The 144,179-nt window shown below is 37.7% G+C and overlaps 14 protein-coding genes across 14 annotated transcripts; 7 read left to right on the forward strand and 7 right to left on the reverse strand.

The window, feature by feature from the left end:
• Positions 1-48,535: 48,535 nt before the first annotated feature.
• Positions 48,536-49,351, forward strand: K441DRAFT_657059 (uncharacterized protein; the record flags this gene model as incomplete). The annotated part of the gene is made up of 3 exons (XM_067648116.1): positions 48,536-48,881; positions 48,959-49,121; positions 49,181-49,351. 3 exons carry the CDS (start codon positions 48,539-48,541, stop codon positions 49,182-49,184), a joined length of 510 nt encoding a protein of 169 aa, XP_067505924.1. The 3' UTR covers positions 49,185-49,351.
• Positions 49,352-50,147: 796 nt separating this feature from the next.
• K441DRAFT_675851 (SPX-domain-containing protein) lies at positions 50,148-52,687 on the forward strand (the record flags this gene model as incomplete). Its single annotated transcript, XM_067650893.1, has 3 exons — positions 50,148-50,152; positions 50,236-50,683; positions 50,735-52,687. 3 exons carry the CDS (start codon positions 50,148-50,150, stop codon positions 52,685-52,687), a joined length of 2,406 nt encoding a protein of 801 aa, XP_067505925.1.
• A 313-nt stretch (positions 52,688-53,000) lies between these two features.
• Positions 53,001-54,606, reverse strand: K441DRAFT_685950 (Ribophorin I; the record flags this gene model as incomplete). Its single annotated transcript, XM_067651938.1, has 3 exons — positions 53,001-53,277; positions 53,338-54,195; positions 54,254-54,606. 3 exons carry the CDS (start codon positions 54,604-54,606, stop codon positions 53,001-53,003), a joined length of 1,488 nt encoding a protein of 495 aa, XP_067505926.1.
• Positions 54,607-54,813: 207 nt separating this feature from the next.
• Positions 54,814-57,543, forward strand: K441DRAFT_607491 (uncharacterized protein; the record flags this gene model as incomplete). The annotated part of the gene is made up of 5 exons (XM_067645441.1): positions 54,814-55,069; positions 55,121-55,329; positions 55,396-55,768; positions 55,880-56,177; positions 56,238-57,543. Exons 1-5 carry the CDS (start codon positions 54,883-54,885, stop codon positions 57,541-57,543), a joined length of 2,373 nt encoding a protein of 790 aa, XP_067505927.1. The 5' UTR covers positions 54,814-54,882.
• Positions 57,544-58,756: 1,213 nt separating this feature from the next.
• On the reverse strand, positions 58,757-60,977 carry K441DRAFT_552243 (uncharacterized protein; the record flags this gene model as incomplete). The annotated part of the gene is made up of 6 exons (XM_067643136.1): positions 58,757-59,468; positions 59,519-59,583; positions 59,641-59,742; positions 59,800-60,406; positions 60,478-60,730; positions 60,779-60,977. 6 exons carry the CDS (start codon positions 60,975-60,977, stop codon positions 58,757-58,759), a joined length of 1,938 nt encoding a protein of 645 aa, XP_067505928.1.
• Positions 60,978-62,628: 1,651 nt separating this feature from the next.
• On the reverse strand, positions 62,629-64,783 carry K441DRAFT_552495 (DUF803-domain-containing protein; the record flags this gene model as incomplete). Its single annotated transcript, XM_067643153.1, has 2 exons — positions 62,629-63,948; positions 64,010-64,783. The coding sequence occupies 2 exons, from the start codon at positions 64,781-64,783 to the stop codon at positions 62,629-62,631; spliced, it is 2,094 nt and encodes a 697-aa protein (XP_067505929.1).
• Positions 64,784-65,574: 791 nt separating this feature from the next.
• K441DRAFT_675856 (golgi transport complex subunit Cog4) lies at positions 65,575-68,036 on the forward strand (the record flags this gene model as incomplete). Its single annotated transcript, XM_067650894.1, has 2 exons — positions 65,575-66,753; positions 66,801-68,036. The coding sequence occupies 2 exons, from the start codon at positions 65,575-65,577 to the stop codon at positions 68,034-68,036; spliced, it is 2,415 nt and encodes an 804-aa protein (XP_067505930.1).
• K441DRAFT_657067 (FAD/NAD(P)-binding domain-containing protein) lies at positions 67,819-69,885 on the reverse strand. Its single transcript, XM_067648117.1, has one exon. It carries the CDS (start codon positions 69,659-69,661, stop codon positions 68,210-68,212), a length of 1,452 nt encoding a protein of 483 aa, XP_067505931.1. The 5' UTR covers positions 69,662-69,885; the 3' UTR covers positions 67,819-68,209.
• K441DRAFT_657069 (uncharacterized protein) lies at positions 69,582-70,120 on the reverse strand. Its single transcript, XM_067648118.1, has one exon. The coding sequence runs from the start codon at positions 70,039-70,041 to the stop codon at positions 69,865-69,867; it is 177 nt and encodes a 58-aa protein (XP_067505932.1). The 5' UTR covers positions 70,042-70,120; the 3' UTR covers positions 69,582-69,864.
• A 597-nt stretch (positions 70,121-70,717) lies between these two features.
• K441DRAFT_430711 (uncharacterized protein) lies at positions 70,718-71,454 on the forward strand (the record flags this gene model as incomplete). The annotated part of the gene is made up of 2 exons (XM_067641638.1): positions 70,718-71,065; positions 71,116-71,454. Coding segments are annotated over 2 exons (687 nt in total), but the record flags the coding sequence as incomplete, so codon positions are not given.
• Positions 71,455-71,466: 12 nt separating this feature from the next.
• K441DRAFT_552403 (uncharacterized protein) lies at positions 71,467-73,335 on the forward strand (the record flags this gene model as incomplete). The annotated part of the gene is made up of 2 exons (XM_067643149.1): positions 71,467-72,272; positions 72,327-73,335. Coding segments are annotated over 2 exons (1,815 nt in total), but the record flags the coding sequence as incomplete, so codon positions are not given.
• A 342-nt stretch (positions 73,336-73,677) lies between these two features.
• K441DRAFT_552059 (ankyrin) lies at positions 73,678-74,256 on the forward strand (the record flags this gene model as incomplete). Its single annotated transcript, XM_067643128.1, has 1 exon — positions 73,678-74,256. A coding segment is annotated over one exon (579 nt), but the record flags the coding sequence as incomplete, so codon positions are not given.
• Positions 74,257-77,189: 2,933 nt separating this feature from the next.
• Positions 77,190-77,957, reverse strand: K441DRAFT_657075 (uncharacterized protein). The gene has a single exon (XM_067648119.1). The coding sequence runs from the start codon at positions 77,849-77,851 to the stop codon at positions 77,594-77,596; it is 258 nt and encodes an 85-aa protein (XP_067505936.1). The 5' UTR covers positions 77,852-77,957; the 3' UTR covers positions 77,190-77,593.
• Positions 77,958-96,316: 18,359 nt separating this feature from the next.
• On the reverse strand, positions 96,317-96,948 carry K441DRAFT_657076 (uncharacterized protein; the record flags this gene model as incomplete). The annotated part of the gene is made up of 1 exon (XM_067648120.1): positions 96,317-96,948. A coding segment is annotated over one exon (234 nt), but the record flags the coding sequence as incomplete, so codon positions are not given.
• Positions 96,949-144,179: the final 47,231 nt, after the last annotated feature.

Genomic DNA, 144,179 nt, shown 5'->3' on the forward strand with positions numbered 1-144,179 from the left:
ATAGCATAACTATAGACCCTAAGAAGGTATAGGCCTTATAAGAATAAAAGGACCTAATATTAATTAAAGAACTATAACAATTTCTTAGCTTCGCGAACTTCTACTAATAATTTATCTAAGACTACTCTGCTATTACTATACCTATAATAAAACTCCTAAAGAAGGATATTAAATAGCTATAGGGACCAAAACGAGCCAAATTATTTAGGGCCCTTAAGGGAGCCTTTACTTCAGCACTAGTATTAGCATACTATAACTATATAAAGAAAACAGTGGTAGAGATAGATATATTAAATTAGGCTTCCGGCGGAGTCCTTTCCTAGTATAATAATAACAGAAAATTAAAACTAGTCGCATTCTTCTCTGTAAAGCACTCTACGCTAGAATATAATAATAAAATCTATAATAAAGAACTCTTAGCTATTATTAAGGCTTTAGAGGAATAGTGTCCTAAGCTATAAGAGACTAAGGAGCCGTTTAAAATTATTACCGACTATAAGAACCTATAGACGTTTATAATTACTAAGCAGCTAAATTAGCGCTAAGTCTAGTAGGCAGAGTTCCTTTTATAGTTTAACTTTATAATTATATATAGACCTAGCAGCAAAGCCACGCTCCCTAACGCCCTAAGCTAGCTACTAGAAATAAGGCCTAAGGACGCTAATAATAAACGCCTCCGCTACCAAGCCCAAGTCGTTATACCGCCCAGAAAGTTAACCCTATAATCTTATAAGAATTACTATATAAGTCCCGTAATTATAACACGCGGAGTTTATAGCCGCTTTAAACCCTAAAATAGCTAAAAGGTTACTAAATAAGTTAATTTAGCTAAAATACTAGGAGAATAAACTTGCAAGAGATATAGTAGCAGCCCTATATAATTAGAAAGCTCGCTATTAGCTAAAGAAGATTAGGAAATTACTTTATTATAATAAGTTAGAATGTAGTATTATTAATAGATAGATCTACTTCCGCTAATGTCTTTTTATCCCTAATGCCCTAAACCTCTACCTAAAAGTTACCTATCGCTCTTATAGTAGCGGCCCCACTAGTTACCTTAGCTAGGTTAAAACTCTTAACCTCTTAAACCAAATATACTAGTAGCTAGGAATCTCCTAGTTCACAGCTACCTTCGTTAAAAACTATACCCTATACTTTTGCACTAAGACCCCCTGTTTTACCCCACTTAGTTTCCTAAAGCTATTAAAATTACCTACCCGCCCATAGACTAATATCTTAATTAACTATATTATAACGCTGCTAGTATACTAACGCCATAGTAAGGCATATAAATATATCCTTATTATTATAGACCGCCTAACTAAAATATAACACCTTATTCTAATAATAGGACTCTTAACAGAGGAGCTAGTTAATAGCTTTATTAATAATATATATAAGCTCTACGGTGCACTAAGCATAATTATCTCTAATTACGGCATATAATTTATTAGCGACTTCTAGCAATAACTAAGTAAACACCTTAAGACAACCTTGCGACTAAGCTTAGCCTAGTACCTAGAAACGGACGGCTAAACCAAAATTATTAATGCTGCTGTAAATAAATACCTCTATACTTTTATTAGCTTTATATAGGATAACTAGGTTAACTACCTACCGCTTACTAAGTTTACTATAAATAACTAAGTTAATAAGAGTATAGGTATCTCCCCGTTTTTTGCAAACTATAGCTTTAACCCTCGCCTTAGAATTAAGCCTACTAGCCCCCGCCTACTAACACTATTAGCATAAGTAAAGAAGAAGTTCTTCTATATAGACTCTATAGCCAACCGCTTTAAGTAGATATTAACATAGCTTAAGGCCCTAGCTTAGATTTTATATTAACGCTATAAAAACAATGCTAATACCTATAGGAATAAGAGCGTATTATTCTACGAAGGTGATATAGTTATAGTTAGCTTAGAAAATATAAAGATAAATAGACCTAAAAAGAAATGGGATAATAAATAGGACGGCCTGTACCCTGTACTCGCAGTATACTAAGGGGCAGTTATAATAGACCTCCTAGACCATATTTAAGTAAATAAATCCTTTTATATATCTAAGGTCCACCTCTAGGCTACTAAAGAGATCCCTAGCTAAGTAAATATTAATACCGTAGAGCGCTATAATATATAAGGACGAGTGGCAGAGAGAGATAATAACGGCAACATAGAAGATAAATAGGAGTTTAAGAAAATTCTTAATATATATAACAAAGACCCCTAGGGCCTAACTTATAAGATTAAATGGAAATATTATAAGGATATAACCTAGCAGCTAAAGGAGGACCTAAAGGGTTATAAATAAGCTATATAGTACTTCTATAAGCAATACCCTAAGAAGCTAAGACCCCTAAACTAGGTATAAGATAAGGAAAAGTCACGCCAAGGTCGTAGTCGACCACCGTATTAAAATTTATAGTAGTTAAGATATTATAGAACTTTAACTAACGGTTAAAGTTGTCTAATTGGCCAAATTCTTACTAAGAAACGCCACGCGGATTGATTTAGGTGGCGGTATAGAGTTCTACTAACCTTACTTACTAAACTAACCAATTAGGATTTTCTATGCCCGGCATAGAAAATCGCTATTAGCTTAGTTAAGGGCGGTAAGCGGAACTAATATCTTTATGGTAAAAAATAGGCAACCCCGTATACTGCCTATTTTTAAGTTATTTATTTAGTTTAGGGACCAAACTATCTAGGGGAAAGAAGTACTATTATAGCACTAACCTAACGCATACTGTTTTATACTGTTTTATACTATTTCCTACTATTAGCTAGCCTACTACTAGTAACTTAGCGGCCGGCCCTACTATTTATATACAATACCCCCTTTCTACCTTCTTCCCCTCTTTATACCATAACGTAGTTATTTAGTCTACTTTATTGCAGCACTGTGACACTACTTTAAAGAAGGTATTTTTTAAATTTTTAGTATTAACGGGGTAGTTTCTATTCTACTAGCTCCTTATCTATAAGTTTACCTTTCTCTTAGGCTAGGGCTTCTTTCTCTTTAATTATTTAATTAATTTTATATAAGCTAGTTATAAAGGTAATGGTATTAGGATAAACTAGGTTCTAGTAGAATCCTATAGCGCCAATATAGTAGATATTAACTAGTGGAAGGTCTATAGGTTTTTTTACGGATATTTAGGCCATATTTTACGGTATAGGGTTTATAGTCTTCCTTAGCTGTAACGGAACCTTATAGTAAGTACTACGATGGGCTCGTTAATAGGCTAGGTGTATAGGAAATGCAAAGATAGTAGTTAACAACGTAATAATAACTAGTGGAGTGGTTGCCTAATAGATTAACTCTAATTGTATTCTAAGAATTACTATAAGGAAGGAACTATCTAGGTAGGGATTAAGGGTCCTTAAATACACAACCGTACTCCTATAAAATCCTTCTTGTATATAATAAACGTGTACTCTATCTACTTTATTGCGGATTACGTAGATTATATAGATTATATAGATTATATTATATGACCTTGGTTACTATTCCTCGTTATATAGTTCTACCGGCTCTATCCTAGACCGTGCCTATATTAACTAACTAGTTTCTTTTAACTCTTCCCTAAGTAGTTATAATATTGTACTTAAAGCGTCCGTAATACCATCTCCCTCCTCTTTATCTTTATCCTTAAAGATTCCTAATATCTCTAAGTTGTCTACTAGAGGTATAATATCCGTCTAATTAATTTAGTTAATATCTTTACTTATTATACCTAAAGCAATTTCTTTATCTTTAACTGCTTGTCATGTTCGCACTATTGCTGCAATATTATTTCTTAGTGAGATTATACTATCTCCGTATTCTTGTTATTTAAAAAAGGGGTTAGTTTATATTACGTTAGTAAGTCTATCCTTATAATAACCGTTCTTTTACTTAAAGTGCACTAAAGCAAATATTTATTCGTTCTATAACATTCGCTCCGTCTTTAATACTAAATATATATAACCTATTACTCTTAATAGTTATCTAGTTCCCTAATTAATTTATCTTAGGGTCTTATATTTAATTTACTACTACGCGGCTAGATAATAAACTATCCGTTACTCTGGCGGAGTTATACTATTTTTATAATATAGAATAGGAGGCTGCCAATACTTAGCAACGGGCCCTTAAGTCTCGTTTTATGGCGTCCGCTTAGTTAATCTATCTTAAGAGGGTTTATAAGAAGGTCCGTTTTAAGGAGTAAAAACTTATAAAATAAGGTTTATAGGAACTTGGTAATAAAAGAACGGATTCTCTTCTAATAGAGAAGGAAATAGATCTAAGTAGTTCGGCAACTGCTCTTCTTAGGTCCCCCTTAGGTGACTTATTCTTTAGCGATTCTTTTTTATTAATACTGCCTAACTTAATTTCTTCTAATACTCTTATACCTTTCTTATAGCATTCTTTAAATTCTATAGTGGCTCCTAGGTAGTCTTAGTATAGCCTATCTACTTAACCTTATACTATATTTTATCGTTAATGTCCTTATAACTAACGATCTTTAAAACTTACCATTTGTCTTCTTTCTGTCCTCTATACGTGTCTGCTTTATAAATAGGTGGCTTAATATTCTTATATACTAGCTCTAGCATTATAATATACTATATAGGGTAGATTTTTATCTTAGCTAGTAGGTTTAACTTAAACGTAATTAGTAAAATCCTTTATACAATTTTAAAAGGTCCTAATCTAATATAGTCTAACTTCTTACTTAGTTGTTAACTCTTAAAATTTTTATATAGTAGCCATACTTTATTTCCCTCCTTAAGATCTAGTCCCTTAGATCTCTTAGCATTATAGTACTTTTTTATTTTCTTTTATACTTTCTTCGCTAATTCTATAAGGTCTATATAAAGATTTATACCGCAAAAGAAGCTCTTACTGCACCCGGCCCAAAAAGACCAAAACCAACCAAAAGAACCCTGAAAAATACCTAGAGAATCCCCCTGAGATGCATGTATCGCAGGGGAGGCACACGTCGAACGACGGTGGCTCGCACTCGCGCGCGACCGCTAGAACTACGCCTAGCAATAGCCCTCCATAATAAAGATGGGCGAATACTACACTATAAAGCGGAAATACCTCTATTAAGAAGGCATCTAATAAAATATAAAGCCTATTAAACGCGTTTAGTATCTAGAATTATAGGGGAGTAACTGTTAGCTATAACAAACTAATATAGCTAGTAGAATGGCTCCGCTAGTCCAGCGAACCTTAGGCGCCCCTTTAGTAAACCCTTAATTAAATCCTCTAATGGCTAAGCAAAATTAAAAATAAGTATAACCCCCCCTTACCGGCGAACCGCACCTAGGCCGCTATAGCTATACTTTTATAGCATAGGGAACCTACCCCCTTTAAGTTAATAACTGGGTATATAATTATAATATAACTAAATATAGAATAAGTAAAGGGGTTTAGGGGATAATTAGAAATAGAAGTCCTTATAGAGATATATAAAGAGGTTTATAACGCTGTTATAGTCTAATACCTTAAGAGCGGAGATATTAGAGTTACCCTAAAGGACTAATAGGCAAAGGAACGAGCTATAAGGGTAGGGAATAGGCTAGGAGAACGTATTAGCATAAAAGTACTCCGCGAGGATTACCTAGTTAAAGTCCCAGCGGTTTCTATAAGCCTTAGGGTAAAAAAGGGACGCTAGGCGGACAATATAGTAATTATATAGGAGATAGTAAGATAAACGGAACGCCTTATACTAGGACTTAAAATTACCTAAATCTAATGGCTTTAATAGGAAAATATAAACTAAGTATATAATAAAAATAATAAGAGGATATAAGGGTCGCCGGAGACTTGTTAGGGAGACGCCGGACAAACGCATGGCTCCCTTATTGTTAGCATATATATACTAGGAATATAAAAACTTCTTATCTAAAAAGGAATAATTATAAATGGCCTTATATATAATATAAGGCTCTATAACTACAGACTACGCCTAGAATAATACTATTGCTATATATAATAGGGATATACCTAATCTATATACGCAGCATAGGTGTGCTGCGGCTACTATATAGGCCCCTACAATACGAGACACTACTTAAATTAAGACTAAATAAAATACGTAAACTGCCACTAAAGTATATATAAGGCGTAGGAGAGAGAAGACTGCATTAAATATAGGAGACGGAAGGTAAGGGCTTAACAGCTACGGGAATAACTGTACGCTAGGTTATACAAATGGAAATAACAGGCGATAAGCTAGGGGGACATAGGCGCCTTCCTAGCGTTTCCTACCTTTAATACTAGAGGGCTAGGCCAGCCATCCTAAGCCTTAATGGGCTAGAAGCGATACCGCGTGACATTACTAGACCGATTAGGGATATAAGGGTTATAGGGGACATAAGGGAGAGGACGCCCCGTAGGAAGACCCCTATAGATAGCAATAGTAGGCTTAAGACTAGGATAATTAAGAATTAGACTTAATGCGGTAAATATAATATTTATAGCCAACCTATAAAGGGTATATAGCTAACTAGTAAGAATAGGGGAAAAACTGGTAATAATAATAAATTTAGATATAGAAGCGCTAACAGGAATATAAGACACGGGAATGGAAAGCTCTATATAAAATAAGTAGTAACTAGGGTATAGATATAAGAGATAGAAGCTCCAAATATCTTAAAGAAAGTAGAAATAGAAGAAGCGAGGAATAAAGGAGAGTTAAAGGACCCTTACTAGGGGTCCGCCACCTATCCATTATATAGTATAACTGCGGTAATATAAACCACCGCCTTATAAGGCCCCTACTAGACAGTCTAGACCTAGAGAAATATTATATCCTTACTATACAAGAACCGTATTATAATACCTTTATATAATTAATATACTGCCCCTAAGGATTCTAGCTCCTATATAAACTAAAAGCAGCTATACGCGTGTGCTTTATAATTAGTAAGGCTATTAGCCTATCCTTATAGTTATAGCAGGCAGTTAACCTAGATATTACAGTTATAATAATCTAAATATATAGGGGACCGGTATAAATTATTAATGTGTATAACTCTAGGGTTAAAGGGGTCCTATAAATAGAGAATATTATATCGGTAATAAGCTTACTAGAAACCAAAGGTATAGAGTTTATCCTATTAGGAGATATAAACCTTTACCACCCGCGGTAGGGGGGCATCTATATTGCTGCAGATTAATAGTTAGAGTGCCTATTAAGAGCTATAGATATCTAGGGCCTTAAGCTAGCCACCCCCCTAGGAGCAATTATATGGCAATAAGGCACCGCTAGAAGTATAATTAACCTTATATTTATAGATAAAGGCCTATACTAGAGACTTAAAAGGTATAACCCCAAAGAAGAATAGGCACTTACCCTAGACTATATCCCTATTTAGATACAGCTAGACCTAGATACTAAAGCGCAACTAAATAGAAAAAGATATGTAATAAGGAAGCTTAAGACAGACAGTTTCCTTAATGTAGTTAAATAATAACTCTAAGACCTAGAAGAAATCTACCTAATACTAAACAAGTAAGGCTTATTAGCTACCCCTAAAGAAATTAACTAAAGACTAAAAAGGATCTAGGCAGCGATTAAAAATAGGCTAAAAGAGCACTGCCCGATCTTAAAACTAGGCCCCTACGCGCGATACGTATAGTCTATATAATACGCAGTTCTAGTTACTAGCTAATAACGAGTAAGAAGGAAATATATAAGTAGCTATAACCCTAAAGACAAAAGACGATATAAAGACATAAGAAACTAGCTAAAGAATACCCTAAAAAAATAAGTAAGGAATAACTGGAGATGGTTTATAAACGAGCATACTTTTAACCCGAGCCTCCCCCATAATAAGGGCCTTTAGGCTATAGTAAAATGGGTAAAGAAAAAGGTAGGGCGCCTAGTAGAAGATCTATACCTACTACCCCTATAAAGAGCAGGAGAATTATAGGCTATAAACGATAATAATAAAAAGGCAAAGATCCTTATAGAAAGGTTTTTTCCATAACTAGCTTTAGTAGACCTTAGTAATATTATAGGCGAAACACCGGTAACTCGCCTATGGGTTAACAGCGACATAATAACAGAGGAAATGGCTAGAACTATTAGCCGCCTTTTAAACAATATAGTACTAGGACCAGATAGGATTCTAAATAAGGCCCTAAAAACCTATAGGCTACTTATAGCACCTTAGCTTGCAGATGTAGCTAGAGCATGCTTTACTATAGGCTACTACCCACAACTTGGAAGATCTATAATAACAGTTGTCCTATAAAAAAAAGGTAAAGCAGATTACTTAATCCTAGGAAGCTACCGCCCTATTGCCTTAAAAAACACCCTTAGTAAGATCTTAGAAAGGGCAATAGCGGAACGTATAGCAGATATAGTAAAGGAATACGCCCTACTACTATAAAGCTAAATAGGGGCAAGAAAGAACCGCTTAACACTATTAACACTTACGCTACTCGCTACTACTATTAAATCTGTATGGGTAATGCGAAAGGACTTTATAGTATTAATACTTAGCCTAGATATTAGTGGTGCCTATAATAATATACCCTATAAGCGTCTCCTATATATCCTTAGGGNAAAGGGCTTNNTAGAATNGATTATATAATTTNTCTAAGNGTTTATAGGCNAGAAAGAAATATTANTNGTCTTTAGCGGATACCAGAGCCCCCCTATTGTAGTTATAATAGGAATACTATAAGGATTACCCCTCTCGCCTATACTCTTCCTTTTCTTTATAAGCAACCTGCTTAACTCCTTTAAGAAAGGGGCAACCTAGGGGATAGGCTTTATTAACAATATAAACCTAATTACATACGGGCTAACAGCCGTAGAGAATTACAGAACACTAGAGAAAGCCTATAACACTTATATAGAATAGGCAAAATGTTATAAAGTCTAATTCTTACTAGAGAAATACTAGCTAATTTATTTTATAAGAAAACGCAACTAATCTGCAGATCTCTAGCATATAATTCGCATTTAAGGCTTTAGAGGTTAACTAGTTTAGGGCCTAAGGGTATTAGGAGTATAGGTAAATAGTAAGCTCCGGTAGAGCGTATATGCGGCGTAAGCGGCCCATAAAGGCTAAGCATAGTTTATTGCTTTATCTAGGATTGTTAATTCTATATAGGGTCCATACTTTTAGAGGTCACGCCTACTATATATAGCAGTCGTCCGGCCAACCATAATATATAGATCTAGTATTTGGGCCATTGGAGAAACTAAAAAGGGCCCCCCTAAATTACTCCTTAAACTACTTTAAAAGGTCTAAATAGCCTACCTTTAGAGTATTATAGGCGGGTATAAGCGAACGGCCACAGCACTGCTTTAGAAGGAATCTAATATTCCCCCCCTATAGTTATATATTAAAGCCGCTGTAATATAAAGGACGTAAAATAAACGCAATTTTAATGTTATAAAGTATATTAAGATACGCCTAAGTAAACTATAGAGGGACCTTAGGGTGCCCTATAGGAGAACAAACTAATAACCCTAAAGTAGGGAAGAGATATTAGAGAAACAGGTAAAGAAAGCAGAAGAAGAATAGTACCGCTTTAGGGCCCAGGCCTATATAGAGGAGGAAGGGAGACATATAAGAGGTTAGTAAAGATAATAGTAAGATAGAGAAAGGAGCTAAAGTAGAACATATAAGAACGCTAGGAAACTATCTACCGTAATACAATACTGGTTGGACTAATGCTGGAGAGGCGAATAGGAGTTAAAGGTATAGAGGCTAGCTTAGGTAAGACAAACCTAAGCCATAGCATAGTTAACGCCATAGGGGGTAAATACCTAAGGGCTCTAAGAAGGCCTAATAAAGGCAGAAAATATAATAGTAATACTCTTAAGAACAGGAATAATAGGACTAAAAGATTAGCTTTACTGGGTGGGTGTCCTAGTAGGTAGCCTAAGATGCGAATGTAGCTGGCCAAGATAGACACCAAAACACGTAATACTGCTATACCCCCTACGCGCTAATTAAGAAATAATACTCTTAGCAGCTGGCATAGAGAACTATAATACACTGCTCTTAATATAAAAAGGCCTTAAGGCAGTTACCTAGTGGCTTATTAGTTAAAATATACTAAATTAGTTCTAGGTTATAAGGGAAATAGTAATAGAAGGTAAGGGGGCGAGCAGCAGGTACCCCCTAGTAACTCTATAGTAGTAGAGTAATAGTTTATAATACTAGCGCGTCCATAGGCTTATTACGGCAGCAGTGGTTCCTAAGGAGGTTAAATAATAAGGTAGTAGAGTACTATAGGCGACTCGTAGGCGCTAAGTAGGCAAGTCCTAAAAGGCGGGGAGATGGATTACGGGGTTTTCTTATTTTTCTTAAATAGAGTTTTCTCCCTATATATAAATAAGGAGTAGTCCGCATAGGCCTAATAGGGATCCAAATCGGACGTTAAGCAATGAATTATTATTATTATTATTATTATATAAAGATTTATTAGTATCTTTATTCTTTCTTTAGCTATACTACTTATTTTCTTTACTTACTATAGTAATAACGATGTTCTTAGCTTATATCTATAATTCGCCTTAAATAGTAATATGCCTATTCCTTCTTAAGGTGTTGCATTGTATATAAACTATATAACTAGTAATAGTAATACCTAATTATTCTGTATATAATTGATATAATGCCTTAAATACTGTTCTAGCGTCTAATTTAGTCTTTCTATTTAACTATCTGTCTGCGGATAATATGTGGTAGAAGTTGCTGCTTAAACTCCTTGCTCTGCTAAAAACACTTCCTAAAATACTACTATAAATCTTAAATCTCTATCCGATATAATCTTACTTAGTGCTCTATATCTTATAAACACTTCTTTAATATAGATTCTAGCGATATCTTCCGCTAATATTTCTTTTATATATACTATAAAGTATCCCCACTTTATAAGCTTATCTATTATTACTAAGATCGCGTTATAATCTTATCCGGTAATATAATCTCTTAACTTTAGTAACTTAATAATAAAGTCCCATAATATAACCTCCCATAGTCTCTCTGGTATTTTAATAGGTTGTAGCCCTCCGTATAGCTTATGCCTTATTAGTTTATTCCTTTAGTAATCTAAACATTCCTTTATTACTCTTCTTGCGATATTCTAGATTCCGTTAATAATATATTCTTCCTAAAGTCTTAACACTAAGCTTGTGGCTCCATTATATCCTTAAGTTATTCCCTTATAAAAGTCTCTTATAAATTACTCTGCTATACTTCTTAGAATATACCTTACTTCTTAGTTTTCGTATATATCTATCTATAGATCTTCTAGTTATACTTCTAAAATTCTTTATACCTAAAAGCTTTCTAGTATCTTATAGACTTTTCCTAGCTTATTATCTTTTTAAGTTGCTATAATCTTTAGATAATTATACCTAATCAATCCGCCTGTATCTTTTTGTAGTAAAGCCCCTAATGGCTTCTTATTGTTTTATAGTTTAGCTTTTCGACTTAGAGTATCTGCTTATATATTGTCTATTCCCTTAGTATACTAAATCTTAAAATAGTATTCCGTAAGCATCTCTGCCCATCTAACCTATCTTTAGTTAAGTTCCTTCGTTATTAGGAATCCTATTAGGTTCTTATAATCTATTTTAATTATAAATAGTTTCTCTATACCTTATAAAAATGCTTTTTATTTCTTTAGTGCTATAACTATACCTAATAACTCCTTATTATAGATATTATAGTTTAACTCTAGTAGTATTATTTTCCGACTATAGTATACTACTAGGTGCCATCTATCTTAATATTTCTATATAAAGTATACCCCTAGTATAAAGTCTAATATATCTATCTCTATAACCGTCTTTAGTCCTAATTAATAGATTTTAAGAACTAGTTCCTAAGTAAACAACTTCTTAACTTTTTTAAATAACTCTTGCTATTCCTTCCCCTATACCTATAGTTCTTCTTTCTTTATTAATCCCGTAAATGGCTTAATATCCTTTAACTATTACGCTATAAACCTTCTACAGTAATTACAAAACCTTAGAAATAATCTTAATTACGTAACGTTCTCTAATTCTTACCAATTTACTATAGCCTTGATCTTCTTTAGATCTATATTAAGTTGGCCTAGTTTAATAATAAATTTAACGAAATTAGTCTTCTTAGTAAAGAACTTATATTTCTTAATTGCTACTAGCATCTGTTCTTCTTATAGTCTCTTTAAAACCCATTTAATGTGTTCCCCATGTTCTTCCTTAGTTATTAAGTAGATAATAATATTATTAAGGTATACTATAACGAATTCATCTAAGTATTCTCCTAATATATTGTTAATACGTTTCTAAAACGTTGCTAATGCGTTTATAAGCCTAAATTGTATAACTAATAGTTTATATAGTCTTTCCTTTAACCTAAAGGCTGCTTTCTATTTATTGCCTTCCTTAATCCTAATCTAATAGTACGCCTATCTTAGATCTATCTTTGTAAAGATTTATACGTTACCTATCCTATCTTAGATTTTGCTAATTAAGGGTAAAGGATACCTATCCTTTTTGGTAATACTATTTAACTATCTATAGTTAATACACAGCCTTAGCTTGCCATTTTTCTTTAGTACGAATAGTACTAGATAACCCGCTAATAACTACGATGGTCTAATATATCCCTTTTATAAGTTTTCTTAGATAAACTCTTTAAGTGCTCTACCTTCTTCTTTAGTAAGCTTATAGGTTAAAAAGAACCTTAGACTTATTCCTAGTTTTAACTCTATCTTATAGTCCTATACTATATAATTTAATAGCTTCTTACTTTTTAGTGACTATAGTTTTTTGCCATACTTATAGTATCTCTTTAGTATATAACTTAGGCCTCGCTTAGTTTCTTTATATATCGCTCTAACTTAGTACTATACTAACTTAGTTTGCTATTATATCTTATAGTGTTAAGTATCTTTAATATTAACCTAACCTGTAATCTAATTAATCCTTAGGTTATATTCCTGTAACTAAGGTATCCCTAATACTACCTTATCCCGTCCTAATAGTAGGATATTAAAAGATATCTTAATTTATCTCCTTTTAATGGTTATTTAAATAGGTCATATTTTAAGATTAATAATGCCTCCTCTATAGGCTATTAGATCTCCTAAAATTGTTACTAATAGGTAAAATTACTCCTTCTATCTATAAGGTAATCCTATTCTCTTAACTACTACTAGTAAGATATAGTTTTGCGTTGCTTCACTATTTATTAGCGCTTTAAACTACTAATCTTACCATTTAACTTATAAATTTAGGTGCTGTCCTTAAATTCCTTTAAGGGTCTAAGGCTTTACTACTAGCTCCCTCTAGTCCTATAGGCCTCTACTTTTCCTAACTATTAGCTGCTTAATTCTTATATACTTAGCTCACTCTTTAGCTAATGCCTAGTTTGTTTTTTGTCTTTAATATACTATAGACACGTATTTTCTAGGCATTCCCACCACTATTATCCGTCTAAGTATTTTTCTATAAGGAATCTTCCTAGTTAAAGTATTAAGTCTCCTTCCTCTTAGACTTCTGCTAGATGCCAGCCGTGTATATACTTAGTATTCCTATATTATTGCTTATCTGGCGCCTAATATATCCTTATAGGGTATTTCTAATTCTTTTCCTTTAGATTCTTATGTATTTTATATATATTATCTACGAGAGATAGCATACAGGGGATGGTCAAGATATGGGACACAATGAGACAATAAGACACAGCAATCGATTAGCAGGGCCTAGCTGGGACGTAGTGAACCCCAGCTTTGATGAGCTAGAGAAGGAAGCAGTGGTTCCCAAGGAGTTCGAAACATCCAAGGAGGCAGGACGTAGCTGTAGGCCCGCAGGGCCGCTGCTACGGACGGACATGGCAAATCGGGGTTTTTCATCCTACTGAGGTGGCTCATAGGGTTTTTCCTCCCCCCCAGCAGCAAGGGTTTTTTCCCGTCAATATTACTTTTCCCTTGTATACGGAGTAGTCTGCGTGGGGCTAGATAGTATCCGTATCAGACGTTAATCAAAGAAGAATTATTATTATTATATATTATCTACGCATGCAATCTATAATAGCGTATAGTATGCTAGGTGTTTTGGGTTAACTCTTAACTTATCTTTATCCTTAAGTTTAAACCTTTGCCATGCTAATCTAAACATTATAACTTTATTTACAGGTACTAAGATACGTTACTTGCTTCTCTAGTCCTCTAATTATTCCTCTAGATCCTTTAACATTATAATTAAGGCTTCTTTAATATAGGTTATGGCCTTCTCTATAATAGGGTAGTCCTAGATAACTTGTTTATTTAACTATATATAAAAATCTTCCTATTTATTATTATGTTGTTACCTATACCACTTTTAGTATAGCTATTAAAGTGTATATAGCTTGTCCGTAAGGAAGTATCTTCTTATTACTATATCGTAACAGCCCTTTATATGTCGTTTTTTGAATCTAGTAGGGATTCCTAAATCTTCTTCATTTTCTAGTTCGGTAAGCTACTTAGCTCTTAGTATACCTACCCTAGGCCTATTAGTAATTCTTTGTACTAGCGCTCTGTCCCTTATATGTCCTAATATGCTAAATCTCTTATCTAGTTTCTATTCTTGCTATGTGATAATTCTTTACCTAAATTCTTCTATAGTTTCTTTTGGTTTGCGTCTTATAGATAGATCTTTAAAGTTTTCTTGCTTCTTAATCTTAGTATTAATGTTTTGATCCTTAGGCCGAACACTATATTCTCTTAGTAAATCTTCTAAGTCTATATATCTGTCTCCTAATCTAACTGCTATTTATATTACGGATTCTCTAATCCCTTATCTGTTATTTATAGGTGTCCTTATTTATACTTTAAATCTTTAGTCCCTTAGATTCTCTAATCCTAAGCTTGCTTCTATCTTAAGCTTAACTCTAGCCTTAGTCTAACTAGGCTTCACTAGTATTCTTATCTCATCTTAAGAGTCTTAAATCTTACTTATCTCGTCTTAAGAATCTTATGCCTTTAGGAAACTTCGTCCTAAGCTTATTTATATATTACTGAACTAAGCTATTACTCTACTCTATGGTTATCGTCCGTTATAGGTCCTTAAGCTTGCCTTATCTTATCTTAAGAATCTTAGTTATCTCTTATCTTATCTTAAGAATCTTAAGCCTTTAGCCTTTTACCTTTATTAAGTGCCGAAGTAGTTCATTACCCTACTTTTCTTACGTCTTGCGAAGCAATAGACATCGTATTTAGCGGGGTCTTAATCCCTACTAATATTCCCTATTCTATAGTGGAATTATCCTTTACCTCTTATATAATATCTCTAATAGCTATATATTCCTAGTAAACCGCTTTTATTACCTTATTGTTACGGAATACTTCGCCTACGTTAAATTTATTATCCTTAATGTCCAATCTGCGAGCTAGTTTATTGGTTTCCTTATATTTTACTAAATATAGCTCTTATAGCTAATAGCTTACGCCGTACTTAGCGTCCTTATAAATTCAGCATATATTATTATAACAAAATATAAAACTTTTAATTAAACATTCTTTTATTCCTTATAGCACATTATTATCCCTCTATACGTGTATATCGTCTACTAGTCTTATCCCCTTTACTATATAGTGGCTCTAACCACTTTTACAGTCTTTGACGTAATGACCCTATTTTCCGTAATTTATATAAGCTCCTTTTTAAACTATTTTTCTTATTATAGAGTCCGCCTAAATGTCTTCTGTTATTAAGATCCCTAATTTAGCCTTTACTCCTTAGTCCTATAATTACTTAATCCTTAACCTTTAGGCTTTTATAGTCTTTTACTTTATCTCTTATAGGCTTCTCTAGTACTGCTTAAGTCCATTAGCTCTGCGCTATACTATAGTTTTTAACTTAGCTTTAGTTATTACGTGCTCTGCGCCTTATATAACTGTAAAACTCTATCCTAACCTCTCTTAGCCTATTCCCTTTGGTAGATCTAATTGTTAATCTTAATTGCTTAATCTATTAGTTCCCATAGGGTGTCCGCATCTTCTATTAGGATAATCGCGTCCTAGACTTTAGCCTTAAGTCCTTATTTATACTATGCTATAAGCGCCTTATTATTCCACTCTACTTATATTACTAACGTCTGGAACTACGTTATGTACTTAATTACTAAGGTCCGTTACGTAATGTCTTGGAGTTTTCTTTCCGCTATAGTTACTACCTTTAGGTCTCTAAATATTTATATAAGTTATTCTACAAACCCTTCCTAGCTTAAGAACATAAACCGCACCTCTTAATTAGTGGTCGTTATTCCGTTTGCCTGTATTTCCGTAAGGTAAGGCTTAAACTACTTAAGTGCTTTTCCTAATAGGAATAGTCCCGCATACGCTATTCGATCTATAGGTGTTAGTAGCTTTACCCCTTCCTATATAACTTTAAAGTATATTTATACAAGAAATCCTTTAAGCTTTAATCTTTTTCCTAAGTATCTCTTAATTAATAGTAGCTTAATCTTCGCTGCTCCTATCCTATTAACCCTTTCTTCTAACGCTGCATTATTAGTTATTAACTAGTTAACTATCTCTTGTAGTTATCTAACCGTCATAGGTTCTATAAGTTAGTATCTGCTATACTGGTATTACCTGACCTTAAAGTAGTTGCCGCCGTCAATAGCGTCGTAGTGGCTGCTTTTAGTGGCATGTTGTTTGACTTTTTATATTTAATACCGTAACCAGGTAGTAATTGTGTAATAGAACCTTATAGTAAGTACTATAATGGGCTCGTTAATAGGCTAAGTATGTAGGAAATGCAAAGATAGTAGTTAATAACGTAATAATAACTAGTAGAGTAGTTGCCTAACAGATTAACTCTAATTGTATTCTAAGAATTACTATAAGGAAGGAACTATCTAGGTAGGGACTAAGGGTCCTTAAATACACAACCGTACTCTTATAAAATCCTTCTTATATATAATAAACGTGTGCTCTATCTACTCTATTACGGATTACGCAGATTATATAGATTATATAGATTACATTATATAACCTCGGTTACTATTCCTTATCACATAGTTCTACCGGCTCTATCTTGGACCGTGCCTATATTAACCAACTAGCTTCTTCTAACTCTTCCCTAAGTAGTTGTAACATTATACTTAAAGCGTCCGTAACATTAGCTTATATTCTATTTTCCGTAAATTATCCTTTTAATTTATTAGTTTAGTATATTATCTAATATCCCTAGCCTTCCTTTATGGCTACGTAGGGCCTAAGTTCTCTATTAAAGACTTAGCTAGACCATTACCAACTTCCTAAGTCTCTAGTGCGGGTAGTATAACATAGGTAGTCTAGGGGCGGCGTAGTATACAGATCCGTTACGGATTAAGTTATATATCCTTCTTAAAAGCCTAGTCCCTACGCGTTGCATTAGCTTAGTAAATAGTGTTTATCTATAGCTATATAAGGTTTTCTATTATAATACCAATCTCTTTTATAAAGAAAGGCGTTAGGGGTATAATTTCGGGCTAGATAAGCTGCCTGTATTATATATTAAGCTATAAGCCTAAATAGGCTAGCCATTTTCTTCCTAAGATTATATTATAGCTTCTAAGGTCCATAATAAGGAAGGGGATATTATACTATCTTTATCTATTAACGCGGAGGTAGATCTATAAGATAGTTATAATAGGTAGCCCTATCCGTCTATTATACCCGCAAATAGGGATTAGTTTAGGCAGTTCTTTAAAGGGTGCATTTAAAAAGTTAGCTAGTTTTATAGCGCACTTTATATTAATTAAGGTAAAGGCATTTACTCCTAAGTTAGCTAAAGTAGATATTAAAACTTAATATTTATTACGGAATAAAGTATAAGGGATAGTATAGCTTCTTCTACTAACTAGCCGACCTAGATTAATATGTAATATATTAATCCCTTTTAACCCTAGAGAGGAGTCTTCCTCTAGGGTTCCTCTTTTTCTAGCTCTATACTATCCTCCTAAATTAATAGGACCTTATTTATTATTATTTCTATTTAACGTCTGATGCGGTCCCTATCTAGGTCCATACAGACTATGCCGTAATGTTAATATAAAAAACCTCCAAGGGATACGTAAGTGGTAATACAGCGTGTACCCCTCTAGGTATTACGCCCGTACTACGTTAACGGGAGGAAAAATACCGTTAGGTCTCCGCTCTAAGACTCCCGTACGGGAGTGTCTAATTGCCTATATTGCCTTGATTGCCATTTATACTATGCTTCCGTGTAGTTATAGGTTGCCGTAGATTGTCTCGCATGCCTGCCCTTGCTCCTTCTTACTGCCCTGTACGTGTATCTCGCCTACAGTCCTCCTACTCCTCCCACCGCCCATCCTTAGTGTCCCTTATTCCTTTCTATCTTCCTACTCTAGGCCTCTACCCCACCTAGTGGCTTCGTCCCTGGTTAAACGGGTTATATACCTTCTACGGTTAAGGTCTAAAGATCGCTGGGTGGATTAAGGTGTAAAGGGGTAAAGGCGGGTGGCGAGAGGCTCAGGCCTTCTGCCTGCGAGGTACGGTTTAGCTGCGTGTAGGTGCCATACGGTATATATTATACCGTATAAGAGGAAGAGGGTCGCGCCGCTGTAGGTAGGTAATGCCGTGATTTGAATGTATAGAGTATACAAAAGACATAGTAGTAGCTGTGTCGAGTTCTCGTTGGGGCTCACCCTCCCAGTGAAAAATTTTCACGATACCACCACCACATCGCTACGCCCGCGCTGCGCCGCCGTACACACGTCTCTGCGTTTGCTCTGGCAAGTCTATCAGCACGATCCTAATGGAACGCCGATAGCTGCATGCCAGGTTCCCGGGCTCCACCGCGTGGAGGTGCAGAGGCCGATTTTCATGGAGCCCTAGGACCTTATTTATCTTTACCTTTATTAGGCAGTTCCTTATAGGGTGGCCTATTTAACTATATAAGAAGTAAGCTCCTTAATTACTAAGGGCCTATATATAGGGGTCGCTATATATAAGCCGGGTGTACACTAGGCCTATAGTAGGGGTAGCTGCACAGCTTGCTACTAGGTTAACTATAGGAGTTGCTAATTATACCAGGGCACTACGGGCCGTATTTATAGTACTTATGGCCTAGTTTATAAGGTTTCTAGTTTTTAGCTAATTAGCGTATATCTTAATTTAATAGAGGCCTTAGTTAATAGCTAGGTAATAATCTATAAGTTCCTTTAACGTCTATAGTATAGTATAAGCTAGTAATACGGCCCGCTGTAGGTCTAGGGTAAGCTTATTAAAGAGGTTTAATAGTAAGTCTTCCTAGGGGATCTAGGCCTATCCTATTAGGTATAAAAAGCGGGTTTAAAAGGCTAAAAAGGTCTCCATTATTTTTATATTTAGGCTTTTATAGCTAAGGCAGGCGTTTTATACTTTAAAAGGGTCTTTATAAATAAAAGATAAGTATTTAATTATTTCTTCTTTAGAGATAAAGGGGTTTACTAAGTCTTTAGTGTATTACAGGCGTAAATATATCTAGGCATCTCCGCTAATACGGCCGAAGACATAGGCCATTCTAGCTTGGGCGTTAGGGAAGTAGTCTATATTAACTTTAAGCTCATCCTATAATTAAAGCTTCCAATTATTAAATATAGGGTTAGTTCCGTCTATAAGTAGTAGGGGATCCACAACCTTTACCGACCGCTTTAGTACTATATAGGTCTTAGTAAATCCACTAAGGCGCTAGAATAGGGCCTAAAGGACTATAGCAAGTCTTTAGTTATCTAATAATAACTCGTTATTAGATATAGGGGTATCTCTAGCTTTAAGCAGCTCTCGTAGTTGTTTAATTTTAGTATTAGCAGCCGTAAGCTCCGCCTAGGGGGTTAAAACGTTAATTATTTCTTCGTCTGAAGTATTTAAGGGTCCTACAGCTGCTTTACCTACTGCTGTGTTTCGTGGCATAGTAGTAGGGGTATTAGGTAATTCCGGGTAATTTCTTTAGGGGTTCTAGTCTATGCGTGTCTTATAGGTCCTTTTCTTAGGGTTCTACTTTTTCTTTTAGGTCTTGTCCTTGTGGTCTTAGTAATATCCTTAGGGTCCTATTCCACATTCTTGTCCTATTTATAGTCTTATAGATATATTTAAGTTCCTTTTTAGGAAGAAAGAGTAGAGTAAGCTTTAGATAATATTAGTGACTTAGTTAATTAAGGCATGGGCACAATAAAAGGGACGCGTAAGCCTATATAATTAGATTGTCTATAAACGAGAATCTAAAGCTAGAGAAAGGAAAGGAGAAGGAGAGCAGCGCCAGTCGAAGAAGGGTTTTTTTATGCAGTCCTCTAGTTACGTAACCGCAAAGTTCTACTAAGTTCTGCCAAGTTCTGCCAGTTTTACTAATGCCGTAACACTATAAGCTTATTTCTCTTCTGCCTTTAGTAAAGTCTAGTACCCTTAAGGTTCTATATATATTATATAATCTTATTTAATAACTAGTTATCCCTATTACTATTTATAAAATTACTAAGCTTATTTAAAAATAAACTATTCTTATTTAATCAGCTATAAAGAAAGTGGGTGGCGTTAAGGGCTTAGTCTCTTATAATTTAATTAAATATATAATAGTAAAATAAGGGGTAGTAGCTAAACTAACTATCTTAATACTTAAGTATATACTAAGTGTATGTAGCTAGGGTAACTATACGGCTTTATAGTATATTAAAATTGGCTTTACTATAAGGGAATATAGTAAGAAAGGCGCTATGTATAATAAACCAACTAATTGCTTAAAGAGGAGTGTTTACTATATAGTAGGAACCTTTAGGCCTACTTATAGGCCTTATTAGTATTAAACCTCGCGACTTAAAAGCTTTAATTTATTAAGGTTAGTGTAACGAAGCCTTATAGGAGATATTACGGTGGACTTATTAATAGGCTAGGTATATAGGTAACTAATAAGTTAATAGCAATAATATAACTGGTGGAGTGGTTGCTTAATAGATTAACTCTAATTATATTCTAGGATTTACTACAAAGAAGAGAACTATCTAGGTAGGGACTGTAGTCCTTTAAATATATAATACTGCGCCTAAGAAATATACTGAGTACGTCGGTACGTCCCACGTTCCCACGTTCAGAACTTGTAACGTGACTTGTTACGTGACTCGGCTACTCCTCGTCCCATGGCTCGATCGGTTCCAGCGCCTCCCGTACTGTCTCAACTAACCCGTTCATGTCTCTTCTTAGTAGTCGTACTACTGTTGATATAAGGTCCGTAACAAACAGCTTAATTCACTAATAGATAGTATAGGGGAGCGCCGTTTAGCTATCCCTTTATATGGCAACCATTTTAAGGACTTTTCGTATATGCACGCCTTATAAGCCAATCTAGAGGCTCTATACTGTATAGAGCTTGGTGTTAGCCTCTGGTCAGTGCGATTGCTCGGCAGCAAGGGTGCCTTATTGACGCTTGGATATCGAATAACCGCTAGTCAAACGTTTAACTACTTGTAGCACTTAATATACCTCATTTAACGTATATAGTATGTCCTCCCTTATAGCCTTGAGCTGGTTCTTTACCGGCTTATCCTTATTAATGTTAGGAACGCGTATAAAGCGGATAGGTGGCAGTTTAGGCGAGAACTCTAATGGAGGATTTTCCTATATAATTAGCAGCTGGTTAATATAGGAAGGGCAGAAACCTACAGTTATAATATTATATATTACAACCTTTTGCCCAACTTCTTTAAATATATATATATAGTTAGGTGTTTTTAGTAGTGGCCTTCTGCAGTATTTCATCGGCATCGCAATATTGGCGCGTTTTGGTGAGGCTTGCTTATAAAATCACGCTAGCTAGGGTGCCTGCAGCATGCTAACCCAGGCAGGAGCGCCCAAAGCGCCCAATACGAAAAGTCTCTTCTGCCACACAAAGGAGAATGTACAGAGACCGGGAGGTTCGGTGTCCCCCCCCCCGTGCGCGCAGCAGCGATGGCATCTAATTTCGCTTAAGACTCGCCTAAATTAGTATGTAAAGCTAGCAGAATTGGATGTAGTGGCCGCTAGGAGGAGGGCCTCCTTGCACTTTAAAGCTATTCGCAGCTTCTCTTCCTTACCAATATCGTAATATTTGCTCTAGATCTTAGTGTAATATAGCCTTTTTCTCGTTAATATGAGCTCCAAACGTACTGCCGCTGCTGCCGTTGGAAGTCCTTCTCGTCCACCCCTAGGCCTTAACTGTCGCCACCTATCTTTATATAGAGCTTAAGTATAAGTACGGTCGTGACCCTGCCGCCCGTATTTAGTAGCCAGATTAGTATATAGCTTAACTTTTCTCTACCGACGGTATTTAATAGGCTATTACGGTAGGCAGCTGCTTTTACTAACGGCGAACTTAAGGAAATATTAAACGATCCTAAGGTAGCAGAGGAGGTAGATTATAAGGAGGTTTAACGCTTTTATTAATTGCAGGATTGTAATATAATAAGGGTTCCTCTATAGCTGTTGCGTTTTATATAGCTTTTAAATATAGGTTCCTATTATCCTTTAAGTTAGTAATAATGTAACGGAACCTTGTAGTAAGTACTACAATAGGCTCGTTAATGGGCTAGGTGTGTAGGTAATGCAAATTAAAGTTAACAATGTAATAACAACTGGTGGAGTGGTTGCCCAATAGATTAACTCTAATTATATTCTAAGAATTATTATAAGGAAGGAACTATCTAGGTAGGGACTAAGGGTCCTTAAATATATAACCGTCCTTCTATAAAATCCTTCTTATATATAATATACGTCTTATATATAAGGTACGTAAGTTCCTTTTATTCCTCTTATTTAATATATAGCATGTTATATAACCTTGGCTACTATTCCTTATTATATAGTTCTACCGGTTCTATCCTAAACCGTACCTAAATTAACTAACTAGCTTCTTCTAACTCTTCTCTAAGTAGTTATAATATTGTACTTAAAGCGTCCGTAACACTATCTCCCTCCTCTTTATCTTTATCCTTAAAGATTCCTAATATCTTTAAGTCGTTTACTAGAGGTATAATGTCCGTTTAATTAATTTGGTTTAATATTATTACTTATTATACCTAAAGTAATTTCTTCCTTATACGCCCAACGTCATACTCACACTATTGCTGTAATATTATCTCTTAGTAAGATTATACCGTCTCCATATTCTTGCTATTTAAAAGAGGGGTTAGTTTATATTATATTAGCAAGTCCATCTTCGCGACAACCATTCTTTTGCTTAGAGTGCACTAAAGCGAATATTTATTCGTCTTATAACGTTCGCTCTACCTCTAATGCTAAATATACGCGACCTATTACTCTTAATAGTCGTCTGGTTCCCTAATTAATTTATCTTAGGGTTTTATATTTAATCTGCTGCTACGCGGCTAGATGGTAAACTGTCTTAAGCCCTTACTAAGTTAGAACGTTCTTGGGATGCGGAATAGAAGGCCCTAAATGCTTATATTGCGGCGTTTGCTTACCTACTTTGTCTTAAAAAGGTTTGTAAGAAGGTCTATTCTAAGGAGTAAAAACTTATAAAATAGGGTCTATAGGAACTTAGTAATAAAAGAATAGATTCTCTTTCGGCCGAGAAGGAAATAGATCTAAGTAGTTCGGCAACTACTCTTCTTAGGTCCCCCTTAGGTGACTTATTCTTTGGCAATCCTTCTTTATTAATACTGCCTAACCTAATTTCTTCCAATACTCCTATACCTTTCTTATAGCGTTCTTTAGATTCTTTAGTAGCTCCTAGGTAGTCTTAGTGTAGCCTATCTACTTAACCTCGTACTATATTTTATCGTTAACGTCTTTATAACTAACGATTTTTAAAACTTATTATTTGTTTTCTTCTTATCCTCTGTATATGTCTGCTTTATAGATTAGTAGCTTAATATTCCCGTATGCTAACTTTAGTATTATAATGTACTGTATAGGGTAGATCTTTATCTTAGCTAGTAGGTTTAACTTAAATGTAACCGGTGAAATCCTTTATATAATTTTAAAAGGTCCTAGTTTAACATGGTCTAATTTCTTACTTAGTTATTAACTTTTAAAATTTTTATATAGTAGCCATACTTTATCTCCCTCCTTAAGATCTAGTCCCTTAGATCTCTTAGCGTTATAATACTTTTTTATTCTCTCTTATACTTTCTTTACTAATTTTATAAGGTCTATATAAAGATTTATTAACGTCTTTATCCTTTCTTTAGCTGTGCTACTTATTTTCTTCGCTTATTATAGTAATAATAATATCCTTAGCTTATATCCGTAATTTGCCTTAAATAGTAATATGCCTATTCCTTCTTAAGGTATTATATTGTATATAAACTATATAACTAGTAGTAACAATACCTAATTATTCTATGCGTGATTAATATAATGCCTTAGATACTATTTTAGTGTCTAGTTTAATCTTTCTATTTATCTGTCTGTCTGCGGATAATATATAGTAGAAGTTACTATTCTAACTCCTTATTCTACTAAGAATACCTCTTAAAATACTGCTATAAATCTTAGATCTCTATCTAATATAATCTTACTTAGTACTCTGTGTCTTATAAATACTTCTTTAACGTAGATTCTAGCGATATCTTTTGCTAATATTTCTTCTATATATGCTATAAAGTATCCCCACTTTATAAGTTTGTCTACTATTACTAAGATCGCGTTATAATCTTATCTAGTAATAGGGTCTCTTAACTTTGGTAACTTAATAATAAAGTCCTATAATATAACCTCCTATGGTCTCTCTAGTATTTTAATAGGTTATAGCCCTCTATATAGCTTATACCTCGTCAGTTTATTTCTCTAGCAATCTAGATATTCCTTTATAACTTTTCTTACTAAGCCCCAGATTCCGTTAATAATATATTCCTCCTAAAGTCTTAACACTAAGCCTGTGGCTTTATTATGTCCTTAAGTTAGTCCTTTATAGAATTCTTCCATAAATTGCTTTGCCATGCTTCTTAGGATATACTTCGCTTCTTAATTCTCGTATATATCCGTCTATAGATCTTTTAGCTATACTTTTAGAATTTTTTATACCTAAAAGCTTTCTGGTGACTTATAAACTCTATCTTCCTATATTGCTGTAATCTTTAAATAGTTGTACCTAATTAATCCGTCTATGTCTTTTCGCAGTAAAGCCCATAATGGCTTCTTATTATTCTATAGTTTAGCTTTTTAACTTAGAGCGTCTACTTGTGTATTATCTGTATCCTTAATATACTAAATCTTAAAATAGTATTCCGTAAGCATCTCTACCCATCTAACCTATCTTTAGTTAAGTTCCTTTATTATTAGGAATCCTATTAGGTTCTTATAATCTATCTTAATTATAAATGGTTTTTCTATGCCTTATAAGAATACTCTCTATTCCTTTAGTGCTGTAACTATACTTAATAACTCCTTATTATAGATATTATAGTTTAACTCTAGTAATATTATCTTCCGACTATAGTATGCCACTAGGTGCTATCTATCTTAATGCCTTTATATAAAGCATACCCCTAGTATAAAGTCTAATATATCTATTTCTATAACCGTCTCTAGTCCTAGTTAATAGATTTTAAGAACTAGCTCCTAGGTGAACGATCTTTTAACTTCCTTAAATAATTCTTATTACTCCTTTCCCCATACCTATAGTTTTTCTTTTTTTGTTAATTGCGTAAATAGCTTAATATTCTTTAACCATTGCGCTATAAACCTTCTGCAGTAATTGTAAAACCCTAGAAACGATCTTAATTACATAACGTTCTCCGGTTCTTACTAATTTACTATAGCCTTAATCTTCTTTAGATCTATGCTAAGTTGGCCTAGTTTAATAATAAATCCGACGAAATTGGTCTTCCTAGTAAAGAACTCGCATTTCTTAATTGCTACTAGCATCTGTTCTTCTTACAGTCTCTTTAAGACCTATTTAACGTGTTCCCTATATTCTTCCTTAGTTATTAAGTAGATAATAATATTATCGAGGTATACTATAATAAATTCATCCAAGTGTTTTCCTAATATATTATTAATACGCTTCTAGAACGTTGCTAGTGCGTTTATAAGCCCGAATTGCATAACTAATAGTTTATATAGTCCTTCCTTTAACCTAAAGGCTGCCTTCTATTTATTTCCTTCCTTAATTCTAATCTAATAGTACACCTATCTTAGATTTATCTTCGTAAAGATTTGCGCGTTACCTATCCTATTTTAGATTTCGCTAATTAAGGGTAAAGGATACCTATCCTTTCTAGTAATGCTGTTTAACTATTTATAGTTAATACATAGCCTTAGTTTACCGTTCTTCTTTAGTATAAACAGTACTGGATAACCCGCTAATAACTGCGATAGTCTAATATATCCTTTTTATAGATTTTCTTAGATAAACTCTTTTAGTGCTCTACCTTCTTCTTTAGTAAGCTTATAGATTGGAAAGAACTTTAGACTTATCCCTAGTTCCAATTCTATCTTATAGTCCCATACTATATACTCTAACAGCTTCTTACTTTTTAGTAACCATAGTTTTTTGCTATACTTATGGTATCTCTTTAGTATATAACTTAAGCCTTACTTAGTCTCTTTATATATCGCTCCGACTTAGTACTATACTAACTTAGCTTATTATTATATTTTACGGCGTTAAGTATCTCTAATATCGACTTAACCTATAATCTAATTAATCTTTGGATTGTATTCCTGTAACTAAGGCATTCCTAATACTGCCTTATTATTCCCTAATAGTAATATATTAAAAGACATCTTAATTTATCTCCCTTTAATAGTTAACTAAATAGGTCCTGTTTTAAGGTTAATAATGCCTCCTCTATAGGCTATCGGATCTCCTAAAATTGTAACTAATAGGTAAAGGTGCTCTTTTTTCCTATAAGGTAATCCCATTCTTTTAACTGCTATTAGCAAGATATAGTTCCTTATTGCTTTACTATCTATTAATACTTTAAACTATTAATCTTACTACTTAACTTATAGATTTAGGTGTTATCCTTAAATTCCTTTAAGGGTTTAAGGCTCTACTACTAGTTCCCTCTAGTCCCGTAGGCCTCCACTTTTCCTAACTATTAGCTGCTTAATCCTATTTATACTTAGTCCACTTTTAGCTAATACTTAGTTCGCTTTTTATCTTTAATATACTATAGATACGTGTTCTCTAAGCATTCCTACTACTATCGTCCGTCTAGGCATTCTTCTATAAGGAATCTTCTTAGTTAAAGTATTAAGTCCCCTTAGGCTTGTTACGGAAGTGGGCACGAGCTGGAATACAATGTACTAAACAGGGTAGTAATTAAAGAAGGCTACGTACGCGTAACTATACGTAATTAATATAAAGATATTTAGATATAGAAACAGAATAGGTTAGGTATAGGTATAAATAGGGGTTATAGGGGAACGTGCGTAGGTGTCTTAGGACGAACGTAAGCATAGGTTAAGAACGTTAAAACGCGCAGAGATGTAAGAACGTGTAAGTCCCGTAATAGTACCCCCCCCTTACTTCCGAGCTCCTGCGAGGCGTATTGTGTATACTAAAAAAACCTAATACGGGAAAAAAATTTTTGTTAGCCCTTCTCCACCCTTCTACGTCCTCCGTTGCACAGGTTCCTCTAGTTTAGTCCTTCCATATTTAATTATTAGGCCACTAACTTATTAGGCCCAAAGCATAGCCTAGCTTCTATCGCCAGCTACACTCCTATTCTTGCCGCTTAGAGACGCATTACTAAAGCTTATATAGTCCCTTTCTCACTTCTAGCAGCTCTACGGCCTTCCCTTCCTATACTCCAGGTCCCCCTAAAAAATTACCCCAATTTTTAGTCCAAAATGGGCGTTTTAGGCAGTATTTATCGGCCTAAACGGCAGTATAGTACGGTTAGTACGGTGTTTATAGTTATAGTAAGGCATATTCTTAGCAGGTTCTTATTAGTGCGGTATAGTATTTATATTATAGGCAGGTTCTTATCAGTGGCAGTATGGTGCTAGCGTAGGTTTTATAGGCATATTGGCATAGGATCTTATCAGATTCGGGTAGCAGTACGGTACTAGCGACGTGTTTAGGTTCTATAGGCGAATCAGCACAGAGCTTATTAGTTTATATAGTAGCAGTACGGTGCCAGCAATAGGGTCATCTCGTAGGCATATTGGCACGAGGCTTGTTGGTTTAGGTAGGTAGTAGTATAATATAAGCGACAGGCGGCTTAAGACAGTCTGGGTATCGGATACAAATAGCTTTGGCGGCGGTAGTATAATACTAGCAACAGGTTCGGGCGGCTTAAGATAATTCAGGTATTAGATACAGAGAGCTTCGGTAACAGGTTTAGACGGTAGCAGTACGGTGCCAGTAACGGGTTATCTCGTAGGCATATTAGCATAAGGCTTATTGGTTCGGGTAGGTAGCAGTATAATGCCAGTAACAGATTCGGCTCGTAGGCGTATTAGCATGAGGCTTGTTAGTTTATATAGTAGCAGTACAATGCTAGCAACGGGTCGTCTCGTAGGCGTATCGGCACGAGGCTTGTCGGTTTAGGCAGCAGTATAATATAAGTAACAGGTTTAGGGGTCTAGGGAGCGAGGCTCTACCTAGTCATATTCGGCTCGTAGGCGTATCGGCATAAGGCTTATTAGTTTAGGTAGCAGTATAATGCAAGCGACATGTTCGGGCAGTAGTATAATACAAGCAACGTGTTTGGGCAGCAGTATAATATAAGCAACAGGGTTTGGGGGTCTAGGGAGTAAAGCTCTACCTAGTCGTATTTAGGTTAGGTTATAGGCTTATTGGCATAACGGGTTATCGGGTTCGTTTCGCAGGCGTAGCGGCGCGAGGTCTTGTCGGTACGTAGGGCAGTGCGTACAGGTCGGTAGGACAGTAGTAAAATACCAGCTTCCGTGTTCGTGTTCGTGTTCGTATAGCAGTAGGATGCGAGCCATTAGGTTAAACCGAGGGGCAGTAACGTGCCTGTTCGTAATAGTAGTAGAATGCAAGCCATTAAGGTCGCAGGCGTATCGGCGCGATATCTTGTCGGCAGGTCGTAATTCCACAGGCGTATCGGCGTGGTGTNTTGTCGTACTAGTTCAGAACCCCAGCGTCCTAGTCTACCCGCAGCCAGCAGCTCCTATATCTACCCCGTAGGCGTAGAAAGGCATGCTCCGCGACCAGTAGCCTATAGGCCCGCCAGGTACGTTAAAAAGGGATCCAAATATAGTATTATAGAAGTGGGCACAAGCTGGAATACAATATACTAAACAGGGTAGTAATTAAAGAAGGCTACATACGCGTAACTATGCGTGGTTGATATAAAGACATTTAGATGCAGAAACAGAATAAGTCAGGTACGGGTATAAATAGGGGTTGTAGGGGAACGTGCGTAGGTGTCTTGGGACGAACGTAAGCACGGGTCAAGAACGTTAAAACGCGCAGAGACGTGAGAACGTGTAAGTCCCGTAACAAGGCTTATACTTCTACTAGGTGCTAACTATATATATACCTAGTATTTTAATATTTCGCCTTATCTAATAACTAGTGTATTCTTACTAGGTATTTCCAGTTCTTATCTTTGGGTGCTCTATATATATTATATATATTATCTACGCACGTAATCTATGCCAATATATAATATACTTAGTGTTTTAGGTTAACTCTTAGCTCGTCTCTATCCTTAAGTTTAAACCTTTTTTATATTAATCTAAGCGTTGCGACTTTATTCGCAGGTATTATAATTTGTCTCTTGCTTCTTTAGTCCTCTAATTACTCCTCTAGATCTTTTAACGTTATAATTAAGGCTCCTTTAATATAACTTATTGCCTTTTCCGTAATTAGGTGGTCTTAGATAACTTTCTTATCCAACTATATATAGAAATCTTCCCACTTATCGTTATGCCGTTGCCTATACTACTTTTAGTATAGCTGCTGAAGTGTATACGGCTTATCTATAAGGAAGTATCTTCTTATTACTGCGTTGTAACAGCCCTTAGTATGTTATTCCTTAAACCTAGTTAGAATCCTTAGATTCTCTTTATCTTCTAATTTAGTAAGCCACTTAGCTCTTAGTGTGCCTACTCTAGGCCTATTAGTGATTCTTTATATAGGTGCTTTGTCCCTTATACAACCTAGTATACTAAATCCCTTATCTAGTTTCTAATCTTGCTATAAGGCGATTCTTGCTCTAAATTCCTCTATAGTTTCTTTCTTTTTGCGTCTTATAAGTAGATCCTTAAAGTTATCCTGCTTCTTAATCTTAGTATTAACTTTTTAATCTTTAGGCCGAACACTACGTTCTCCTAGTAAGTCTTCTGGGTCTATATATCTGTCTCCCAGTCTAACTACTATTTGTATTATAGATTCTCTAATCTATAAAGAAGTTTCTTACCTCTTTTTTATGGGTGTTCTAATTCGTTCTCCAAATTCCTAGTCCCTTAGATTCTTTAATCCTAAGCTTACTTCTAACTTAAGCTTAGCTCTAGCCTTAGTCTAACTAGGCTTAGGTGTCCTTATCTTGTCTTAAGAGTCTTAAATCTTACTTATCTCGTCTTAAGAATCTTATACCTGTAGGAAACTCTATCCCGAGCTTATTTATATATCTTTAAATTAAGCTACTACCCTGCTTTATCAGTTTTCGTCCGTTATAGGTCCTTAAGTATACCTTATCTTATCTTAAGAATCTTAGTCGTCTCTTATCTCGTCTTAAGAATCTTAAGCCTTTGGCCTTTTGCCTTTATTAAGTACCAAAGTAGTTTACTATCCTACTTCTCTTGCGTCTTGTAAAGTAATAGATATCATATTTAGTGGGGTCTTAATCCCTACTAATGTTCCCTATTCTATAGTGGAATTATCCTTTACCTCTAGTATAATATCTTTAATGGCTACGTATTCCCAGTAAACCGCTTCTATTGCCTTATTATTACGGAATATTTCGCCTATATTAAATTTATTATCCTTAATATCTAATCTATAAACTAGTTCGTTGGTTCCTCTATACTTTATAAATTTCAGCTCCTATAGCTAATAGCTTGCGCCGTACTTAGCGTCTTTATAAATTTGGTATGTGTTGTTATAATAAAACGCAAAACTTCTAATTAAACATTCTTTTGTTCCTTATAGTATACTATCGTCCCTCTATACGTGTATATTATCTACTATTAGTCTAGTTCCCTTTATTATATAGTAACTCTGACTATTCCTACAATCCCTTGCGAAGTGACCCTATTTTCCGCAATTTATATAAGCTCCGTCTTTAAACCATTGGCTTTGCTATAGAGTCCGCCTAAATATCTTCTACTACTAAGATCCCTGGTTTAGCCTCTGCTCCTTAGTCCTGTAATTACTAGATCCTTAACCTCTAGGTTTTTATAGTTTCTTACTTTATCTCTTATAGGCTTCTTTAGTACCGCTTAGGTCCATTAGCTTTACGCCATACTATAGTTTCTAATTTGGCTTTGGTTATTGCGTACTTTACGCCTTATATAACTATAGAACTCTATCCTAACCTCTTTTAGTCTGTTCCCTTTAGTAGATCCAATTATTAATCTTAATTACTTAATCTATTAACTCCCGTAGGGTATCCGCATCTTTTATTAGGATAATCGCGTCCTAGACTTTAGCCTTAAGTCCCTGCTTATACTGTGCCATAAGCGCCTTATTATTCCACTTAACTTATATAGCTAGCGTCTAAAACTGCGTTATATACTTAATTGCTAAGGTTCGTTATATAATATCCTAGAGTTTTCTTTTTACCGTGGTTACTGCCTCTAGGTCTCTAAATATTTGTATAAGTTATTCCATAAATTTATTCCAGCTTAAGAATATAAACCGTACCTCTTGGTTTGTAGTTGTTATTCTATTTACCTAGATTTCTATAAGGTAAGGCTTAAACCATTTAAGTGCTTTTCCTATTAAAAACAATCCTGCATACGCTATTTAATCCATAGGTATTGCCAGCTTAGCTCCCTCCTACGCAACCTTAAAATGCATCTGCGTAAGGAATCCCTTAAGCTTCGATCTCTCTCAAGAATCTCTTAATTAATAGTAACTTAACCTTTACTACGCCTATCCCGTTAATCCTAGTTTTAAATACTACATTATTCTCTGTTAACTAGTTAACTATTTCTTATAGCTATCCGACCGTTACAGGTTGCTATAAGTTAGTATCTACTATACTAGTATCACCTGACCTTAAAGTAGTTGCCGCCGTCAATGGCGCTATAGTGGCTGCTTTTAGTGGCATGTTATTTAACTTTCTATATTTAATACCGCAACTAGGTAATAATTATATAACGGAACCTTATAGCAAGTACTACGATAGGCTTATTAATAGGCTAGGTGTATAGGTAATACAAATTAAAGTTAACAATGTAATAATAACTAGTAGAGTAGTTGCCTAATAGATTAACTCTAATTATATTCTAAGAATTACTATAAGGAAGGAACTATCTAGGTAGGGACTAAGGGTCCTTAAATATATAACCGTACTCCTATAAAATCCTTCTTATACGTAATATACGTCTTATATATAAGGTACGTAAGTTCCTCTCGTTCCTCTTGTTTAATATGTAGCATATTATATAACCTTGGCTACTATTCCTCGTCACATAGTTCTACCGGTTCTATCCTAGACCGTGCCCAAATTAACTAACTAGCTTCTTCCGACTTTCCTCCAAGTAGTCGTAACATTGTACTTAAAGCGTCCGTAACAAATAAAACTATTAGTTACCGTACCTCCACCTAAAGCTTAATTTAGATAATATTGGCTACTGTATATAAACCCCGCGTTAATTGCGGAGACCCCCTATACTTTCTTTATAAGTATTTAAGCTAATACCTAAGGATTTAACGGCGGAAAGTAAGGAGGAGGAGCTACTACTAAGGCTTTAATTTAAGCATAAATTAGAGCAGGTAAAGTCGAACGGTAGAGGTATCTTCTTTAACTATTATCTCTTATTGTTAGCTAGGCTTAAGAAGGGCGTCCGGACTTAGAATATAGTTATATATACTTTTACTAACTCTCGCCTAAGCTTCTTACTTATATATAGTGGTAATATGCTACCTATAATTAATAAGGCTATTAAGCAGCAGCTTTCTAGCCGCTGTGTTATACGAGAGTTATATAATACGTTGGTTTTATATACAGAGAAGAATAAGACTTAAGTAATGTTTAAAATTAATTCTAGTTAGGAAGCTAACTGGAGCTTAATTAATAGTAAACTTATAAGCTTAGTAAAGAAGCACTAGAATATTAACAGCTCTACTAAGCAGCTCTTAGTTAAAGTCAGCTTTATATATATTAAGGTAAACAATTAAGCTAGATCTACTACTCGCTCTACTAATCGTTCTATAATAGCCGCGTAGTTATTAGTGTAGCTAACAGCTACTATCTCCTTATAGGATACGCCTCTAAGTATACCGCAATCTAAATAGCGTAAGGTTAGTAATATTACTTGTCCTTTAAACCCCTACCCCTACCTAAAGACTACTAAGCTCTAGCTAGAGCTATATAAGGAGTAAAAGTATAAGAAGAGGTACCCGGGCTCTTTTTAGTATTAGATTTATTACTAAGTTAATTATAAGCTAACGTAGGAGGACCTTAAGGAGTGGGCGCAGGCTATTAAGGATAGTTTAGCTACCATTTGCATACCTTATAGTAAGCTATTTAAAAAGCTTTAAGGTTAGAAAAAGGGAGGTAGTAAAAAGTCTTAACTTACCTTTACTAAATCGCCTACACTAAATACTCCTAGCGTTATTAATTAATTCTATATTAATTTAACTAGTAGGCAATATAGGCGTCTAGCTATACTACCGTTAGGGCGAGACCTAACTATAAGATTATTATCTATAGCTCCTCTACCTTATCCGTAAGACTTAAATTATATAGCTAATCTATAAGAGTATTTTAACTAGCAGAAGCTCTTAGTATAAGAAGACCTAAAGTAGGAGAGTAATCTTAAAACTGCCTATTAAGTTGCTTATAAGAAGTAGTAGGACTTAAGGATTATTAGGGAGCAGAAGCTAAATAAGGAAGGTAAGATGCTAGTTAACGTAATAATTAATAAGGGTGTATTAGAGGCAATTACTGAATAGGTATTGTATAATTACGGCACCTGTTGTACCGAACGCGTGCTTACGCGTTCGGTACACCAGGTACGCGTTTACGCGTTTAGTGCACCAACCACTCGCTTACGCGTCTGGTGCACTTATAAAGCACTAACTAATTAGGGGGGAGGTGCATCAGTATATAGACCACGTAGTCTGCTTTATATAATTAATAGTCACCATCTAAATAAGCATACAATACTATATGTATTTCGTGCCCGTAGATATAACTTACTCGTGCTATTAAGTTAGTATAAACACTAATTAGTGAGCGCGCACAGATCAGTAATTACTTAATACCTCCCCCCGAGCGATACATACAACAGCGACCACCTATTTAGACTCCTAGTACGACCTGCTAGAAGGTCGGAAGTTAGGGATTACGGACTTATCTCCAACTCTATATACTTATTTAAGTCTTAGTACGGTTTACTAAAAGTATAATAGACGCGAATACAGACCTATACGGAACCCCTACCCTTAACCTCTTCGAACCTTAAACCCCTATTCCTACTATACCCTCTTTTAACACCTCTAACGTCTTTTCAGACCCCTTACGGAGACCCCCTACCCTTCTACGAACCGTTACGGACCTGTTAATTACCTTTACGAACCGTTACGGAGACCTCTTACCCTTTTACAAACCACCATGGACCCGCTAACCGCCTTTACGGACCCTATAAGACCTCTACTACCCGCCACGTACTATATAGTATAGCAGATATTAGCAAGTAAGTTAGCGAAGGTTAAAAGAAGTGGAGATAAGGCGTCGACGTTATGTCTACAAACGACGTTAACGACTATATTAGCTTTAAAATCCTTAAATACAGATACTTTAAGCTTATAAATAACGACCTATAGGAGTAATATAAGGAAGACTTTGCGGACTTTACGGAAGCTATTTTTAAGGCTTACAACCCTACTGCTATCCGTAACCTACGAACCCTTTTACGTTATTAAGGCGTATGGGTTAAAAGGGACAAACGAGTTACTGTTGTACGGTCTCTATACAACACACTACGTAAGGAAAACCAAACGGAATGGACTAAAGAGCAAATCTTAGATCACATTAAAACTAGCGACCTTTTTGCCTCCTTTAAACTTAACAGAATCTCTAGCCTTATAGCTAACCTATTTAACCAAATTCGTTCCACAAACCTAAGTAGTATTAGAATTAATCTTACTGGCTAAAGTATACCTAATACTTAAGTTACGGACTATAATACCCCCGTAACCCAAATTACGGACTATAATACCCCTATAAACCAAAATACGGACTAAATTACCCCCGTTATTTAAGTTATAGATCCGCAAGCCATATATCCGTAAGCCACAGATCTATAAGTTATAGATCCGTAACCTACTTAAGTAAAGACCTATGGCAAGGAGCTAGCTAACCTAGCTAAGCTCTATACNGANNAATCNAAGTATAGCNGTNAAAACNANAANTTTNACTTTAAACTNACTATCTTTACGGACCTCTNNNAGAAGGCTAATATTCCTAAATAGGAATTTAGCCAAGCCTACTTTACTATACTACGCGGCCTAGCACTTAACCACTACTACACTAACCTTAAGAGTAACCCCCTTGGTGTTCCCTTTAATAAGCTATGCGAAGCTATATATAACTACTTTAAAGGACCAGAATATAAGCGTAATATTCTTACCTAATGGAATGCAACTAAGCTACGGACCGTAATCGATAAGAATACTAAAAAATTAACTATAGAGTGCCTGTAAATTCTTATTAAAGACCTTCGGCACCTATAGTATAGCCTTAATACTAAGCTTTAAATAGACAACTTCCTACACAATAAACTTATTACAGCCTGCTAGGAAGTAGAGCCCTATAAGTACGCCTACTACAAGCCTACAGATACCTTAGCTGGCCTCATTAATAATCTATACTCCTCTATTATAACCTATGAAGTCTTAAACCTACTAGGCAGCACTCAAGCCTTTATTACGGATATTTAATATCCGCAAATAGACTTAGACGTCTACTTTACGGACCGCCGCTACCGCTAGCAGCACCCGTACCGACCAAGTCCTACCTATAACCCCCGCAGCAACCCCCGTATAAAAGCATACCCCTATAAATAAACTAGCCAGAAGTGCTTTATGTGCGGCAAGGAAGAATGTTAGTCTATAAGGCATACCCGGGAAGAACGTAATAAGTCTAGGAAGAGACTTAATAGCCGTATTAACCAGTTTATTTTGGAATACGAAGGAGAGGAAGTAAAAGAGCCCCCTAATGAGTTAATAGAAGCCCTTATAATTAACTTTAACTTAGACGCTTAAGAATAAAAGACCTTAGAGACATTCCTAACTACTTTCAGACCTTTTACGGACAGCTAAGCCTTTAATATTACGACCGTATTAGCCGACCGTTCCTTTATATACTTAGTTACGCCCAAAAACTATTCCGTAAGCACCCCTGTTACGGACGTTATAGATTATAAGTAGGACCTATTTATATATATTACTACGGAACGCTATACCCCTAAAGAATTCTACGGCGTTATAATCGATATAGGTGCCTTTAAGAAGTCTACTGTAGGTTATGGACAATACCTTATATATAGGACCACCGTAAATAATAATACGGATATTGATACTACGTAAAATGGGGCCGTAAACGTCTAATTCGGCATTGGCTTAACCATATTAATTGGATTAGTTGCAGTTAAGACCCTAATTAGCCTAGTTAACTTCTACGTAGTAAAAACGGACACCCCTTTTCTACTCTATCTTGCGGATATAGATAGGCTATAGGTCTACTACAACAATGTTACGGACACCGTAATTGGCCCCGTAACTACCCTAGGAAGCAAGCATGTTACCCTACTAATTATATGACGATTTGGACACCCGTTCCTTATATAGGGAGAGACTTTACAGACCTATATTTAGGAATCTTTTGACTATAACCCGTGCTACCTTACTAGTATGGAGATTTACTATCTGCACCGCCGTTTCGGCTACCTGTTAGCCGAAAAGCTATATAGAGTCCTTAAACGCTCTAGACACGACGATGTTAATAGGAAGGCAGTTAATTACCTGACCAAATACTGCTCCTTTTGCCAGAAATATGGACGTTCCCTAGGCCGATTTAAGTTCACCCTTTATAAGAACCTTAACTTTAACCACTTAGTATACGTAGACATTATGTATATTAACGGCAGCCTAGTATTATATATAATTGATAAGGTAACCCGCTACTAAGCCGCCCGTTGGTTGCAAAATATATCCGTAAAGCATACTTAGGATATTTTACGGACCTGCTGGATTAACACATACGTTAGACCTCCTAAGTATATTACCTATAACGCCGGTAGGAACTTTATTAGTAAGGAATTCCAGCAGTATGCTACGGCCATAGCTATATTAATAAAAGCTGTTCTAGTTAAGGCGTATTAGTCCGTTGGGCTTATTAAGCGAGCTTACCTAGCTCTATAGAGAGCTTACTAGATTATTACGGACGAATATAAGGATATCTAAAAGGAACTGGCTCTATAGATGGCCGTAAAAGCCGTTAATAATACCACTGGCCCTGATAGACTAGTACCCACCCTCTTAGTCTACGGAGCCTACCTAAGGATAAGTAACCTAGGCCCTCCTACCCCGTCTATTATGGAATAAGCAGCTATAATACGGAAGGCAATAGCCGAAATAGTTAAATTACGGGCTAAACAAACTATTAATAACGCCCTATACTACCGTAACGGACCTAATACGACCTTAGTATATAACCTCCCGCTTAACTCTAAAGTCCTTATATAGCGTGAAAGCGGTAGTTAGAATAGACCTTATTGTCTACTAGCCGTAGAAAACAAGACGTGCTGCGTATAGCTTTCTAGTAGGCTAACTAGCTTTAAAAGCACGTCCGTAAAACTCTACTTTTGGCCCAAAAATACCTATGACGTTAAGCTAGACGAACTAGAAGCAACCGCTAAACTAGACGAATTAGAAACGACTGCCGAATTAAATAAACTAGAGGCACCCTTACCTACCCTAGAGGTCCCCTAGAAACCCACTAAACCTATTAAACCTACCGTAAAGCGTGGCCGAGGACACCCCCGTAAGAATCCCGTAATAAAGAACTACTTAACCTCCGCAGGCATATCCATAAAGTAATCTCCGCCTGCGGATATATCAGTTCTAGTATAGGAAACCCCTTTTATAGACTTATGGCGTAAAGAGATTAACGGACTACTTAAAAAGGGTGTCTTTATAATTATAACGGAGAGAGACGTTCCGTAAGGCGTCTGTATATTTAACTTACGCTTTATTAACAAGATTAAGCACCCTAGTACTAATAAAGCCTTTAAGAAATTAAGGCTTATTATATAAGCTTATAACGACTAGGAAAAGGACTTAATCCTTATACAATCGCCTATAATTTAATAGGTTAGTTAACGGATTATACTCGTACTTATGCCTAGACTATAGCAAATTAAATCCGTAGCCCTTTACTTATGGGACATCTTATAAGCCTATATGCAGTCTAATACCTACCTAAGTAGGGATATCTTTATACGACTACCCTATAAGCTTAACCTATAACTAGGAATAATTTTATGGGTTATAAAACCTCTTTACGGAGTACTAGAAGCCGGAAACCATTGGTTTAAGATATACTACTAGCACCACATTAGTAAACTTAAAATGGAACAGTTGACCTACAACCCCTGCCTCCTATATAGCCCATTAAACGGCCTTAGTATTATTAGACTTTAAATAGATAATACCCTCTTTTTAGCAGACCGGATATTTATAGACGCTAAAGAGACTAAACTGCAAGAAGCTAAGTTCCTAGTAAAGCTATAAGAGCAGTTAACTAAGTAGACTCTAATTAAGTTTAACGAAGGCCTAATTATATAAAAGGGTAACTTAATCTAGCTAACCTAGGAACGCTAAGCTTAAAACCTAAAGCTTATTACAGTAAAGCCTACGGACCTTACTAGTTCCCGTAAAGAGACCCATAAGACCATAAATATAAAGGACTAATACGCTGTATAGCGTGCAAGAGGCGCCTATATTACTATAGTTTGCCAACCTAAATCTGCCTATAACTTGTCCTTTACGGCCTAGGTAGTAGATCTATAAAAAAAAAAATATTAAGTAGCTTAATAAGCGTATTTAGTAGTAAATTAATAATGCAGTAAGAGGACTTACTTTTGTACCACTAGACCTAAGTTCCCTTAGCTTACTAGCATTTATGGACGCCTTTTTTGCTAATAATAAAGACCTATTATTATAAATTGGCTTTATAATTATACTTACGGACCGTAATTAGGATGTAAATATACTATATTAGTCTTTAATTAAGTGCAAACAAGTAATCCGTAGTGTACTAGCTTCTAAACTATATACACTAGCTTATGGATTTAATATAGCAGCCGCAATTAAATTAATGGTCTAGAAGATTCTATAACTGGAGTAGTTACCCCTGGTTTTATACACTAATTTAAAGTCCCTTTATAACTACCTAGTTAAACTAGGTATAACACAAGAGAAGAGGCTCATGGTTGACCTAATGTGCTTACGTTAGGCCTACGAACGACGTAAGATTACGGAGGTTAAATAGATCAGCAGCGGAGACAACCTAGCGGACGCTATAACTAAGGCAAAGCCGTGTTAAGCCCTTAAAACCCTAATTAACACAAATAAGCTCAACCTAAAAGTTATAAAATAGGTAGAACGGGACTAACGGAGTACCTATGGTACGCCTACGGCCCATTAAAAGGCCGTATGGCTTATTATACGGCCTATTCCACGGACCATAAGCTATTAGGTAGAAAAACGGTAGAAAGCTATAATGGAACTTAGTGGACTCACGTGACCTACTAAATTCTGCCATATTCTACCACAGTAGTCGAATCGACCAATTACGATTTTCCATGCCGGGCATGGAAAATCGCCATTGGCTCGCTTAGCACTAGCGCCTTGGCGGCCCTTAAAACCTAACTTACGGCTTGTTTACTGCCCGTCGAAAGGCCGTACGGTTTATTTTACGGACCGTAAGTAGGACTTACGGCTCGTCTACTGCCCGTTAAAAGGCTATACGGTTTATTTTACGGACCGTAAGCAGGACTTACGGCCAGCTTAAGGTACCGTTTGGAAGGCAGCCTAGACTATTGAATTGAGGTTATGTAGCTAAAAACTCTGTATATTGCTTATTTTCTATATAGGTGGTTGAAGAGATTTTAAGGAACTTCGACCGCCGGTCAAAGTTGTCTAATTGGTTAGATTCCTGCCAAGAGCTTTCTCCCACAAGTCTTATCACGTGATATTGTTGCGGGCTTGTTTTCTAACACCCTCCCTTAAGCTTAGTTAATAATACCGCTATATACACTATATATAGGGGTATAAGATTGCTTAATAAGGGTTGCTGAAGTTCCTTTAAGGTAGAAAAGGTGTCTAATAAGGAGTTACGCCCTCCCTAGCGTCTAGAGACAGCGCCTACTCTGTAAAACGTCTCTTAAAATTTTAGTAGCACCTCCCTATAGGTGTTCTATATTGCCCATAGAGCTCTAGAGGCCCTATAGCCTTACTCTATATCTTTCCTAAAGTATATTCATCCTTCCTACCAGTATAAGCCCTCCCTGATGTCGTAGCCGTTGGATTTAGGTGGTAGGTTCGGGTGGTAGGTTTGGGTAGTAGGTTAAGTTCTGTCGCTTGTCTTGAGGCCTTAAGGCATTATTTAGCGTACTTTTCAAGGATCTACCGGTCGTATACTGATTTCCTATTAAGGTCTAGTGTAGTTAATTAAGTTTCTGCACTATCTAAAGGTGTTTAAGGAAGGCGTAGAATTAAGGACCCGCGAGAGGCTTAGTAAGGCCGTCGGCCGCTATATTAATTAAAGCAATATATATAAGGTTAATCCTGCCACTGTTTATCTTATCTCTTATATAGTAAAACTGGATATCAATATGCTTTGTTTAATTGTATTAAACTAGATTTTTAGCCAACGCTTTTGCAGCTTGGTTATTAGTTTTAATTAGGATCCTAGTAAACTGTTTACTCTGGTCTAGTACGCCTAGTTTAGTAAGTAAAAGTTAAAGCTATATAGCCTCTTTTACTACAGCCGTTAGAGCTATGTACTCTAATTAGTATATTAATAGCGAAATGGTGGCTTATAGCTTTAATTTCTATGAAATTAGTCCTCCGTTTAATATAAATATAAAGCCTAATATAGAGTATCTTGTGGTTTTGTCTTGTCCCTAGTCAGCATTACTAAAGCTAATTGGTGTAAGGTCTAGGTTCTTATTACCTCTATAGGTAATTCCTCTATTAAGTAAGCTGGCCAGGTATTAAAGGATAAGCCTTATAGCCGTTATATAGGTGGAGGTAGGATTATAAGTAAAACGGCTTACTGTTAATACCGTAAAGGTAATATCTGGCCTTATTTCTATTATAGGAAATATAACTAAACCAACTATACTCTAGTATCTTCTGATATTATCCTCACTAGTAGTTTCTTAATTGGCTATGAGCTTAATTAAGTGCTTTATAGGTATTAGTAAGGTGTTAGCTTTTTACAATCTAAAGCGTTTAAGAGCTTTAATAAGGTAGGCTTGCTATAAGAGTATGATCTTCTTCTTTATTTAATCTCTTATAACTATTATACCTAAGTAAAAGCTTATTAGCCCAAGATCTATTATTTAGAAGGCTGCTTTAAGCTCTGCTTTTACCCAATTAACTACCACTATATCCCTATAGATAATTTTAGTATCGTTAATGTAGGTAGAAATAATTAAACCTTTTTATCCTTTACTGGTGGTAAATATACTGTGATCCGCGTGTAGATAACAAAGTCTAAGCTTTTCTAATAGAGACTTTAAGAGCGTCTTGTACTAGATTTAAGGTAACTGTTTTAGTCCATAGAGGGCCTTCTTAAGGCGGTAGACTTTACTAGCTTCTTTGTAGCCTTTTAGTATAATAATATAGAGTTCTTAGTCGATTAGTCTATAGAGAAAGGCGGTTTTAATATTTATCTGTTTAATTTTAAGATTGTGGTAGGCAGCGATCGCGAATAGAGCTCTAAAAGCTATAGGTTTTACTACCGCGGTAAAGGTTTAGTTATAGTTGACACCATACTACTATAGATTTCCCTTAATAACCTATCTTGCCTTATAGCGGAGGACCTCGCTATTATATCCCCTTTTAACTTTAAATACCTATTTACCAGCAAGAGGCTTATAAGGAGGCTTAAGGGAGGTAGAGTTAATAAGTTTTTATATCTGGTTCTTAACTAGAGATCCTATTTCCTCTATTATTACTTTTATCTATTTTTCGTTATTTAGGCTGTTAATTGCTTAGTCGTAAGTATAAGGCTTATTTTTGTTAATTAAGGTAGTAAATATATATGTTTTGAGATCGGGTGAGCTAGTATATTAAATATAGCCCGCTAGTAGAGCTATAGGATTGACCGCGTCGCGGTCGTTTAAGTAAGGATCTTAAGGTATAGATTGTGAGGGAAAGGTAAATAGAAGGGCTATTAGTTTGTTACCTACTTCGTTATCCCAGTTACTTAGTAGCTTATTAATATTGTCGGCCTATTAGTTAAGGCCTTAGTCTATACCTATAAGGCTTATAAGGAAGGCGGTGGGGTTACTTAGTAGGTTAATTCTTGACGTCTAGCGGCCTAATTAAGTAGTAGTAGTGAGGTTTTTGGGCAGAGACTTAAGCCCGTGGGGTAAGCTATCGCGGCCTTCCTTTTGATTAATTCTTTGTTGTCTTTTTCTTAATAGAGGCTTTGGCTGAGGAGTAGTAGTGTCTTTGTCTTCCCTCCCTTGCTTATTAGATAAGTTGACGAGTTCTTCTATAAATGTAGTAGTAGTCTTTAAATTAATATTACCTTTGTAGATCTTAACGTCCTTAAGGCGCTTGATCTTCTGTTTATCTGGTAGCTAAATGCGATAGATTGTCTTACCATTATAGCTAATTAAAACGCCCTTTTTTGCTTATAGAGCGAACCTAGCTGATTTTAGGCGATCTTCTTTGGCTATAAGGGAGTAGACAGTAGATCCTAGAGCCTATAGGTAGTGTATTAAGGGACATTTACCCTTAAGTTTTTTATAAGGTGATATACTACTAAGAGCTCTTGTAGGGCGTTTGTTTTTAATGTATATAGCTATAAGGAGTATATTAGGCCACAGAAAGTCTAGTATATTGCCGGCGAGAATTATTAAGCAAGTAATTTCGGTAGAGGTTCGCTATAAGCGCTCCGCTACTCCGTTCTCTTCTTAAGCGTATAAGGCGGTAGGTTCGAATTCTATACCTAGATTGTCTATTCAGGTTGTTACTTTCTTACTATGAAGCTCTGCTCTGTAGTTGGTACGAATTTTAGTAATTTTGAGGTTAAATTTAGTGTGGATTTAGTTATAGTACCTTTATAGAGTACTGAGCTACTTATCCTTTATATAGATAGTATAAACCGTAGTAAACCTCGTATAGTTGTTGGTAAAAGACATGTAGTATCTTTTGCCTTTAAAGCTAATGGGGGTAATATGTCCTACTAGATCTGTATGGATGAATTAAAACGGCCGTGTAGCTCGTTCCTGAGGTGTTCTGTTATACTTTTTTTGGCTTTAGATTAAGCGTAGGGCTTATAGTGTTTATTGCTAATGTTATTGAACTTAATACCGAGTTTATTTAGGTAGCGTTTGAGGTTATTATAGTTAAGGTAGCTAAATCGGTGATGCTAAATAGATAGGCTTTTGTCATCTTTAATTATATAGAGGACCGATTCTAACGGATAATTATACTATTAAATTAGGTAGAGTTATTGAACTTTAGGCGCGTATCCTATTACCTCGCTGTTATATTTAAGTTTGTAAGTCTTATTATTAAAGAAGACGCCTATTTTCTTAAGTCGGCCTCTAAATAGAAGGTTTACTGGTAAATGTGGTATATAAAAAATATTGTGTATAGTAAGCGTACTTCTATGGCTTCCATTAGGTAGTGCGGTTTATATAGAGATGGACTCTTTGCCTACTAAATAAGCCCTATAGGGACCAACAGTCCCTAACGAGGTGTTATTATTAATATAGTTAAAAAGAAGTTCGCGATCTTTATAGTAGTAGACAGTAGCGGCGGTATTAAGGATAAAGTTATACCTACTTAGTTAAGCTTGTACTACCGCTGCTATAAGCTCTTATTATGGATTTGCGTTAAGCTTAGCTTAACTAGAATGTTTATTGAGCTAGATAGATATTTAAGTTCTAGGCCTCTTTCTTACGCGGATCTTATTGCTAATCTCCTTTAGAGCGTTGTCTGGCTTCCTTTCCTAACAGTTTTCTTTATAGTGCGTAGTTCTGTTAAATCTTATATAGTTAGGGTGCTTATATATCCTAACTGGTGCTATTTTTCTCTTTATAGACCCTCTATTATTTAATTGTGTTACTAGTGTAAAGACTTTTTAATTAAGTTTACTATTAAAAATAATAAGTTCCTTACCTAAAGCTTACAGGTTAGTGTTTTCCCATATCTAATTTATTCGTTTTATTATTTTAAACTAAGCGTATTTAATAGAGTTAACTCTATATAAAAGGGCCGCTTAGGTAAGGAGTTCGTAGTTAATAGGTTAGTTTATTTTAATAAGACGATTAAGGTTTAATATAATATAGGAGATAAACTCCTTTATATTCTTAAAGTCTTATATATGTTTAGTAAAGAGGGTAGCCATAATATTAGTAATAGCTGCTGGATTAAGATCCTTAAAATGTTCTTTTAAGGCCTTTTATTTTTTAAGCGCCTGTTTAGCGTTTAATATAAACGGCTTATAAATATTACTAACGCTCTAGTTAATAAAACCGGCTATATAGGCTAGCTATTCCTTATGTTTCTCCCGTTCCTTTACTAGCTTAGCTGGTTTAATTTTTAGCTATTTACTAGTAAAGCCTAAGTCCGCCTATTTCTCCTTAATTAACTCTAGTATAGGAAGAGGCTGTAGTGGATTATTAAGGACCTACTTAATGTTCTTGGATTAGAGGTGGTTTTGTACATTAATACTAAATATTAGCTAGTTTTTTTGTTTAACGAGCTTTTGAACAGAGGCTTAGGCGGTACATTTGTCGCTTATATTAGTGGGGCTTTAATTATAGGTAGTTTATAGTAGGCAGTTTATAGGCTTAATATATTCCTTAGCCAGTGTAGGCAGTTCCAATAAGCTTTTTTTAATCCCCTACTGATGCGGATATTATAAAGCTTTGTTCTTAAAACTCTATTATTTTATAATAATAATAGTAAGGTTATTTACCGAATAAGAGGTCCTTTTAAGCCTCTGGTGCCGCTATTTGGTTACGGACTGTATTAGGCTTATCCTTAGTAGGATCCTCTTATGTATTTGGCGTAGAGTCCGTTAGCAGCTATATAGCTGCTTATTATAGGTTTTTGGTGTTATAAGTTAGTAAACGTTTACCGACTTCTGTTAATGCCTATATAGTAATATTGCGACAGTAATTATTGTAACAATAATAAAGTAATTAAATTTAGCTTATTAGGTGTAAACCCAGGCTTATAACCTATTAAATTGAGGTTATGTAGCTAAAAACTTTGTGTATTGCTTATTTTCTATATAGGTGGTTGAAGAGATTTTAAGGAACTTTGACCGCCGGTTGAAGTTGTTTGATTGGTTAGATTCCTGCCAAGAGCTTTCTCCCACAAGTCTCATCACGTGATATTGTTGCGGGCTTGTTTTCCAACATAGACGGCACCTCGGGGGAGATTTCCTATGTATTTTCCTTTGTGTTCTATGGTTTTATTAAAGCAATTACGGAGGCTGTATACAGGTGGTTTCATTTTTCAAGTACTGCCAGTGTATAATTACGGCACCTGTTGTACCGAACGCGTGCTTACGCGTTCGGTACACCAGGTACGCGTTTACGCGTTCAGTGCACTAACCACTCGCTTACGCGTCTGGTGCACTTATGAAGCACTAACTAATCAGGGGGGAGGTGCATCAGTATATAGACCACGTAGTCTGCTTTATACAATCGACAGTCACCATCCAAACAAGTATACGATACTATATGTATTTCGTGCCCGTGGATACGACTCACTCATGCTATTAAGTTAGTACGAACAGGTATATTAAGATATTAAGAACTAGAGGACTTTATAAGTTACTTAACTTTCTAGTAGTATTAAGGATTTAAAGGAGGATAAGTAGTAGATTTTTTAGACTAGTATAGCTCTGCTTAAGATTTTAGGGTAAAATATAAATTTTAGGGTAAAATAGAGATTTTACTAGTAATTTATATAAGAGTTCTGTAATATACTAAACCAATTAAGGCAACGTCTAACTTCTACTAAAAAAATACCACGCTAAGGATTATAAGGCTTAATTTAGATCTAACGACTTACTAACTCTTTTATTAATCCTTCCTTATATATATCCGCTATAGCTAAAGTAAGCTCTAGCGTTATTACTCCTTTTACCTATAGTATCTATATATTATTATAGGAAGTCTTTAAACTTATTACCCTAGAGCTCTAGCTTACTCCTCTATAACCTAAAATGTTATTAAATATACTCCTTTAGCTTACTAAAGAACCCCTTAATTAGATTTAGATTAGGCGAATATACAGATAGAGAGATAAGTACTATACTATACTTAGCAAAAAGAGACCTAATCCGTCCTAAGTAGTGGAAGCTTATATTATCTATAATAACTACTAATCTTAAAGCTGGATAAGGATTATAATAAGGTAGGAGCTAGTGTTTAATTTAGTAATTATATCCTTCCGTGTTTATTAAGCCGCTATATACTAATAATACTAGTATACCGTTAATAGTATACGTAGGTAGAATATTAACTTACTGCTTACCGCGATTATATAGAGTATATAGAATTGGCGTTGTGCCTACTGGCGCCTAAGCTGACTTTTATATACCCGTCTTTAAGTTAGCGCTAGATTCGTCTATAAAGACAAGTTGCTTAATAGTAAACTATAAGATATTAGCCCAGTATTAATTATGGTCCTCCTAACTACGCTTTAAAGTAACGCGATAAGCCTTATATATAAGTAAATTATTTCCTTATCTATATATTTAGGATATAGCTTACCAGCTTCTTACTCCAGCTAGTAACTTTTAGCTCTATAGTAATTATCTATAGGCTTACTATAATTTTAAAACTGTTGTATATATACTAAGCCATCTTATCTAGATATAGATTTGGTGCCTCTTTAAGTTAGTAGAGTAATATAACAATTATCTAAGAGCTTAACGTCCTCTTTGGGCCGAAGTGTACACGGCCGAGCCTTATTCTTCCGTACCTTTTTAGTTTCCGCCGAATTTATTAAATAGCTCTGCGAGAGTACTTGGCCTAAACGCTATACTGTTAATTAGTGGCGCCGGCGTTAATAAGGATTTCTAGGAAGACGTGTTGCCATTTGTGCATATTAGGCGCCATATTTAACGGAGGCGACGACAAGAGCTATACCACGGTCTAGAGCAAATATCACGATATTGGTAAGGAAGAGAAGCTACGAATAGCTTCAAAGTGCAAGGAGGCCCTCCTCCTAGCGGCCACTACATCCAATTCTGCTAGCTCTACATACTAATTTAGGCGAGTCTTAAGCGAAATTAGATGCCATCGCTGCTGCGCGCACGGGCCCGGTCCCTGTAGTCCTCACAACTCCTTCACCATCATCACCCACAAATATAAGCCTGATACCATAGTATGCCTGATACCATAGTAAGGGGAATCAGCCACACTCCGCTCTGCGCGACCTTTCCAAGCTCTCGCAGCCTGCGTTAGTTTTCGCAAAATCTTGTGCGTCGCGCAGCGCAACTAGTGTCGTGGCCTCTTACAGCTTTGTTATTTCATTGTATTAGAGGAGTTTGTTTATTAAATTGCCTGGGACAGTTCGGTAGATTCGACGGCGGTGTGATGGGTTGTGGTTCTTCAAAGGGAGCTGGCCCGGAAGGGGATATGCCGCGGGAAGGTGAATCGAAGGAGGCCGCCACGGGACCCACACATCCTTGGTCCAATCTCCCTCCAGCCAATAACATCCGATCTCCCACCGCCAGACGTCCCGCCAACCATAAGACAAGCTTTGCGCAGCTTGTAGGAGAGCGGAAGAGTGAGATTTCAGCCCTTCCAGCTTCCAAGGAAAATGATGCCGACGAGACTGCACTTGTTGAAGAACTGGATCTGGTAATTAGACCCTCATTTATTATTGCTTTGAATTTGATTAAGTGGTTTGCTAGGATTTCTTCGACAGAGAATGCGTTATCCCTTAACCCGCCGGCGTCCTCCGTTATCGATAAGATGATGGTCCGTGTGCATAGAACACCAAAAGTTCGTCAATCTAGGGCTCTTTATTGGCTAAAATCTTATCGATAAGAATTTAGCCAATAAAGAGCCCTAGATTGACGAACTTTTGGTGTTCTATGCACACGGACCATCATCTTATCGATAACGGAGGACGCCGGCGGGTTAAGGGATACTAGGCAGAGGAAGCTATACCGCCGCTTCGGCAATTGCTCGCATGGACAGTGGAAGTGACCTGCCATTTTGTGTGTCAATGCGATGGCTTAAAGAATACGGAAGATTGTCGGAAATGGACACGAATTTCGAACACCCACGGGTCAAAACATTAGCTGGCTCCGAGTTATCTATCCAGGGCGTCGTCCGCGATATGCAATTCAGACTAAAAGGTTCCAACAAGACGTTCTGTAGAGACTTCTTCGTAAGCGACGCCCTCGATGACTGGTACGACTTTGTGCTAGGTAAAGATTTTATGAAGAAAAATTTCGATATGCTCTTTGGACCGGGTGGGAAAGTCCAAAAGATGATTGGGGGCCTGTTTGGTACAAAACGCCGGACTCCAGGTACGCGTTCTGAGAGTGCTAGCCGCCATATTGTGTCGTCATTCTGACAAACTGCTGACGTTATTGGGGTATTTAAGCCGAAAAGGCTCAAGAAGCTGCCCTAAAGGCCCAACAGGAAGCCGACGCAAAAAATAGGGAGGCCGACCGCTTAGCAAGAAAAGCGAATGAGAAAAGACAGGCTGAAGAGACTCAAAGAATAGAAGAGGCTAATTTCCAAAACCACTATGCAAGAAACACAAAGTAATAGCTCCTTCTAGCTGGCAATAAGTTTAAGATTTCAAGGACTAACCCTTTGTTAGTTGAAGATTACCGGCAGGGATATCCGCAATGCTGTCGGGTTGAAAGTTAAATAGAAGTTGAGTGTTCCTTGCGAGAAATAAAGAAGCATATATGCAATAAATTCCAATTCGTAATTGATACTCTGAGCTGAATAAGACGCCCATTTTGTAACTGAATTATAGTTATGCTTTCTGCGGAGAGGCTTGCGGAGAGGCTTGCGGAGAGATTGCGGGGTCCCGCAAGGTTGATAAACCTCTTGAGCGGAGCGTATCCCCTTTCCAAGCATTTTCGGTCCGATCATTCGTCCCTCGTGAAAGACCCAGTATGTTGGTTATTTCCCAGCTTCATGGTATTACAAAGCTTGGTGCGGAGGCACTTTTTTATTCTTTTTAGGAGCCACTGACTATGGGAATGCTAATAAGGAAGCATTACAGTTTCTGGCAGATGTTCGGATGCGAAAAAAGAAAATACCATCGTCTATGCCTTTTTAAGTGAAATTTTTTTAATTGGCTCCGCATATTCCTTACAATGCAGTCACGATGAAGCTCCTTACATCTCAAAATGACTAATGGCTATAACCCACTGTAGATGCTATTCGTGGTAATAACAATGCCTTTTAGGAGCCTGTTTCGACGCGATTAGGGAGGATGAAGGCGTTGAAGATGGGTTGTAGCGTAGTTAGATATGCACGAACATGCACGATATGCCGCACGTGGGTTATGTCCAGGTCTTTCGTTCGTGCGACGGTTTTGCTGCAGGTGATGTTTAGATCTCGCTTCGCACAGGCTCTAACCGGGTCAGACGGGGCGGGAGAGGTTCACATGGTCAAAGCTACGGTACCATCAGACTTTGCAGAAGGGGAGCTCCGATCCATCGTCATATCCTTTGCTCCTCTTCACACAGCTTCCCCTATAGCTGTCCGATATCCAAGCTTTTCTTAGCACTTGTAGACACCCATTGACGTCCAATTGACCTGATTAGCCCATTATGCAGTATGTACCAACCCCTAGCTGTGCCATGCATGCCCCTCCAATCGACGAGCTCGATTGCCTTACTGACTCGCTTCCTCCACCAGCTTCGGCGAGCAGCTCAAGTCCTCGCTGATCAAGGATTGGTACTTCTATTACATCTCTTACCAAGACCTCAAAGATAGTCTAAAAACTCCCTTCGACACAAAACCTACTGCTGAAAATCCCTCGCCCAAACGAAGACCATGGACTGAAGAAGACGAGCAACGGTTCGTTAGTGAGCTAGAAAAAGAACTAGATAAGGTCTACACTTTCCAGAAAGTTAAGAGTGGAGAGATAGTACGAAGGATAACTGCCTCAGAGAAGGAAGTCAATCAAGTGATAGCGAAGGCCGATGACCAGGATGGACGAAATGGGCAAGACGACTCGCCTACCGAAGAGGATTTCATGTTGCTTGAAGAAGATCTAAGCGATATCATTGCCGATGTGCACGATTTAGCCAAGTTCACACAGCTGAACTATACTGGCTTTCAGAAGATTATCAAGAAGCATGATGTGAGTGGATAAGGCTAATTTTCGAGCTTAAACGAGGCTAATTACTAGCAGAAACAAACAGGATGGCATTTAAAGCCTGTCTTTGCGGCACGTCTGAGAAGGAAACCATTCTTCCAAGACAATTACGATGCTTTCATTGTAAAACTTTCCAAGCTATACGACAATGTGCGGACTCGAGGCAACCCAATCAAAGGCGACTCTGCCGCAGGAGGAAAGCAACAGAATTTCGTGCGCCAGACAACTAAATACTGGGTGCATCCGGACAATATCACTGAATTGAAGCTCATCATTTTGAAGCACCTCCCTGTCTTGGTGTTCAACCCAGAAAAGGAGTTCTCTATGGATGATACGGCCATCACTTCAGTTTACTTTGATAATACGGATACTTGGGAGCTCTACGAAGGGCGTCTAAAGAAGACGGAGGGCGCCGAAGCTATCCGACTGCGCTGGTACGGAGGTATGCAGAGCGAAGCAATTTTTGTCGAAAGGAAAACTCACCGCGAGGATTGGACTGGAGAAGAGTCGGTTAAGGCGCGTTTCAAGACGAAGGAGAAGAACGTGAACGGCTATCTCGCTGGTAACATATCGGTTGAAAAATTGTTTGAGAAAGATCGTAAAGAAATGAAAAGGAGCGAAAAAGACATCGCATCCGACGAGCAGTTAGCAAGGGAGATCCAGTACAGAGTCCTAACTCGCCACCTTGTTCCGGTTACTCGTTCGTTCTATCATAGAACCGCCTTTCAATTGCCAGGAGATGCCCGAGTTCGGATATCACTCGACACAGAGCTCACCATGGTTCGTGAAGACAACCTAGACGGCAGAACCCGAGCAGGTAAGAACTGGAGACGAATGGACATCGGAGTAGATTGGCCTTTCTCTCAACTCCTACCTGAAGATGTTGAACGATTCCCCTACGCCGTTCTCGAAGTTAAGCTCCAAACCCAAGCTGGACAAGAGCCCCCCGAATGGATCCGTGAGCTAACAGCGAGCCATCTTGTCGAGGCTGTACCCAAGTTTAGTAAATATATTCACGGGACTGCAACTCTCAATCCGAATCGAATTAATCTTCTTCCTTATTGGGCTCCGCAAATGGATGTCGACATCCGCAAACCTATCACCCACCGCTTCGGTATTGAGCGCCCCGGCCAGTCGGCAGACATATCGACCTCAGGAAACCTAGACGACGATAGCGATGATGAGGATGGTGCTGGCCTAGTATCCCTACATAACCAAGAGGACGATACAGAGGATATGCGCCGCCTACGTGCTGCTCGTGATGCCCTGGCACAGCATGATCTTGATCAACGCCGCGACTATGGCACTATCAGCAACGGTGAAGGACCTAACGCTCTTGACGTTGAAGAGCGCATTGCCGCACAACCGCTTCCAGCACCCGAAGACGATTATCCACTCTATGACTCCGACGATTCTGAAGACGATTTAGAAGAAGCACGTTATGTTGGCGGTTGGCACTACCGTTCTAAACTGCTAAAGCAGAAGGTACGGCAAGCTGGAAGAAATTTAGTAGAATTGGCAGGGAAGCTAGTGCCACGGCCACAGCCAACGCTTATGCCAACCAACGGGCCAAGTATGGGCATTCCGAAAGGGTCTGGCGAAGTCAAGAGATTCAAAGCACCCAAAGGCAAACGCATCCACGTCCCCGTCCGTGTTGAACCCAAAGTGCAGCTTGCTACTGAGCGTACCTTCCTCTCGTGGCTTGAATTTAGCATCATCCTGGGCTCTATCGCCGCAACATTACTCAACTTTGGCGACTCCCTGTCCGTTGCCGCTGCGTGGGCTTTTACCATCGTCGCTTGTCTGGCATTATTTTACTCCATGGGCCTGTACATGTGGCGTGTTAAGATGATCAGATCACGTCGAGCAGTCACTTANCATGATAAAATTGGTCCGACGGCGCTGTGCGTGGGCCTAGCAGCGGCTGTGGGTGTTAGTTTTGGAGTTCGGTGGGGTGGAGGCGGATGGAATGGAGGATTAAGAGGTTAGGTCGTATGGAGGAAACAAGCTGGAGGTATTTTGGAAATACGCCGTGGGACGAAGGTTGATGATTGGTAATGGAAGGATATGAAGACTGCGAAGAGCCGGATCGCGAAGGACTGAAGTCGGTTGGACTTATTCAATACGCAGTACCACTTTTTTCTTTTTTCCTTTGGGCAAAGGTTTGTAACATGAGTGATCAGTATTTTTAAATGTAAAAGCAGACAGCAGAAAAATAAATTGAATTTGCAGAGAAAGTCTTCGAGTGTCTACATAATACAGAACAGATCCCAAAACCTTGATATCATCTCTTGCTTTTCTCCTACGACGTCTTCTTCTTCCCAATACTCACGTCCAAACCCCCAATAACCCAAGCAGCACTGAACACACTAAGAAGTGTCGCAAAAATGACGATCGGCTTCCGGAAGCCAGCCGTCCAGGGGTAGTCATAGGTCACAACGATATCACGGTCTCGCCACTCGTCAACGAGGTTGATGGCTGTGAGCTTGAGAGTTGTGCGGCCGATGGTGTCCATAAAGGTGCGGTGGATAGTGGTGGATGAGGCGACAAGGGGGACGGAGGTTTCGTAGCGGATGTTACTGCAAAAATCACGTTAAAACTCTTGCGCTCTAGAAATACAAGGGGGAGAGAAAACTTACGTCGCGCCCTCAGGTAAAATCACCCTAACCTCTACTTTTTTATACTCAATACCCTCAGGCATCCTTGGGCCCTCCAAAAACGGGACTTTCAACACATATCCGTCACCTTTCCTCAGCTTCCTCAGGTATTCCTTAAGGTCCGCATCCCAACCAACCTTGAAACTGTACTTCCAGCCCCCAAACACGGGATAGCGGGGTCGAAGCTCTAAGTGCGCTTCCCGCACACCGCTCCTAAACCGGCTCGTGGACACATTGCCAATGTCATCCGTGAAATATGGGTTCATAGACCCAACGCGGAGTGGAATTGGAAGCTGCTTGAGCGCCGAGGTTGGCGGATTCGAATACTGTTGCATCTGCCAAGAGACGCGCGAGAAGTGGTTGGCCAGCTGGGCGGCGCGGTTCGTAAGCCAGTACCGTTCTTCTGTTGCCAGATTCCCGCCCCAGTGGCTGACCTCGATGTCGCGCTCGAGAAGACTCACGTGGGTGAGAGGCTTAGTAAACTCGTATCGTACACTGACGGATTCTTCGGCGCCAGCCGGGATGTCATTGTACGGGCCGTAGGTGAAGGTGCTACCTTGCTTCTGTGGGTCTTGCTGTTTCTCGGCATTTGGTGTGGGGAGGATTGTGTAATCTGGGATGTCGGTCGAGGGGAATTTGACCTTGGTCTTCTGCTTCTCGGTAACATAAGCAGAGGGAGTGTATGCGCTGAAGGTATACTGGACATATTGTTTGTCCAGCTGGTTGATGGTGGCGGGGACAGGGCTCAAGGCGGAGAGTATGGAGTATGAGATACTGAGAGTTTGTTGGGCTCTTGGTTGTAAGGGCTCCGGAAGGTGGATAAGGTAGAATTCGGTGGGACTGAGAGTATTGTCAATCACATTGAAGTATTTAAGAGTAAGTTTGAACGTAGGCTTACCTATAAGAATCGTATTCTACAACTTCGGTCTTGAAAGGAAGCTTCCCAGCCGCTTTCTTGTCTTTCACTTCAAATCCTCCAATTCTGGAAATTAACCTGAAATCGAAAGGAAGGTAATATTCGGATTGTGGCTTCGAATCGATATTCTCGATGATTACATTGATAGTCTCTCGCGGATATTCCTTGTCTAGATTGGTTGTCCGTACAAGATTGATATTCTTGAAGACTTGTGGAGGCTTGAAGCCGCTGGGTAATATCTGTTTCGAGGAGAGAGGCTGTGTGACGTTCAGTTCGGCGGCGCAGAAGCTCGACAATACTGTTAGACAGCCTAGGGCGAGGGTAATTGACCTCATCTTGGGTATAAATGAGAGACCCCAAGCATAGAGGAATCAATGCAGTGATTGAAAGGGTATTTGATGGGTGGAGATGCTACTTTGGAGAATTGATCCTGGAGAGCTGATGCGTCGTGTTCTCTCGACCATTCTGCCACCGCTTTCAAGCTCCGCGCCAAGATTCCACTCCGCTCTCCGCGGAATGAATATCTTCCTGCAACCCATGCCACGCCCTTCGTCTGTCAGCCATTAAAACCCAAGCATGCCGCCTTGAGCTTCAGCAGTAACACTTGAGGCATGGCTCTCATTTCTAAGGCTATTGGCAAAAGCAGCCGAGCTTCGAGGCAGCCAATATCATCGCTATGGACATCTTACCGCTCTCTTAGCACTAACAGAAGCTTTCTAAGGATTTCGGAAGAGGTGCAAGAAGCTCTTAATTCCAAGAAACCTGTAGTCGCCCTCGAAACAACAATATACACTCATGGTAACGCATCTCTACAAGTGGTCAAAGTCTCTGCTAATGAATTGCTTATAGGTTTCCCTTATCCTGATAACATTGCTTTGGCCTCACATCTTGAAAGTGTCGTTCGCATTAATGGCGGTGTTCCTGCAACTATCGGTATAATAGATGGAGTGGCTCGTGTGGGAATGAGCCCTGAAGAACTTATTCAACTCACATCCTCTTCTGGACATGAAAATACTCTAAAGATCTCCAGGCGGGATCTAGGATTTGTCTGTGGGTTGGTACTACTTCCTTGAGGATGAACACTCTACATATACTGAGGCCTTTCTAATTGAGAATACATTCAGAGGCTAGCAAGCAAAAGGTTCAATGGAGGCACTACAATTGCCGGAACTATGGTGTTAGCCCACCTAGCTGGAATTAAAGTCTTTGGTACCGGCGGCCTTGGTGGAGTTCATCGAGGCGCAGAGTCTAGCATGGACATTTCTGCCGATCTGACAGAGCTAGGACGGACTCCAGTCACTGTGGTTAGCAGTGGTTGTAAGAGTTTCCTGGATATTCCTCGAACCTTGGAGTATCTGGAAACGCAGGGTGTCGGTGTTGGCACTTTCGCCGATGGAAGACAGGACAAGATAGATTTTCCTGCCTTTTGGTCAAGAGAAAGTGGAGTCAAGAGTCCTATGGTCATTCGGAATGAGATTGAAGCAGCCGCTATTATCCGTATGTGTAGATCTTATTTTCGTTACACCGTTATCTCATGCCCTGCACTATCCAAGAGGTTACCTTATATTGTCTTTATATCATTTTGCTTATTGAATTAATTTTTTTCAGATGTCCAAATGTCCTTGCCCCTCTCCTCTGGGCTAATTTTCGCAAATCCCATTCCCGAAGAGGCGTCCATCCCGAAGCACGAAATGGATGCGATTATCGAAGAGGCAATAAGGCAAGCTGATGCAGCTGGCGCTTACGGGAAGGACAACACCCCGTTCATCTTAAGCAAAATCAAAGAGCTGAGTGGTGGTAAGAGTGTACCTGCCAACAGGGCTTTGATCGAATCGAATGTTAGACGTGCTGCTATTGTAGCTAGGGAACTAGCGATTCTAGAAACCACCCAAGCTGAAGCTATTGGGTGAGATATCTATGATCATGTAACTCTATAGAGGTGGCGCTGATAATACTTATGTAGGAGGAACTCAAGCTATCTTACTCCATCTGATCAACCGAATCTTTTATATGGTCCTTCAACTGGGGATGTGGCACAAAAATTAGAACAGGCTCCTCCAAACCCGACTCAGGCCCTTCCAAACCCCGATATTATCGTAGCCGGTGCATTGGCTGTTGACTTCTCCTGTGATTACGCTCCTCTGCCTGGCTCGGCGGCTAAAGTTGCGGTATCACCTCAGCTCAACACCTCTAATCCATCAGTAATATCACAAACATTAGGTGGCGTTGCTCACAACACAGCGAAAGCCGCACACTTTATGGGCAGCTCAGTCCGGCTCTGCAGCGCTGTTGGTGACGATATCAGCGGCCGAGCAGCTCTAACCCAGCTGGCATCTGAGGGCATGCAAATTAGTGGAATTGATGTGCTAGGCCAACCTAACAGGACAGCACAATATGTTGCCGTCAACGATGCTCACAAGAATCTGACGCTCGCTATGGCTGATATGGGCATCTTGGAAAGTATCACTGCTGAGAGTATTACAACTCGATGGCTTCCGGATCTTAATCAAGCTAAACCGAAATGCCTCGTTGTTGACGCCAACTGGACTGGTCCAACACTATATGCCTGGCTACGCGCAGGCAAGGCGGCGGGCGCGCTCACAGCCTTCGAGCCCGTATCTACTGCTAAAGCAACGCGGCTATTTGCTCCATCCCCGAATCGCTCTGAGGCTATTCCCGTCTTCCCGAATCATCTTGTGGATCTCGCAACTCCGAACACCCATGAGTTGTCCTCGCTACATAGTACTGCTACCCGCCTTGACCTCTTCTCAAGGTCCGACTGGTGGCGCGTCATTGACTCCCTCGGAATCCCATCATCAGGCCTTCGCGTTGCTCTATCAGTCACTACTTCATCTGATCTTGTCAACCAAGGTCTTCCTCAACAGAGCATTCGGCTTCTTCCTTTTATACCTACAATCCTCACGAAACTGGGCCCAAGGGGGGTGCTCTTGACCATGTTACTCAAGGCTAACGATCCACGCTTAAGCAGCTCGGAAGCATCCCCCTACGTGCTAAGTCGCTGCTCAAACGGGGACCCGGAAGTTGGTGGCATCTACGTCCGACTATTCGAGCCTGAAGAGGTTCTAGGCCCAGGGGAAGTGGTCAGCGTGAATGGTGTTGGAGATACATTCCTTGGGGCACTCATGGCAGGCATATCTCGAGGCCGGAGGATCGAAGATGTGGTAAATCTAGCGCAGAGAGCTGCAGTGTTCTCACTCAAGAGCAGGGAGACAGTGAGTACAGAGCTAGTAGCACTAAGGGCTGAGGTGTAACTCATTTAGTTGTTGGAAGGCTACATATACATTGACATGGGAGGTCGTGCAGACCGTGTGGGACAGATTGTAAGTGAGTAGAAAGTTGTTGTATTGGTTTTCTAATGCTGCTGGCTATATACTACCTGAGTAGGCTGCTTCCCTGCCCACGTCTTGTGGGCCGCTGTTTCCCTTACAATTGCCCCCTTCATGAAAGTGGATGTAGGCAAGTAGTGGTGATAATTAGTGTTGGAGAAGAAGCAGATAAAAACCGTAGCGAGAGAATATATTAGAGAAGGGGAAGTAAATAAACTTGTCTTATAAAAGCTGTGGTAGAGCGTTGGTAGTAAGTCTAGGAGTATGGGACTGTAGGGCTCGACTAGGAGTACGGGCAGGGTGTTGTTGAGGGCTTCCCGGGCAGCTGTCTTGTAGGGTGCTGCCGGTGACTGGCCGAATATTCGGTTGTCTTGCTTGGCCTTTTGAGTAGCTTGACCTTACCGTCGGCGTCAAGGAGGTCGTGTTTGAGAGTTGACGGTGTTCTGAATACTATTCTGGCCGCTTTTGAGTAGATGTCTTTTGAGGGGTTTGAGTCGCTGAGGTGCTTGGGGTAGCATATATCCATTAACTGAACTTGTTTCTATTCTCTCTTTCCTCTATATAACAATACTACTTTAGAGTGAAAAATCCGCTTTAAGTAAAAAGGAAATATTTATAAAAAAAGAAAATGGTTAAAGTACTAAAGAGCTTCGGCTTATAAATATATTTATATTAAATTTATAATAATACTTTATGTAATTTTTTAACTAACACGCTGCGGCCGCGTTAGGCAATGCGGCTGCGGCGCCTTATTAGCAAATAATAATGATTGTCATCATTGTTGCTAACGGTAATGAACATCATATATCAAGCTATATTTTAAACAGCATAGCAAGCTGGCCGCATCCAGTGCCGGCCGAAAAATCAAATGAATCCAACCTACCCTAACGGCCAACATCCTACAAAGAAGCCAGAGCACAGGAAAGTGCCCGAGAGCACACGAGGGGTTCTTTAGATGTTAGCCCGTGAAGAATTGTGCAGTGCTGTATGAAAAAAGGGAAAAAATGAAGAAAAATCTGTCGAAAGCTCTGGATATATAGAGCGCCAAACCCAGTCTGCTGACCATCCCAGACCAAACGCCGTCACAATCCACCCTTTTTCGCCCTAACGCCGTCTCTAGGATACCTTGCCTGTTACCCTACAGCCTGACAAACCCTACTGCTACTCCAACGAGCCCTAACACCGCGGTCTCCCACACACCTCCATTCCCAGTCCATCCTGGCACAGGCCGACCACCCGCCCCTGAATGTTTCGTCGCACTTGCACTCGCCTTCGCCGCCTCGCTGGAGCTTGCTGCCACTGCCGCACTGACACTGGCTGCGGACGCACTAGATGCAGAGGCTGAAGATGCAAGCACGCTGCTCGTTAGCTGTGCCAGCATCGCTGTAGCCGGCGTGAAGCCTGAGCTCCAAGCCAGACAGGCCGTGGGGAGCGCAAAAGTTGTAGACAGCAACGTCGTAGAGGTTCCAAATGCGACATTTGGGAGCGGGTTTATAGCCACCTCGAAATTCCCACCGAAAGCGACGCCGATTTCTACGGCGGGCTCGATGAGAGTGAGGTCGCCCATCTGGGCTAAGAGTTCAGTGAGCGTCGCGGAGGAGACGCTGTTATCTGTTGGGAGCGTTGCATTGGTAGAATTTAGGGGTACACAGGAAGCGTCTGTGTGGGATTGAGGTGATATGACTGCAGAGACGGATGGCAGGTCCAGGAATATGGCCGCCTGGACGGTAAAATCGTCACCGTTGAAGCTAAAACCGATGGGAATGGCAGGACGGAGTGCGTTTCGAACGGTGAGCGTAATGTCGGTTGTATTGGCTTGGAAGGGAAGTGCAGTAATGGTTGCAGCGTCACTGCTCATAGATTAGTTATTATCTGGAGCGGCTCATTTCAGGGAACGTACAAGCCTTTCACAGAGGAATTTGAGAGATCGCCAAAGTCGACGTTCACATAAGAGCCGGTAGGTACCTGATTAACACAATAAGCGACCAATAGCGGAAAGAGCCAATCAGACAGTGGACAGACCTGGATATCGAAGCCATAGGTAAATTCAACGCCTCCGCTAATTTGAAACTGGGCAATGATCGAAGGCGTAAAAGTAATGCCTGCCCGTCCGAGTCCAGGAATCTAAATCGAATTAAGATTAGTGAAGTTTTCGGCATTATATATAGGTGTGATCTATACCACAAACCCAACGATAGGGATGCTGAATAAATCATGCGAGTACGTCGCAGTTCCTGAGGGTATTGAAATCAACTCTATATGGGCCGAAACTCCATTTGCTTGTAGTTGCACATTGCCACCGCTGATGAAATCGAACGGAGTTCCATCAAATGGGTTGATATCAATCTTAAAAGTCCCCTGAGTTAAGACTAGCTGCCCTGTCGTGGTGCAGTTCTTGCAGCCAATATTTACAGGTACTTTCTGTATTTGCTCGATTGGAAAGTGGAAGGTAGAATTGAGTATCTGGGTCGCAAGATTGATGCTGAGTGAAGTGGCCGTGGCCGATGAAGTAGGAATGGTAATAGTAGGCACCGATACGGCGGAGTATATTGTTGGAACTGAAGTAGCTGTATGCGAAGCCGTGGAAATTGTTTGGGCTGTAATAACGGCTGTAGTAGTACTAGGAGCATTCTGCCTGCGAAGAATGTTGCTACGGCGGCGGAATGAATGCGGTTCGCCAGTATACCCAAAGTCAATATCAAAAGTACGAAAGGCCTGCTTCCAAGGCGTCCGCGAAGCTTGCATCACTAGCGAAGACCCATCATCCGATAGAGTGATTCCATCGATTCTGTTTGACGTGAGTTATTATATAATTCGACAGGACAAGATATTAGGAAGCAAGGTTTAGACAGGGCTTACTTAAAGACCGAGCGACCCTCTTCACTGTTGCAGGTGATATGTGAGGTAATCGCATATGAGCCATTCTCATGATGACATGCATGTCGAACAGCCTCCGCTCCAGACTTGTTTTCGAAGCTTAGTTTGATGGCCGAATCTGTGCACTCAACACCATTTAGATGGTGCTCAATATCTTCTAACACAAGAATGGGAACATCCGATTCAATCCGGACACGTGATGCAAACACCGATTCGCCTCCGTACGTGTTTTCAACTATCTCAGTTGTCAGCATAATATAGAATAATGACAAGATATGCTTACATTCGGTGTATACTAAGTTGGCAGCAAACGTTCTTCGGATTTCCTGGTCTCGTCGAAGGAGATCAGACTGTCTTGAGGCAGCTCTGAGCTGACGGTGCGGTATATTTGGTTCTTCTTGCACTGGCGTACAAGAGACAAGGCTTCCCCACTGTCCTAAGAAGAGAAGAATGAAGATGATGTGCCAATCCAGGGTCGCCATGGAGAACAAGACAGTAAGAGAGGAAGAAATAACAGTCATTAATCCTACAGTAATATGGAAAGATACGGAACTGGTTAGTGAAGAATCTGAGGAAGGATGCGATCTCGACGTCTTTAATCTATATGATCGGGTTGTGCATTGATATGGAATGAAAGCAGTTTCGCACTAAGGTGGGAATATCCAGTCTCAATGTGTGATGCTAGGAAATTGAATGGTTGCTGGGCTATAGAAAAAGGATTATAGTACATGCTTTGTGGCATGAATTTGATGGTAACTCGGTCTCATGAAACAAATTCGTGGCATGCGGCACAGCACATGATGCTTGAGGATCACCACTGCAGGTACCAGCGCCCCAAACGATTGTACTGTGCAATTGAGGCAGAAGGGAGCTGTCAGCCTTGGGGGATCACCGTAGGGTGCTATTCGTCTCAAGGATGCTGTGTTAACCTGAAGGGGCAGGAAAACTGGGGGATTGAGGCTTCAAACGACGTGCACTACCACAACGGAGGTTGCAAAAGGAAAAAAAGGGCTCAGCTATCTTCTAGGGATGTTACTAGCAACACCCATGGTGTCCTAGTAAAATCTGCTGATGCTATCTGGGGACCGTGGCTATGGCCGCTCTCGAACGCAATATATGCATGCAGCTATCCGTGCCTCCCCCAAAGACCGCAGAGTTCGTTCCCCTCGGCCATGCGTTCCCACCAGGAAGTAACGGCGCTAAATGATCTAAAAGGCGTTACTATATATGGCCATTTGATACGGAGGTTTGGATTATGCTCAATAGATTTTCTTGCGATTAGGTTGACCATCTCGCTGCCTTTCTCGGCTGTAAGATTGAAGTACCTACCCAAGATGCAACCAGACCCCACGCGATTGCAGTGACTGAAGCTTTGACGCAAAGCAAGCTCGGATGTGAATATCAGGAAAGGCAACGCGTAACGGGAAATCGGGAAATCGATAGAGGAGGCTTCAACATCCCAGGATCCCGCGCACAGCGCGCGGCTGGAAGCGTTTGTCCAACAGGGCGAGGCCTTTGCGCCGCAGAAGTGCGTTTCTTCACACCTTCACCTTGAGATGCTGCAATGCATGCAATATTAATCAACAAGAATGCTGACCACCCCAAAGCGCGCGCGTCAAGGCCGCCTTGAGGGCAGTGAGAAGTTTGGAAGGAACGTGCTGGTGGTGTTGATCTTGCAGATAGAACGGGAGAGCTCGCCGCTTTCAGCCGTGGTCTTTGGTGCCATTTGCTTCATTAGGATCAGCACGCTCCTATGGCTCCCTGTTAAGAAACTCTGGCGGTCTCATGTAGGCTTCGTGGGGTGGGTTCACAAGTCTGGGGATCAAAGCTTTGCGCATTTTGTTTCAGCCTCCAAGAAATCCTGGGAGTTGTTCAATTGCCAAGGCTATCTCGCCATCTTGCCAGGTCACAGCAAGGGATCAATTTGAGCCCGAATAGCAGCTACTGTTGTCTAATTATATCTACGGTTGCTGGAGTCATGCATGTGCAAACCCAATACTCCGCTATTTGGAACATTCCTTGGTATCTTTATCAAAATACAGCCCAAGTGGCGCAGCGGTCCGCTGCAAAGTGGAAGCCCAATGTTACTCACGCACAGCCAGAAATTCCAACCAAAAGTTTTACAAAACATAGTTACATGAACGCTCCAGTACTTCTGCTCCCGCCTTTCTCAATATCTTTGCCATGCGTGTCGTAACGGTCGTCATCGTCAGTGTCGTCATCCCGCCTCTGCCCCGGCCTTCTAGACTCGAACGCGAACTCAGGTAAACTGGTCTCAGATGGTACGGTAGCCAGCCCTCCAGCACTGGGAGAAAGCGTACCAGGGTTCGGGCGCCGGCTCGGCCTCTGCCACTCCTCTTCCGTGTCGGAGTAATCTGGCGGCGTGTTGAAGTCGGGTACAGCTAGCCTGTTCTGAGAGTCACCCTTGACTAGGCCGAGCCGCTCTTCTTCCGTCGCCCTACCCACTTGATGCGTATGTTCTTTACTCGACTTCCTTGACGAGAAGCTTAGGGCGCCTCGAGATTGCGGCCGGCCCGATCCACTGCCTCCCCCCGTACTGTCCCCTCTATTCCGATTGAAGACATTCTGGAAAGAGAATTGTCGTTTCGCCGTGTGAGGGGGTGGTTTGGGAGGGGCAAGCGTGTCCCGTGACTCCGCTCTGTCTTCCTCGACTCTAGGCGCCCAATGAATGGCAGGCCCGTGCGGCTTATAGTTTGTGTCTTCATCCGTGTCTCTTCGCAGCCCAGGAGGCAGTCCATACACATGAGAACTCGGATCCACAATATCTGCTGATCGGGGTGGGTTTTCTAGGCTGAGCCCAGTCAGTGGAACGGGAGATATTGGAGCATGAGATGCCTGAGATCGTCTAGAGCGCAGCCGAGTAAAAAAGCCAGGATGGATATCGTCATCGTCACTGGTCGGGTCATTCTCGCTGGGAAATCGAGACATGCCAAGCGGTGGATGAATCGTCTTTTGTCGTTGCAAGGTGCTGTTGCGTCCTGGGTCAATAATTGTTTTCCGTCTGCGTAGGCCATCCCATTCCACCGTTTCATTTTCGCCAATTGGCTCCATTTTCTCTTCTTGGAGTCTCTTGGCCTCCAAGGCTTGCTTCTCTTGTCGTGCCATTGAGAGCGAGCGAAGGATTGCACCACCGCCACGAATAGTGTCTGCTCTTGGTTCATACTCTGGCTCTTCCTGTTCGGCCACAGTACGGACCTGGTCGAGGTCTCCACTGAATACGGCAGCATCTGGAACATCCTTGGCTGATTTGGAGAGCTGGAGTAATATGACACCAGCACAGATCTGCAGAAATCCCATGATAACGGTTGTAATTGTGGCAGCAGTTCCTTTGAAGCCCTGGAAGAGAATTGCGGAAGTAACAATGGTCGAGCTAGTGAAAAAGACATAGTAGGTGGGTGTAACGAGAGCAGCGTTAAAAAGATTGAGCGCTTTCTATTTAAACACATCCGTTAATAAACTACTGGTGTCTTACATGGGGAGGGATCCTACTTACGTTAAGGTATATAATCTCAGTGACCAGGGTGGTGATCACGAATACCAGGAGAACGTAGAGAAACCACTGGTTGAACTGTGGCTTTCCGGCGATTTGAGCAACAATAGCAGCTCCCAGACCTTGCGTGGCTACGACGCTCAAGCCTCCAATGAGACTGCAGATGCTGAGGTAGACCATCATAGATTTCTTTCCGTATCTTGGCCCGGCCCACAAAGCAATGAAAATACATCCAATAATAACCACTCCGGCGTAGCTAAGGAATCCCGGAGCAATGACTAGATGCTTCATATCCTGAATGTCGGAGACTGCGGACTGGCTTGGTGCGTTGATGACGATAACAACGGATCCAATAATACAGTTGAAGCATCCAACCTTTCCCACGAAGCTCAAACGTTCTTTTAAAAAGATGGCAGACAAAATAGTAGTGACCACGACCGACAAAGCCCCCAACGGTGTAACCAGGATGGCGTCCACAAAAGCATATGCCACAAAATTGCATATCTCCCCAATTATCATTAAAGTCATGCCGGACCACCACCAAGCATTCTTGAGGTAGCCGTAGCCTTCTCCAGCCTCTTCGTTGTACTTTAAGTTTGCCTTCAGCAACCCTAGCTTCTTGAGAACGAATGAAACTCCTATGAACAGCCCCGATGATATAGCTAGTATTAAGCCGACGACTTTGTAGATAGGAGGTCTCCCGGAGGAGGCGGCTGGGGCTCCGGATCGAGCATAGAGATTGTGTGCCGCAACCAGGAGGTCACTCGTGGTATCCATTGTGCAGGAGGGTATATCGAGAATCCACAGGAGTGTGGGAGTTGCGGTCCTATCGAAAGTAATATCGATGGGTGTTGAGAGCCCTCCTAATAACACTATATAACTGAAAACGAGTGACGGGAAGATGGAAGGTGAAGAGCTACAAGAATTTTAACCGCGGAGGACGCATGGGAAGCAGGACATCCCTAGGTCTCAGCCGAAAAAGTGGTAGGTGGTAGGTGGCGTCCTTGGTAACGGGGGCGAGACGGATGGCGAAGTTGTGGAAGTGTTTTGAGGAATGCTATCTGAACGGCACCGTAGCAGAATATATGATTACTACTTGCGGAAGTCCAGAGGGTTAAGACTGAGTGAGGGGATTGGAGCTCAACGGCGAAAAACGCAATTGTCGTCTGGGGGTCGAGATTGTTGTGGAAACGAGGCGCAACAACCTGACGATAAGAAAACAGAGCTAACTTTTGCTACGAACTCGAATTTCAGATTCAAAACTTCGCAAAGTGCAGAGAGAATAAGTGGTGCAGATATGAATTTTGTAGAGTGAACAAAGTGTCGTGTCCGAGGTTGGAGCGGTGTTTTCGTTCCTTGCTTCTCCGTGTCTGGCCACCAGACACTACTCTTTGTGTCTCATATCCTGTCGCTGCCCCTGCCCCCTGCGCTGCCCCTGGGATTGCGCGTTAGCCACGCATTTTGATATCGCTTGACAGCGCTGAAGCACACACTCAGCGCGAACAACTTCAGATCTGTAGAGACGGCACTTATCCACCAATCGTGAAGCTGGAGTTTCTGGCCCTTCCATGGACGTATACGAAAATAGCGACCGCCACAATGGTCACGACATCTTCGCCGCTAGCTCTGTGGCTGATATTCAAGCCACACTGGCAGGCCTCAATCAACAAGAAGCTTCCGTAACGGCCAGACTCAACTCTCTTATAGCATCACAAAAGGACCTCTCACGCGAACTTGGCCGCCTCGACCTCCTACGTGCCCATTTAGGTTCACAGGCTGTGAGTACTCGAGCTATCAGCAATGGCATGCTCTCCGACGCTGCCTCCACCGCCAACCGCATCTCCGGAGCCGTCAAAAGGCTAGATCGGGAACAGTCGAATGTGAGGGCAACACTGGAAGTGGTTGAGCAGGTTGCGGAATTGAAAGCATGCGTTCTTGGCGTACATGGGTCGATGGGAGCACCTCAGGACTGGGAAACAGCTGCGGGCTACCTCAGCCGTGCATCTAAAATCCCTGCCGAGGTAATCAATGGTAGCTTTGCTGAAGAGATCGTGCCAACTGCAGAAATCCCTGACCCTCCAAGGGCAACATTGGATTCTGCAGCCGAATCACTTTGTGGTCTGTTTTTGCGAGAGTTTGAAAAAGCGGCAAAAGAAGCAGACGGGGCTAGAGTTACGAGATTCTTCAAGTTGTTTCCCTTAATAGGGAGGTCAGACGTAGGGCTGGACGCATATGGACGTTACGTTTGCCATGGAGTAGCTTCAAGGGCGCGGACGAATCTTAACTCTGGGTCTAATGCTCAGAGAAAGGAAGGGTTCTTCTACGGGAATACCTTGACGAAACTGTTTGAGCATATCGCTCAGATCGTGGATGGCCACGAGCCTTTGGTTGGGCGACACTATGGAGCCGGTATGATGGTAAAAGTCATAGAACGTCTGCAGATTGAGGCAGACGTCCAGGGTGGAATTATCCTCGATACTTGGCATGACGAGCGGACCATCGATCGAAAATTAACTGACATCAAGTCGTATGCTTTCTCATTTCTCGTCCAAAGCTTTTTGCCTGCGCAAAAGCCCAGCGCAGGAACTCCACGATCCAGCTCACCTGCAAAGAAAGATTCTGCTGCTGGTCGCTCAAGCGAGGATGAAGGCGTTGATATGAAAGAAGTCGATGGGTTACTTGGAGAGGCAGCGCTGATGCTTGGGCGATGGGCACTGTATTCGCGATTTCTTGCATCTAAATGCGCAGTAAGTTATGATTGAAGAAGCACGTATTCATTTACTCACTATCACAGCCTCAAGAATCAGATGCTACATTTGGAAGCGATCAGCACAGCCTAACAATGCCACAATTTCTCTCGAGCAGCAATCTATATAAAAAAGTTTCCAAGAATCTTGTCGAGCCTTTCAATGTCATGACCACTTTCTTCTTTCGACGTTCAGTAGAGAAGGCGTTTCAACTTGACGAATCCCCTTCAGATCTAAATCTGAACCCAAACAAACCTCTTGGCGCAAACCCGCCATTCATCACTTCTGCCGTTGACGATGTCATGTACATCGTGAATCAGGTTCTGCAACGCTCACTAGCTACATCACAACGAGCAGTGGTGTCAAGCGTCGTGCCTACCATTGGACGTGTGCTTGGCTCTGATTTTGTGGGCATGATACAAAGGAAGATGCGGGACGAAAGCTACCCCAAGCCGGTTATCCAAGGAGGGTTACCGCCCGAGGACAAAGTAATTGCCTTCCTCGTCCTCATTAACAACCTCGATATTGCTACGGATTACATCAAGCGGATCGTAGAAACCCAGGTCGGTACGCAGAAAAAGGTTGCAGGCGATGAATCAAGCAATTCAAACGCTCCCCTGAACGATCTATTCCCATTCGGCCATGACGCAACCTTTGTAGAAAACACCCTCAAGGCTATGGAACACAGCTTCTCCTCGAAGACCGGCGAACTGCTCAACGATAGTGTTTCTGTGGCGTTCCACCGGGTCCTGGAGCCTCGGATCCGGCCAATTCTCGCTGAGGCCTTCCGCGACATCGACTACGCGCCCAGTAATTCGGAAGATGCTAACATTGTCCAGAACGATGAGGAGTCTCCTGAAGGCGACGATGCCGATCTCGTGAAAGCTCGTTTTGACCGAGGCTGGGGTGCCCTGACTCGGCCCATAAAGCGTATTCTGACGCCTGCCAACTTTGACAGATTGCTGGTAACTGCTACAACCTACCTAAGCAACGCGCTCGAGAAGCGTATCCGGAGCTACTACGGCCGCGTCAACGAGCTCGGCGCTGTGCGACTCGAACGTGATGTTGCTGGTATTATAAACGCGGCGGTTGCTGGTGGGAAGTACGGCTTGCGAGATTCGTTTGCCAGATGCACGCAGATGACGCTCATCATGAACATGGAAGAGGATGAGTGGGAAGAAGCTGTTAGGGAAGAAGTAGCGAAGGAAGCTGGTATTGTGTGGGTCTTGGATACGGAGGATAGGAGAAGAGCTAGGGCTATCGTAAAGGATAGAGCTGGATGAGCAGAAGCGTTGCCAAGAACACTATTATTTACTATAACACCTGGTTCGCTTTGGAGAATACTTTAACAACTTCCCGATACTAAAGACGCTCCTGATCTCCTAATCTCCGGTAATATCACCTAGTGCTCCTCACCCCTGGCTTTAACCTTCCTTCAAACTACCCTTTTTCTCTCCTATGACACCTCCTTTAACCCACTCCAAAGATTATTAAACCCCTCGGCCCAACTCGGATGCGCAAACACCATCTCCCTCAGCGTCTTCCAACCCACTCCACCCACCATGGCCATCTGCACGACTGCCATCATCTCCCCGGCCTCGGGCCCGACGGCCGAGAAGCCCAGGATGAGCCCTGTATCGCCGTCCACAACCGCCTTCAGCATCCCACGCGTCTCGGCCGTCTCGAGCGCGCGCGCCACCCATGACAGAGGCATCGAGGCCACCGTGACGCGGCGGCCCGGCGGCACCTCGGCTGCATGCAGCCCGACATGCGCGACCTGCGGGTCCGTGTAGCAGACGTAGGGGATCGTGGGCGCGCGCGCCTGCGTCGTGTGCGGTGTCCCCTGGCCCTTCGCTGCCGCGCTCGCGATCAGGTTGTCCCTAATGATGCGGAAGTCGTCGTACGAGACGTGAGTGAAGGCGGGCCCGCCGTGCACGTCGCCCATGGCGTAGACGCCTGGCGCGGAGGTCTCGAGAGTAGGCGACACGACGATGTGGCCGCGGGAATCAACCTCAACCCCCGCAGCGGAGAGATTCAGCATGTCGGTGTTCGGGGTGCGGCCGGCGGCCAGGAGGAGGTGCGAGCCCCTGAGCGTCTGGGTCGCGCCGTCCCCCGCCCTCACGGTGAGGGCGATGGGGGCCGCGGGCTCGGACGCGACGGACACGGCGGCCGTGGATAGCAGCACTTCAATCCCGTCCTCGCGCAGGATCTCCAGCACGCAGTCCGCGATCTCCGGGTCCTCGCGCGGCAGCACGCGCGGCGCGCGCTGCACGACCGTGACCCGCGCGCCCAGCCGCCTGAACAGCTGCCCGAACTCTAGCCCGATGTACCCGCCGCCCAGCACGACGAGATGGTCCGGCACAGCGCCCAGCTCCTGCACGCTCATCGAGTCGAGCACGCGGTCCGCAGGCACATCCTCCAGCCCACGCAGCGCCGGCCGCGCCGGCCGCTCGCCCGTGTTGACGAAGACCAGCTCCGCGCTGAGTTGCACCTCCTCCTCACCGCCGCCGCCCTCGTTCTTCCGCACCTTCACCGTCCGCGGCCCCACGAACGCGGCCTCGCCCATCACGACCTCCACACCCGCGGCGGCGGTGCGCTTCTCGCTCCCTTGGCGGAAGCTCGCGACGATGTCGCGCTTGCGCTGCCGCACGCGCCGCATGTCAACTGTGATGCCACCGTCGCAGTGCACGCCGTACTCGGCGCCGCGGCGCGCGAGGTACGCGACGCGCCCGCTCGCGATCATCGTCTTGGTCGGCGTGCAGCCCTCGTTGACGCAGCAGCCGCCGATGTGGGCGCGGTCGACGAGGCAGGTCTTGCGGCCTGCGGCGGCGAAGGCGGACGCAAGAGGCGTGCCTGATTGGCCGGAGCCGAGGATTAGGACGTCATAGTGGGTTTTGGGGGAAGGCATTGTTGTTGTTATTATGAGCGGTCTTCTTGTTGTTGGGGGGAGAGGGGGATGGAGATGGGGAGATGGGCTGATGTTGGCTTTGAGGTTGAGGTGGCGGAGGAGCTGAGACGCGCGATTGAGCATTGAAAGAGGGGAAGGAGAAGCAAGGAGAGGAGAGGAGAGGAGAGGAAAGGAGAGGCAATTAACCTACCCGGCAATTGAACTTACGTAGAGAATGAGTGGCTAGCTAAGGCGTTGAGAATGGGTGCATGTTGATTACTGAGGGGCTGTAGGACGCGATTCCGCTTTTTGCACGCCGCTGAACTTTGTCCCCATATATGACCTGCAGCGCTTGGCATAAGCTTTACCCAATTAATCTCAGCTTTGAGTAGGGCGGCCATTTAGCGCTAAGATGACTAAAACCGTCTAAGTGCTTTATTCATCCAAAGTTTATAGTTGCATAATCTCAATTGCCTTAATGCCTTCTCTAGTCCCGCTACTCCGTAAGAGTCTCTAGTATTAAATAACTACCATCTCTGCATGAGCTTCAGAAGATCACCGAAGAAGCTCACATATAAATCCACGTACCGTAGATTTCGACTTTTTAGTACACTCAACACCTATCCCTTGTCACCATCATTACCATTCCAGTCGATCATTGTCGTGGACGTCATGCCTCCAAAAAAATCCTTTTGCTCGTGGTTGAAGCATTTACGTAGAGATTATCGCGTCAAGGACTCGGAAAAGTCAAAGAGAAAGGACGACGATCCACAAGGCGGTACGGTAGCCTCGCCCACTGCCTCGGCGACATCATCCAAGCATATTGTGAGTACCTCTATAACTGGCGGAGGCGTCTCGCCGCTTGCGCAAACCACACATGTTCCTGCGAGCGTCGAACCCCAACCTCAAGACACGCCGTCCAACACCCAATGTGCGGCTTCCGTTCGCCATCCAGCGACTGCGGTTTCTGCGATACCTCCTACTTCGCCAACAGCGCTACATGCTCCGACGGCCTCTCGTACCTCGACAGCACCTTCTACGGCGGTAGCCTCCGCACTCCCTAGCCCATCGGAACGACTTTGGGATCGAGCCTACGATGAACTCAAAGATAAGGAATCTAAAGAGTCTGAATTGATGGATGCGTACGAGAAGGTCATGGCTCATATACTCAAGAAAGGTGATTTGAGTCCAACAGCACCGGAGCCCGATGAGAACGAGATTGAGACAGACTTGGCGGCAAGGCGGTTGCAGATGAACAAGCTTGTCGATGACGGTCTGAAAAAGACAGAGAAACTGGCCAACGTGATGAAGGGTATCGGGGGCGCTATACAAGTCATAGACTCAGTAAAGGAGACAATAGGTAAGGGGATAGAAAGCGTGCCCTGCGCAGGCATTGCGTGGGCTGGCGTTTGCATTGCCTTGCAAGTAAGTATGTTGTTTAGACACTGCAAATATAAATGCTAAGTTCTCTGGAGATACTCAAAGCACCTGCGGATGAGACGACAACCAATCGTGATGGAATCGTTTACGTCTGTGAAAGGATGGAGTGGTATTGGAATTTGTCGAATATCCAGTTTGAAGAGAATGTAGTCGATATACGGTCGCTCGTAGGACTACGGGACAGACTAGAGAAACATATCATTGATCTCTACAAAGCGCTTCTCTTATACCAGATTAAGAGTGTTCTCTCGTACTACCGAAACCAGGGCTTTGATTTCTTGCGGAACCTCTTCAAGAGCGATGACTGGGACGGAAGCCTGAAGAGTGTCCGGGACGCTGAGGATATCTTTCGTCAAGATTTGGCAGTGTACAATGAGCAACTAAAAATGTCCTATATCAAGAGGAAGCTCTGTCAGAATCTCCGTGAAGAGGATAGGCTTATTCTTGATTGGCTCACCAAAACTACCTATGGTCCTGAGCAGACTGACAACTTTTCTAGACGCCAGAAGGGAACGGGCCGATGGTTGTTGGAGTCCGATGAATTTCTAAAGTGGATAGTAGAAACCAAACAGACTTTGTTCTGTCCAGGAATGCCTGGGGCCGGCAAAACCGTACTCACATCGACCGTCGTGAAAGACCTTAGTACTATGTTTCGGAATGACGACTCCGTCGGCATCGCATACCTGTACTGTGAATTCAAGCGACAGAACGACCAAAAGCCAATAGACTTGCTTCTTAGCTTGCTTAGACAGCTAATTCAAAAACGGCCTCCTGTGCCTGAGAACTTCAAGAGTCTCTACGAGCAGCACAACAAGGACGATACCAAGCCATCTATCAGCGAAGTCTCGCAAATATTGGAATTCATCGTCCATACTTATTCAAGGACTTTTATTATTATCGATGCGCTAGACGAATGTCAAGTTTCTGAAGGAGGTCGCAGCAAATTTTTATCGGAGATATTCAACCTTCAAACCAAGACCGGAGCAAATGTCTTTGCAACCTCGCGACCCATCCCGGACATAGTTCATGAATTTGAAAAGCAAAAGAGTATATCGTTACCCGTCCGAGCCAGCAATGAGGACATCCGAACATACCTAGATCCTCGTATGTCAGAACTACCATTATTCGTTCAAGATAGTCCACCTCTGCAAGAGGAAATCAAGACCGCAATCTTAGAGGCAGCTGATGGAATGTATGTGCTTTGTCATACTCTTTATGAAAATTAGGCAGACTAACATTCGCGCAGGTTTCTTCTTGCGAAGCTTCACGTGGATTCACTCATCGGAAAGAGAGACTCTAATGCTCTCAAAGAAACGTTAAAAACGCTCCCGAGAGGATTAAGCGATGTCTATAAGCAAGCCATAGAAAGAATTGAAGGCAATGTTGATGATCGAGACCTTGCCAAGCAGGTTCTTTCTTGGATTACCTGCGCCCAGAGACCCTTAACCAAGCCAGAGCTTCGGCACGCCCTCGGTGTAAAAATTGGTGCGTCAAAACTTGACGATGGTGATCTCTCAGAAATCGAAGACATGGTTTCAGTGTGTGCTGGCTTGGTTACTGTTGATGAAGGAAGCAACGTTATCCGGCTGGTCCATTACACGACGCAGGAGTACCTGGAACGCACCTTGACTTCTTGGTGCCCCAACGCGCATGCCGATATCACAAAGATCTGCGTTACCTATCTGTCATTTGATGCGTTTACATCCGGTTTCTGTGAAACAGATGAGAAGTTCGAAACGCAATTGCAGTCATACGTTCTTTATGACTATGCAGCGCAAAATTGGGGACATCATGCACGGGAAGCTTCAACGCAGGCCACAATGGAGTTAGAACATTTAATTTTGAAATTCCTTCGGAGTGAAGCCAAGGTGTCAGCCTCTGATCAGGCGATGGTGGCCTCAGGAAGCTACTCCGGCTACAGTCGAAACGTGCCAAGGAAATTGACGGGAGTACATCTTGCAGCAATTTTCGGGCTAGATGACATTACGATCGCCCTACTCAAGCATGAATACGATCCAGATCCCAAAGATACTTCCGGTCGGACGCCGCTGTCGTGGGCTGCAGGGAACGGGCACGAGGCGGTGGTTAAGCTGCTGCTCGAGATCGAGAAGGTGGACGCGGACTCGAAGGACTCTAACGGTCAGACGCCGCTGTCGTGGGCTTCAGGGAACGGGCACGAGGCGGTGGTTAAGCTGCTGCTTGAGACTAAGAAGGTGGACGTGGACTCGAATGACTCCTACGGTCGGACGCCGCTGTCGCGGGCTGCAGAGAAAGGGCACGAGGCGGTGGTTAAGCTGCTGCTCAAGACCGAAAAGGTGGATGTGGAGGACTTCTACTACGGTCAGACGCCGCTGTCGTGGGCTGCAGGGAACGGGCACGAGGCGGTGGTTAAGCTGCTGCTTGAGACCGAGAAGGTGGGCGTGGACTCGAAGGCTAATTCCGGTCAAACGCCGCTGTCGTGGGCTGCAGGGAACGGGCACGAGGCGGTGGTTAAGCTGCTGCTCAAGACCAAGGTGGACGTGGACTCGAAGGACTCCAACGGTCGGGCGCCGCTGTCGTGGGCTGCGGGGAACGGGCACGAGGCGGTGGTTAAGCTGCTGCTCAAGACCGAGAAGGTGGACGTGGACTCGAAGGACTCCAACGGTCGGACGCCGCTGTCGTGGGCTGCAGAGAACGGGCGCGAGGCGGTGGTTAAGCTGCTGCTCGAGACCGAGAAGGTGGACGTGGACTCGAAGGACTCTAAGTACGGTCGGACGCCGCTGTCGTGGGCTGCAGGGACCGGGCACGAGGCGGTGGTTAAGCTGCTACTCAAGACCAAGAAGGTGGACGTAGACTTAAAGGACTCCTACTACCGTCGGACGCCGCTGTCGTGGGCTGCAGGGACTGGGCATGAGGCGGTAGTTAAGCTGCTGCTCGAGACCGAGAAGGTAGACGTAGACTCGAAGGACTATGGCTATTGGACGCCGCTGTCATGGGCTGCAGGGGCTGGGCACGAGGCGGTAGTTAAGCTGCTGCTTAAGACCGAGAAGGTAGACGTAGACTCGAAGGACTATAACTATTGGACGCCGCTGTCGTGGGCTGCAGGGGCTGGGCACGAGGCGGTAGTTAAGCTGCTGCTTAAGACCGAGAAGGTAGAAGTGAACTCAGGCTCTAACTGTAAGACGCCGCTGTCGTAGGCTGCTAAGAACGGGCACGAGGCGGTGGTTAAGCTGCTTTAAGACCGAGAAGGTAGACATAGACTTAGAGTCTACCTTCGGTTAGACGCCGCTGTCGTTAGCTATAAAGAACGGGCACGAGGCGGTGGTTAAGCTGCTGCTTAAGACCAAGAAGGTGGACATAGACTTAAAGGGCTCATATGGTCGGACGCCGCTGTCGTGGGCTGCAGAGAATGGGCACAAGGCGGTGGTTAAGCTGTTTCTCGAGACCGAGAAGGTAGACGTAGACTCGAAGGACTCTGACCGTCGAACGCCGCTGTTATGGGCTGCAGGGACCGGGCACGAGGCGGTGGTTAAGCTGCTGCTCGAGACCAAGAAGGTGGACGTAGACTCGAAGTAAGTGCGGTCGGACGCCGCTGTCGTGGGCTGCAGGGAACGGGCACGAGGCGGTGGTTAAGCTGCTGCTTAAGACCGAGAAGGTGGACATGGACTTGAAGAACTCCAACGGTCGGACGCCGCTGTCATGGGCTGCAGGGAACGGGCACGAGGCGGTGGTTAAGTTGCTCGACAATGCGTAATACTTGCTATTATAAAATGACTGCAAACCGCCCCACCCACCCACGTTCTATTGTTATTATTATTATTATTTTCTTAAATCTCTATTTTATAGAGGGATCTAGAGATATAGTACTTAAGGTAGTTTACCACTATTGTGTCACGGGACTTACACGTTCTTACGTCTTTACGCGTTTTGACGTTCTTAACCCATGCTTACGTTCGTCCCAAGACACACGCACGTTCCCCTACAACCCCTATTTATACCCGTACCTAACCTATTCTGTTCTATTCTATATCTAAATATCTTTGTATTAACTACGCATAGTTACGCGTACGTAGCCTTTTTTAATTACTACCCTGTTTAGTATATTGTATTCTAGCTCGTGCCCACTTCCGTAACATATTGCTACTAGCTATTTTAGTAATTTTTTTTTAAATTAATCTAATTTAAAATCTAAAAATTTAATTTTAGTAAAAGTAAATATAGTAGAATATAGTAGAACTATCTAAAAGATATAAAAGATATAGTAGTAACTTTATAGTAAGAATATAAAATAAAGATAATATAAAGAGGAATACTAGTGTTTTTATATTAATTAGTTGTTTTATATTAATATAAAACCTTATAAAGATACCTTAAGAGTTTATAGTTATAACGTAAAACTACCTTATAGATTAATCTATTTCCTCTATTATCCTTAAATAATTATTATAGCATATAATTATAGTTAAATACTATAGGCTAAGTATTCTCTTATAATAGTATACGTATTAATTTAGATTGGATTTAGCCTATTAGCCTATCCTTATTTATATTCTAGCTATACTATTACCCCCTATTATATACTCCCTATTATTTCCCTTTAATTTTTAATACTTTTCTTATATATATAGTTTCTTTTTCTTTATAGTTTAAATAGATAAAGTCTTTATTCCTTTCTAATAATTAGTATATAGACTACTAATTAATAGTACGCATTATATACCCTTTAGTAAGGCTTAAACGCGGTATTATATCGCTTTTACTAGTAGTAGAGGTATATAAGATAATAAACACTAGTTAATATAAAAGTATGCTTATAACGGAACCTTATAGTAGGTACTACAATGGGCTTATTATTAGGCTAGGTGTATAAGTGATATAAATTAAAGTTAATAACGTAATAATAACTAGTAGAGTAGTTACCTAATAAATTAACTCTAATTATATTCTAAGTGTTACGGACGCTTTAAGTACGATATTATAACTACTTAGAGAGGAGTTAGAAGAAGCTAGTTGGTTAATATAAGTACGGTTTAAGATAAAGCCGGTAGAACCATGTGATAAAAAATGGTAAGCGAGTTATATAATATGCTATATATTAAACGAGAGGAACGAGAGGACCTTATATATAACATGTATATTACGTATAAGAAGGATTTTATAGGAGTACGGTTGTGTATTTAANGACCCTTAGTCCCTACCTAGATAGTTCCTTCCTTATAGTAATTCTTAAAATATAATTAGAGTTAATCTATTAGGCAACTACTCCACTAGTTATTATTACGTTATTAACTACTTGTAATACCTATACACCTAGCCTATTAATAGGACCTATTGTAGTACCTACTATAAGGTTCCGTTACACAATTACTACCTAGTTACGGTTTTAAGAAGTTAAATAATATGCCACTAAAAGCAGCCACTATAACGCCATTAACGGCGGCAACTACTTTAAGGTTAGGAGGTAATACTAGTATAGCAGATATTAACTTATAACAACCTATAATGGTTAAATAACTATAAGAAATAGTTAACTAGTTAATAGAGAATAATATAATACTTAAATAAAGGATTAACGGGATAAGGGCAGTAAAGATTAAGTTACCTTTAATTAAGAGATTCTTAGGAGAAAGATTAAAGCTTAAGGGATTTCTTACGTAAATATACTTTAAAGTTATATAGGAAGGAGTAAAACTACTAATACCTATAGATTGAATAGTTTATGTAGGGCTATTCCTATTAGGAAGAGCACTTAAATAGTTTAAGCCTTACCTTATAGAAATATAGGTAAATAGAATGATTGTTCCAACTGATACTGGTACATACAATATTCCGGAACATTTCTGCCTTATTTCGGAACGAGTCGTCCTTGTTCCAGAATGAGTCGTATATCGCTTTAATCGGCTTTATTCTAGATTGCTTGCCTTATTCCGGAAAAGAGCTTGCCTTATTCTGGAAAAGATTTAAAGCTATATTAAGATTTAATAGAGCTTTTTTAACTTTTTGGTAAATATATAGATTTTAGCTGTAAAATAAGCGGCTATATATCTTAGATATTATAATCTATTATTTAGTAGAGCATAGTCGCGATCTCTGGTATAAAAATATAAGATCTTGATTTTCTAATGAGATTCTCTATTACTCTAGAGATTAAATTTTACCACCCCTCCAAACTACTATAATACTATTAGATTCTATCTAAACTAGGTTACGCTGCAATTTGTATATATATTTAAAGGCCTTTCTACGTTATAGATATAGTCTATAAGTAGTAGAAACCAATTAGGTAGGAGGTAGTTAATCGCGTTCCCTAATACCAAAATTTGTAAATCGCGTAAAGCTTTAAACCTACTAAGATTTGTTAAAAGCCGGGCTCTCTAATGTTCTGCTGGCCATAGACTGATTGCCTAATTAGGTTTAGCGTGATTGCGATTTAGATTTTTCCTAGCTGCGTTAATCTTGCTCGCTCTGTTGTTCTCCTTTCCTTTAGCTTACGCAGCCTCGCCGGTAGGCTTAATTAATTACCTCCCTTATCTACTATTGTTGATTAAGCCTTCTATAAGCTCTTGCTGGAGGCTCGCCCGGGGAGTCCTCCGTCGGCCGATTTGTATAAGGCTTTCCTCTATAGCAGTAGGAAGAACGCTCTGTATTTCCTTTAATAGCTATACCGTTAATTATTATATCCTTACCTGCACCTACAGCAGGTAAGCTCGCGGTAGGAGCATTGGTAGGAGGTAAGGGAGCCGCATTAGGTGCGGGCGCGGAGGTAGGCGCGGAGGTAGACGTGGACGACATTACTGTTGCTAGTATTAGATTTAAGCTGGCAGCAGAGTTAAATATATATTTAGAACTTATAGAAAAGGTGTATATATTTTTAAGGATCTAATTAAGTCGTGCGTAGAGGTAGTAGGTAAGGGAGGATCAATGAAATTTTTTTTAAAGTTCGTAATAGCCCCTGCGCTAAGCCTAATTGGGCGATTTTTAAGCAAAATTAACACCATAAAGGAGCTTACGAGAGCTCTGCAAAATGCCTTATACTTAATTGCAAAATATTATTCGATTACCAAATATACACTTATTAAGTGGATCTTTTGGCGATGTTATATAGGCATAATTAGCGTAATTTAAGGTTATTCTAGAACCCATGCGATAACTATTTATTAATTAAATCTGGAAACGAAGAAAAATAAAGGCATAAAATGTATATATTTTGAAGAACTTCACGACTTATAGTATGCGTATAGGCGTTGGCGAGCCTCTACCTACCGTACCACCTAGCAATCGGCCTAACCTTTAAAGATCTTTTCCGGAATGAGACAAGTAATCCGGAATGAGGTTGATTAAAGCAATACACGACTTATTCTGGAATAAGGACGACTCGTTTTAGAATGAGGCAGAAATGTTCCAGAATATCGTATATACTGGTATTAGTCGGAACAATGATAACTACTAACTAAGAGGTGCAATTTATGTTCTTAAGTTGGGAAGGGTTTATAGAGTAACTTATATAAATGTTTAGAGATCTAGAGGTAGTAACTATAGCGGAAAGAAAGCTCTAAGACATTACGTAATAAACTTTAGTAATTAAGTATATAACATAATTCTAAACGTTAGCTATATAAGTTAAGTAGAATAATAAGGCGCTTATAGTATAGTATAAATAGGGACTTAAGGCTAAAGTCTAGGACGTAATTATTTTAATAGAAGATGCGGATACCTTAAGGGAATTAATAGATTAAGTAATAAAGATTAATAATAGGATCTACTAAAGGGAATAGGCTAAAAGAGGTTAGGATAGAGTTTTATAGTTATATAAGGCGTAAAGTACGCAATAACTAAAGCTAAGTTAGAAACTATAGTATAGCGTAGAGCTAATAGACCTAAGCGGTACTAAAGAAACCTATAAGAGATAAAGTAAGAAACTATAGAAACTTAGAGGTTAAGGATTTAGTAATTATAGGATTAAGGAGTAAAGGCTAAACTAGGGATCTTAATAATAGAAGATGTTTAGGCGAACTCTATAGCAAAGTTAATGGTTTAAAAATAGAGCTTATATAAATTATAGGAAATAAGGTCACTTTATAAGGGATTATAAGGATAGTTAGAGTTATTATATAATAAAGGGAACTAGATTAGTAGACGACACCTATATATAAAGGGATAATAGCGTACTGCAAGGAATAAAAGAATATTTAATTAGAAGTTTTGTGTTTTATTATAATAACATATACCAAATTTATAAAGATACTAAGTATAGCGTAAGCTATTAGCTATAAGAGCCAGAGTTAAGAGGACTTAAGGGAACTAAAGAGTTAAATAAAGAATAAGATTAACTCTATAAGCTGGATTAGAATATTATAGTAATATATAGATAATAATTAGCAACAATAATAATAGAGTTAGAGTACTTATTAATTAATAGTAATAAGGAAGATAAGGGAACTAACTAGGGGTATCTAAACCTTAATAACGTAATTATAGAAGTAGAGACTGAGACCGCTATAGAGCAAGGTTTAGTAACGGGCATTATAACACTGTTAGATACGGTATCTATTGCTTTATAAGACGGAAGGAGCAATATCTAAAGAGGATTAAGTAAGTAGACGACTGTTAGTGCTAGCTTACTACTTAATAAAGGCAAAAGGCTAAAGGCTTAAGATTCTTAAGACAAGACAAAAGAGATCTAAGATTCTAAAGATAGGATAAGGATAGCTTAAGGACCTATAATGGATGAAAACCAATAGAGTAGAGTAGCAGCTTAGTTTAAAGATATATAAATGAGCTTAGGATAAAGATTCTTAGGGATATAAGACTCTTAAGACAAGATAAGTAAGATTTAAGACTCTTAAGATGAGATGAGAATACCTAAGCCTAGTTAGACTAAGGTAGGAGCTAAGCTTAAGCTAGAAGCAAGCTTAGGATTAAAGAATTTAAGGGACTAAGAATTTAAAGTACGAATAAAGGCACCTATAAGTAAGAAGTATAAGGCTTTTTTATAGATTAGAGAATCTGCAATATAAATAGCAGTTAGACTAGGAGATAAGTATATAGACCCGGAAGACTTGCTAGGGGAATATAGTATTTAGCCTAAAGATTAAAAAATTAAGAAGTAAGATGTAACGGAATTCCCCAGAAGGTACATATCAGATAAGACAGAAGGAGGTCTTATCTATGTTCTAAAAGGAGGTCTCATCTATATTCCAGAAGGAGGTCTCACCTATATTCCATCTACGTCCTAGAAGACATAGTCAGACAGATAAGGGGCAAAGGGTTTTACTAGCGTCTTAGAAAGATTATATAGGGAGCTGGTTCTCCTCTAGAGAAGAACTAGTAATTAGTCTCTAAATAGAAGTGGTTAGAAGCATTTATTCTTTAATACGTAAAACTTATTCTACCTTTAACTTACCTTTTATTTACCTTTAACTTACCTTCTACTTACTGGTAATACTATTAATTAGATAATTATACGTTCCGGTTAGGCTGGCCTCTTACAATTCTAATTACTTATAATCCGTTAGGAACGTATAGCTATTAATTAACAATGATAAACTATACTCCTATACCCTATGAAGTAACGCCCTTACTATAAGAGGCTTAAAGAGTCTCCCTAGAGGAGCGCATTCTCTCTTCCTATAAAGAAGCCATGGTTGGTCCGTCTAACCTTATAAGACCTTTAGGAACGATTACCGCTAGGGAGTTATTGGAGCGGTCGCTATATAAGACCCTATAAAAAATAAAGGAGTTAGAGATACGATTAAGATAAGCATATTAAAACTACTAAGAACAATTATAAGGACAATTAGGGGAAGTATAGATACCCTAGACACGAAGCGGACTTAAAGGGGTAACGCTATACTATGCTATAACGTTAGAAAAACCTAAATTCCGCATAAAGGAACCTAATAAGTACTATAGTAATAGTCTTCGGAACTATAATTGTTTTATCCAATAATATAAAACTAAGTTTCGGCTAGATCTGAAACGTTACTCTAATAAGTATAATTAGACACTAATTGCTTCTACCTTTCTGCGTAGCACCGTTAAGAGTTTATAGACACGCTATAAGAAGAAACTTACTATACCCCTTAAATTTAGCGAACTTAGGACCTAGTTAGTTAATCAGGTCCAAGACCCTACTAATTAAGGGATAGACTATAACCAGCGATACCACAACGCCAAACAGCGGGATGGTTAGACTATAGTCTAGTTTATAAACTACTTAAAAGAACTAGAAGATAATATACCCTACTTAGATCTATGGGATAACGCTATATAACTTTACTAGTTACTCGCTAAGCTATAACTTAAGATTTAACAGGCCATATAAAAGAAGGGCGAAATTCCTATCTCTTAAGAAAAGCTTATCTCTAAAGCTACTCGGATTAAGAGTGCTAAAAGAGACTATCTAGGTAAGCGAAAAAAATAAGACGCTAATAATAAAGAGCGTAGGACTAGACCTAGCTTTAATAATAGGGGCAGATTCCAACCTAACCGCTCTATAAAAGGATAACGCGAGTAGGCCTCGTAGCCCCAAAGCAACGCTAGTTAATCTTAAAATAATAATAGGTAAAGACCTAATCCGTAAAAGGGGAACCAGGAAATATACACCTGTTATAACTGTGGTAAGAAGGGCCATATAAGCCACTTCTACTAGTAGAAGAAGTAAGAGTTGGCCTAATTGGGAAAAGAGACAGCCTAGTAGATCTTTACTCCCTTATACTAGGCTAGTAAGAGAAGGAGGGAGTAAACTGCCGTATAGTTATTCCTGTCTCTATTTAAGTTAATAATAAATAGGTAACGCGAGACTGCCTTATGGACAGCGGCGCGAGTATAGGGTTTATTTCTTAATTACTAGTAAAAGAATTAGATTTGGACCTTAGCGGCTTGCAGGTGCGCACTATTTAAAGTATTAAAGGTTACCGGATTCCATACTATAGGGAATAGGCTTTTTCCGTGGCTAGCTAGGACCGCGATAGTCTATGGGACACGCAGGAGATGCGCTTCTATACCGTAGAAATTAAGGGGTATGACCTTGTTTTAGGATACCTATAGCTTTACCAAGTTAATTCGGACATTAATTGGCCTTTAGCCTCATATTAATATCGGAAGTCTTAACCGCGTATTATGGTTAAAGATTAAAAGACTTTCTTAAACCATATATAAGAAGAAGGGTGGGTATATACTATATATACTACTCTTAACACTAAGAACAGGGATACGGGATATTTATTTTCGGATATCCGGCTATACGCAGTTAAGGAACTAGAGATTCTATAGGAATATATGGACTTAGAGGATGTTTTTAGTAAAGAGGCTGCACAAACCTTACCTAATCCTATATTGGTTAAGCACGAGATAGATATAGGGGATAAATAACCTCCTTTTAGATCGCTGTATAACCTATCAGAAAATAAGCTGGCGGTACTACGTTAATATATAGTGGACAATCTTTAGAGAGGATAGATTTAGCCCTCTATAAGCCCGGCAGGGGCGCCAATTATATTTATACCTAAGAAGGACGGGACCCTTCGCCTTTATGTTGACTATTAGGCGCTAAATAAGATTACTATAAAGAATTGCTACCCGTTACCCTTAATAGGGGAGCTTATTAACAGACTGTTAGGCGCGAAGATATTTACGAAATTAGATCTAAAAGATATATACTATTAAATCCGGATTAAAGCCGGCAATAAGTGGAAAACGGCGTTTTAAACACGGTACGGCCACTTTAAGTACCTAGTAATGCCATTTGGGCTCACTAACGCACTAGCGATATTTCAGGCCTATATTAATAAGGCATTATCGGGCCTATTAGACACGATATGTATAGTCTACCTTAATAACATTGTAGTCTACTCTAATAACTACGAAGCATATACGCACTACGTATAAATAGTACTAGAAAGACTGTAGGAATACAAGCTCTATATAAACCTAAAAAAGTGCACGTTCTATACTACTAGCATTAATTTTTTAGGCTTTATTATTAGCGTTAACAGAGTATTAATAGAGAAAAGTCGGGTGGACGCCATTAGGGAATAGCCCTACCCTACAATATTTAGAGAAGTATAGGTTTTCTTAGGCACGGCGAACTTCTACCAAATGTTTATTATTTACTACTTATAAGTAATACTCCCAATTACCAATCTACTAAAAGGATCTAAGAATAGCAGGAAGTTAGGACCCTTTATATTTAGGGAAGCTGCTAAGCAGGCTATAGACCGGTTAAAGGATTTGTTTACGTCGGCGCCTATCCTAATATACTTCTACTAGGAGCTACGTATATACCTTAAAATAGATGTATCCGGCTTTACCCTAGGGGCAATTATATCTTAATTAAAAGATGGAAAATGGCATTCTATAGCGTTTTAGTTAAGGAAAATAACCCCTATAGAGCAGCGTTATATAACGCACGACTAGGAGCTGCTCGCGATAATTATAGCAATAAAGCACTGGCGACATTATTATATAGGAAGCAATTATCCTATTAAAGTCCTTATAGACTATAACAACCTAGAATACTTTATAACTATAAAGGTGTTAAGCGGTCGACAAGCTAGGTAGGTAGAGGCACTATTATAGTACGATTTTAAGATTATATACCGCCTAGGAAAGATAAATCCTACTAATGGGTTATTAAGATATCCGGATTACAAGACAGGGAGGATCTAGGACAGCATAGGGGAAATAATCCCCATATTACAAAATTTGCTTAGGAAGAAAGAAGACTCTTTCCCTAGAACTATAGAATTTCGCGGCAAGATAGAGGTCCTAGTAATGCAGCTACAAAGCAATATAATTGTAGAGCCGTAGGATATAGTTATAGACTAGGTTATAGACCAAGCAGACGTTATAAAGTTAGCATACCCTAGAATTAGCGAGAATTCTGCGGGATATACTAGAGGTATTACGGCACCTTTAACTTAACGGCGCATCAGCTACAAGTTCTCGGATCTAAGGGGGATAGGCAAGATGCCTATCCATAGCATAGCATACTGTATAACGGCAGGAGAATCTACTGGCACTAATGGTTTAAAATGTCTTATGCTATACCTTAAGTCTGTAATAGCGGCAGGCGAAATAGAAGTAAGTAATCTACATAAAACCTTTCTAGATTTTCTCCTTTAAGCTTAATAAAGGGACGCCTTTGCCTTTAGGGAGAGGTAGAAAGATATAGTGGAGACTAACTTAGCCGGAGTTACTAAGAAGCTATAGCAGTAAGACTAAAAGGGTCTGTTACGCTTTAAGGGTGCTATATATATCCTAAAGGACTAAGCGATTTAAGATAAAATTCTAAAGGTCTTCTATAATAACCCTCTTAGGGGTTACTACGGTGCCAACAGGACCCTTAAGGCCGTTTAAAGGAAATACTTTTGGGATAGAATGTCTAAAGAGGTTAAGGACTATATATTGAGGTGTAATATATACTAAAGGATATAGATATCTAGGCATCGCCTATATGGCGAGTTATTAGTGCTTTCTATTCCGTAGGGACCCATATTAGAATTAATAATAGATTTTATTACAGGCTTACCCCCTACCAAGATAAGAACTAGAGAGGTTACTAATACTATTCTAGTAATTGTTAATAGGTATATAAAGTTTTTAAGATACTTTGCTGTTATAATAACGATTACAGTAGCAGAACTAGCAGACCTATTTTTGGAACGGTGGCTCTTATTTAGCACGCCAAGGGGAATTGTGTCTAATAGAGGCACCGTATTTAATAGTGCATTTTGGTCTTTATTCTATCTCTTATTAAAAATACGGCGAAGAATAAGCACTACCTTCTACCCGTAAATAGATGGGTAAACAGAGCGTCTAAATGCGTTATTGGAACACTACCTCCGCTGCTATATTAATTATTAACAGGATAATTAGACATTGTGGTTAGCTCTAGTATAGCATGTGTATAATATAAGCATCTACAGCAGTATAAAAATAACCCCTTATAAAGCATTGTTTGGGGTAAAAGTAAATAACCCCTAGAATGTTAAGGACATTGTTCCCAAAAGAGAGGCACTAGCAGCGTCCAAAAGAATTAAGTAAATAAGAATTCGTAGAGAAGAACTTAAAAAGCACTTGCTAGACGCCCAGGCCATATAAAAAAGGTACTATAATAAAAAATATATACTAAAAGAATTTAAGATAGGAGACGAAGTCTTACTGTTTATAAAAAATATCCGAATAAAACGCATTAAAAAGAAGCTGGATTACCGGTGGCTTGGACCCTTTAAGATAGTTAAGAAAACCAAAGGAAACCAAGCCTATAAATTGGAATTACCGAAATCTTATCTAATACATCCTATATTTTATATTTCCTTACTAGAGCTATATTAGAGAAGAGATAGTGCGGAACCGCCCCTACCTAGCGAAATTAATAGGGAACTAGAATGGAATGTAGAAGATATTTTAGACTAAAGATGGCGCCAGAAGAAGCGCGAATTTTTAGTTTATTAGGAAGGATACTCCTAGGCGCATAATAGTTGGGAATCTAAGGAGTACCTTCGGCCGGGATATAATACTGCAATTAAAACCTTTCTAAGAACTAAAGGTAAAGACTTAGAAATAGTTCCGGATATACTATAGGTGAAGTAATAGGGAAGACCCCGTAAATTAAAACTATAGGAGTAAGTATAGGCATTAAGAACGGAAACGTTTCGCCATTATAATAGGGATCCTAGAATCCTATAAGAGGAAGCTTATAGGGACCTATAGGAGAACTACTAGGGATACTATTTAAAGAAGACGCTGTATAAGAAGGAGCAGTAGCACTATAAGAAGTGGCCTTAGGGATTTAGAAAGATCCCCTAGGGATAAAAGGAGAGTATCTGGCCTGGTACTAGAGATACGCAGTAGAGTTAATAGTACAAAGAGGAGCAAAAGGACAGCCTATAAAGAATTAGAAATTTTAAGGAATTGTAAGGCACCTATAGGAATACTACCCGTTTATTACATATAGGGATTATAGTAGTGCACTGTATTTATATAGATTGTTACCAAAGCTTAGAATAAAGGCATCCCTAAAGTATAAAGTTAATTCCTAATAATAGGGCATCCTAGAGGCACCCGAGAGGCACTATATAAAGCTATTCTATAAAAAGAAGGAAAGAGCTAGGTAATAACTTAAACACTAGCAGCAGCAATAGGAGCCTTCTCTTCCATCTTAATGTTATTATTAACGGTATTATCAGCTCCTCTATCCCCAGAAGTATTAGCACTTCTACTAACATTCTTCTTAGAATAACGGGTACTAAAAGGACTAGTACAGGCGGGAGACTAGCAAGGAAAACGTTTATCTTAACCGTTGTCACTATCTTTAGTATCCCTAAGTTCCAAATCGGCGTCTAAGTAGGGATTAGAGAGATATTAGCTAAAGGAGTTAGCATAGTTCCTAAGCGAGTTACTAAAGAAACTTACCTGGCTAGAGTAGCCCGCGTAAGAGTACAAATATTATTATTAATAAGGACGAGCTGTTTGTATATGCGCTCCTAGACACTATATATCTAAGAACATTACGTCTCTATAGTGGTGGAAACCCTTATAGAATTAAAGAGTCTACGAGTAAGGGAAGACACCTTCTATCCCCACCTATCACTATTAGGATATTAGTGGAAATCTTAGATAGCGCGTTAGAGCCTATAAGTCTTATGCGTATAAACAGCGGGGATCTAGTATAATTAGCGAAATCTAGAATAGGATGGAATGGGAAATACTAGGACGCAGGTCTTTCTCCTACTGCGATAATAGGAGTACTTAGATTTATTTTCGCCGGAGTAAGGTATCTTATAGACGTGGGAAGGATCCTACATAAGAGTATAAACGTAGTGACGATAGCATTTTAGGGAAACTGCCGTAAGAGTAATAGACGCTGTCTAGGGCGTCACCGGGAGATTAATAATACTGCCGCCGGTCTAGGGACCACGAGCCATTATAAGAGAATACTCTAAAAAGTTAGTATTATTACAAGAAGATAAGGTAGGGATCCTATTACTTATAGACGTGTTATAAGAAGAGAATAAAGTAGCTATAAAAGAATAGCTGGAGACACGGAAGCTAAAAGTGAAGATATAAAGGAAACAGTCTGCTAAAAAACGAGACAAATAGTGTTGTTAATAAAAAGACGTATAAGAGGCGACAGCTTATAAACTAAAAGAAAATTAAAATAAAGACGTTATTATTAGAATCCATTTTAGGTAAATGGGGATNGTNGCTNNTGGACGCGTTGNATAGNANAACCTCNAGATNAACTTATAACAAACTCTTATAATAAGAAAGGTGAATCCCATCCAATTTTTATTATTATTATTTTAGTTCTATTATAAAGGCATTATAGGGAACTATAGTGGGAAAAGAGCAGAGGAACTAAGGATAAAGTGAGGTTCTACGCTAGTAAAGAATTAGCTATAAGCCGCATTATGGAGTACCTTTCCACTGAGAATTTCCCTAGTGGTTTTAGCCGGAACTCTATAAAAGCTTAGTAGAGGCGAAGTTTTGGAGGACTAAGACCCTTGAAGGGGAGGCAATTATAACGGAATTTCCTAGAAGGTACATATTAGATGAGATAGAAGGAGGTCTCATCTATGTTCTAGAAGGAGGTCTTATCTATATTCCAGAAGGAGGTCTTACCTATATTCCATTTACGTCTTAGAAGACACGGTTAGATAGATAAGGGGTAAAGGGTTTTACTGGCGTCTTAGAAAGATTATATAGGGAGCTAGTTCTCCTCTAGAGAAGAACTAGCGATTAGTCTCTAAATAGAAGTGGTTAGAAGCATTTATTCTTTAATATATAAAACTTATTCTACCTTTAACTTACCTTCTATTTACCTTTAACTTACCTTCTACTTACCGGTGACACTGTTGATTAGATAATTATACGTTCCGGTCAGGCTGGCCTCTTACATAAGAAGACTTTAAGGATCTACTTATAAGATGTAAAAGGAAAGAAACTATAGAGGAATTTAGGGCAAGAATTACCTTATAGTAAGAATAGAAACTAGATAAGAAATTTAGTATGCTAGGTTATATAAGGGATAGAGCACCTATATAAAGAATTACTAATAGGCCTAAAGTAGGCATACTAAGAGCTAAGTGGCTTACTAAATTGGAAGAAGAAGAGGATCTAGGAATTCTAACTAGGTTTAAGGAACGATATATAAAAGGCTGTTACGACGTAGTAATAAAGAGATACTTCTTTATAGATACGCTATATATACTTAAAGGGTTATACTAAAAGTAGTATAGATAATAACATAATGATAAGTGGGAAGATTTCTATATATGGTTAGATAAAAAAGTTCTTTAAGACTACCTAATTATAGAAAAGGCTATAACTTATATTAAAGGGGCCTTAATTATAATATTAAAAGATCTAAAGGAGTAATTAAAAGATTAGAGAAGTAAGAGGCAAATCTTAGTACCTATAAATAAAGTTATAACGCTTAGATCGATATAAGAGAGGTTTAAACTCTAGGACGAAGACGAGCTAAGAGTTAACCTAAGATATTAAGTATATTATATACTATTATAAATAGCATGCGTAGATAATGCGTGTAATATATATAGAGTACTAAAGGATAAAAATTAAAAGTATTTAATAAGAATGTATTAGATAACGGATAAGGTAAAATACTAAAACGCTAAGTATATATATAGTTGGCACCTAGTAGAAGTTTAAAAATAAGGGGACTTAATACTTTAACTAGAAAGATTCCTTATAGAAGAATGCCTAGATGGATAATAGTAGTGGGAATATCCTAAGAATACGTGTCTATAGTATATTAAAGATAAAAAGCGAACTAAGTATTAGCCTAAGTTAGACTAAGTATAAATAGAATCTAGCAGCTAATAGTTAGGAAAAGTAAAGGCCTATAGGACTAAAGGGAACTAGTAGTAGAGCCTTAAACCCTTAAAGGAATTTAAGAATAATACCTAAATTTATAAGTTAAGTAGTAAGATTAATAGTTTAAGGTACTAATAGATAGTAGAGCAATAAGGAACTATATCTTGCTAGCAGTAGTTAAAAGAATGGGATTACTACATAGGGAAAAGCAGTATCTTTACCTATTAGTAATAATTTTAGGAGATCTAATAGCCTATAGAGTGTTACGGACGCTTTAAGTACAATATTACGACTACTTAGAGAGGAGTTGGAAGAAGCTAGTTGGTTAATATAAGTACGGTCTAGAATGAAGCCGGTAGAACCATGTAATAAAGAGTGGTAAGCGAGTTATATAATGTGCTACGTATTAAATAAGAGGAATGGGAAAAACTTATATACCTTATATATAACACGTATATTACGTATAAGAAGGATTTTATAGGAGTATAGTTATATATTTAAGGACGCTTAGTCCCTACCTAGATAGTTCCTTCCTTATAGTAATTCTTAGAATATAATTAGAGTTAATCTATTAGGCAACTACTCTACCAGTTATTATTACGTTATTAACTACTTATAATACCTATATACCTAGCCCATTAATAGGACCTACCGTAGTACTTACTACAAGGTTCTATTATATAATTACTACCTAGTTACGGTTTTAAGAAGTTAAATAATATGCTACTAAAAGCAGCCACTATAACGCCATCGATGGCGGCAACTACTTTAAGGTTAGGAGGTAATACTAGTATAGTAGATACTAACTTATAACAACCTATAATAGTTAGACAACTATAAGAGATAGTTAATTAGTTAATAGAAAATAATGCGATATTTAAATAAAGGATTAACGGGATAGGGGCGGTAAAGGTTAAGTTACCTTTAATTAAGAGATTCTTAGGAGAGCGGTTAAAACTTAAAGGATTTCTTATATAAATGCACTTTAAAGTTACGCAAGAAAGAGTAAAACTGCTAATACCTATGGATTAAATAGTATATATGGGACTATTCCTATTAGGAAGGGCACTTAAGTGGTTTAAGCCTTACCTTATAGAGATATAAGTAAATGGAATAATAACTACCAATTAGGATATATAGTTTATGTTCTTAAGCTAAAAGGGGTTTACGGAGCGACTTATATAAATATTTGGAGATTTAAAGGCAGTAACTACGGCGGAAAGAAAACTCTAAGACATTACGTAATAAACCTTAGTAATTAAGTACATAATATAGTTCTAAACGCTAGCTATATAAGTTAAGTGGAATAATAGGGCGCTTATGGTATAGTATAAGTAGGGACTTAAGGCTAAAGTCTAGGACGTAATTATTTTAATGGAAGATACGGACACCCTAAGGGATTTAATAGATTAAGCAATAAAGATTAATAATAGGATCTACTAAAGGGAATAGGCTAAGAGAGGTTAGGATAGAGTTTTATAGTTATATAAGACGCAGAGTACGTAATAACTAAAGCTAAGTTAGAAACTATAGTATAGCGTAGAGCTAATAGACCTAAGTGGTACTAAAGAAACCTATAAGAGATAAAGTAAAAAACTATAAAAACCTAAAGGTTAAGGATCTAGTAATTATAGGACTAAGGAGTAAAGGCTAAATTAGGGATCTTAGTAGTAGAAGACATTTAGACGAACTCTATAGCAAAGTTAATAGTTTAAAGACGGAGCTTATATAAATTGCGGGAAATAAGGTTATTTCGCGAGGGATTATAAAGATAGTTAGAGTTACTATATAATAAAGGGAACTAGATTAGTAGAAGATATATATAAATAAAGGGTTAATAGTGTACTACGAGGAACAAAAGAGTGTTTAATCCGAAGTTTTGCGTTTTATTATAATAACGCATACCGAATTTATAAAGACGCTAAGTATAGTATAAGCTATTGGCTATAAGAGCTAAAGTTAAAAAGACTTAGAGGAACTAAAGAGTTAAATAAAGAATAAGATTAACTCTATAAGCTAGATTAGGATATTACAGTAATATACGGACAGTAATTAGTAACAATAATAATGGAGTTAAAGTACTTATTAATTAATAGCAACGAGGACACTAAAGGAACTAACTAGGGGTATTTAAACCTTAATAACGCAATTATAGAAGTAGAGACTAAGACCGCTATAGAGCAAGGTTTAGTAACGGGTATTATAACACCGTTAGATACGGCATCTACCGCTTTATAAGACGGAAGGAAGAGTATCCTATAAGGATTAAGCAAGCAAATAATTGCTAGTACTAATTTACTACTTAATAAAGGCAAAAGGCTAAAGGCTTAAGATTCTTAAGATAAGATAAAAGAGATTTAAGATTCTAAAGTTAGGATAAGGATAGCTTAAGGACCTATAATGGATGAAAACTAATAGAGTAGAGCAGCAGCTTAGTTTAGAGACATACGAATAAGCTTAGGATAAGAGTTTCCTATGGCATAAGATTCTTAAGATAAGATAAGTAAGATTTAAGACTCTTAAAATAAGATGAGAATACTATAGACGCCTAATTAGACTAAGGCGGGAGCTAAGCTTAAGTTAGAAGTAAGCTTAAAATTAAAGAGTTTAAGGAACTAAAGATTTAGAGAATAAATAAAGGTATCTATAGATAGGAAGCAAGGAGCTTCTTTATAGATTAGAGAATCTACGATATAAACAGTAGTTAGATTAGGAGACAGACATATAGACCTAGAAGACTTACTAGGAAAATATAGTGTTCGGCCTAAAGATTAAAAAGTTAATATTATAATTAAGAAGTATAAAGACTTTAAGGATCTACTTATAAGACGCGAAAGAAAAGAAACTATAGCAGAATTTAGAGCAAAAATTACTATATAGTAAGAACAGAAACTAGATAAGCGATTTAGTATACTAGGTCGTATAAGGGATAGAGTACTTATATAAAGAATTACTAATAGGCTTAAGACAGGCATACTAAGAGCTAAGTGGCTTACTAAACTAGAAGAAGAAGAGGATTTAGGGATTTTAACTAGGTTTAAAGAACAATACATAAAAGGCTATTACGATGTAGTAATAAAGAGATATTTCCTTATGGATACGCTATATATACTTAAAGGACTATACTAAAAGTGGTATAGATAACGACACAATAATAAGTAGGAAGATTTCTATATATAGTTAGACAAAAAAGTTGTCTAAGACTACCTAATTATAGAAAAGGCTATAACTTATATTAAAGGAGCCTTAATTATAATATTAAAGGATCTAGAGGAGTAATTAGAGGACTAAAGAAGCGAGAGGCAAATTATAGTACCTGCGAATAAAGTCGTAACACTTAGATTAACACGAGAAAGGTTTTAACTTAAGGACGAAGATAAGCTAAAAGTTAACCTAAGATATTAGGCATATTATACACTATTGTAAATAGCATACGTAGATAATATATATAACATATATAGAGTACCTAAGGATAAAAATCGGAAGTATTTAATAAGGATATATTAGATAACGGATAAGGCGAAATATTAAAATGCTAAGTATATATATAGTTAGCACCCCGTAGAAGTTTAAGGATAAGGGGACTTAATACTTTAACTAGGAAGATTCCTTACGGAAGAATGCCTAGATAGATAATAATAGTAGGAATGTCTAGAAAATACCTATTTATAGCATATTAAAGATAAAAAGCGAACTAAGTATTAGCCTAAGTTAGACCAAGTATAAACAGGATCTAGTAGCTAATAGTTAGGAAAAGTAAAGGCCTACGGGACTAGAGGGAACTAGTAGTAGAGCCTTAAACCCTTAAAGGAATTTAAGGTTAACACCTAAATTTATAAATTAAGTGGTAAGATTAATAGTTTAAGGCACTAATAGATAGTGGGGCAATAAGGAACCACATCTTACTAGCAGCAGTTAAAAGAATAGGGTTACCATACGGGAAAAAGGAGTATCTTTACCTATTAGTAATAATTTTAGGAGATCCGATAGCCTATAGAGGAGGTATTATTAATCTTAAAACGGGATCTATTTAGTTAACCATTAAAGAGAGATAAGTTAAGATATCTTTTAATATATTACCATTAGGGAATAATAAGGCAGTACTAGGAATGCCTTAGTTATAGGAATATAATCTAAAAATCAATTAGATTATAGGTTAGGTTAATATTAAGGATACTTAACGCCGTAAGATATAATAATAAACTAAGTTAGTATAGTACTAAGCTAAAGCAACCTATAAAGAAATAGAGAAAGGGTTAAGCCATATACTAAGGAGATACCATAAGTATGGTAGAAAACTATAGTCGCCGGAAAGTAAAAAGCTATTAGAGTATGTAGTATAGGACTATAAAATAGAGTTAAAACCAGGAATAAGTCTAAGATTCTTTCTAATCTATAAGCTTACCAAAGAGGAAAATAGAGCACTAAAAGAGTTTATCTAAGGAAACTTATAAAAGGGATATATTAGACTATCGCAATCATTAGTAAGTTATCTAGTACTATTTATACTAAAGAAGAATAGTAAACTAAGGCTGTATATTAACTATAGACAGCTAAATAGCATTACTAGGAAAGATAGGTATTTTTTACCCTTAATTAGCGAAATCTAGGACAGGATAGGCAATGTATAAATCTTTACGAAGATAGATCTAAAATAGGCGTACTATTAAATTAGAATTAAGAAAGGCAACAAATAGAAAATAGCCTTTAGGTTAAAGGAAGGACTATATAAACCATTAGTTATGCAATTTGGGCTTATAAATATATTAGTAACTTTCTAGAAGCGAATTAACAATATATTAGGAGAGTACTTAGATGAATTTGTTATAGTATATCTTAACGATATTATTATCTACTTAATAACTAAGGAAGAATATAGAGAATACATTAAATAGGTCTTAAAGAGACTATAAGAAGAACAGATACTAGTAGCAATTAAGAAATACGAGTTCTTTACTAGGAAGACCAATTTTATAGGATTTATTATTAAACTAGGCTAATTTAGTATAGATCTAAAAAAGATCGAGGCTATAGTAAATTAGCAAAAACTAGAGAACGTTATGTAGTTAAGATTATTTTTAAGGTTTTGTAATTACTATAAAAGGTTTATAGCGCAATAGTTAAAGGATATTAAGCCATTTACGTAATTAATAAAGAAAGAAGAACTATAAATATGGGGAAAAGAATAATAAGAACTGTTTAAGAAAGTTAAAGGGTTATTTACCTAAGAACCAGTTCTTAAAATCTATTAACTAGGATTAGAGACAATTATAAAAATAAATATATTAGACTTTATACTAGGAGTATGCTTTATACAGAAATATAAAGATGGATAGTATTTAGTAGCATACTATAGTTGGAAGATAACACTACTAGAGTTAAACTATAACATCTATAACAAGGAGTTATTAGGTATAGTTATAGTACTAAAGAAATAGAGAGCATTCTTATAAGGTATAGAGAAACTATTTATAGTTAAGACAGATTATAAGAACCTAATAAAATTCCTAATAACAAAGGAACTTAATAGAAGATAGGTTAGATAGGCAGAGATGCTTACAGAATACCATTTTAAGATTTAGTATACTAAGGGTACAGATAATACGCGAGCCGATACGTTAAGCTAAAAGGCTAAACTATAGAACAATAAAAAGCCATTAGGGGCTTTACTGCAAAAAGATACAGATAGGTTAATTAGATACAATTATCTAAAGATTACAGCAATATAAGAAAACTAGACCTATAAGTTACTAAAAGGTAAATAGATATAGAGGATCTAGGACACATAAGACGAAGATTTAAACTTAGAGTAATACGTAAATAGAGAAGCAACGTATATACCAAGGTCGATAGTAAAAGAATTTATAGAGGAATTCTATAAGGGAATAACTTAAGGACATAATAGAGCTACAGGCTTAGTGTTAAGACTCTAAGAGAAATACATTATTAATGGAATCTAAAAAATAGCCAGAAAGGTCACTAAAGAATATCTAGATTGCTAAAGGAATAAACTAATAAGGCATAAGCTATATGGAGGGCTATAACCTATTAAAATACCAGAGAGACTATAGGAGGTTATATTATAGGACTTTATTATTAAGTTACTAAAGTCTAAAGACCCTATTACCGGATAAGATTATAATACAATCTTAGTAATAATAGATAAGCTTATAAAGTAAAGATACTTTATAGTTGTCGGGAATAAGGCAAGCGGTCGTCACGTGTCGCCGCGGCACTAGCGTGGCGAGGAGTCTTAGGCTCCTCGTCCTTCCTCATTCCTATAAGTATATTAACTAACATTACTATAACCTACTCGAGTAGTCGTTATTGGTGAGTCACCCTATATAACCAACACTAATTAGTGGTTAAATACATAGTCAACCACAGAGCAGCTAGGTTTTTAAACAGAAGAGACAGTCTCATATAGGGGTGCCATATGCGCTCATATAGAATGGATCCCAGCGATACTATACTACCTTAGACTTGCAAAAAACTAGTAATAGAAGTGTTACTAAGTACTAGAAGATACCAAGTTACGTCTATTACGTAGAACAACCACATTTACAAAGACTTAGTCGAGTACTTTAGGTTAGAAGTATTACTAAACCTAGGGTCCTAAGTTAACGTCCAAAACGCATTAAACAACCACCTTAACACCCTCCGTGTACCTTTGCAGATTATAGAATTATAATTAATACCTAAATACACGTTAAACAACCTTCATTTTCCTTATTTTTCAATTAATAAGATAACAGCCATTATGGCGTTAACCTACCCAAAGAAGTATAAGAAAGATATTAACCTAAAGATATAGAATAAAGCTATAATTGACCCTATAAACGCCGAGCAATAGGACCTAAACGGATTCCTATTATACTATATAGTATACTATAAAGACAGCAAATACAACAATACTATGCTATAGTATTATATAAAAGAGGACTTTATTAGATAGATAAAGGAAACATAGGTTCCTATAAATAAGGATATTATATAGGACTTCCGTAACTTCCTTTAGGAGTATAGAGTATTTATCCCTATAGATAGGGGAGTTAGAAAAGAACACCAAAATCGAGATCCGACCCATACTGTCCTATGGGGGCTCTTTTCCGTCTCATCTTGTCCGTACGGTCAAGCTGAGAGTGAGGATCTCGTCTGCTACTGATGCAGCGGCGTTACGTCGTGGCTATAGGGCGCTTTCGAATGCGTCGCCCTCGACGCCGTCAGAACAGCAGAGTTTTTGTGGGTCTTGGCGCCAAGACCTAGTCAACAACACGGGCAAGACGACTCCATAAAATTGACCTCTGCACCTCCACGCGGTGGAGCCCGGGAACCTAGTATGCAGCTATTGGCGTTCCATCTGGATCGTGCCAATAGACTACTAGAGCAAACGCAGAGACGTGCGTACGGCTGTGTAGCGCCGGCGCTGCGACGTGGTAGTGCAAAGAAGTCTCTGCTAGGAGGGTGAGCCCTAGCGGAAGCCTATAAGTTCTACTACGTCTTTACATATTCGTTCCGGTACACCTGAAGCACGGCTTTAAACGGCGTCCCCCCTCTACCTTCTATATGAATACCTATACGACCAAACAAGCCGCATGCGGCGACCGATAAGCCGCGAACGGCGACCGAACAAGCCGTACACGGCGACCGAACGACGAACCCCATACGCCAAAGGAGGTCTGTGATGAGCCTCTTATTCCCCACTCTACCTAATAGCCTGGACTTACCCACGCGGTATTTTGTCTCCCTCTACATCTCGAAAACCAGCTAGGCGCAGGCGATAGGATGTAGGGGACCTAGGTTGGGGCCCTAGGACAAGACACCTAGTATATTCGTCCTACTGTTCCTTTGGGGTGGAAATTACGCTGCAAGTAGGAGGACTGTAGGCGTATGCACGCTAGGGTATTTAAATAGGAGCGAAAGGGTAGGATTACATTATTTTTACGGCAATTATTATATCTCTATCAGGAAGTATGGTACGAAAGGTAGATAGGGCAAGATAGGCAATCAGGACACCCCCGTACGGGGGTCTCAGAGCAGCGACCTAAAGGTATTTTTCCTCCCGTTGACGTAGTACGGGCGTGCTACCTGGAGGGGTACACTCTGTATTACCACTCACGTTCGCCTTGGAGGTTTTTTGTATCTATATCACGGCAGTAGTCTGCATGGACCTTAATTGGGACCGCATTAAACGTTAAATAAGAATCAATAATAGATAGGGGAGTTATTAGAGATAATATTCAGGAGTATATTATTAACGCAAAAGAAGAGCATAAATAAACTCTATAAGAGATTAAGCATTAACTACGCACTATAAGGAAGCTTAACTTATAATAGAATCTAAGCAATATATCTCTAGAGATAAATCTACCTCCACCTTTAACTTCTCTGTCTCCAATTTAACCCATAACTTTAATATTAGATACTATACCCTAATAAAAGCAGGTATAAGATCCTATTACTTTATAATTTAATAACCTAAAGACTCCACCAACCAGACCTACGTCCCTACTACAGCCTATAATGCAACTCCCACCTCCTTTATCTTAATCTTAAATTAGAGGCATTTTAAAATTGCTTATAGAGCTTACAAAGCTCTATTTAGATTAGGAGAAGAAGTTTAGCGGGGAATTATATAATATTCTTAATTCGAAATTGCGTATCTTCTATAACTATTACTAGAAGGTAGGAATAGAGTCTAATTAATACCACAACGCCTATTCTATTATGATTAGGGGCCGAGCTAGTACCTTCTATTATAATTATTTAGCAGGAAAAGGATATAACTTTAACCGTATAATATATAAGTTAAGATACTACTTTAAAATAGAAGAGAATAAGTAGCAGTATATATTAGAATAGAGAGAGACTACCTTTTTAAGAATTATTGCTATAAACCTAGGTATTCCTCGGCTTAATTATCTTTAAAAGCTCTTTAATTAACTTTAGACAATCCAGCGTAGTCTATCTAAATTATATTAAGAGGATTTCAGCCTACGTGATTAAGTTATTAGCGTATACTAAGGTGTTAAAGAATATAACCTTACTCTCTTTAATCCTGCAAATACTTATAAAGGAGTATATACTTAATTAAGATCTTCTATTAGCACCGCTCTACGCTCTTAAGAAGTATAGCAATTTAACACCCAACTTTAGTCTACTTTAATCAACCTGGACGACCTGGCCGACTAATATAATCACAACTAGACTAATCAAACATATAGTGGCCGTGGTAGGCAATATAGTAGAGGGTATAATCAACGACTATAAGGCAAAGGTGGAGGTCCTTATAGAGGTTTATTTCGAAGTAATTACCAGAAAAAGTGCTATATTTATAAAAAACTGAATTGCTGGTTAACTAGGCATTCTTTTAATAAGTAAAAAAGGCATATAATAAGTTTCGCTAAAGTATAAGAAATGTCAAAAATTATAAGGTTACTACGGCCTGCTTTTAAAGCTTCCTAGTTTAATATAAAGGCGTAGAAGATCTTAAGGGTAAGGTTAATAAGGCTAAACAGCTCCTTATAGATATGGAAATTAAGAACTACTCACCCAACCAATACTTCACTAAGTATAGTAAGGTAGATAGTATATAAACCGTCGCTATTCTTAATAACCAATCTACGCTACATTCTATTATAAAGTTAGATATCTTTAACGAGCCAAAGGAGAGCTCCGCATTCTCTTTTAATAATAAATACTCGGCAAATATCTTCTATAGTATTATGCCAGATACTAGAGCCGTAAAAGTATCTATAGCAGGAGAACCTTAAGTTCGAGCTCTCTAGCAGCTTAATAGCTCTATTTAGATTAACTAATTAACGGCAGGCCAATATACGATTTATTTTAGCAAGGGTACTATAATCTCTTTTAGCACAATTAGAGTCCAAACCCCCTTAGGGTATATCACTTTTCATATTATTCCCATAAACACCCTATTTCTATTTTGCATTAGAGATATAAACAAATTAGGCGTTAAGCTTAATAACCTTAAAAATATACTTATTTAGGGAGATAACTAGGTGCCCGTCGTGCGTAAGTAGGGTTACCCTTAGTAGCTCCTTTATTAACTAGAAAAGAGTATTGCTTAAAGCCACCTAACTAAGTTAGAGTTACGTTAACTACACCATTAATTTAGCCACCTATCTATTTATTAATTACTTAGGGTTCTTTAGCAAGTAGGCTATAAAGTTAAGGTTAAGGCAATTAAGCATTTTATAAAGTACTACTATTACTACTAAATAAACCAGAAGTCCCCTAGCCGATTTAAGTTTACCCTTAAAAATAACTATAACTTCAACTTCTATATTATCGTTAACGTTATATATCTTAGCGGCAAGCCAGTATTCTAAGTTATTAACTTCTTAACCTCCTTCTAAGCCGCACGTTTCTTAAAGGATATATCAGCTAGAAACGCATAGGATACCCTTTAATTATACTAGATTAATATCTACCTAGGACCCCCTAATTAAATCGTCCATAATATAGGAAAGAACTTCTTATTTATAGAGTTTTAATAATAGATAAAGGCAATAGTAATCGAGGTTAAGGAAGTCCCTATTAAGGTATATAATAGTATTAAAAAAGTAAAGCGGTATTACACGCCATTACGCCGCGTATATAAGATTATCTCTTTAAAACTAGAGGACGCTAGTAAAGAACTTACCTTATAAATAGCTATTAAAGCTATTAACAATTCTGCTGGCCTAAATAAACTCATACCCACGTTACTAGTCTTTAGCGCCTACCCTTAAATAACTAACAATTCTCTACTATCTCCCTCCGTTATATAATGAGCTAAGGCTATTTATAAGGCAACAAAGGAGGTGCAACGTCTCTACGCTACACACTAGGTTAATAACGCACTAGGAATAAGAAATGGCTTAAACACCTTAACTATGCTTAATCTACCACTCCAGTCTAAGATACGCGTATAGCGTAAAAAGGGAGGATAGTTAGGCCTATATTAACTTATTGTAATTAATGGTTAAACTTATACTATTTAAATGCCTTACAGACCCACTTAATTCCATTTAACTGTTATTAAGCCTTACTATAAAGATAACATTTTTAAGCCTTTACAGGACGCCCTAAAAGATACCCTAAAGGAGAACCACAATTAACGTGCTCTAGAAGGCGACTACAATTCTAATATAATTATAGTAGATATGCCGCAACCACGACGCGGTAGAGGTCGCCTAAAGGGATTACGAAATCACTAACATCTTATTAATTTTAAAGAGCAATTTATTACCGCCATTAAGAATAGAGTTAAGTTATTAATAGCCTTTATAACAGCTAAAGAGAAGGCTAACTTTAAGCTTGCAAAACAGCTCTAAAAGGAAGGTCGTATTATAACTCCAGAAGCTCCTTTCTAAGCATCTAACAAACAGGAGATTGATAGTCTTATTATAAAAGGAGTCTTTAAATTTAAGAAGTATAACCCTACCAAATTTAATAGAGTTCGCATCTTTAAATTAAGAATAGTTAATAAGATTAAGGGCAAAGCTACTAACGCCCCATTTAAGAAATTAAGGCTTATTATTTAAGGCTATAATAACAATAGCAAGGAGGTAATTCTTATATAATCTCCTATAATTTAACGAGCTAGTTAGCGAGTTATTATTGCGCTAGCTCCCTCCTTAATAAAGAATAAAATAGCGGTTTATTTATAAAATATTATTTAGGCCTATACCCAATTAAAGACGCACCTTCAGCGCTTAATACTAGCATACCTTCCAGAGCAAATTCGCTACTAATATCCTAAAGATACAATCATAGTTATGCTTAAGCTATTATATAGAATCGCAGAGGCAGGAACTTATTAGTAGGCTACCTATAGCAAGCACTATAAAGAGAGGCTCTTAATAACTACTTTTATATTTAATCTATACTTCCTTATCACAACTACGGGAACCCTATTTAGAATTATCGGCATATAAACTAATAATATAATTATCTTAGGAGACGACTAATTCTTAGCTTTTAAAGAAGATAAGCTAGTAAAGGCAAATCTCATAGCAAAGCTAAAGGAAAAGCTTAATTTAACAACACTATTACTTTTTAATGGATACATCCTCTCCCTAAACAAGGATTCTATTACTTTACGCCAAAAGGGTTAGGGCAAAAAAATTAACGTTATTAACGTTAATTCTCTAAAGTAAGGATATATGGAGTAACGCGCTTATAGAGCTTATATTACTTCTATCTATTAACCTAAGGCTTTATTCGATCTCTCTATTGCCGCTTAACACCAGGAACTAACTAAGGATAACATTCTTACCCTAAATAAGCGTCTTTTCTAGCAAATAAACTATCTCAATTGGGAACTACTCTACGTGCCTATTAATCTTCCCACCGCTAAGCTCTTCGTATTTATTAATAGATCGTTCGCAAATAATAAAGATTTTAGCTCCCAGCTAGGATATAAGATTATTATTATAAACAAATCTACTAGAGAGAATAACTTCACGATCTACGGCAATCTTATCCATTAAAGCTTAACCAAGAGTAAGCACGTTACTTAAAGCGTTCTAGCGTCAGAGATATATAGAATAGTTAGCGGAGTTAATATAGCAATTGCAATTGGAACTACCCTAAAGATAATTACAGATTAACTCAAACTCCCTATTATCCCTACAATCGTATGCACCAACTTATATTCCCTCTATAAATGTTTAATTAAGCTTAGTACCACAAAAGAGAAGCGCCTTATAATTAATATTATAGCACTTTAACAGTCCTATAAGCATTAAGAACTCTTTAAGATTTAATAAATTAATGGCTAAGATAACCCAGTAGATGTAATAACAAAGGCAAACCCAAATAAGGCACTAGAGACATTTATTAACACAAATACTCTACGTGTGCGAGTTAAAGGTTAGATTAAGAGGGAGTAGGAAATATAGCTAGCAGAATATAGCTAGCAGAATTTAGCAGAATATTATAGCTTAGCAGAATTTGGCAGAATGTTATAGCTTAGCAGAATTTGGTAGAAGTCTATAGCTTAGCAGAATTTGGTAGAAGTCTATAGCTTAGCAGAATTTGGCAGAAGTCTATAGCTTAGCAGAATTTAGCAGAAGTTTATAACTTAGCAGAATTTGGCAGAATTCTATAGCGTGGCAGAATATAGTAGATTGCGGCAGGTTGCGGCAGATTGCGGCAAAGTACGGTCTCATAACTGGGCCTAATTGGTAGGCGTGCGCAAGGTATTACGGGGTAGTTCCATAATACTACGTAAGTCAAGCGGTATCTATATATATAGATAGCAACCATAAAAGAAGAGTTGCTAGTGTCGGGAATAAGGCAAGCGGTCGTCACGTGTCGCCGCGGCACTAGCGTAGTGAGGAGTCTTAGGCTCCTCGTCCTTCCTTATTCCTATAAGTATATTAACCAACATTACTATAACCTACTCAAGTAGTTGTTATTGGTGAGTCACCCTATGTGACCAACAATAGTATATATAGAAGAAATATTAGTAAAAGACGTCGCTAGAATTTATATTAAAGAAGTATTTATAAGGTATAGGGCACTAAGCAAAATTATATTAAATAGAGATTTAAGATTTATATACTAGCGTCTATATATTGCTTGGCAGCATCTACCTCAGCAACGCACAATGCTGAGACCTCCTGCAATATTCGCGAATATCAAACGCAGTCACTACGTGGCTAATTCGCTTTTAATATCGCTAAACTTATTAATATTTATTATACATTTATTATCTATTCGTTTAAGAATTATTTTATAACGCTATTACCGCTTATAACTAATTAGGAGACTTGTACGCGTATATAATCCTAATAAGCAAACCCACCTAAACAACCTACCTTAACTACACCATCGTCTATAACCGCTACACCCTCCTCCACTAGTTCTATAATGCCGTCTAAGGCTAATATACACGCCACTGCCGTAGAAGAGCGCGAAATTACTAAAGAGCAAAGGGAACAAGCCTAAGATAAAAGGGAGATTTAAAAGTATAAGGAAGAGCGCAAAGCCCGCCTAGTAGAGGAGGCTCGCTAGTATAAATACCACCTAGCTCAAATGGCTTAATTATAGTTAGGCTTAGCCGCTTCGGCCTTATAGGCCACTATAACAGCTACTACAGCTAATATCCTTAGTAAGCCTCTCCCTCCTAGCGTAAAGTTGCTTAAACTCCGCCTTCCTGGCGTTATAAAAAGGGATTACCTAGACATTTTTAAGGGTACCTTCAATCTAGTAAACCTCGCCCATTTTTAAGTCTATACTGCTTAAATTAAGATCGCCGATAAGATATAGATTAAGAATAGTACTTTAGTTATAAGAAAGGCAAAGGTAGACAGGAAGCTATTTATAGATAAAGGTATCTAGTTTAAAGGTTTTACTAACTACGTAGTTATCACTAGCACCCTCTATACATGCCCGCTAGACCTTATTACTAGCATACTTCTCTAAATAAACACAATTTATACCTTATTAACCCAGTATATCTAGGTAAGTTATATACTTAACTTAGCACTTAACTATTATACCTTTATAATAACCAATAGCCAACTAAAGCCCGCTAATTAGCAAATGCCAGCCCAGTATACAGCGCCATACCTTATAATGTCTAGTGCTATTGGCTTCGCTGCCTTAAAGAGACCTAGGTTGGATACCTCCTATACCTCTAATACCTACCGCAGGTTTAATAGTAGAGGCTGCGATAATATAGCTTGCAAATACCCGCATAAGTGCTTAAAGTGTAGTAAAGATTATACTGCATTATCCAAAGCTTGCGCTTAGGAATAGTAAGGTAAACCTTATAAAGTAGGGTCTAGCCTAACAACAATACCAACTTTAATTACACGCCTAGGACCTAGGCCTAATACGTTACTATTATTCTCTACCTTTATAGAGGCGAAGGCTCTTTACCACTCTCTATTACCCCTAAGGATCTTAGCGTAGCACTCCCTTCTATCTAACTACCCGGGCAATCTACTAGCCACCTTAGTAGGCATCCTAACCTATAGCTACAAGATAGGAGCTAAGTTTATCCCTACCCTAAGATCTTATAGGAACCATAACTCCTCTTAGGATAACGCCAACCTTATCTCTAAGAAGATAATATTAGACCTTAAAAAAGGATATATTAGAATCGCGATAGGGCCTATTATAATCTTACCTCTTAGCCTAGTGCTAAAATCGGATAGAGGATACCGCTAAATTCACGATCTCTCCTTTCTACTAGTATCTTTAGTTAATAACGCAATCCTAGAAGAATATAGAGCACTAGTATATACTACAGTTACCACTATTTAAGCCCACGTTATTTCTACAGGTTATAGATATCTACTACTTAAAAGAGATATTAAAGACGCGTTCTATATAGTCCCCCTATCTTATAGGGTAAGAACATTAATAGGCTTCTTTTAGGAAGGTGTTACCTACCAGAAATGCTGCCTATCCTTTAGTCTTCGAACTGCGCCGCTTATATTTAACCTCTTCGCGAAAGGCCTATACTAGATACTCTATTTATAACTACCTTACAAGGTGGAACACTACCTAAATAACTTTATCTTTATCCTTGCCAACCTAAACGACTTAGCGGCTATTACCCAGACTTATATCTCTATTATTAACTCCCTAAGTATCCCTTAAAATAGCTCCAAAGATATAACAGGAACTATTATTAAAGTTCTAGAATATACTATTAACACTATACAAATATAAACGCGATTATCACCACAGAAACAATTACGTGCTATTAAGAAAGTCACTACCGCACTCTAATACGGCTTATTATTGTTCCTTTAAGCCTAGCAGCTTATAGGCTACCTTATATAGTGCGCCTATATAATTAAACTTAGTTAATCTTACTCTAAATCCCTTTAGATCTTTATTACTACTTAGCTAGAGACTCTAGTAAACAAGCATAAACCTAGGCAATTTAGCACTAAGTTATAAAGTGACTTATATATCTAGCTTAACCTACTTACTATAAGTAATAGGGTATTATTCTTTAATGACGTTAAGCATACCTGCATTTATCTCTTTACTAACACCTCTACCCAGTTTAGGTTTAGCAGCTTTTACTTTTTTAAGGAACTTAAACACGAGGATAACTAGTAGTAGTATACAGCCAACCTCCCTTAATCTTAGGCGTTTAGTATATTGCCTAAGCCTAGTTAATAAGTAAACCATATTAATCCAAAAAAGATGTATACTATTACTTACACATTTAATCTATAGTCTACTAACTAGCAGCATAGCGCGCTATCTATTTATACTAATAGCATAGTGGTTCACCAGGGCATTAAGAAAACCGTTATCTATAGCGTAGTAAATAAATCGCTCCGCAAGATTATGCTAGCTGCTATAGCTTACGATATTATAATATCCGCAAAGTAGATCCTAGGTGATTTAAATAGCTTAGCTAATATACTATCTTAATTCCAGGCCGTGGCTATCTATTAGTTCTACCCACATTAGGCCCTTAATTTATTACTACTAAAGCTAATAAGTTTTTAATAGGTGCCGTAAACCCAACGGACTACTTATAACCGCCTATAAACTTTAAAGATAATATTAACGCGCTATATAACCTCTACGCGCTCCTTCTCTAGAACGGCCTTGCGCTAGTAACCCATAGGAACTATTCCTTAGCAGTTAATAGCTAGGAGTTATACTGCGCACTTAAAGGAGTCTCCCCCTACCTAGCTAAGCCGCGTAAACTAGGCAAATAGATTACCCATTACGCGTTTGGTACCTCCTAGCTATAAATAGGTAGGCTTAAAGCCGAAACCTTACAAGCCTATATCTCCGTAATTCGCTTACACTACGTAAATTACGGCATCTTAATTATAGCATTTAAGGATCCTATAGTACACCAATTACTCGCTAAAGTAGCCGCTATCTCTCCCTTAGTAAAAAAGGATAAGTAACCTATTACTAGGGATATTTTAGCCCAGGTAGTAATATACGGCCTATCGCTACTAGATATTAACACTAATACTATATTCACCCTCGCATTTACTAAATTTCTACAGATAGGCAAGATTATGTATATTACGGCGGAGCTTAAGAACCGAACGACCTTCTTAGCAAAAAAGGCCACTCGATATAATATTACCTTTACGCCTAGTAGAATAACATTCCGCCTTAAATAGAGTAAAGCTAATAAGCAACACTAGGGCATTAACATCGCCATCGCGGCGGTAGGCGGCCTATTATGCCTAGTCGCTGTTATAACGAAGCTATTTAATAGGGACCCTTAACCCCTTAACTCTCCCTTATTTAGTCTTAATAGTAAACCCTTTGCCTCTCTAGGGGTTCGTAAGATCCTTTCCTCCTATCTAGTAGCTGCTAGGATTAACCTAAGTAGTTACTTAAACTACTCCTTCCGCTAGGGCGCTGCCCAGTTCGCTAAAGATTTAGGGTATTTATATTAGCAAATTTAGCAGCTAGGTCAGTAGTTATTAGAAGCCTTTCGCCTATACATTAAGACTAAAACCACTAACCTCCATCGCCTCAACTCTTACTTTTAGCGTGGTATACCGCTCTTAGCGTAAGGATTACTACGTAGTAGGTTAAGATGTTAAGAGGGCCGTTAAGGCGCTAGTGGTAAGTAAGCTAATAGCGATTTTCCATACCGGGCATAGAAAATCCTAATTAGTTGGCTTATAACTTAGGGTTGGTAGAATATAGCAGAATACAATAATATAGCAGAACTTAGCAGAATGCGACAATATAGTAGAATTTGGCAGAATGCAATAATATGGCAGAATTTGGCAGAATGCGACAATATAGCAGAATTTGGCAGAATGCGATAAGGTGGCAGAATTTAGCAGAATATAGCAGAATGCGGTAATGTCTTATTAGGCGCAGAAGCTTCGCTTAGAAACATCTAGCCGCTTTAGGGTAAATCCTTAGCAGATTTAAGTGCTAGGAACTAGTAAAACTGCTAAGAACTAGCCCTAGAGCAACCTTATAGCCCTATGCCTCCCAATTATACAAAAATTAAAATATCCCCTTACGTAACTGCGATAGATAGATACTAGCGTCTATATATTGCTTAGCAGCATCTACCTCAGCAACGCACAATGCTAAGACCTCCCGCAATATTCGCGAATATCAAACGCAGTTACTACGTGGCTAATTCACTTTCCCCACCCGCTATCTCTTATACTCAGTATACATTATATATAGATAGCGCTTTAAGGCAATTCTTTAGTAGGTGCTAGGAACTAGCAAAACTACTAAGAGCCAGCCTTAATGCGANCACTATAGTTAGATAGTCTTGCAGCTATAGGCTTGCNGTNNGGGATATCTGGCCGCTTTAGGGCAAATCCTTAGCAGATTTAAGTGCTAGGAACTAGCAAAACTGCTAAGAACTAGCCCTAGAGCGACCTTATAGCCCTGCGCCTCCCAATTATACAAAAATTAAAATATCCCCTTACGTGACTGCGATAGATAGAATAGTATTCTAGGAGGTATTCTTAGCGGAGTAAGGAGTTAAAGTAGTAACTTTTACCGTATATTATTTATAGATAGACGGTTAAATAGAGAGATTAAACTAGATATTAGAGCAGTATCTAAGGCACTATATTAATTACGTATAGAATAATTAGGTATTACTATTACTAATTATATAGTTTGTATATAATATAACACCTTAAGAAGGAATGGGTACTTTACTATTTAAGGCGAACTATAGATATAAGCTAAGAATATTATTATTGTCACGTTAAGTAAAAAAGATAAGTAGTATAGCTAAGTAAAGAATAGAGACTTTAATAAATCTTTATATAAACCTTATAAAAACAGCTAAGGTAGTATAATAAAAAATAAAAAGATACTATAACGCTAAGAGATCTAAGGGACTAGATCTTAAGGAGGGAGATAAAGTATAGCTACTANANAAAAATTTTAAGAGTNNANNNCTAAGNAAGAAGTTAGACNANNTNAGNCTAGGACCTTTTAAAATTANNTANANAATTTCACCGGTTATATTTAAGTTAAACCTACTAGCCAAAATAAAGATCTACCCTATATAGTATATTGTAATGCTAAAACCAGTATACGGGAATATTAAGCTACTAGTTTACGAGGTAGACACGTATAGAGGATAGGAAGAAGATAAATAGTAAGTTTTAAAGATCGTTAGTTATAAGGATATAGACGGTAAAATATAGTATAAGATTAAGTGAATAGGCTATACTAAGACTGCCTAGAAGCTACTAAAAAATTTAAAGAACGCTATAGAAAAGGTATAGGAGTATTAAAAGAAAATAAGTTAGGTAATATTAATAAGGAAGGATTATAAAAAAATAAGTTACTTAAGGGGGACCTAGGAAGAGCGACTGCTAAACTACTTAGAGTTATTCCCTTTATAGGAAGAGAATTAGTTCTTTTATTACTAAGTTCCTATAGACCTTATTTTATAAGTTTTTACTTTTTAAAATAGACCTTTTTATACACTTTTTTAAGATAAAGTAGCTAAGTAGATGCCGTAATATAAGTATTTAGGGCCTTCTATTCCGTATCTTAAGAGCGCTTAAGCTTAGTAAGGGCCTACGTTAGATTACTATTAAGCTTTATAGCAGTAGATTAAATATAAGACCCTATAATAAATTATTTAGGGAACTTAGAGACTACTAAGAGTTATAGAGCGCGTATACTTAGCGTTAGAAGTAGAACGGACGTTATAAGAAGAACAAATATTTGCTTTAGTATACTCTAAGTAAGAGGACGGTTGCTAAGATAAAGGACTTACTAGCATAACGTAAACTAACCCCTCTTTTATATAATAAGAATATAGAGATAATATAATTTTACTAAGTAATAATATAGCAGTAATAGTGTAGGCATAACGTTGCGCGTATAAAGAAGAAGAAGCTTTAGGTATAATAAGTAATAATATTAACTAAATTAATTAGATAGATATTACACCTTTAGTAAACGACTTAGAGATATTTAGAATCTTTAAGGATAAAGATAGAGAGGAGGGAAATAGTATTATAGACGCTTTAAGTATAATATTATAACTACTTAGAGAGGAGTTAGAAGAAGCTAGTTAGTTAATATAAGTATAGTCTAGGATAGAGCCGGTAGAACTATATAATAAAGAATAGTAAGTAAATGATATAATATGCTACGTATTAAATAAGAGGAACGAGAGGACCTTATATATAATACGTATATTATATATAAGAAGGATTTTATAGGAGTATAGTTGTGTATTTAAGGACCTTTAATCCCTACCTAGATAGTTCCTTCCTTGTAGTAATTCTTAGAATATAATTAGAGTTAATCTATTAGGCAACTACTCCACTAGTTATTATTACGTTATTAACTACTTGCAATACCTATATACTTAGCCTATTAATAGGACCTATCGTAGTACCTGCTATAAGGTTCCGTTATACTAAGAATTACTATAAAAAAGGAACTATCTAGGTAGGGATTAAGGGTCCTTAAATATATAACCGTACTCCTATAAAATCCTTCTTATATATAATATACGTATACTCTATTTACTTTATTATAAATTATATAGATTACGTTATATAACCTTAGTTACTATTCCTTATTATATAGCCCTATTAGCTCTATTCTAAACCATACCTAAATTAATTAACTAGCTTCTTCTAACTCTTCTTTAAGTAGTTATAATATTATACTTAAAGCGTCTATAACACTACCTTTCTTCTCTCTATCTTTGTCTTTAAAGATTTCTAATATCTCTAAGTCGTTTACTAAAGGTATAATATCCGTCTAATTAATTTAGTTAATATCGTTACTTATTATACCTAAAGCAATTTCTTCTTTAACTGCTTATCGTGTTCGTACTATTGCTGCAATATTATCTCTTAGTGAGATTATACTATTTTTATATTCTTATTATTCGAAAAAGGGGTTAGTTTATATTACGTTAGTGAACCCATTTTCGCGATAACCGTTCTTTTACGTAGAGTGCACTAAAGTAAATATTTATTTATTTTATAATGTTCGCTTTATCTCTAATGCTAAATATATATAACCTATTACTTTTAATAGTTGTCTAGTTTCCTAATTAATTTGTCTTAGGGTTTTATATTTAATTTATTACTATATAGCTAGATAATAAACTATCTATTACTCTAGTAGAGTTATATTACTTTTATAACGTAGAATGGGAGGCTGCCAATACTTAGTAACGGGCTCTTAAGTCTTGTCTCGCAGCGTCTACTTAGTTAATCCGTCTTAAAAAGGGTTATAAAAAGGTTCATTTTAAGGAGTAGAAACTTATAAAATAGGGTTTATAGGAACTTAGTAATAAAAAAACGGACTCTTTTTTAGCCGTAAAGGAAACAGATCTAAGTAGCTTAGCAACTGCTCTTCTTAGGTCCCCCCTTAGGTAACTTATTTTTTAGTAATCCTTTTTTATTAATATTGCCTAACCTAATCTCCTTTAATACTTCTATACCTTTCCTATAATATTCTTTAGGTTCTTTAATAGTTTTTAGGTAGTCTTATTATAGCCTATCTACTTTACCTTATACTATATTTTATTATTAATATCCTTATAACTAATAATCCTTAAAACTTACTATTTATCCTCTTCTTATCCTCTATATATATCTGCTTTATAAACTAGTGGCTTAATATTCCTATATACTAGCTCTAGTATCGCGATATACTATATAGGGTAGATCTTTATTTTAGCTAGTAGGTTTAATTTAAACGTAACCGGTAAAATCCTTTACTTAATTTTAAAAGGTCCTAGTCTAATATAGTCTAACTTCTTACTTAGTTATCGACTTTTAAAATTTTTATATAGTAGCTATACTTTATCTCCCTCCTTAAGATCTAGTCCCTTAGATCTCTTAGCGTTATAGTACTTTTTTATTCTTTTCTATACCTTCTTTACTAATTCTATAAGGTCTATATAAAGATTTATTAGTGTCTTTATTCTTTTTTTTAGCTATACTACTTATTTTCTTTACTTACTATAGTAATAATAATGTTCTTAGCTTATATCTATAATTTGCCTTAAATAGTAATATACCTATCCCTTTTTATAGTATTGCGTTATATATAAACTATATAACTAGTTATATTATTACATAGGAAACTACATTAGGAAATAGAGGCTTCCTTTACGGGCAAGGCGCCCTCGCTTATTAACCCCGGCCAAGCCAAGACTGCCCCTTAACCTCAACTATAAAAGGCCATTTCTCTCGCTACTTTTCCTCTTATCCTCTATCTTTCCTTTCTCCTAACGCTGCGCCTCCTCCTCTTCTTACTAATAGTCCCTGGCATAGTCACATTAAGGCATTTCTGCCGTCCCTTTAGCGCTAATACGTATACAAGTCTAGCCCGCTTATTACTTTATTCCCCTATATTTTAGATTAACAATTAATATAGTTAACTACGGCCTTTCTAATGGGCGAGTCTCTATTCTACGGTAATATATAGATAGTCTTAGCCTCCTCTCCTAATTCCCGCCTCTAGAGCTAATAGCTTTAATTTTTATTAAGCTCTTTTAGCGCCGCCTCTATCCGCTAAGCGCGTCCATATCCTTATAATTCTATCCTCTCTCTTATACACACCCTCTCTTCTTTCGCCTTCTAGATAGCGCTAGTCCGCAACTGTCCTATAAAAAGGGGGTTAGGGGAATTCCGCAGTTACCAGCCGCGTCAGCACTATTATCTTATTTAACTCTACCGCATATCTCCTTCTAAGATAGGAAGGGATAGGCGTGCCGCATCCGCCCCCTTAAGGGCTTAAGCGAGCTTACGTCGCACTTATTTTAGCTAACCCACGCGCTGTTTTCTTACCTGGGATATACTGTTAGTTAAACAACCCGCTTTAGCATTTACCAATAGCTAAAGCCACCTATATTACGGTTGGTATGCCTACTAGGCTACCCAGCAGAAAAGTAGCTAGACGTTGCCGATTTAAGTAACTACCCCATATAGGGCTGTGTTAGGCATTATTCGAACGGATATTATATAAAGTATTACCTAGGTGGCCATATATACCTGCCTAACGGTATAGTTATATTACCACGGATATTTTAGAGACACCGTTTAATCTACTAGTTTAGGGCTAAGGGGTTATCAGCTCTGCCTAACTGCTTAGCAGCAGAGCGGTAAAAGATTAATAATCCGGCCTTCCAAGCTATAGGGCTATAGTAGGAACCACCCGGATTAAAATTAGAAGGTTATAGCTTTTAGGCGCATAATAGATCTACGGCACTATGGTACAATTGTAAAGGAATCTTTAACACTAGCTAGCTATATTAGGAGGGCGAGCATTATATAGCACCTTATGTAGTACCCTATACAGTCCTTTACCTAGCGCATTTATATATCTGCATATAATTACCGTATAAGTAGTAGGCGTATCTATTACTAGGTGGTTAGCATTAAAGAACCCTGCCTTCTACCAATAATAATACTACCTCCTTCCGTTATAGATAGCTTATAATACGCACGTATAAGTGGGGCTTTATACCCTATTAATACGAGCGGCGCAGAAGATTAGCTGGATTGGTATTATTAGGAAGTAAATAGATATATTAGCACTACCCTTTACCAAAGAATAAGGGTAGAGAACTTAAGCCACTAACCTCCTAATAAGGGGCTAGATGCAATAGCTGTGTTAAAGCTAAATATGCTAGCTTAGATAGGCGGATACGGTTTAATTGCAATTTACTAAGGGTATTAATTAGGTGCTAGGAATTTAAGCCCTTATAAACCTTTATACCCTATAAACGGTAATTAACCCTAGTCTATACCGGAGGCGTATATATTAAATACTTTAATTTAATAAAAAACCCGGGCGAGGGGTAAAGGGTAAGGGGTAATAGGCAAGTACTAGCGGCGAAGGGAGGACTAACGTGTATTTAAAAAGACCTTTAATTCCCCCTTAAAGCTTTTAAAAGCCATAAAATAATAGCAACTCTAATAATAACAACATTAGCACTACCTTAGTCTTCATTTTATATTCCTTCTAAAATTTCGCTTAATAAGAACAATTTCTACACTAGTCCCCCTAGAAAATTAACAGCTTTATCTTAGTACTATATAATTACGGCCCCTAAGAAAAGCGCGAGTAGTAAGCCTAAAAGGAGGAGCAGGGGAGTACCTCTTTTCCCCCTAAAAAGTTAAAAAGCATTATAAGCTTAGGCACTTAATAGCATATTATTCCACCTAGGGCCTTAATTTAGATATTCCGTCTAATAAAGCGCCTATAGACCCTATATATAATTACAAGAAAGCTAATAATAAGTATTATAAGGATAATAAGGATAACGAGGACAATAAAGAAGATTTCTATAGGGATAGAAATAACAGTCAAGTCTCTAGAAGAAGTAATTAAGGTAATTATCCTAGTAATTACCCCACTACTCTCCCTTTTTCCCCAGCAGTTCCAAATATGTAGTTTTAACAACTAGCAGTAAATTCAATAGTTATTAAAGACGATATAGCCGATCTAGACTTAAAAACTAAGGGCGATAAAGCTAGTAACGCTAATAATAAAGCTAACGAAGCTAATAATCGACTAATACCTCGTGGATTAGGTATACGCTTCCCCTTTTAATTTATAATAGCTTATTTAACAATTAGTAGATAATAGGAATAATAGTAGTAGTAAGGGCGATAAAGATAATAAAGAGCTACCTTTATTAGAAGCGCTAGAAAAGGAGGTACGTATACCTACGCACAATTATACTACACCCTTAACGCTAGACGGCAATTAAACGGATAACCTAGCTAAGGGGCGTCGCATCGGAACTGCTCCGCAGTTTAGGCAGGAGTTTAGGATATTAGTAGCTACCGGTTAAAAGTCTTTAGGAGCTAAAAAGTTAAAAAAGCGAAGGTCTAATTAGCTTAATTAGCTAGGTAGCATTAATTATATCTCTAATACTTCCGTTAATAAGAGCAGCGAGAGTGTATAACCTAGGAAGTAATAAAGGTTACCTACTTCCTAAAGGACCACGCCTTCCGGCTCTCCCACCCTTAGCCTTAATAACCGTGACGGTATTAAGGAGCGAGCGGTCTCTACTACGCGGCCTACTAGCCCCTCCCCCTAGCACTATATATCTCCTTATAATACTAAACCACCAAAATATAGAACTAATAATAGTTATAATTATATTCTGGACAATCTTATAAACGGCTTAACTAAAGAAAGCAATAATAAGGACGGCGAGAATGTTATGGATAAAGGTAAGGCCGGGAACTACGGTAATAGAAGTAATAATAGTAATAATACAGATAATAATAACTCTAGGGACGGTAATAGCAGCAATAGCAATAAGGATAACGAGGCCCGCGGGTATATAGGGCGATAAGGATTACTAACCCCTATTACTAGTTAATTAAAGGTAAAGCGTGCTACAAAGTATTATTTCCAGTAGTCTTACTATTCCCCTTTAATTTTATCCACGTATGCGTCTAACTAAAGCACTGCGCTTACTAGCAATTATTATAAGCGGGTTGCATCCCCTATATATAATCGCCTCCGTACCCAAAAACTGCTGCTAAGCGCTGCCTCTAGCTCTGACTCTAATAAAGTAATACTAGGAGCCGCCTTAAATGCTAATTTGGAAGAAATTTTAATCTAAGCAGCTTTTAGGCGCTAGAAAGATAGGTTATATACACTAAATATCCTTCCTTAATAATTCCCTTTACCTTTTAACCTGGTTAAGCAGCCCTAGAAGCTAAAGCCCTAAGGGCTAAAGTCTAGAATAAAATTTACTAAAGAGGAAGACGCGCTACTTACTAACCTAAAAGGGAAATAAAATCTTCTATAAAACTAGATTAAAGATAGCTTTCTAATAAGAAGTCTTAGATCACTATAGGGGCATTACTATTTAAAATTAAAGGCTTAGCCTGTTATATAGAAGAAATAGGGGTAGTTTACTAGGTGGAAGAATTAGCAGTAATAGTGCTGTTCTTTTTAGCCTAAAGTTTTATTTTTAGCTTTGGGTTCTACTTCTAGCTTATTCTATTTATAGCGCATTTCCTATAACGTCCTATAATTTCTAATTTAAGAAAGTTAAGCCCTTATAAACTATATAGAGCGCCGGCAGGCAGAGGGATTTAGGTATATGTGCTAATAAAGTATTATAAGTGTTTATAAGTAATTTAACCAGATATCTACTGGCTATACTATATATAATTATAATGTCGCCTAAAGCCATAAGCTTAATTCAAATAATATAAAAATTTAAAGAACAACCTGCTTTGCCTATAACTTTAATCCATTTATTTAGAATCTACAAATTACAGAATTATGCTGTATTATCCGACTAAGTATATTCGGTATAACCTTTAGTACTATTAATAGGTTAAGAGATTAAGTATAGATATTAGGTCTATAAATAAGAATAGGCTACAGTTTATATAATCCTTTAAAGTATTATGCAATAAAAAGGGTAAGGTATCCGCGTTAACTCGCATTAGCTATATATTAGCGTATTTATCCATATAGCTTCCTTTATTAGCTATATAATTTTCGCGGTTAGGTAATAGACCCTTACGTTATATATACGTAATAATACCAACTAAAGCTTAAGGCTAAGCCCTATTATAGAGTTGGGCATTAACGCCTAAGACTAGCCTTAGCTATCTTAAATTTATATTCTCTTTTCGTGCGCTAGGCGCATCACCATTTCGCGCACTGCGTAGGGCATAGCCTATTAAGGATGCAACGTTTCTCCTAACTTTAACCTTTAATCTTAACGCTATCCGCTTTACAGCCTACCTTACTATACTTGCCATAAATCCAAAGTATTTAACTATTAAGGTAAGACAACCCTATTTTATTTATATATATTATATAGCTAGTAATAATATACGCCATAGTTCTTTAGCGCGTTTCTTAAATAATATATTTATATTTTTTATTATTCTAATCCTAATATAATCCTTATCTCTCCAAAGTCAATAGCTCTCTCCATTAGCCCTTACTTTTATCTTTAACCTATAACTATTTGGTTACTATTATTACCTAGGCTTAGATAGCATATATTAAGAGCTCTTTAGAATAATAAACGGCGGGGTTCCTATTAATAACATCGCAGATAATAATTAGAAACTTAAAAAAAGAGCTTTAAAGCTAGTAGGCAAAATTTAAAATAGTATAAGATATATTTCGCTAAATACTATCTAGTATAAAGAGCCTATTAAAATAGGTCCGGAAACAACTGGTATATCTCTAAAGTTAGTAGACCTATTAGTTTAAGCAATCTTAGTAAAAATACATAGTAGGGGGGGGAGGCTATTAGGGTCTTTAGTAATATAATAAGAAATATAGTTATAGGCTCTAAGGAACCTACTAGCTTTGTTATCCTTATTATAAGGCCTAGTAAGAGCTATAGGCTATTTAATAGTCCTACAATGCGCTATTTTTGCCTATAGAAGGTAAGATTAAATTAAATTAACGCTTTACATAATTGAAGAAAGAGTTTGATTTTCGCGCTTAACCTAAGAGTCGGCTCTAATATAATGTTGATAGATAGTAATAGAACTTTACCCTAAAGGCATACTAGTTTTAAATAGCTGTCCTAATACTACTATAGGAAAGCAAGAAGCACTATAAACTTAAGGTTTATAATCTCCCTATAATTCGCTAAGCGAGTTTAAATTGCGGCTATAGATAAAGAGCCTAGTAATATGTTTTATTTTGGATTAATATTCAGCCTTATTAATATAGGGAGGGAAAATCTATACTACTTCCTTCTTTCTACACTAGATTAATTATAGCCTCGGCTTACAGAGTCTAACTAGCTAGAGGATTCTATAAATCCTAAACTATATCTTAGCGTAGCTAATTAGTGTTTAGAGAATAAACGTCCAATTAATAAGTATAATTGCTCTAAGCTAACTCTTGTTTTAAACCCATGTCTTCTAAAAATAGGCGTTTCTAAAAGGGCGCGACTAAAGGATCTAATTTATAGACCTCTTTTACGGGATAAGCGAGATATTTATATTAAAGATTGTGCAACTTACCATTCCTATAAGGTATATAATGTTCCACCGCTAGTAAGTCTAAGATAGGGCATTTAAAGGTAGCTTAGTTACTTTTAAGATACTATATAAGCCTAATCCAATCTTAAAAATTTAGAGAGGTTACTCTCTACTTGCTAAGGCTTATAGCGTATAGCAAGACTAACCCCTAACCGTAGTAATAAAGGATATCGCTAAGGAACGTTTAATAGATATTTAACTTATAAGTTATCTATTTCATCTTTAGAATCCCAGCAGCCGTAATAGCAAGTTTAGCCGCTCTACTATCCAGCCGTCCTAAGATCCTAAGATTCGCGATACTCTTTTAGAGTTTCTTACTGCACTTAATAACGCTAAACAATTAGGGCTTCGCCACGATCTGGCGCTTATCTAGCTTAGCTTTAAGCGAAATAACTATTTCTTAGCTCTGCTTAAGAAGAGTCTTAAGCTCTAAGTTAGTCACTCTATTATAGCCATCTTAGTAGGAAAAGGAATTCTTTTCTTTCGCCTATAGTATGATATAAGGCAACTCTATATCTTAAGATTGGCGAAGAGGCAAGGTTAGCGCGCTAAAATAGATAGATTAAGAGGCGGCTAGATATTACAGCAGTTAAATAATAAGTTAATAGAAAGTTTATAATAGTTATAGGGCAGTTAGTGGGTATTTAAAGAGTAGTTAATAGTAGTTAGGGGGAAGTTAGGGGGAAGTTAGAAGGCAACTAGGGGGTAACTAAGGGTGAGATTACTAAACTTAGTTAGCTAATTACCTTGAGTTTATTTTATGGGTTATAATATCTTAACCCACTAATACACCGCACTCTGCACATTATTAAACTTATTATATCTTTCTTCTTTCCGTCCCCTAATTGGGACTTATTCTAACGTAAGCTATATTAATATTTATGCAGTTAATATAAGATTAATTCTTTATTAGTTTAAAGCCTCCGCTAAATAGATGTCGCCCCTTAAAGAAATAGCAGGCATACTATTACGGATCTATAACGTCCACCTAGCTTATAGGGATTATTTACGCAATCCTTCGCGATACCCCCTATAGCTATATAAATTATAGGCTTATCCTATAACAAGAGCCAGTATATACCCTATAGCTTAACTTAGTTAAACTCTCCAACACGTTAGAACGCTATTAAAGATATATAGTCTAGCGCTATCTAAGGTTAATTAGGGCAAGTAAGCGGTGCAGTAAATATTTGCGGTATAGTAGTAACTTAGGTCCTATTAATAGGTATAAAAGAAGGCGGATCCTCCAAAGAAACAATACTATCTATATTTAGCTCCTTACTCTAACCTTACACTTTAGATTAGTATTATATTATTAAAGCTTTATAGAGCAATAATGCCAGTTATATCTAAGCCCGTTACGCCAGCGCCTTTACTGCCTTATAATAGTATAAACACCCCCCCCCGGTAGCCTAAGCTAAACGCATCTATATTATAGGCAGTTAGCATAGTATCTTATAGTTAAAATGCTTATAGCCGTGTTAAAGATAGTCTAAGCGGCCCAACCTCCTCTACCTCCTCCACCTTCTCTACCTCCCCCTACGAGTTTAGGGGTTAAAGAGATACCCAAAGTGAGAGGTTCCAAGGTTGAAATTAAGGTGTTAAATAAGATGTATGCTTGCGAAATCCCTAAAATATACTTAGAAATACGCTAATATAGCGTTTACTACAGCTAGGATAAATAAAACTGCCAGTATAAGACTATAGAGACTTCGCCGGATACGTTAAGTGAGCGTAATATATATAATCAGTATATTTATATCCTTTGGAAGAAATTTAGTCTGTCTTTTAGGTGCCTTTAAATATATTAACTTAGATGCTAACTTTAAGCTAGAAAAGGATAAGAAAGACTATAGTACGTACCTAGGCATAAATTTAGGAGAAGTAAGAGACGCCTTATAGGTGGTGCTAAGCGGCATATAAGCTATCTCCCTTTGGGAAGATAAGCCTATAGTAAGTGGACCTTTTTATAGATGTAGCTTATTCTAATTTAACTTCTAGATCCCTATAAACCTTATGTTTAATTTCCTACCCCGGTTAAAAACATACTAGGAGAGTCTTTCTCCCGACTTAATTAGCGCTAGGCACCTTTAGGGGTTACTAAGATTCCTTAAAGACCATTTCGCGCCTATAACTAATAGTCTCCTACCGCTTCTAGACCATAGCGAAATTAATTTTAATCTTCTTTAGGCCTTATTTAAACCAAATACGTACGTCCTTATAATTTGCGAAGGCTTAGATTAACCAAGATGCCTTATATATAATTTAGGCAACTTTAAAACCTTACTTTTTGGCGAAAAGAGCTTCGAACTTAACTATTACTATTTTAGCTATAATAGGAAGGCGTTTAGCGAGGTAAAAACCACCCTCTCTATTCCGGAATTCCGTTCAACTATAAAAATTACGTCTCTTAAGGTATTTCCGCTAGAGTGTTATAAGAGACAAGCCGAGATAAAGCAGGATCTTATTAGCAATGGCTAGAAGTTTATATCTTTAAGAGGCATTAACTACTATAAATATAAAGGGATCGCGTTTTTCTAGACTAAAGATAGCCTATTAAGATTTTCTACAAGCGGCCGCATTATAGTAGACGCGATAGCATTTTATTATTAGAATCCTAACTATAGTAAGCAGCTAATCGCTATAGATGCGTACGGAATAAGCGTAATTAATTAAGGGACTAATTAGTAAGGCAACGTAAAGAATTAGGGTTTAGTTCCTAAGGAGATAGAAGACAATAAGTACCTAATCTGTCCACTAATAGCCCTAGCCTTTAGTTTGGCAGATAAAAAATAGGGTTAAGCTTTTTATACTCTTTTTCTAGAGCTAGCGAATTATATATACTAATACAAGCACTAATAGGTAAATTTGCCGTCGCTAATATTAAGGATATTAAATAGAATGCCTTAGCATTTAAGTCACTCGCAATTAAGGAGGATAAGAAAATGGTGCTTTAAGGACTTATAAAGAGCTACTAGTCTAGGTCCGGGAAATTAAAGTTTAATAATATAATTAAAGGGAAAGGGAAAGGCCTAGTTTTCTTACTACAGTAAGTTTTTTAGTAAGGCATTAGCTATTTTAAAGGCTAACCGTTTTAGTGGCCTACCTAAGGTAAGAAAGATATTAATAGCTAAAGCACTTACCGAATCTTAGAGGAGACCCCTCTATATAGTTTGTTCCCCTTTATAAGTATATTTATATACCAGTCTAACTATAAAAAGGCTTATATGGGAGACCTTAATATAGATCTAGCCTATTTAAAATAAAACCTAGCTCTAATAGTTAAAAACGTTTACCGCTAAAGCGCTGTCCTTCTTTTAGATAAGGCCGATGTCTTTCTTATAGAAAGAACTTTAAATAATATCCAACGTAATAGCCTAGTATCCATCTTCCTGCGATAAATGGAGTATTTCTAAGGTATTATATTTCTTACAATAAATAGGATTACTGTATTTAATGCAGCTATATAGAGCAGAATATATCTTATACTTAGATATAACAAGCTAAAGAGACTAGCAAGAAAGTAGGTATAGAAGACCTTCCTAAAGTAAGCTAATGCTGCTGCTAATATCTCTAAAAAGGATATAAAGCGGCTTTTAGACTATTAATTAAACAAAAGATAGGTAAGGTAATGTTTAAGAGAGAGTTTAGAGGCTAGTGCTAATATACTGTATTAGATTAAGAATACTATATAAATTAGTTACAGCTTGGCTAAAAGTAAGGGGGAGAAACTTATATATAAGTATTTAGGCAAGGCTCTTATGTTAAACTAAGATTTTAAAAGTAATTTTAAAGACGCTGGATTAGTTAAGAATTTAAACTTATATATATAGATTCGCTTATATATATAGAGCATTAAATACGTCTTATAGATCTTATAGCTGGTGGCATTATTGCTTATTACTTTCTTAAAATTACTTTCTTACTCTTGTGGCAATAAGACCTATGCGGTAGGTAGTGGCGTAGGTAAATTACTTATAGATCCAGGAATAGGAGAATAGAAGCTATAGGGTATTAGTTTCTATAGGGGAGTAAAAGATATAAGCGTTAGTTCCTATAAGGAATTAAAAGCTATAAGGCAATAGAGAAAGCGGGTATTAACCCCTATAGAGAACCGTAAACTATAGGAGATTAGTTTCTATAGGGGAGTAGAAGAAATCGCTATTAGTTCTTATAGGGGAGTAAAAGCTATACGGGAGCAGGAGCTATAGGGTATAGTTTTTATAGGGCAGTAGAAGATACGGTTACTATATACAGGAACGGAATTTATAGGGGATTTATTCCGTAGGGGAGTAGAAGATATAGCTAATAGTATCTATAGATCTAGGAATAGAGAACGGAAGCCGTAGGGTATTGGTTCCCGTACGGGAGAGGAAAACGTGGCTATTAGCCCCTGTAGGGGAGCAAAAGCCATACAGAAATATAAGCCGTAGGGGATTAGTTCCTATAGGGCGGTAAAACACATAGGCATTAGCACCCGTAGGGGATTTATTAGCGTAGGGGATTTATTGCTATAGGGGATTTATTGCCGCAGGGGAGTAAATCCTATAGGGGAGTAGATCCCGTAGGGGATTTATTATCGTAGGGGAGTAGATCCTATAGGGGAGTAGATCCTATAGGGGATTTATTAGAGTAGGGGATCGGATCCTATAGGGGATTATTAGGAGTAGGGGATTAGTTCCTATAGGGCAGTAAAATATATAGGCATTGGCTCCCGTAGGGGATTTATTTAAGTAGGGGACTTATTTAAGTAGGGGATTGGCTAGAGTAAGGGATTAATTCTCTAACGGCCTCTATTTAGACAGTATAAGGCGGCTTCTAATAGGCTAGAGAGTAGGTTACGTGTTTTGTGGAAATTTAAAGCCTATATAGAATAGTAGGGCGCGGGGGCCTAGTAGAAGATTGGGTTATCCGCTTTCCTAGGTTTATTTAGCCTAGGTAACTCGCCCTACACTATTTTATATGCGTTTTAACTAAGGCTACTGCCTAGCCTTAGCCGCCTAAATCCCCATAAAACTTTAACCTGTGCGGTAGAAGAATACAGGAAAATAAAATATTATTCTTTTCCGGGTTTATTTAGCCTAGGTAACTCGCCCTATGCTGTTTTATATACATTTTAACTAAGGCTACTACCTAGCCTTAGCCGCCTAAATCTCCGCAAAACTTTACTTATACGGTGGAAGAGCAATAAAATATTATTCTATCTACTCTACTAGTACCTTTAGATCCTTCCTTACTTCCTAAAGCACCTCCTTTATTTAAAAAGGAAGTTTTTTATTATTTCCCTTTCGCCTCCTACCGCCTAGAAATACTACCTTCCGCAATCTATTAACCTAAAGGATTAGTAGCTAATAGTACGGCGAAAAGTTATTACCTACACCCTTAAGAAAATCCCCTTTATTATCTACTTCTCCTTTCTTTATCTTAGCTAGCTCTTCCGTATCTATAGAATTCTACTTATTAAACCTATTAATAACGTTACCTTTTCTATTAGGTTTATTATAGTAAATGTATATCCAGAATAGCACCTAAAAGAACAACTTAAAATTATGCTAAACTGAATATATCTCGCCTAGGAGCACTCTAATCGCTATAAATGCTCTTATACTAGTCTTGCCCCGCGCTTTTAAAGGCCCTTCTTACTGCTCCTTAATTGCAAGATTAAAGTTAATTAAGAATGCTAGCTAAGAAGGATTATTGTCTTCCTTGTTTATTATAAGGTTGCCTATTAAAATATTATATTAAATAATGCCGGCCCACGTATATAAAGACTCGTATCCTTTAATGCTACCCTTTAGTGTAATAAGCATTACAGCCTAAGAGCTTACCTTATAAAGAGGCTTTCCGTAGTCCCTAGTAATAATATGTTAATGCACTTAATTTAGGGTTACAAGGCGCCTTCCGCCTTTAGGCGGAGAGCCTAAATACGTACGCTTGCTAAGTGGTAATAGGGCGTTAGTGTAGCTAGACGACCTCTTTCTGCTAGAATTTTGGCCTTGCCTTACACTAATTTTCGCTCCAGCTAGTCTTAGAGGCATTATTAAGTCTTCTAGCTTATAGTTTGTCGCTCTTATAATATCTAGCCCCTTACGGACGTTATTATAAATATTATCTTCTTTACCGCCTATATAAACCGTCTCATAGTAATAGTACCTGGCTATATTAACTACTTCTTTCTCTATTACCTTACGCAGCAGTTTGCCTTCTTTCTTGCGCTACGGGTACTACTATAAGTCTTTAATAACGAGGGGTATCTTAGAGGTGTCCCCCTTACAGTATACTTTCTAGTAAGTAGTCGCTTAACTGGCGATATAGCGTGCCCGCTTTATGAGTTTATTAAGGATAAGATGCTTAGTCTAATTATTACGCACGACCTTAATATATCGCTTGCCGTCTAATATTAGAATAGTAGGGTTAAACCCAAGCTGCTCCTTATTTATCTCTAAGGTAAATTGTAGTCCGTCTTTATTAATATTAAATAGTAATAATGCGATGCCTCCTACCCGGTTATACTCCTATAGCCGTATAATAGATCTATAGAGGGTAAAGCTTAGGATAAAGCGACGAGTGTCCTAAGCGGCGAAGACTTCTCTTATATATTTTCCCAAATTAAACTATACCTGCGAAGCTATATTGGTATTTAGATTACTCTTTAGCTCTTTTAGTATAAGTATATGTAACCAATAGCATTAAGAGCTTTCGCTAGCTATTAGATTATCCATAAAACCGATATCTAGCTTTCGCTTTGCTGTAGACCCTTATAAGGGCTACTTAGTATATACGATAAGCGTTTATTATGTCTTTAGGGCGGACCTATACTCCTCTATAAAGCCTAAAAATGATTTAATTAGGTTATTAAACCACTCTAGGACATTAATCTACTCTGCGCTTTTAGGCCAGTCACGCTAGCCGCCCTCGGCGTATAGTGGATTGTCCCCTTCCTTATATTTCTTAAAAACGGCGGCGCTTACCTCTTTAAGACCTTCTACTTCCCTAAAGAATGCTTTATATAAGCTAGGAATCCCTACGTAAAGAGAGCCTAGCTCCTTCTTTAGAACATAATCTACGTATTTCCTATATTTAGACGAGTTAGTAAAGCTGCTTATATTACGCAGATATGGGGTTTATTAAATGTAGAGTGGTAGCAGTTAGGGGGGAGGCGTGGACTCTGTTATAGTGGTAATAGTATTACTCCAAACGTCCTTATCCAATTCGCGATTAATAACTATTTTTAAAAAAGGGGTGAACCGTTTAATATTAAAGTCGTTAGAATTAACTAAAGGGAGAAGTTAGAGAAGGTTACTATAAAAAGTGCCGTGGCTAGCGCTAGACGGGAGTAGTTAAGCAGCGAGAAGGTTCTATAATGCCAGGATAAGGTTAACTATAAGATTTTTAAGCCCTATATATATTAGAGAGAACCTATAACGGATAAATTAATAATTACCTTTATAGCCTATTTGGCGCAACGAGTCTGGAGAGCTAGGGATGCCTAGATCCTAATAAGTTAAGTTAAATAAATCGTGAAAGCTATTTAGTCCTTCCCTAATAGGATTTGTTTTAATTATCTCTAATCTAAAGAGATTCGCCATTGCGAGTGAATATGCTAAGAGCTACGTCGGGAGGGCTGGCGTGGTAGGTAGGTAGGTAGGTAAGGGGGGATTAAAGAGACTAGTATATAAGGATAGTATAATAGTAAAGAAGTAAATAAGTATAGGGAGGTTAAATATATATCGGGCGCGTCTTAAAATAAGGGAATAGCGAGAGAGGAAAGTATAAGGGAGAAAGTAAGGTGCAAGCGGAACGCGAGGAGGATTTAAAGGTTAGGCGCGGAAAAGTTAAGCTAATCTAACGTAGCTTAGACTAAGGCTTCGCGGGGCTTAGTTAAATACTAAGCTATAATAACCTAAAGTGTAGGAATATTGTTTGCAGTCCTAGTTATATAGGTTAAAAATATAGTGCGTATATGGGGTTCTAGTATTATTGGAAAGTTATAAGTAGTATTTATTAGTAATCGTGGTTATTAGCTTTTAGTTTGTTCTGTAATGCATAAGGCTTAAATAAAGTAAGGCTTTAATATAGTAATACTAAAAGGCGCTAGGTAAGGTATAGCTAGCGACAGCGGGTTAATTATTAGGTTAGTTATATAAGCACCTATAATTAATTACATGGCTAGTCCTAAAACGAGCTAAACCTAATATACTAAATATAGATATAGCCAACCCTATTTTATAGCGCTTAATTGACCTATTTCCCGTAACTAGGATCTAGTTCTTAAAACTAGATCCTTTTTTAGGATTACGCCCTTTTTATAGTAGTTAATTGATTTACTTTATAAACCCAAATTAGAATCTTGGTTTTAGAATTAGATTCCGTTTCTAGAATTATAACTTAAGCTATAACTAAAAATAGCTCCTCTCTTCTAAGACCGTTAAACCGCTTGGCTTAACGCTATACCTTTTTAGCTATATTTAGTACGTTTAGCTTAGAATTGGGATAAAATAGAGTCTTTAGAATTAGATCTAGTTCTTAAAACAAGATTCTATTTTTAGAGTTATAACTTAGGCCAATATTAAGAGAGATATCCTGTATTTATTCTTAATATTCCCACCTTATTAATATAAAATTTAGAGTTAACCTATACTTTAGTTACCTATAAAAACGCCAAAGACTTTAATACCTTAACTTTAATTCTTTACGGAGGACTAGCGAGTTATAGGGCGGCTAACTTATCGCTGCTAAGCATATAAAGGTGGAGGACTTTACTATAAGCGAGTTCTTAACTTTAATTTAATGTATATATAAACGATAACGAGATACTCTTAATATAGAAGCAACTAGATAGAAAAATAATACTAAGCTAAAGAAATCCTAATCGGCGCCTTAATTCTTAATGCTAGAAAACAAGAATGTGATTGCGAAAATCTTTTCTTATAAGAAATTTCTTATTTCTTTAGCTTCTTAGAGGCTCTATCTACGGTATAATCTACCTTTCTTTTGCGTATCCCTCTCCTTAATAGATTTAAATGATCTTCTAGTGCCTCTCCTAGTTAGTCTCTTTGCTTATATAGTTTACCCTTCTAAGCTATCTCTATTATAACATCTTTAAGCGGTTTATATATTATAGTATAACAATAAAGGTGACGCGGGTTTTTAGTATAGTATAATATAAGTTTCTTATACGGTATACCCGTGGGTAAAACCCAGGTAGAATACTAGTATACTACTATAATAGGACCATATATAGATATAACTGATCTATATCTAGGGTTTCGGAGACGCTTTAAGTCCTCTATTATATAGCAAGTTGGCAACTATAATAAGAGATACTTTAGTTGTCCGTCTAAAATTGTAGCATTGGAAATTGTTAATACTTTAGTTAGGGGAGATATATCTCTAAGGAAGTTTATATAATTAGCTAAACTATTCTCTGCTTAACTATTAGTATTGCTAAAAAATATATAGGTGTTTTATAAATATACCTAAAGGTACTAGTAAACCTTTAATATAGCCCTCTTTTGGTTAAAGTAAGTCTGTTTTAGCCTCGCCACGGCCCTCTATTAGCTTAGGTAAGACTATTTTAGTTTCGCTGCGGCCTTTTAAGCTCTTAAGGTAATTAGTATATATTTCCGTATCCTCTTATATATTACCCTCCATATTATTATTAATTTTATAAGAGTTAACCTTATTAGGTGTTTAAGTAGGCGTATAAGGCATCTATTTCTATATAGGGTCTAAAAGCTGCAATTATTTCTTCTCCCTGCTGGTAGATGCTATGTCTTTATTATTAATGTAATTTTAGAATAATTTAAGGTTTCTAGCAAGTTAATAAATAGGTATATTAATAATAATAATAATAATAATTCATTGCTTAACGTCCGATTTGGATCCCTACTAGGCCTATACGGACTACTCCTTATTTATATGTGGGGAGAAAACTCTATTTAAGAAAAATAAGAAAACCCCGTGATCTATCTCCCCGCCTTTTAGGACTTGCCTACTTAGCGCCTATAAGTCGCCTATGGTGCTCTACTACCTTACTGTTTAACCTCCTTAGGAACCACTGCTGCCGTAATAAGCCTATGGACGCGCTAGTATTATAAACTTTTACTCTACTACTATAGAGTTACTAGGGGGCACCTACTACTCGCCCCCTTGCCTTTTATTACTATTTCCCTTATAACCCAGAACTAATTTAGCATATTTTAACTAATAAGCCACTAGGTGACCGCCTTAAGGCCTTTTTATATTAAGAGTAGTATATTATAGTTCTCTGTGCTAGCTGCTAAGAGTATTATTTCTTAATTGGTGCGTAGGGGGCATAGCAGTATTACGTGTTTTGGTGTCTGTCTTAGCTAGCTACATTTATATCTTAGGCTACCTACTAGGACACCCACCTAGTAAAGCCAATCTTTTAGTCCTATTATTCCTGTTCTTAAAAGTGTTGCTATTATATTTTCTGCCTTTATTAGGCCTTCTCGGAGCCCTTAGGTATTTACCCCCTATAGCGTTAACCATACTATAGCTTAGGTTTATCTTGCCTAAGTTAGCCTCTATACCTTTAACTCCCATTTACCTCTCCAGCGTTAGTCTAACCAGTATTGTATTATAGTAGATAGTTTCCTAGCGTTTTTACGTGTTCTACTTTAGCTCCTTTCTCTATCTTACTATTATCTTTACTAACCTCTTACGCGTCTTCCTTCCTCCTCTATATAGGCCTGGGCCCTAAAGCGGCACCATTTTTCTTCTACTTTCTTTACCTATTTCTCTAATATCTCTTTCCTACTTTAGGGTTATTAGTTTGTTCTCCTATAGGGCACCCTAAGGTCCCTCTATAGTTTACTTAGGCGTGTTTTAATATACTTTATAATATTAGAGTTGCGTTTATTTTATGTTCTTTATATTATAGCGGCTTTAATATATAACTATAGGGGGGGAATATTGGATTCCTTCTTAAGCAGTGCTATGGCCGTTTACTTATACCCGCCTATAATACTCTAAAAACAGGCTGTTTAGACCTTTTAAAGTAGTTTAAGGAGTGATTTTAGGGGGCCCTTTTTAGTTTCTTTAATGGCCTAGATACTAGATCTATATATTATGGTTAGCCAGACAACTGCTATATATAGTAGGCGTAACCTTTAGAAGCATAGACCCTATATAGAATTAACAATCCTAAATAAAGCAATGAACTATACTTAGCCTTTATGGGCCGCTTACGCCACGTATACGCTCCACCGGAGCTTACTATCTACCTATACTCCTAATACCCTTAGGCCCTAAACTAGTTAACCCCTAAAGCCTTAGATGCGAATTATATACTAAAGATCTATAGATTAGTTACGTTTTTTTATAAAATAGATTAGCTAGTATTTCTTTGGTAAGAATTGGACTCTATAATATTTTGCCCACTTTATATAAGTATTATAGGCTTTCTCTAATATTCTGCAGTTCTTTGCGGCTGTTAGCCCGTATATAATTAGGTTTATATTATTAACAAAGCCTATCCCCTAGGTCGCCCCTTTCTTAAAAGAGTTAAGCAAGTTGCTTATAAAGAAAAGGAAGAGTATAGGCAAGAGGGGTAATCCTTATGGTATTCCTATTACAACTATAATAGGGGGGCTCTAGTATCCGCTAAAGACTAGTAATGTTTCTTTCTGGCTTATAAACCCTTAGACAAATTATATAATCCATTTTAGAAAGCCCTTTACCCTAAGAATATATAGGAGACGCTTATAGGGTATATTATCGTAGGTACCACTAATATCTAGGCTAAGCATTAATACTATAAAGTCCTTTCGCATCGCCTATACAGATTTAATAGTGGTAGCGAGTAGCGTAAGTGCTAATAGTGTTAAGCGGTTCTTTCTTGCCCCTATTTAGCTTTATAGTAGTAGGGCGTATTCCTCTACTATATCTGCTATACGTTCCGCTATTACCCTTTTTAAGATCTTGCTAAGGGTGTTTTCTAAGGTAATAGGGCGGTAGCTTCCTAGGATTAAGTAATCTGCTTTACCTTCTTTTTATAAAACAACCGTTATTATAGATCTTCTAAGTCGTAGGTAGTAGCCTATAGCAAAGCATGCTTTAGCTATATCTATAAGCCAAGGTGCTATAAGTGGCCTATAGGTTTTTAGGGCCTTATTTAGAATCCTATTTAGTCCTAGTACTATATTATTTAAAAGGCGGCTAATAGTTCTAGCCATTTCTTTTATTATTATGTCGCTATTGACCCGCAGGTAAGTCACCGGTATTTCGCCCGTAATATTACTAAGGTCTACTAGAGCCGGTTAAGAGAAAAACCTTTCTATAAGGATCTTTGCCTTCTTATCGTTGTCGTTTATAGCCTGTAATTCTCCTGCTCTTTATAGGGGTAGTAGGTATAAGTCTTCTACTAGGCGCCCTGCCTTTTTCTTTACCCATTTTGCTATATCCTAAAGGCCCTTATTATAGGGGAGGCTTAGGTTAGAAGTATATTCATTTATAAACCGTCTCTAGTTATTCCTTACTTCTTTTTTTAGGGTATTCTTTAGCTAGTTTCTTGTGTCTTTATATCATCTCTTATCTTTAGGGTCGTGGCTACTTATATATTTTCTTCTTGCTCGTTATTAGCTAGTAACTAGAACTGCGCATTATATAGACCATACGTATCACGTATAGGGGCCCGGTTTTAAGATCGGGTAGTGCTCTTCTAGCCTATTTTTAATTACTGCCTAAATCCTTTCTAGTCTTCGGTCGATTTCCTTAGGGGTAGTTAATAAGCCTTGCTTATTTGGTATTAGGTGGATTTCTTCTAGGTCTTAAAGTTATTGTTTAACTATATTAAGGAAACTGTCTATCTTAAGCTTCCTTATTACGTATCTTTTTCTATTTAGTTGCGCTTTAGTATCTAGGTCTAGCTATATCTAGATAGGGATATAGTCTAGGGTAAGTGCCTATTTTTCTTTAGGGTTATATCTTTTAAGTCTCTGGTATAGGCCTTCGTCTATAAATATAAGGTTAATTATACTTTTAGCGGTACCTTGTTGCCATATAATTACTCTTAGGGGGGTAGCTAGCTTAAGGCCCTAAATATCTATAGCTCTTAGTAGGCACTCTAACTGTTAGTTTATAGTAATATAGATATCCCCCCACTACGGGTAGTAGAGGTTTATATCTCCTAATAGGATAAACTCTATACCTTTAGTTTCTAGTAAGCTTATTGCTAATATAATATTCTCTGTTTATAGGACCCCTTTAACCCTAGGGTTATATACATTAATAATTTATACCAGTCCCCTATATATTTAGATTATTATAACTATAATATCTAGGTTAACTACTTACTATAACTATAAGGATAGGCTAATAGCCTTGCTAATTATAAAGCACATACGTATAGCTGCTTTTGGTTTATATAGGAGCTAGAATCCTTAGGGGCAGTATATCGATTGTGTGAAGGTATTATAATACGGCTCTTATATAGCAAGGATATAGTATTTCTCTAGGTTTAGACTATCTAGTAGGGGCCTTATAAGGCGGTGGTTTGTGTTGCCGTAGTTATATTATATAATGGATAGGTGGCGGACCCCCAGCGAGGGTCCTTTAACTCTTTTTTATTCCTCGCTTCTTCTATTTCTACTTTCTTTAAAATATTTAGAGCTTCTGTCTCTTATATCTATACCCTAGTTACTACTTATTTTATATAGAGCTTTCTATTCCCGTATCTTATATTCCTATTAACGCTTTTATATCTAAATCTATTATTATCACCAGTTCTTCCCTTATTCTTACTAGTCGGCTATATACCCTTTATAGGTCGGCTGCAAATGTTATATTTACCGCATTAAGTCTAATTCTTAATTATCCTGGTCTTAAGCCTACTGTCACTGTCCATAGGGGTCTTCCTATAGGGCGTCCTCTCCCTTATATCCCCTGTAACCCTTATATCCCTAATTAGTTTGGTAATATTGCGCAGCGTTACTTCTAGCCCGTTAAGGCTTGGGATGGCTAGCCTAGCCCTTTAGTATTAAAGGTAGGAAACGCTAGAAAGGCATCTGCGTCCCCCTAGCTTATCGCCTATTATTTTTATTCGTATAACCTAGCGTACAGTTATTCCCATAGCTGTTAAGCCCTTGCCTTCTGTCTCCTGTATTTAATGCAGTCTTCTCTCTCCTACGCCTTATATATGCTTTAGTAGCAGTTTACACATTTTATTTAGTCTTAATTTAAGTAATATCTTATATTATAGGGGCCTGCACAGTAGCTATAGCATACCTATACTGCGTATATAGATTAGGTGTGTCCCTATTATATATAGCGATAGCATTATTTTAGGCGTAGTCTATAGTTGTAGAGCCTTATATTGTATATAAGGCTATTTATAATTATTCCTTTTTAGATAAGGAGTTTTTGTATTCCTAGTATATATATGCTGACAATAAGGGAGCTATACGTTCGTTTGGTGTCTCCCTAGCGAGTCTCCGGTAACCCTTATATCCTCTTATTATTCTTATTATATACTTAGTTTATATTTTCCTATTAAAGCTATTAAATTTAGGTAATTTTAAGTCCTAGTATAAGGCGTTCCGTTTATCTTACTATCTCCTATATAATTACTATATTATCCGCCTAGCGTTCCTTTTCTACCCTAAGGCTTATAGGAACCGCTAGGACTTTAACTAGGTAATCCTTATAGAGTACTTTTATGCCAATACGTTCTCCTAGCCTATCCCCTACCCTTATAGCTCGTTCCTTTACCTATTAGTCCTTTAGGGTAACTCTAATATCTTCACTCTTAAGGTATTAGACTACAACAGCATTATAAACCTCTTTACGTATCTTTATAAGGACTTCTATTTCTAATTATCCCCTAAGCCCCTCTACTTATTCTATATTTGGTTATATTATAATTATATACCCAGTTATTAACTTAAGGGGGGTAGGTTCCCTATACTATAAAAGCGTAGCTATGGCGGCCTAGGTGCGGTTCGCCAATAAAGGGGGGTTATACTTATTTTTAATTTTGCTTAGCCATTAGAGGATTTAATTAAGGATTTACTAGAGGGGCACCTAAGGTTTACTAGACTAGCGGAGCCATTCTGCTAGCTATATTAGTTTATTATAGCTAACGGTTACTCCCCCATAATTCCAGATACTAGACGCGTCTAATAGGCTTTATATTTTATCAGATGCCTTCTTAATAGAGATATTTCCGCTTTATAGTGTGGTATTCGCCCGTCTTTATTATGGAGGGCTATTGCTAGGCGTAGTTCTAGCAGTCGCGCGCGAGTGCGAGCCACTGTCGTTTAACGTGTGCCTCCCCTGCAATGTATACATTTTAGGGGGATTCTCTAGGTGTTTTTCAGGGTTCTTTTGGTTGGTTTTGGTCTTTTTGGGCCGGGTGCAGCAAGAGCTCCAGTCGTTTTTAAACCTAGAAATAGGTATATTATCTTTAGGGCAATAGCATATCGTAATATTTTTATAAGTACTAATTGAGGACCTATAGGTTATATTAGCAACGTATCTAAGCTTAGTTAAGGTAATATATATAATGTCTAGTATTCTTATAGGGATATTAAGGAATATTAAGGGATATATAGTTAAGAGGTTAAATTTAAAGGTAAGTTAAATTAATAGTATATAAAAACTAGAAGTATAACGTTTATATTCTATTTCTCTCCTAGGGCGGAGTTAGGATAGAAGGTAGAAGGGAAAGGCGGAGTACACTAGCCGCCCTTTTCTACTTCATGTGGTGTCTATAGTACAATATTTAGTGACTATAATTACTCTTAGCTTACGTATTGTCTGCGCCCAAGACTATAGGTGCCTAGAGTAATCTATAAGTAAGGCATTATTAGGGGTAGCTATTAGCTAAGCTGCTGCTAAACTTAAATAGCTAACAATCCCCAACGGACGCCGTATACCTTAGTAGGGTTTAGAAGCGTTTATATAAAGTTATAAACTAGAATTAGAAGTTAACAATAACCCCTAATAACGCCTCTCTTAGTAGGAATAGCATTATATAATCTACTTCCGACGCCTATCCTTCTTGGGGTAAAACACTACCTAAGCAGTAAACTTATCCTAGCCAGTTAATCTTATATATTAACCCCCTATTTATAACAAAGGAGCTATTAGTGCCTCTAGGGTAGTTTAATTACTATTCTACCTAAGCCCTTTATAAGCGCTCCGCCTTATATAGGCGGTAATTAACTCCTGTTAATCTACCTTGCGTTAGGGGAGATTTTTTACTTAAGGTGCTAAGCAGCTAGTACTTAGAGGTTTATAGATATATTCCATATCCTAATAACATTAACCACAATTTCTCCTTAAGTGGTATCTGTAACCCCAAGTACCTATAAGCGCAGCGTCCCTAAATTATTAGCTAGTAAGTAGGCGTTTATAGATAGAGAAACTGACTTTAGAGATAACGGCAACGTAAAGGCGTTAGCTAGTTGGGAAAGTAACTTTAGTAATAAGGATTAAGAATAGGACGCAGAGACATTATATAACGGAGAAAATAGTTTTAGTACTAAAGATTAAGAAATAGGGGTAGATAGTAATAAAGAGATATTAAGTGATGAGGCCATATAGGCGACGGTTGGATATAATAGCCTTGGCTTTATATTCTTAAATCTATAAGTATAGGATATAAATATAAAGAAGATTTCTAATAAAAGCTGGTAAAAGGGTTAAAACTTTAGCCACTTTTCGTTTAGCCTATCGCGAAATAAAATAATATTTTACTATTCCTACTAGAGTCTCTACCTGCTTGACTTATAGCGAGCTATAAAGTATTCGCGATAATCTATACTTTTACTTAGATGAATTTATTTACTACCTTAAAAGCGATAATAAAAGGAAAATCTATACTAACAACCTAGGATTTTTTAAATTTCTTATAGACCTGGGACGTATACCACCTTAGCAACTATTAGTCGTATTTAAGACTACGGTACTTATAGATTTATATCTTAAGGATATAAATATGTTTTTTATAGTGTTTTCTTTTTATTTAAATTATTTCTCTACTTATGGTATATAGCGGTTATTTATCTATTCCGGTGTAGTAGGGAGGGGTAGTTAGGTTACGTAAGAGGGCTTAGACTTATAGCTACGCTTATAGGGCTGTTTATATAGGAACTTCTCCAAGTATATATAAGGGGTCTTTATATAGGAACTTCTTTAATATTTCTAGATCTGGGACTTATATATTTCTTTTTTTTATAGTTTTGGTATTTTCCTAACATTTACTTCCTATTTATATATTAGGCGTTAATAGAGGGCGCTAGGTTAGATTACCCTACTTACACAATTACTCTACTTGCATGATCACTCTACTTATATAATTGCCTAGCTCGCACGATTACCTAGTTTATACAATCACCCAGCTTATACAATTACCTAGCTCGCATAATTACCTAGTTCGCATAATCGCCTAGCTCGTATAATTACCTAGCTTGTAGGATTGCCTAGCTCCTATAAGCACTATACTCGCATAGTTACCTAGCTCGCACGATTACCTAGCTTATGGAATTGGCCAGCTCCTATAAGCATCCAGCTCGCACAATTACCTAGTTCGCACGATTGCCTAGCTCGCACGATTACCTAGCTCGTAGAATCGGCCAGCCCCTATAAGCATCTAGCTCGCACGATTAAAGCCGAAGTTATTAAACCTATTAATACCCTATTTACACGCTAGGAATTAATTAGAGGGCGCTAGGTTAGACTACTCTACTTGCACGATTACCTAGCTTATAGGATCCCCTAGCTTTTACGAGCCCCTAGCTTCCATAACTTCCTAGCTTATAGGACTAAAGCTATAGCCGCTAAATCCATTAAGATCCTAGCTATATATTTGGAGGACGCTACGCCTAACTACCTAGCTCGCTATTTTTATAGAATTCCTTAATTAATTAACGGTGCCTATTCTGAAAATATCCCTCGATAACTTCCTATAATAGAAATTTCTTATTACGCAATTCCACAAGGAGATTTACTTCCTTAACTGTCTATGCTGGCTCTTTAGCGCGAAGGATATAGCTATAATGGCGCTAATATACACTCGGTGTTCTCCCTAATAGGGCTTTTATAATATCATTCTATAATAAAACTATAAGTGATACCTAGTAACCTAGCTCTATAAGGATTTAATCTTTATAGGGTATTTAATTTTAAGACTAGGGCTCCCATAAGGCTTTATTTGTATAACAATCTTTAAAATATTAGTAAAGCTATTAGAAGTTGCATCTAAGAAAAGAAACTAACCGGCAATATACGCTAAAACTCTATATCTAGGTTATAGGGTTATAAAAGATCCTATGTATTACTTAACCTAGCAAATATAAGTAATATATAGCCTTAGTAGGATAAGGTATAAGATGTATAGGATTAGGTATATTTCTAAAATTTAAGCTAGCGAATGCGGCACCTATTTAGCAATATTTATAAATAGAAACCTGTCCTGCCTTAAAAAGTATATAATAGCTTTCTCTTTATTTGTCCATTTACTACTTGCTCCAGCATTAAGAAAAAGGCTATAATATTTCTGCTTATAACCTAGCGTTGGTTTATTAAGCTTAGACGAAATACTACCCCAACTATTACCATCCTTAAAGGTCGTGTTAATTAACTTAAATTGTTTTTTAACTAACTAAGACTTATATACAGATGCTAAGGGCTTATTATTCGTGTAAGGGCTGGTCAAGTTATACTTTGTAAAGTATTAGTGGAGTCTTACTAGGGAAAGGCCAATAGTGTAAACTAACAGTTTGGGTGGTTTTTAGAGAGCTAAGTTAATTAATGTTAAGCGGGTAATCGGCGCTGGTAGCTCTAGATTAACTATTATTAGTAAAACCCTCGCTAGACGCTAGACTAGTCGCTCTTAACTTATTAGGAATATCCGTAAAGTAAACTTCGTTATCTAGATTAATAGATTTTATTAATGCTAAAAATAATAGTAATGGATCGTATTACTAGAGTAATTAATTAAAGTGTATCTTATATTAAAACTGTAAGAGGTATAGTAGGAGCGTTAGCAGTAATTAGGAGGACATTTGGCGGAATATATCTATTTAATAACACTAGGCGGCTAATAAATGTAATAACGCCACTAATACGACTCCCCCTTAATGCATAAGCGCTGTAATTTTAAGAATTTCAGACGCATGCACGTAAATTTATATTATAGTGTAAGCGGATTTATTTAAAGACTAGAGGATTAATTTTAATTATATACCAAAATCTTAACTCTAAGCTAGATATAAAAAACTACTATTAAAGGTCCGTAATATTAATAAGTAGACGTGGCTTCTATAAGAGAGCACTATCTATACCTTTCTTTTTAATATAGTCCTATAAGTCTTAGAGAATCGCCTAGATTATAGTTTATAATTTAATTAGAATAGATACTATATAGGAGATATTAAACATACTTAGACTTATAATGCGTTAGAGCGATTATATATTAACTTAGAGAAAGCAAATATATAGATAATATCCTATACTTTTCGCTCTCTAGTTCTTCTATAAAGAACACTAAGGAAATCTTATAGAGGCTTAGGGAACAAACAAATTATTTTATAAGAGAGTATATCTATAGTCCTCTTATAAGTTGGAGTCTTATCTATTAAAGTCTTATCTAGGCAAGTGCTAAGAATTTCACTTAATATTATATTATTAAGTATTTGGGGTACTTATCGGTATTATATATATATAGAATCTACTGGACCCCTAAATGCCCTTTACTGGTTACTTAGGCCCATAGTAATTTAATTAAATAATAGACCGGTACTAGGACGCTTGGAATTGTTTAACTTAAAAGGTATTATTTCCTTGCTTTACGAGCTCTCTATAGGCCAACTAATCCTAGTAATAGAAGACGCCTTTTCTAAATCTACCTTAATAGATTATAGGGTATTCGCTCGTTAATAAAGCTTAGTAATTAATGCACTATATCTAGAATCTTAATCCTAACCGTAAGCGGCTGTTAAAGTACTAATAATTAATATAAGAGGTAGCTAAATATAACGCTTTAAGAAACTAATGGTCGGTATAATTTAGTAAGTTACAGCTTTAATGAGTAACCTAATAGTTAAATAAGCATCCATATTAAAGAGTAAAGAGCGGCTATAAATAGTTAGCGGAAATAGGATAAGCTAGGAAATGGTTTAAAAGGAGTGGTAAAAATAGTAAAGTAGGGTAGTAATAAATAAAAGATATAGAAGACGCGTTAAGGCAACCGGCAGAGCGGGTGATAAAGGTAATTATATATCCCTAGTGTAACGGGGCGGAAATCAGCTCTATATATTAGGTATTTCCGTATCCTTTCTTTTAGATAGCATCCTTAGATCTATTAAGGCGTCTTACTTTTTAGCTCCTTAAGGAAGAAATTATTATAAATTATGCATCCTACGCGTTAGTTAGAAAAGGAATCCTCTAATAGTATTAAGGCTTATGGCCTTCTATAATAGAATAAGCTATATTACTAAATATTTTATATCGCACGCCTAATTAAGTTTGCGACTTATATTGCCTCCTATCTTAGCTAAAAGAGAGGTTTAATTTTTGACTGCGCATTATAAGCAAAAGCGAGGTTAATAATTACTACTATATTAGCGCAGCTCTAATAAGGGCCTTGCGCTAATTATATCGCTTTAATTAAGTATATAATACTTAATTAAAGCGATATAATTAGTATAAGGCTCTTTTAAGTTTCGGGGGCGCTAGCGACCTATTAGGGAATTAAGAGCGGAGGGGAACTATACTTGACTACTCTTTTATCTTAACACAAATTATATAACTTATAACCCACTATTATAGACTTTAGCATTGCAGTAGCCTTAGATCTTATCCGTAATGCTTCTAATAAGTAGCTTTAACCTTATCTCCCTAATATTATATATACTATTTAAAGGCTCTAAAAGCTTCCTATTAACACCTTTTAATATTTACTACCTCTCTTAGAGAATGAACGCGGCCACTATAATTCGCTCTACGCTCCTCTAAGGAGTAAGGATGTCTAGCCTTCTTTAGGGAATTAGGATGTTATTTAGCCTTTTTTAAGAAATAAGGATAATGCCGTCTAGTCTTCTCTAAGGAGTGTTTAGCCTTCTCTAGGGAATAAGGATATTATTAAGCCTTCTCTAGAGAGTAAGGATGTTTAGCCTTTTCCAGGGAATAAGAATAATATTGTTTAGCCTTCTCTAGGGAGTGTCTAGCCTTCTTTAGGGAATAAGGTTGCTTTTCTACCTCCCCTTTTACCTAGATGTGCGAACCTACTTAACATATTATCGGCAAACCTCTTTAAGATTAAGATATTCGTTAATATATCTATAGGGAAAGATCTAAAGGCTATTATTAGTGAACTAAAGTGGTTAAACGAATATCCCCTTATTAAGGATCTTATTACTACTAATAGCGATTTATTAAATAACGCTATTTTTTAAAAACTTCTTAGCTAATAGACGCTTGCGGATTCTTTTAAGAAATGGTAACTAAAGTCTATAGGTGCGTTAAGGATTAAAAGTTTAGTTAAAAGTCGAGCCGCTTCCATAAAGGGAGTTAGCTATATTATATTATTTGCAAAAAGTATAGGATGTTATAATGTTACTAAAGCGGCTTTAGCTATTAAATATAGAATTAAGCTTTATATTATATAAAGGCTTAAAGGGGTAGGGCTATTAGTTCTCTTAGCCTTTACCTATAATACCTACCGGAGATTAAATTTACCTAACATTAACGATTTTCTTATGGCTTTACGGCACTGGTCTTATTTTATAATATTTAAAATTGCGTAAAAATATTTAGTTTAGATAGGATAGTGTTAAGAGCTTTATTCTAGTTAGATGCTTTCTCTTAAACCAATATATCTTAGTACTACTAACCCGCCCTAGCCAAGCTCGAAAAAGCGAATTTCCTCCCCTTATAAACGTCTTTGTGTAGAAGTTGCTAAACCTAGAGATCTTATATTAGTGTATAATTACCAATACGCAGATCTAATAATATCGCACCCTCCTTAGCTACTAATAACGGCCTTAATAAATAGCATGCAGATATATAAGAGTAGTTATGCTTCTAAATAGCAGTATCTCTAATTTATTATAGGCCATAGAACATCTTCTCTACGATTTATTAAACAATATCCTTAAGCCTCTAAGCCGGCGGGCGAATTCCTTACACTACGCCTTAGTCAAGAACGCTTATTATAAGATTTCCCCACCCCTTTTAATACCCGCGGTAACCTTATATAAAGATATCTAAATATAAATAGCATAGTATATTTAAATGGAAACCCTAGCGGCTCTAGTTCTATAGATGTTAGTAGTAATAGTAAATAAATAAGCTATAATAAGGCGCAATGGGTATACGGAGACCAAATCGACAGTAATACGCCACTAGCAATTAGAAATAGCGAATAAATAAGCTATAATAAGGCGCAATAAATATACGGAGACCAAATTGACGGTAATACACTACTAGGAATTAGTAATAGTAAATAGATAGGCTATAATAAGGCGCAATGGGTATATAGAGACTAAATTAGTAGTAATACGCTACTGGCGATTAGCGACAGCGAATAGATAAGCTATAGCTCCGCGCAATGGGTATATAATAAGTCCCTTAATAGTGCGGTTGCTATAAGTTCTACTTATAAATATTAGTAAATTTCTTCTAAAACTCTTATATTATTATATACCCTAATTTTAGGTTTTTAATGTGGTATAATAATGGTTTAACAATATCCCTTATTAAGTAGAACCAGTAGTTTAAGCTTAGCTAATAATTGGCACCATAATTATTACACTAACGCTACCTTTACTCCTATTCTATTCTACCCATTATAAACTAGCCTAGTAATAGCCCTACCTGCTCTCTAAATATGGGATAGTATAACTAAGCGGGACCTAGGAGTCCTAATAAGGGCTAAAAGCTAATATATACACTACTAAATCGTTTAGATATTGCATTAAAATACGTCGTCCTATAAAATAGACTGTTAGGCCTATATATAAAGAGTTTATATTAACTGCTCTAACTCCTAACTTTAGTAGTATTTCTAATATCTTTAACTTAAATTCCTTATTTGCGTTAGCCGCTAGAGTTACTATACCGAAGTAAACTATATTAAATATACTATTTTCGCAAGCTTATACGCTTTATTACTTTCTATAGTGTCCGTTAAGGCAATAGTAGGTGCAGTTTTAGTTAGCGTAGTCTTCTAAATCTTCTATATTACCTCCTCTAGGCTAGATTATACGAGGTCTGCGTACGACTTATTAATTACGGATACTATATATATCCTATTCCGGTAATCCTTTATTAAAGTTTTATGCTTACTTATTTTTTGCGTTACTGTATCTAATTTTACGAGCTTGCTGCAAGTAAAATTATTTAAGTGGTAGGGCAGTTTAGAGGGGTAGGCTTATTGGCCTATTTATATTTCGCGCGCTAGGTATACTAATTCGCTAACGTGCATAGATATTAAAATGCTTAGCATTTTAAATAAGCCTTAAATATTTAACACCCTAACGCTTAGGCTTTACTATTTTTATTAGTAAGGATTTAGTGGTAATATTTTTAATGCCTTAAATATACCGCTGAAACAAGATTAATATATATAATGGCCGCTGTGCGGGCCGCTATATATATTAAACGCTCGGCATCTTATCCCGCGTAGATGTATTTACAGTGCCCTTTCTACCCTTTAATATATCTAGCGGCCTAGACTTCTTACCTAGCTGCAATAAGGCCTACGAATGGCATATAGCACGCACTATAACCTCTTAACAATCTTTATTAATTACTGCCCCTACTCCTATCTACGATTATATAGCTATGCTTTTAGAACTAATAAGTACTATATTTAACGCTTTTTTCTTTCTAAGTTAGATTGTTTAAGCCCTTAAAAGCAAGGATAAAGTATACCTTAATCTACTACCCACTAAAATGTTTACTAACTAACCCAGACCTTTTATATTATACTACTACCGAGAAAATACCTATCCTTATTAAATATGCCTAGAATAAAAGAGTATTATATGCTCTTTAAAACGTCTGAAACTAGCTATAATAAAATAGCCGGAGTCTTTCCTAACGCTTAGGGAAAAGAACAGTTTAAATTTATTAAAGTAGGTTATAAATCTAGGTAATTTCTAATAAATCTTAAGCTTTATAGGTTTTAAAATAGATTGGTTTCCGCTATAATCTACCCACTAAACCTAAGTACGCTCAAGTCCTGATACATTTTCGCATTAGTAGGATTGAAAAGCAGTTATATGCTTTGTTAGAAGCAGTAGGGCTAATATAAGGCGGGGAGTAAATTGTGGAAGATATAAACGCGGTAAAATTAAAGGTTAAATAGTTAAAGTTGCTAGAGGGGTCTTCTAGCGACTTAGAAAAGAGCAACGTAGAGGAGGGTTTGCGTGCTCTAGGCTTTAAGATATAGTTTAACCGTATAGAATATCCGTAGTATATATTACATATCTGGGAAAACCTACTATTCGGCTACTAGATTATTAATTCTTATTTTAAATAGTATTAATTTCTCCTATTTTACTTTCTTCTTACTCCCTATATTTTTAGAATTAAAGTCTACTATACCCCCGCCTTGTTAGTGCTGCTAGCTATCTGCTATACTTTAGCCCATTACTAATACCACGGTTAGAAAACCTTCTTTAGGGAATTTATTTACTAAGGGAATTATTATAAAGTTCTTATATTTTTGGGTGCAGTTAAGAAGATAAATAGTAAAAAAGAAATCCTATAATAGATAGAGCGTAAGATATAGGATGATAGAAATTATAATATAAGGTATAGTATAGAAGAGGACCGGGATAAAGATAGGGATGCGTATAAGGACGTATATAGGGAGGACATAGTCGCCGGGATTAAGGCTTTAGGGATTAATTTAAAGAAGAATATGTCTCTTCGCTAGTAACTATTCCTTCTATAAATAGTATAGCGAAGGCTATTATATGACGTGTTCGCATTTCTACGTATAATTATAGCGTACCAATTTACACCTCCCCCTATACTACGCAATTATACTTATAGCCGGCCGAGCTAGGCTTCTCTACTTATAATAGGTTAGCCTCCTATATTCTATAAGTATACTTAGTCTTACCCTTTACTAATCTTTTATTACCTATAGCAAGGCTAAAATAGGCGTCTTCTCGTGTTTATGCCGTCTAGTAAGTCGCATTTAGGCCTGCCTTTGTATATTCTATGCCGTTTACAGCCTAACTTAAATCTATATACTTCCTTATTACTCTAGTAAAAACTGCTACGTAATTTAACCTTACTAACACGTATGTACTGCCTCTGCTAGGGTTTTACTAATTAATATATAAATAGGCCTTTAAGACCTCTATAGACCTCTAAAGGCCTCTAATAACCTCTAAAGACTAGTAATAACTTACCTACTAAGGCAAGTAGTATGTAACCCGCCCCTTTTATATCTTTAGTAATCTAATCGCTACTCTTAGGTACCTATTATCGTGATAGATACATCTAATAGAAGCTAAAAGTTAGCCTATTAGGTTCTAAAGTTAGGAGAAGAGATTTCTAAGGAGGATAAAAAATGAAATATTACCTTTATAGGATGGGAAGAAGGCGATTTACGTAAAGCAAAAGTAAGTAATTACCTATATTATAAGTAGCAGGTCCCTAATATCTTAAAGATTTATAAGATTATCGGCATTCTATATACTTAACCCGATATTCGCTAGGCTGTAGGTCCGATATATAATATAATTATTTAAATAACTTTGGTTGTGCTATATTACCGTAGTAGCAGATTAGTTATAGCGGAAATTAATTATAATAGAACATTAATGAGGTCTAATTGCTTTTCCGGTAATGTATAGTTTATAGAAGGTAGAAAGGAAGCTTTAAAATAATTGGATAAAGAGGTAAAGGAACTTAATAATGCTAACTAGGCTACTGCGCCTCCCTTTTTGGTTAGATTGGCGCACTTTACTGCCCTAATACTTGTGATAGCTTTGGTACTTCCGTATAGGGAATAGTTAAGTTTATATAGAGGAACTATGTTGCTTAAATTGCTTAATTTTGTTCGAAGAATATAAGATCTCGTGCGGCTTATATAATAGTCTAGTAATTTGCTATTATTCTATAACTAAGCCCAAAGCCCTTCGCGCCTTATACCTTTATATTTGCCCATGCTTATAACCCCTACTAAAATTAAACCCCCTCTTTACGCTCTCTTTTCCCGGCCTTGCTAAAATACCTAGTGTAAATGTACTTCTTTTGTAACAAAGATAGAAAGGCTATATAAAAGTGGTCTTTTAAAACCTAATGCTTAATTTTTGTAAACTATATAAGTATAGCTGATTTTGCGAGCTAGGTGATCGTACGGGTTATATTAGCATATAGTTAAGAAAAAAGTAGAATAGTATAATTAGTAGGCCGGTACGCAGGAATATAATACTATTTAACTTTGCTTAATGTGGCTTAGAGGAGTGTAAAGCCTTAACCTAAGCTATGGGAACACGTCCTCTAACTAAGCCTCTATTATATAACCACTAACTACTTTTAGGCGCTACGGCCGCCGCATACCCCGCCACTTACCCTTCCTAGAACTTTAGAAGTTATACTAGTTCTTAGTTAAGCGACTGACGTTTAAAGCTCTAACTAACTAGCTAAATCTGTTGCAGATTAGATAAAGCTAATAACGACTTCTTAATATATATATAGAGGCTCTAGAGCCACGTTTAATAAAGTAAAGTTCTTATTCTTAATCGTCCTGTTGAATACTAAATCACTCCCTTAAATATTGCTTAAGATATAGTTAAAACTAGAGAAACATGCCATCTAAGAGTGTTCTGTTCGGCTTAGTATAGCTTATAGATAGCGAGAAATATAGCGACTTAAAACTTATATGCTAGGGGCTAGAGTTTAAAGTCTATAAAGCGATTATATGCACCTAATCTCCTATACTTGCAGCTGCCTATAATGGAGGCTTTTAGGTAAAAGCTAACTAAATATCTAGTAGAATTAACCCTAACTAACTAACTAATGGGTAGGAGGCGGCGACTAATATTATAAATATTAACAAGTTTAATTCCGGCACCGTTAAAAGGATGATCTAATTTATGTATAAGAGGGACTATAAGAATGGTAAGGAGGAGTAAGGATCTAATATTAATAACGCTGATGCCTTATCGCCATCTAAACTAGACAATAGCGGTAGCGATAATAAAGATACAATAATACGGCCAATGACGGCCTATATTATACTTTATTACGTCTATATTAATATAATTGCCGATTACTATAATATACTATAGCTAAAAGAGCTTGCG

The sequence above is a fragment of the Cenococcum geophilum genome (genome assembly GCF_001692895.1).
Source record: "Cenococcum geophilum 1.58 unplaced genomic scaffold K441scaffold_13, whole genome shotgun sequence".
Classification (NCBI taxonomy): domain Eukaryota; kingdom Fungi; phylum Ascomycota; class Dothideomycetes; order Gloniales; family Gloniaceae; genus Cenococcum; species Cenococcum geophilum.

What these genes read in the sequence shown, in the direction of transcription:
- K441DRAFT_657069 (XM_067648118.1), bottom strand. Translation starts at nt 70,041, where the DNA reads ATGGCCGCCCTACTCAAAGCTGAGATTAATTGGGTAAAGCTTATGCCA.
- K441DRAFT_657067 (XM_067648117.1), bottom strand. Translation starts at nt 69,661, where the DNA reads ATGCCTTCCCCCAAAACCCACTATGACGTCCTAATCCTCGGCTCCGGC.
- K441DRAFT_657075 (XM_067648119.1), bottom strand. Translation starts at nt 77,851, where the DNA reads ATGTCGTCCACGTCTACCTCCGCGCCTACCTCCGCGCCCGCACCTAAT.